This window comes from Ptychodera flava, chromosome 15, assembly GCF_041260155.1.
Source record: "Ptychodera flava strain L36383 chromosome 15, AS_Pfla_20210202, whole genome shotgun sequence".
Taxonomy (NCBI): domain Eukaryota; kingdom Metazoa; phylum Hemichordata; class Enteropneusta; family Ptychoderidae; genus Ptychodera; species Ptychodera flava.
Window position 1 is genome coordinate 38,924,435 of NC_091942.1, and position 125,051 is coordinate 39,049,485.

Here is a 125,051-nt window from a genome sequence, read left to right on the forward strand (position 1 = left end):
AATTCTATGTTAAAATCAAAGAGTATAAAATAATCAGTGAAGTGAATCTGAAGCATAGGCAATCTGAATCTGAAGAATAGCTGAGTAGTAAATTAGGGACTGGTCAGTAATTCAGGGGGTGGAGGGGGTGTCCTGTTTTTGACTTTGGTCATAGGGGGGTCACCATGTTTTTGAAATGCCTAATGGGGAGGGGGGGAGGAGGAGGGAGTCAGCATGCTTTTGAATTTCGACATGGGCTGATACTTGCCTCAAATCCATTGTGCCAGCCACAAATTTCATCATTCAGTGGCATTTTTCTGCGCACCCTTGGGGCGTATAACTTTAATGATAATCAGACACGTTTTCAGCACCCCCTTTGGGTGTGAAACTTTAATATATCAGAGGACATATATATATATATATATATATATATATATATATATATATATATATATATATATATATATTTAAAATTTTTTGGCATTCCCTATGGGCCCATTATTTAAAATATCAGACATATTTTATATTTTCCAGCATGCCCTTCTGCCGCATGACTTTCATATATCAGACATATATATCAGATATATCTGGATGATTAATATTTTTCGGCGTGCCCTTTTGGGCGCGGTACTTTAACCCTTTGAGCGCCAAAGTCAGTTTTTGCTGCATTTATGAAATGTGCACCAGTCAAGTTTTTTTCAGTTTTGCCAAAATTTTGATAAAAGATTGTAGGCAATGAAATTTGATGTCCATTTAATCAAAAATTATCAATAATTTCCAAAAACTTTTAAAAATTGGTAAAATTTTGAACTTCAATTTTGATGGGAAAAATTACAGCACTCAAAGGGTTAATTTATATCAGAGACATATGTCAGAAATATCTTGATGTCTGTAAATTGAAGGTCTGTTTTGCAAAGTGTACTGATCATTATGAAATCTGCAGTTCATATGAAAAGCATGACAAGTTCCTGACACTTTTCTGTTTCCTCTATGAGAATTCAGTATTAGAAAGCAACATGCACTACTATTTCACACTCACATTTTACTTACAACAGTTCTGGACATCTGGTTATGCATAAAAAGTGTAGAGTACATTCACAGCTCATTCAAAATACTGTATTCAAACTTTAGAATTGACACTTTTAAGTTCCTGATCTAACAACTGACATGACAGCAATTTCATTAAAATACAGAATGACTAAAAGTGTACCCAAAAATTATATATATATATATATTATATATATATATATATATATATATATATATATATATATATATATATATATATATATATATATATATATATATATATATATATATATATATATATATACACACACACACACACACACACACACACACTGAATTATTGAATTTATATTCCACCTTTTGTTACACCCTTGTGGCATGCACGGGGGACGGGGGGTGTCACTCTGTTTTCGAAAGTTGGAATTGGGAGTCAGCCACTTTGATATTTGGGAGATAGGTCCTCAGGGATGACCTATTTCAGATTTGTTTAAATTGTGCAGTAATATACAAATTTGTATTTTTAAAGCAATCTTTGTCATTTTGGGTCAAAAATTTCTTTAACCAAAACCGCTTGTCTGGTAGCTTTGATATTTGGTGTACAGGTTCATAGGGATTATCAAAATATGATATAATTTGTTTCTCAAAAACTTCTCGTCTGATAGCTTTGATATTTGGTATACAGGTTGCAAGGGGTTATCTTCAATAGGATGTATCAAAATTATGATGAAATCTGCAATTTTGTATTTTGGGGCAATTTTTGTCATTTTTAGTCAAAACATTTGTTTTTCAAAAACTACATGTCTGATAGCTTTGATATTTGGTAGACATGTTCTTAGGGATGATCTTAATCAAAGTCAAGGTCAACCAGGAAAGTGTTATCCTTCCTGCTACTCAGCCTGAGCAGTTTCTTGGCCTTTCATCCTAATGAGTGCCATGTCTTTCTTCACCTTCAAACATATAATGGCTGTGAAAGATTTCCACCTTCATCAAAACATTAGTCACAAATAGTTAGTCTCTACATAATACAGCAAAGCACTATCGACCTATAGGTCGCTTGTTTTAATTGTAATATCAAGAAAAGCACACAAAAATTACTCACACTTATACGTACTTGGGCCAAAAAAAATAAATTGTGCTGTTCTGATAACATGGTTTTCAAAAATAGGGTAGGTAGGTTGGCAGGAATTTTTTTTTTCCAAAATATTTTTATTTTTAAATATGCATTTTTCAGGGATTCAGTGTGATCAAACACTGGCCACAACATTTCCAGAAAAACGTATCATACATATAAAAGGAATAAAAACATAAAAGACGTCCTCATTCAAGCAAAAATCAAATGCCAGGTAACAAACACGTGATTTTACAGGTTTTTTCTTTCTTTTTTTACTTCTGTGTTTACGTAGCTCTAAAAAGTTTAGGGTTGGTAGGCAAAAAGTAGGCCTGGTGGGGTTATCAGAACAGCACAATACTTTTACTTTGGCCTTATTATTGTTTCTACAGTTTTACTTTTATCAGTTATGCAGTTCATTAAATTATAACAGTAACTTGGAGTACCAGTAGATTAAATAAGCATTAAATAAGCATATTTATTTAGAATTTCACAACAAGAATTGAATTTTCTTGTCAAATGCATGGTTTCTTCCATACAATTACTGTATCCCTTAACATATGCTTCAAAGCTCAAATTTTTCTATTCCAAGTACCACACAGAGAAGTACGTACTAGACACATCCTTTGGATGATATCTTGATGGAATATCATAATATTTCAAATAAAGACATGCTATACAGCATCCCTCCATGTGTTTCTATCAATACAATCTGAGACCTATCCCTTTACATGCTAATTGCAACCTCTGATCACTTGACCAAACACTGCTTAGGCCACAACATAGTATAATTGCCTTCCCTGTTGAACTTATCAGGGAACTACATCCGGCAACATCTCATGATATACTAATGGCGAGACAGAACATCATATTGCTAGTGATCACTGACTGATTTTAATCATGGACTGATTAGGCAATGTTATGGACTAACAGCAGTGTGTATGTTTGGTCAAGTGATCAAATGTTGCCATTTAGTATGTAAAGGGAGTGGAGACTGTTGATTGAAATACATTGAGGGACTGTGACAGAAAATACTGTATAGCATGTCTTTGATTGAAATATCACAATTACCATAAAGATATCTATCATCAACAGGCAGGATATGAGGATTCCTTACTTCTCACTGCAATACAATTTTACTATCTGATTTAGGGGAACACCATTTGATTTCTGGGGGGTATGGAGGATTTTGAGAAAAAAAAATTTGTCGCCAGGTGAGATAGAAGAAAAAAAAATTGATCCTGTCATGGCCTGAGAAAAAAAAACTTGTCATAACAGACAGAAGTGAAAAAAAAATTGTCACAATGCACCAGAAATTAGCAAAATTTGGAAACCCTATTCTCATGTATTCTTTGCCGGCGCGCCGCCATAGGCGGTGCAAATGTTTTTACCACAAGCAATTCTTATGTTTTTTTCCCAGCACTTATGATATAAGCATGCACTACATAGGTCTACTTTACACCTCAGTGCACTCAATGTTTTCCTTCCCTTTTCTGACCCAAGAAATCATATTTCAGGATTTCTGTTGCAATATCTCAATGGCATAGGCACTATCTAAAGGGGACTTTTTGACTTCTGTAAATTGTGAAAATTTTAAAACACAAGACAGGAGTCAATAAACTAGTGTTAAAATCAATATAGTATTCTCTCAATATAAATATATTAGGAAGATGTACAAGTTGACAATGAAAAATTGAGGAACAACAAATATAATGAAATACAAGGGAGGGGTCACTAAAAAAATTGAAAACTTCAGGGGGCGTTACTCAAAATGTTGAGAGGAAGAAGGGGGACGGGTTACTCAATTTATTTTGGCGAAATAAATTGAAACATATCTCAATTGCACCATTGCACACATCCATTTCTCAAATTTTCAATGCGAGAGGGGGGACACCCCCTCTCGTGCTCTCCCCCCCCCCTTGGCTCTTCTAACAGTGTTACTGGTAAAAGACAAATTTAAAATACCTATCGGATTGCACTACACTGCACAGTGGCGCACATCAATTTCTCAAAATTTTCACAGGATCTAGGACAAAACTGAACTGTTGTGAATTCATCCTTTATTATCACAGAAACATGATTTTCATTTACCTCAGTTCAATGACCATTTTGACAGTTAAACATACCATATTCATGCTTTTCATTAGAAGCTGGCAGCTGGAGAAATGACACAAGAAGGTCTCAAATTTTCCGTTCCTGTATATTTATTTATCTTCAGTCTCTGGCAAACAGAACTGTTTTTCACAAATTGTATTGTCATTGTTTGGTTGTTGAATATTGTGACACAAACACTGATCATGCATAAAATGTAAAAAAAATATTGCAGTGTTCAATGTCATTTTCAAACAGTTTTTACCGAGTGCAAAATAACCTGAAACTCCTCTCAGATTGCACCATTAAACACATCAATTTCCCTAAATTTCCAATACGAGAGGGGGAAACCCCCTCTCGTGCTCTTCCCCTTGGGGTGTTCTAACAGTTTCACTTAGTAAAAAAAAAATTAAAAAACACCTCTCAAATCGCACCAGACTGCACCATTGCACACATCAATATCTTAAACTTTCCATGCAAGATAGGGGAAAGCCCCTGTGACACTTTCCCCCTAAGCCTCTCACGTGTTCTCCCCCTGTACTTTCAAATTCTGCCCGGTCAGATATCCTAGTGAAAACCTTGTCATAATACCCATCTAAATTAAACAATGGTTAGATACTGCGTGAGCTTTTATTAGCTCCGCTGTCAGCGACGCGGAGCTTATCAAATAGGTTGATTATCCGTCGTCGTCCGGCGTCCGGCGTCCGTCGTCGTCCGTCGTCGTCCGTCAACAATTGCCTTCTCCACTGAAACCACAAGTCCAATTGCTTTGAAATTTTATATGCAGTTCACTTGTTCAAATTTGTTCAATCATGGTGAAATTTGCATCTTTGTATTTTTGGGGCATTTTTTGGTGTTTTTGGTAAAAAATCTTCTTCTCTGAAACCGCTTGTCCGATTGCTTTGAAATTTGATATGTAGTTTGCTAAGGGTGACTTAAATCAGATTTCTTCAAATGGTGGTGAAATTTGCACATTTGTATTTTTAAGGCAATTTTTGTCATTTTGGTAAAAAAATCTTTAAAAATCTTCTTCTTCAAAGCTACTGGTCAGATAGCTTTGATATTTGGTACATATGTCCCTAGGGATGATCTATATCAGATTTGTTCAAATTCTGCAGAAATATGCAAATTTGCATTTTTAAGGCAATTTTTTGCCATTTTTGGTCAAAAAATGTATTTCTTGAAAAGTACTGGTCTGATAGTTTTGAAATTTGGTATACAGGTTTCTATAGATGAACTAAGTAATATATATTGAATTTCTGATGAAATCTGTAATTTTGTATTTTTGGGGCAATTTTTGCCATTTTTGGTCAAAAAATGTGTATTTCCAAAACTACTCATCTGATAGCTTTGAAATTTGGTATAGAGGTTTCTACAGATGAACTTAATGATATTTATGGAAATAATGATGAAATCTGCAATTTTGTAATTTTGGGGCAATTTTTGCCATTTTTGGTCAAAAAATGTTTTTCTCATAAAGTACTGGTCTGATAGCTTTGAAATTTGGTATACAGGTTTCTACAGATAAGCTTAGTAATATATATCAAATTTCTGATGAAATCTGTAATTTTGTTTTTTTTGGCAATTTTTGCCATTTTTGTTCAAAAAATGTGTATTTCCAAAACTACGTATATGATAGCTTTGAAATTTGGTATACAGGTTCCCATAGATGAACTAAATGATATTTATTGAAATAATGATGACATCTGCAATTTTGAATTTTTGGGTCAATTTTTCCCATTTTTGGTCAAAAAATGCGTTTCTCAAAAAGTACTGGTCTAACAGCTTTGAAATTTGGTATGCAGGTTTCTATTTATGAACTAAGTGTGATATTTTGAAATTATGATGAAATCTGCAATTTTTATTTTGGGGGGCAATTGTTGCCATTTTTGGTCAGAATATTTTATTCTCAAAAAACTACTCATCAGATAGCTTTGGTTGACATGTTCTTAGGGATGATCGGATGTGATATATTCAAAGTATGATGAAATCTTCAATTTTGTATTTTTGCAGCTTATTTTAGCCACTTTTTTCTGGCCACTGCATTGAGTTATCAAAGATTTCCACCTTCTTCATCAACATGTGTCAAAAATAGTTATTCTGTACATAAACACAGCGGAGCTATATCGGCCGCTAGGTAGCTTGTATCTTTATTTTATTGTGACTTGCAATTTCATTTTGATGGGTTCACCTTTTTTGAACCATCATGAGATAACTGATGATAGTCTAGCAGAGTACATCAGGATTTCAAAGGTCTTTACTGTTAAATTGCTGTATTTTGTAAATTTTACAAATACATGTATTTGTATTTAACTTTTCTAAGTAGGGGGGATCAGTCAAAATTTCAGAGTTAGAGAGGGGAGTTACTCAAATTCATCATGGTTGACGGGGGGGGGGGGGGGTGTCACTTGAAATTTCTGAGTTTCAGGCCGTAAATAATGACGGCTCCCTTATATACAACGCATCACAAATTTGATGACAAAGAAAAAAAAATTTGCAATGCTACTCCATTTGAAAAAAAAACAATTGATGCAGCTCTGACAGTAGAAAAAAAAAATTGCTGTCACTGTGACAGGAAAAAAAAAATTTGCTCCCATACCCATTTCCTCCATACCCCCCCCAAAAAAAATCAAATGGTTCTCCCCTTACCAAAGGTTTGATATTTCTTTGTATGTTAACCATAATCTTTGAAGTGGTTCAGAAATGTGTTATGTTCTCCAAGGTAGGAAAAATTTGAACTTTAATTATTGACAGTGACTCGACTGTACCTCACATCATTTAAATTTAGATCACCCCTATGCTATTGGATGAACTGCATTTATCATGCTATGAACAGGATCACATCATGCTATGAACAGGATCACTGGGGGTGGGGGATGGGGTTACAATAGATTCCTGTGAAAGTCTGAATACACAAATAGCCCACAGCTCATTAATCTACATCACAATTTGGTTTCTAACTTTCAAGGACTATAACAATGGATGTGTTGGGAGGAAGTTCCTCACACATAATTTACAGCGTCCTATTATAGTATAATACTTTGTTAGGTCACAGTCGCTCAGCACCCACGGGAGGGACTGTGGTTACGTCATGCCGGTAGATACCCACTTGCATCTCTATATACATAAATTGGCATTTATTATCATAATAACACAGTTACACACTTCTAATTTTGCCTCCACCAAGCTTGATGACATAAAGGTCCCCGATAGCCTTTCTCGATCCCAAGTGTATACATTAATACCCTTGAAAATTGGACAATAAAGACTCCCAATGAAAAGGAGTAAACACTGACAAAAGGTTACGGGTGAACTAGATCCCCCTGCCCCCTTTTTGGTAGGCCTGATATAGTTTTTTTTTCATTTTTGAATATATGGTTCGCCCGGGATGGTTCGTTGACATTGGTTGTGGTACGTATACCAGTCGTTACACAGTTCTCAACCAGACTGGACAAATGATGAAGACTTCAAACAAAGCGGTCATTCCCATGAAAAACACTGAATGTGTCTATGTACACTGAAAATGGATTGGGGAAGGAACCGGACGAGCAATGTCAGGATAGATCTAGATGGCAGGCAGGATAGATAGCAGAACCGCTGTAGCACAGCTAGTCTCGACAAGATTGTACTATTCTTTAGACTTACGGCATGTGTACTGTACTGCATGTATACATTCGTTGTAGTGTGCTCTCACTCCAAGGTCTACGTTTAAATACACTAAGAATGGGAACATTGCAATCTTCGAAGGCGATATTACAAGTGTGAGTTACTTTTAACGGTACCTTGGTTTCCACTCCCATTCGCGTGCCCCTATCTATTATTATAAGCATGCACACACACACACGTGCCGTCCCAAAAATAGATTAGGGCGGGCGGATACTCATACTTAGCGTAGCAGCGAGATTCTACCAGTGCCTCAACAAGGAGTTAGTTACGAGCGATTCTGGAAATCTGGTGCCATGCATAACATGATATTCATGATCTAATTTATGGTGAAAAATACACGCTAAAATTTACGTACACCATTACTCCGCAAAACGTCGAGCACACAACTAAAAAACCACCAAGGTCGGTCGTTAACATGACGTAACCACTTCCGCCTTACATTAATAAACAATAGTATGGGAAATGTGCAGTTTAGCCGCTAGAGGGACAATGCTTCCGCGATGCTCGAGCAAAAATAAACGTACACATGCGCATCGGATTTTATTGTTATAATCGAGAGCCAGCTCAATACAGAAGTCTGTATTGTATTTCTCTGTGCAATTTTCTGAGAACGGAGACTTGTCATTGAGAGAATTTTTCCAGATCCACCCCATTTATTGTAGATCGAGAGTTTGTTGTTCGTATCGATTTTTGTCGTGATTGAGGAACGAGGACAACGTAAAGGGAGCGATCAATACAACTCGTGAGCGTGATTTCTAGACATCACATCTGTTCTAGTGCAGTGCACTGCCTCTGTTGTTGTGGAAGATGGCGACTGAAGAAGCGACATTAGTAGGACTCGATGGCGGGTTAATGACCGAAAAGACTAAACAGGGGTGTATGATCATGAAAAAGGCAGAGGATCAAGGAATAGAACCAGTCTGTCTAAGGGAGAATATCGTGAATGGACAGGACGAAACCGACAAGGGAGAAGAAACGAAGAGGGACGAGAAGGTACGTTGTGTTGCAAATGTTTGCCGGGTACACACGATTTAACCGTTTATCGTGGATATCCCGCGATCCATTCGGCTTTCTTCGATGACGATCGGAGGAAGTAGCTAATTTTCAACGTTAAACCTAGGTGTCGTTAGTATTCCGAGAGCACTGAATAATATTCTCGAATGCACAATAGTCGTAAATATACATGGTGTACAGTGTTCATTTATGTTTTGTTGGTACACACTGGAATATATTGCTTTTGATATTTCAGCAATCTATTCAGTTTTTGTGCTGAGGATGCGAGTTTCTCCACATTCTCCATATCGTTAAGGCATATTCAGTATCTCCGTCTAAAAAATAGTCTGTCCACAGACTATTTTGCCATTTTTCGTTGTCCATATGTTTCATCTATCTCCGGTATCATGTTATCAAACAATGGCTCTTACCAGTGCCTATGATAGCACAAAGAGTTTCACAGCAACCAGCGTTGTTTAATAGATAAAGGTTATATATATTATTAGAATGTGTCATTTTAAGAAATATGAAAAGGAAAATATGTGAAAATATAATATTTAAAAGCAATTTAATTGAAACTAATTAACATAATTGAAAAAAATTGTCAAAGACAAATATTTTTGTTTAAGTTGGTACTTAACCAAAAATTTTGAGTTGCAATTTTTTAAATTCATTATCTTGGTAGTTGATGTACACTTGGGTAGGCAGATCATGAACTGTAAAGTATGGGGGGAAATGACAACTGCTAAAGTAAAAAAATGAGACAAATAATTAAAAATAGCAAAAGTAATCATGACTTAATGTAGGTAATTAGAATTAATGAAATGGTATGTGGTATTTTCAACTGTTAATGTTATTCTCAGTGAGTGGTGCAGGTTTTTAGTGATGTCTAGTTTGAAATGTTATCAGTCATTGAGCTTCCAGGGGTCAACAGGGGTACTTTGTTGAAAGGTTGTCAGGGTTATTTGAAAAGGTGAATTATGTCAAATCATGTCAAAGTGACGCACATACCTGACTCTTTAATGAAGTTGTTAGGATTTGTAGGAGTAGACTATTTTTGTCTCATTATATACAGTCAATAAACAGTAGCTCTGAAGACAGAGGCAATGTAATGATAAAACCTTTGTTTAATGTTAATAATTTATGGTGACATAATAAGGTAGTTTTATCTTGGTTTTACTGTCTTGTTAATGCTGAGAGATGTGTGGGCGGAGTCAGGCGCTCTATTGACAAGTGAACCAGGTATTACTGAGACGGGATTTACGTGCATGTTGTGTTCTGCTGGAGTTCATTACATGTAATTCCAATTTAGAACTATTAGTGCCACTGCTTTGTCAGGTCAGAAGAAAAGAAAAGACTGCTTTGATGTGCAACAATAGATAGTAGAAAACTCTTTTTGAGAGGATTTGTTTGTTGAAGAGATTACATAAGGAATATGCTGTGATCTCCACATGACAGTGGAGGTGTGTTAGCCGACTCTGATTGTCGGTAGCTACCAGATGATTTAATAACAAAACAGGTCAGGTAACAAAAAACAAGTACACAGACTGTATAATTTATACTGACACAGAGGTTAAGACTTCAAGAGTTTCATGATAGACTAAATCTTTCAGACTCCGGTGTTTTTATTTGACAAGCTCAACAATAGGAGATTGACATGCAAAAGGTGTGATTACGGCTCCATACAATTGCCATTATTTCCCTTCCAGCCCAGGTGATTGTGTGTTGTATGGCTGCTGACATCTATTTGTGAGTTGCGTTTTTTGTCTGGTGCTGTGTATGACATGAATTTTATGACTCTTGCCCACCCAGCCATAAGGCCACAATGATCACTATGTACATAAACATACAATCATTTATAAGAGACAGATTAAATCTCAACCAAGACCTTCACAGCCTCCACTTTAGACCAGGTAGAGTTCAACACTCCCACCAACTTAAAAATGTATGTAAAGTGACCCTTAACTCCAATAGTTGACTTGAAATATATACCGGCAAATTGAATACCAACAGCTTGTATTTCAGTTTCTTTACATGTGTTTACTGTTGTATGGTTTCTAAATGGTTACATTAACAACTAATACACTGTGTTCAGAACTGTGCGAATTCTTGATTCTGACAATTGCCCATACAAAAATTGTATGTACTACAAATACCAATCAGTGATAAGGAAATAGAAACTTGACACTCTGATATTCAAACTTAGTACACATATAATATCTGACCTTTTACATCTACATAATTATTAATCCAATATTCTCTTTTCAAATAACAAGTTGCATATTCAGAATTGATAATTACCATATTGTCTGTCAAGGTCTGTGGTAAATAATGCTGTCTTTGTACTATTTCTAAAAGACACTACAGAAAGCCTTTAGGGTGCCTGTTAATACCAGGCAGCAAGCCAGGTCTTGTATGGAAGACATCAAAACAACTGACACAAACAAAATGGCTGACATAAAATCAAGTGAACACTTTCAGAGAGCAGGATCACAACTTTCTCTAATACAGATTATTACCGATATTCCTTTTGTTTGTGTACCTAGACAAACATAGAATGTGTAAGTTTTTAGTCATGAAAATAAATTGCCAATGAAGGAAGAATTTATTTATGTTTGTATTTTGAAAGACATTTGAAAATTCATTTTTTGACCTGTAGATGTAACAACATTATTTATGGTAATTGCTAATACAAGAGGAGTGTTTTTAGCAGTCATTGGATGAGTATTAACGGGGAAATGATGTTTCTTTGTGGGTTATTTTTCAGTTTTGGTTGCAAGAACCATTTAAAGTGATTTCAAATGGATAGATATACATATATAATCATGGTATTACAGCAGCACTTTTTGGTAGAAGAATTTTTAATTCAGTGAGAATCACGCTTGGATAGATTTGAAGCCAATCAATTCAAGTTGTTGCTTGTCAAATTCTAAATGCTCAATTAAAATTCAAGGGAAGTACCAGGTGCTAGCAGGGACTGGAGTTGCATTGCTGATTGTGACTTGAATTACCATCTGGCATATTTCTTTTAACTACAGAGTCAGAATTTATATGCTGTGTTTCATAGCATTTGCATGGCAGGAATCAGCAAATTGAATTTCAGCTTTCATGATTTTAAATGAAATAGTCTGTCATCTGGATATCAGCATACAAAAGGACAGCTCCTTGAATGTTTATTACCAGGCCAGTATCCCTATGGGGGGTTGGATAAGATATATGCCCCTACATTTAAAATCTACTCTACAAATAGCTCTTTGTGTTGTTGTATATAGCTGGCAAGTTGTATAACCAATATGGATTAGCAAGGGACATATGGACATATTGTACATTTTATGTTCTACTGGGGACAAAGAAATTACTGGATTGACAAACCTCCACACCACATTTGTCTGAATAAGAACACAGTGTACAATATGGTGAAGTGTACACTGAACTGTATAGTAACTGTGATACTAGTGAGATGCTTGCTTTTGTTCAGTTTATTGATACTTGATAAGGTATCAGAGATGTGGCCTCTATAAGCTGTGGAGTTCATCTTCATGACTGCAGAATGACTTAGTTAGACTGAAGGGGTTCTTGTCTAAAGCCTAGATCCACTTTTATCTTATTTACCAATCATTAAAAAGGCTTTGCAATACAAGTCTCCCCAGTGATACTAGCTGTGGGACAAAGTCATGCAGTCACTGCTCGCATGCTAATTTATCATCTGTATGAGTTCCAGTACCAACATGTTTGGTATGATTGTAATCTGGTGTACGTTGGTAGGAAACTCAACTGTGCAGCAGTTGACTAGCATGGACTTCACCATACGTCTGCCAATATGTCAGTGACTCAGATAACCACCAACAGATGTTCTTCAAGGAGCAATAGCTCATTAAAATGGAAATAGGTTCACCAGTGAAAGTATTTACTCAGCACAACGCAATAAATATATAAAACCCTGTATAGACAGTTTAACTGGTTTGTACCCTTTAAAATGTTTTGTTGAACCTTGATAAACCAGGTTTGTAATGCTATTGTCATATTGACGCTATTCATTTCTCTAAAACTTGTGTTTTAAGTTGCCCCTGGAATTTCCACTTCACAATGTTTGCATCATGGCCATGTAAATAATATTGTATTGTTCCTTGATCTAAAAATACAATTTATCTTTGAATACCAACAATTAGGCTAGAATACAGTGCAGTAACAATGTCAGATATCTGTATTGAGTGTATCAAATTTTTCAAATACTGCCCAGCAGTGGCAACGTTGTTGTTTTTGTTGAGGTCAAAGCCATTCTATTCTGGCATGCATTTTATGATCAATTTAGAAAAGGCCAAAACATCACATGTGATGACAGCTGACTGAGAAAGAACTTGGCATTCAAATAATGTTGATTAAAATACAGCATGTCCACCTGTTTGCTATACATGTGTAGGTGTAGCATGAAAATTATGGACATTTTTAATTACCATATTTTAACCACCCCTATCACCACATGCATAAATGCACTGGACTGACCTGTGCTGTGCAATACTCAGATATAATGTGAATTTACCAAGGAGAGGATATCAAACATTGCTTTCAATGGAGTTTGTTGTGCTCAGCTTCTGTGAACCATTATTAAAGCTAATCCTAATCGCTTCAATTAGCTGTTTAATATTCACTCTTAATTTAACACTGTTATGGTGCAAATAGCAGCATTGTCATGGAAACTTTACAATTTACTGAAACTTTTAAAGCATTTGTAAGTGTTGCAGGAAAAAGGCAACAAAATGTTAAATTTAATTATCAATCATATTATGTTTGCTAGTTCAATTGCAGAATATCAACAGTGGAATAACAATGAAATAAGAATATTGCTAATAATATTGAAATCAGAATATTGAAATAAGAATATCATATTTATCACCAATTTCAACATTTGGATATTAGATGATCTTCTCAAAACTAAGTTAACAAGAGTAGAACTGAAATCACATGCAGATACATTAACACTCACAGTGTGTTTCCAAAGGGAATGACAGAGACCCCTATAGTGACACCCACAGAATGACAGAGACCCCTATAGTGACACCCACAGAATGACAGAGACCCCTATAGTGACACCCACAGAATGACAGAGACCCCTATACTGACACCTACAGAATGACATTATCCACAATCCACTATGTAATGATGATACCATGACTACTGGGTTTAATTTTCATTTTGTGTACATGCAGATAGTGTCTCACTAGACTCATATCTTCAACTATGTAGCCATAAATGTAGTGAAAATAGCAATCTTGTGTACCTTCCCATCCCAAAATTGTGCTTAATAAATTGTATTGTATGTAACCTGTTCATTTTAACTTTGATTCCAACAATATTAATACTACAAGAAATGAAAACTTAGCCTGGAAGGAGAAGAGAATTGCACAACTTGCTTCTGTTGAGAGAGAGAGAGAGAGAGAGAGAGAGAGAGAGAGAGAGAGAGAGATTGAGAGAGAGAGAGTACAATAAGAATGAAGTGTAAGACTACAATGAGAAAAAAAAGCCTATACATTCACCAATCTACTTGTAAGGTGTGAAATAAACAATTTAAATCTACTCTAATTATCGGTTAAAGACTGATTGTGTGGTTATCAATGTCATCATCAACATCATCAAGGGTCAATGACTGTTCCATTGCTTCCGTTGTACATTTCTATTCATTGGCTATCAATGTTGATTCCAGTTTTCATGAAAATTTGTTTAGATTGAATTGTTAATGTGCAGTGAAGATGTCTCTTCAACTATGTAGACATCAACATATCCACAATTTCTTCATTATTAACACTGTACAACATCTCATCTCAATGAAGTGTAATCTAATGCTACAGTGTTGATAAGGTTTACACCAAATATTCATTGACAAGAACAGCCCAACCAAATTATACGGAGAAGTATTTAAGCCAATATTAGAGAAGACTGCATCAATTTTATCTGATACACAAACTGATACCATTGCAGTATTTAATCACCAGACATATACATTTTCTATTCCCCCAAGAAATATAACACTGTTTTTATCTCAATTATTGATACCATGGATGTGCCCATACATGCACAAAGTGATCATAGAGTTTGTAGATCATCTGGTGATGTTTTGATATTATACTTTTTGCATTCAAAACTGGTGAACACAGATTGTTTTTTTGAATTGGTAATTGATCATGACATTTGTTTTGTCTATTACTGTAAAGGTTTCAAAGTTCACACCATGACATTGGTAAGATTTTTATGAAATGACCAGTGCTGTATTTCATTTTCAGTTGTGTCATTATACAAACAAGCAAGCGCTCCAGCTTGTAAAAATCTCAAACCAAATAGGTTGTGCCTCGTTTGCCCATTTTTTTTTTATTGTCCAGAAGATCTAACATGTTTTCTTTGCAAGTATTTAAAAATGGAAATTCACCCAAACATTATAGCGTATGTAATTTTAGAACAAAAGGCAAGTACATAATGTAAAGAGAGAAAATGGTTGACATATTTTATTATGAACAAAGAGAATCATTACTTTGTCAAACTGATTGGAATGCAAAGAATTTTATTGTGAACTGAGTTAGAAAGGAAATTGAAAAGAAAAAAGTAAAAGTTCTTGATATTGTTATCTTTGATTGTCCAAAGATGAATATTCAGTACTACTAGATGATAGCCAGACATGCACACATTTGGCGGAGACATTACACTAAATCAGTATGGAGAGATCGACATATCAAGGTTAAGACTCAGACAAGATGCCATAAGAATGCATCTCAGATTTCATGCAGAGGTTCTGACACAGGAAATGCTTCTAGACGATGATTCACAACACATTCTGTGAAACATTCACACATTGCAAACTGTGAAAGTAAAAAGAAAAAAATCTGTTCCAACATGTCTCTAGTAATACCATGTCAATCTATTGTATTGTCAACCACTGGTAATGCTTAAATTGGTTCTTGTTCAAGTTGAAATAATAAAACCAATCACTTAGGTATGATCAAACATTATCAGATGGTATTTACTGAGATGGTTGATAAAGTAATGCCAAAGACATGCAGTATGTGTTTTGTATATTTACCCAGGCAATGATGGATAGGTTGCATAACATATTCAATCTATTACTGGAATTAGCAATGCTATTGTCTTAGTATCTGATTCACCAATGAGGACTTGAAGGATTTCCCTGTCTGGACAGGTTTGGATTTCAACAAATCAGAAACACAATACAAACATTGGTTTTCTAAAAGTCTTTACAAAACACCCTGAAAGCTGAATGCGATGCAATGAACTTTTTTACTGCAGTGTGAAACAGTGTGATCATGGATGTTGATCATGGATGTACATCCATGGTGTGATGCATTCCCTCAGTGCATCACTTCCATGCAGGAAAAGCCCAAGCCCACACTGTAACAGCCATCTCCATACCAATGTTGAAGAGTTTTACAAGCAGACAAAATGTTGAATTCATAGTAGACAAGTGTAAATTGAGCAGGAGACATCCTGTAATGGATGAAGCCACATTATGTTGTCTTTGCCAATCCACAGCCCAAGGGCAAACATTCAGCATATGCTTCTTGCTGAGTTGACCTAGCTAACCTTACTGCTCTCCAATTTCACCATGAAATTCAATTTTCTTGGAAAAGTCCACTCTACTTGCAGGGGGGTCAACTCTCCTTTTCTGACCTTCCACATTGATAAAACGTTGCAAGGAACAGCTTGATAGTGATGTCATATATCAATTATATTCACATTGAATAAGTATCAATAGGTAAATTTACATTTATAGAATTTTCAGACCATATTAAGTTGACAAGAATGTAGAGAGTGGATTGCCTATCTATGTAAGTATTTCATTGCTCAATTAGTAGCAATTGTGGTTCAACATCCATGCAAGATTTTCTCAGCTTCAGTTACCCATCTTATTTTAACCAAATTCAACTTACCTCAGAAAACATGAATATCGATTTGAAAATTCACTCTATTTGTCAGATGCTACACTGGAGTCTAGTAGTACAGAGCTACTGAAATACAAGAGTTCACATTTGTATCATTACAATGTCTGTTTGTTTTAAACCACAAATCTCAATCAATAATGTGTGGTCAACATGTGAAGTTATGCATTGCCAAATGCTGATTCTCTGCCTTATGCTGTTAATTACAAGTCGTAATAATGTTGTCTTAAAGACATCTCAATGTTTTAATTGAATTGAAGGTAACTTGATAAATGACTCATTGATTTCTCTAACGAATCCTTAAGATTTTGTCATGATTTAAAATAATTTGCATAATCACAAATCTTAATTCATTCTAGTTGTCAAATGTCTTTAGTTTAAAGATCTGGCAAGAATTGATTCTGTTGTGCAGGTACATCGTAGAAATTGTTTTGTAAATTGTACATAATGTTTCTAGACATGTCATGTTGGAGATGTCATATATGTGGCCACTGTAATATTGCTTGCAGTAGCTCTACCAAGCGTCATAAAACCACACTGTTATGTTTAATGACAGGCTATTGAGAGTCCTGATAGGCGTGACTATGAGGTGAAATTAGCACCAAAATAATAATACAGCTTTATTGTGTGCTGTACTCTTGTGGCTATTTTATGGGAATCCATTATTTGCTTGACACCCTATTGTAAGTGACGTGGGTCACCTAGGCTGTGCCAGTATTCAATGACAAGTATGTCACTGTCGTGTGCCTTCACAGAGTTGTCTTTGTCTTTGTCCACATTCTGACCTGTGTGACTTACACACGGATGATAAAAGACAGACCAGGGTCATACATGTACACGTAGTAGTCGTAGTTGCCTCTTGTCTCAGAAGCCTGAATAATGGTTTGTATGCTAAATTTGACTGTCCTAATTTATGTGTGTTCTGCTTAATGCCTGTTGTCCATTTTGATTAGTTTTTGACTAAAAATTTAATTGTTACGAATTTATACTTAAATGCCCCGTTCGAAGGCTTGGTCTTCTTCTTGTTTGTTTTATGCAAGGTACATTAAATGCCATAATAAGGTCAAGTTTAATGATTCATTTAAATTAGGCTGAATGGTATGTAGGTTTTGCAAGTGAAAGACAGTATAGTTTGCTGTGCTGAGATACGGCTTTGTTCCAAGACAACTGTGACATGTCAAGATATATGCACATTTCACATGCAGTGATCAAAATGATATCAGGTAACAAAGGTGTCTTTCCTGTCAGCTTCCACTATATGCAGATAGTCTGATAAATTACTTGAGCGGACTTGTCTATTTCAAGATGTAGTGTCAGGACCAACCAATATTTCATCATCAGTGGAAGAGGTCATTGAACAATTTCAGAATAAATGACACCAATGGTTTCTGTTTTTTGCTTAAAAAGCCATTTTACTATTTATTATTTGATTTACATAGTTTGTAAATGAGATGTCAGTGAGATAAGTCATCATGTTTGATATTTTGAAATCACCTATGTGCTGTCGCAGTGTCTACTGCAATCTACTTCCTAGACTAAATACATCAAGATGTCACGTCTTCAGAATTCAGCCAGATGCATGTAGGGGAAGGCCAGTCTTGAGCACCAACTCAGGAATTGCTTCCCCTTTAACCTTTGACCCCTAGCTTGTTTACCCCTCAGGCACAACTGGAGCATAAGGTGACCAAACATTCCCTGACAATGCAAATTTACATAAGTAAATTCCAAAAACTCAGTCAAAGCTATTTGAATAGTTTTAAAGACTACGACAAAAACAACTTGGTTCTTTATTTGGATCTCACCATAACAATAAATTGCATAACAGGGTAGACGTGAACTGTAGATGATATGTAGATAGAGTGGTCAACTTGTAGTATGGAAATCAGAGAGTGGAACTACATATATATTTGTCTTGAAATAATTACTTTATCCAGATACATATTTATGGTGTGACTGTATAGTTTCTAAACATGTAGATGTCCTGCATTATGCTACTTGACTGTTAGATTGTAAATCTGTGTACCGATAGTGTGTCAATCATGATTGTGAAGCTTTCGTTGTGGCATCATTCAAATATCATTAGAAAGGAAAGCATTACTGTCAAAGTTTATGATGAGTCATTGCAATGAAGAATGGAAGAACCCCAGGGAAAATGATTAATTGTACTCAAGGATGGCAAAACTGACATGGAAAGGTGATACCTGTTCCACACACACAGAAACACACACACACACACTCACACTCACTTACAAGTAGGCATGCACTCAGAATGCAAATTAATACAAGTGTAAAGTGAACTGAGCTATTCTGGCTAAGTGTAGCGCTAATCATATAGGAAGCCAACATGGGACAGGTGATGCCTGTATTGATAGCCAGTATAATGGCATGGTACTGTCATTCTCTGCCACACAACAAACCTTTTATGAATATTACATTCATTTTTAATGGAGTAATATCTCTTAACAGTTGTGACATGTAGTGGTCTTATTTAGATTCAGTGATGCAGAAAGATCTTCTAAAGGCTTTTAGTAGTGACCTCTTTGGCTCTCATACCTTGTCAACCCTATTTTATAGACAAGATGGCAGCCAGAACTTTGATGTTCCTACTTTCATCATTCTCATTGCAAAACAGCATTGACACAAGGTCTGCAATATCACAGATACAGTCTACAAAAAAACGAGAATTCTAATGTTCAGGTTGTACATGGCCGTGTACATCGCTAAAAATAGTCATATTTTAACTAGTGCAAGCAAGCAATGGTTGATTTTAGTGTATGTATGATTTGATGAAATTTAATCTCTTCATGGTGTCAGTGCAGGCTGAGATAGACAAAAGATATTCTAACAAGTCTGACAATCAACATGGCTACCTCACATTCAATTGTTTTGATGTTCTGTATTTTGCTTCTGACTCATAGAGATGGACTCTTTGTTGTGATCTGTACACAGAGGAATCAAATGTGTGAGAAAATGTGAATGTAGACTCTAATTTGAAAAAGGTATTATTCATGCTGCCAAATGAAACTAATGTGTCTAGAAATTATCATCTTTTGTCTCTAAACAAAAGCTAGAAATTCATTTGTCTGTCACTGCACAGACTCTCTATTACTAAACTGTAAGATCAAATTATAATAGCCAGAGAGTTTCGGTTCCAAATATCGTAGCACTAGAATAATTACTAAGTGAAAGTAGGGAGTGATACTGCACATGTTGTCAACAGAGCTACAGAGTTGTAGTGTCAATTACAACATGATATCATGTGAAATCTCTGAAGTTTTATATTCATAAGTATTTCTTCATGTTGGTAATAACAAATAATATGCATATCACAATGTAAGTCAATGTTCCAAAGGTGCCATGTGGTTCTTGTGTGTGTACATTTCAAAATGAATCCTAGACTCTACTAAAAACTTTAGATCATGATGATAGTTACTTCAACATTCAATATTTATGATTACCAGCCATTATGTACAAGCAATGCACAGATACAACAATAGGAACACTACCGGTATAATACCAGGTCAACTGATAAAATAGATCAGGTAAATTCCTCCCACACTGCAGTGTTGCAGTACACATACAAGTCTTTGGCATTAATCCATTTACACACAGTTACTGTATTGTTTCAGCTTTATATATATATATATATATATATATATATATATATATATATATATATATGTGTGTGTGTGTGTGTGTGTGTGTGTGTGTGTGTGTGTGTACCCTTAGTTTACCTCAGAAAAAGACAGTCTTCCAGACATTCTGCGTCTGTTTCCAAATTTAACCAAAGATACACAAGATCCTTCAGTCCAAAACACCAGGTAAATTGAATTCAAATGAAAAATATTTGAATAATGGCTTTTGGTGTTGTCCAACAAACTAATAATAAACATATCACATAACAAGATTGTCAACAGTGCAAACAATTCAAAGTGATATCTTACAACACAGCAGCTGCCTTGTAATCACTATGAAAATATTAACTTTTGTCTTATCCCAAAATCACACACTTCCGCCAACTATCTTGTGTACAGATGAAACAACTATTTATCACCATGTCTAGTCTTTTGTCTTTGTGTTTATTTACCAGTTTCCAAAACCTGTGTGCGGTGGAAATGAGATTGAATATGATATAGACATAGACAGTAATGATGTGTGAGATTGCCAGATTTTGGAATTAATTGACTGAGACACAGCCACAGGTTGATATGGTTGAGACACCGGGCAGATGGCATGTTGTTTTAGAGTAGCACTGAGATAATCTTCTTATCTTTCCTATAAGCTGACAATCAGATATTGAAAGAATCGTTTGGAATATTTGGATGGTTTCAAAACTCTCTGCAGTTAAAAGAGAACTTTGGTTATCAGCTAGAGCTGTAGAGGTCATTCTAATGGTATTTTTTAACACAAAGGATCAGTAACTGAGATACATTTTAGGAGCCCAAATGTTACATCAAGGGGATTTCAGCTAAAGGAAATAAATTAGAAGTTGTTTTGTTGTACTGTATGATGCTGTTATCAGCAATAAAATAAAAAGTTTTGTAGGTATGACACAACAAACTCATGGACCTGAGTGTTGTTTTCAATCATATCAATGAAGTAGGGTTCACATGCTGTCCAACTCAAACAAGAGATGCAATTAAACACTGCCTCCATCCCATACTGCAATGCAATACCACACTGCCTCCATTCCATACTGATATGCAACTCCACACTGCTTCAATCCCATACTGCAATGCAACTCCACACTGCCTCCATCCCATACTGAAATGTAACGCCACACTGCCTCCATCCCATACTGATATGCAACTCCACACTGCCTCCATCCCATACTGATATGCAACTCCACACTGCCTCCATCCCATACTGAAATGTAACGCCACACTGCCTCCATCCCATACTGAAATGCAACTCCACACTGCCTCCATCCCATACTGAAATGTAAGGCCACACTGCCTCCATCCCATACTGATATGCAACTCCACACTGCCTCCATCCCATACTGATATGCAACTCCACACTGCCTCCATCCCATACTGAAATGTAAGGCCACACTGCCTCCATCCCATACTGATATGCAACTCCACACTGCCTCCATCCCATACTGATATGCAACTCCACACTGCCTCCATCCCATACTGAAATGTAAGGCCACACTGCCTCCATCCCATACTGAAATACAACTCCACACTGCTTCAATCCCATACTGAAATGCAACTCCACACTGCCTCCATCCCATACTGAAATGTAACGCCACACTGCCTCCATCCCATACTGAAATGTAACGCCACACTGCCTCCATCCCATACTGAAATGCAACTCCACACTGCTTCAATCCCATACTGCAATGCAACTCCACACTGCCTCCATCCCATACTGATATGCAACTCCACACTGCCTCCATCCCATACTGATATGCAACTCCACACTGCCTCCATCCCATACTGAAATGTAACGCCACACTGCCTCCATCCCATACTGAAATGTAAGGCCACACTGCCTCCATCCCATACTGCAATGCAACTCCACACTGCCTCCATCCCATACTGCAATGCAACTCCACACTGCTTCAATCCCATACTGAAATGTAACGCCACACTGCCTCCATCCCATACTGAAATGCAACTCCACACTGCCTCCATCCCATACTGAAATACAACGCCACACTGCCTCCATCCCATACTGAAATGTAACGCCACACTGCCTCCATCCCATACTGAAATGCAACTCCACACTGCCTCCATCCCATACTGAAATGTAAGGCCACACTGCCTCCATCCCATACTGAAATACAACTCCACACTGCTTCAATCCCATACTGCAATGCAACTCCACACTGCCTCCATCCCATACTGAAATGTAATGCCACACTGCCTCCATCCCATACTGAAATACAACGCCAATGTATGTATATGTGTCCGTCAACTGCAAAAACTCCTAAATCCCAGCACCTACCATCTTGGTCTTTGGTGTAATGATGCGCTTGTCCCATTGCTTTGAAATTTGGTATGCAAGATTCTAGGGTTGGCCTCTGTCAGATTTGTTCAAATAATTGTGATATTTTCATATTTGTATTTTGGGGCAATTTGCCTGTTTTTGGTCAAAAATCATTTTCACCCAAAGCTCTTGTTGGGTTGCTTTGAAATTTAATGCTCTTGATCCTAGCTAGGGTTGTCTTCTGTCAGGTTTGTTAAAATTGTGGTGAAATTTTCATATTTGTATTTTTTGGGCAATTTTTTGCATTTTTAGTCAAAAAATCATTTTCTCTGAATTACCGTCTCATTGCTTTGTACCTAGAGGCAACCTAGTGGACTGTCTTCAAATTGTGGTGAAATTTTCATATTTGTATTATTGCAGCAATTTTTGCCATTTTTGGTCAAAAACTTTGATTCTCAAAAAACTACTCATCTGATACATGTAGCTTTCGTTGACATGTTCTTTGGGAATGATCTTAATGTGATATGTTCAAAGTATGATGAACTCTTCAACTGCAGTTTTGCATCTATTTTTGCTTTTTTTGATCTGGCCATCCTGAAATGAGCTATCAAAGATTTCCACCTTCTTCATCAACGCGTGTCACAAATAGTTATTCTCTACGTAATACAGCGGGGCTACATCGGCCGCTAGGTTGCTTGTTTGAATGAAGGGATGTAAAATGATCAGGGCATGTGTTGCATTGGAAGTCCTACTGTAGTGCAAACATTTCCTTGTGTTTGTTGTATGTACATTTGTAAATAGCATAAAAATAATGACTGTAAAGGTCCAAAATAACAGAATGGTTTGTAATAATTGTTCATGCAGCAAGTCAACACATGCATTGTAACATCCTTAACAATCAGTAATAACTGGTTGTTGTCACATACAAAAAGAAAATACATCTTTTTTGTGTGTGTGTGTTGAAGATGAAAGGATAAGAAAATAAAGCAAGTTTCTATATTATTAGCATTATTATCACATTGAGAATTCTGTATGAAAGCCATGGTTTCAACATATCAAGGCCATGGGAAAGTTATTACATAGATGGACTCTTTAATAATGACATACTTCAGAATTATAAAGTGACAGACTGACAGAAACATAATAAAAAATACACTGTGATCCATTTTTGGAAGAAATCAATCACCTGAAAACTTGCATTGACCCTTTTTGGATTTCTGAACAAACTGTGCTTTTGATAGAGTGTGTGTATTGAGAGAAGCAACAGAACACAGCAGTACATGTAAAGTCCACAGTTTTTCGTTCAGCTTTGAAGAATATGAGATCACTATGATTGGCTTACTGTATGAAATTCCACATGTAAGCATTGAAAAACATAATGTCAGAGGATCATGGCAAAGTATGCAATGATTGCAGATATGGAAAGGAGAATATATGGTGTTAATATGCAAATCACTTTTATCCAGAGAACAATGGTTCTTTTAATATTTCATTTCGTCACCCAAATAGTGTCTATTTATGATGTTGGAAAGAATAAAGTATTCCTTGCACCATATCTGTAAGGAAATTCATGAAACAGAATTAATATTTGAGCTAGGTACTCTCCATTGTTTTGTATGGCTGTGTGTATATAGGGTATTCAAGAGTGACATCAAAACATGAGAGAGAAGAACTCTATATGTGGTGAATTGTCTGTACTGTGTATCTTGGTGATAATGATGGAAACTAGTCAGTGATGGCTGTGATATTAACAAAGGATGTCCATAAAAAAACAACATCTGAAAAAGAATACAAAAGAGACAATACAATTTAGAATTGCTCTTAATTGTTTATTTGCTGATTAGAATTATTTCTTAATACCAAAAGTTTACCTGACAATGAAAATTTATGATACAACAGGTGGTACTCACTATTCTGATGAACAAACTAATTAGTGAAATTGGTTTTTAGAGATGAATAAGATAATTAAATTCCTGACCAATGGGAAAAATCCATGTACATCATTGACCTTTGAACTGTAATTTTACTGTGCAATGAACCATGACAGGACACGAATATCAAACAATGTTGCGCTAGCTTTTAATTTGATGAGCTGTATACGTACTGCCATTTAATGATCACATTGAATTGCATTTTACATTGTGCTATTAGACACTTTGGACACTTCAAATGTTAGCCACAACCTCTTTCACTCGGCAAGGTATGCCCTTGACTTTTCAAGTTATGCCCTTTGCTAAAGAACTATCTCCTTTTTGTTATTTATCAATTTTCTTTGTATCATTAAGTAACAAATTCTGAATGTTAATGGTTAAAATTTAATTGGATAAAAAATGCTGATTTTGTATTTCTGTGACTTATCTTAAAATTAAAACATGTTCCCTTGGAATTCAGAAAATAGCAGATAGAGTTACTAGTAACTATCAATACTAAATTTTAAGTAAAATGATAAAGTTTATGTAAAAAGATAACATTGTCACATTTTATGATAAATCAACAAAAAAGTAAAGTATGGATACTACCCGGTACTCTCAAATGGACAACTGACTTTTGAACAAAATAAACAGGCAAGCAGATCAGGAAACGACGAATTGTAGGACAATATTCTATTTTCAATTGATGTTTTGAAGCAAGATGTCTACTATTGTTTGTCTTCTAATCAATAAATGAAAACCTGTATTATCAACTGATTATACAGGTTGCTATGATGGAAATTTAGCAAGGCTATTTTTGTAACTGACAAGGTTAAAACACAATAACATGAATGCTTAGCATCAAAATAAAAAGATGTTCAAAATTCACCTTTCAGAAATATTGTTATTATAATGACAGAGAATCCTGTGAGTTGAATATCCACACACACACACACACACACACATCTGCCCTTTTCATGTAGATGAGTTAAAGAATATTGAATATTTAAATGAAAGTATACTTCCAAATATAGACCCTGTACACCACACAAGTACCAGTGTTTTCATAAAATAATCCGCCATGTTGCAGGCCATGTATTGTATATATTTAGAGCTGTTAAATCTAAGGGTAGGATGTACAAATGGTTTGACTTACATGCTTGGTTGGCCATCGCAATACTAAGGAAATTAAAAACTAAGAGTGACTTTGCCAGCTGGATTTTATTCAAATCCAAGGCAGAGATGTAAAGAAAGTGTTCATGGTTTTTACTATCGTATTCCATTTTTACCTTCTCGTGTCTATTTATAGACAGAGAAGGTATTAGAGTTGAAAACCAATATGCTGCTGTCAAGAACTTCCGTCTGTCAAGACTTCCGTCTGTCAAGATCCGTTGACGTCATGCCATTGTGATGGGTCATATCATAAACTGGTGGGGGTGTTCATGGCTCAGGTTGAGGTGTGGGAGAACGATTTTGAGCTATGACAAAAATCAAAAGGAACTTAGCGGCATATTATTAGCCACAGTGTTAAGCCTTTCTCCAAGGTTTCTTAGTTGACTACAATCTATTACAGACTACTGAGCTGACGTTTGGGGTACTCACTTTGTGTTTGCTCACTCTGTGAGCGCTAGTGTTTGGTACTGAGTTGCGTGGATATCCCCTCATGGCCTCACGTGATCTGGGCCTGTTGCATAATCTGCAGAGATGATCATATGCCTCCGAGTCTGAAAACTGTCATTGTGTAAGCCTGTCGGCATTTTCCTTGCATTTTTTCTCATTTAATTTTGCAAAATATCGGCGAGTACCTCAATATTTCAAGATAACCCTTTCTTCCCAATCGTTTCCTGGAGTTTCAGAGTCATATGAACGAAAATGAGTGAAAGTTTTAGACAGGAAATCGGACGTCGGCCATGTTCAATGTTTACAGTACAATCAGAAGTTTACGTGGAGGAATTAACCAACAAAAACAGGAGTGTTCATGATGCCCGCCCTCTAGAGGCAGACCCTGAAGTACCACAAGCTTGACCACACAATGGAGCATTTAAACTTTTAGAAAATGACAAACTGAATAAGAAGGTATTCAGAAAATGTCAAATACTGAGGAAAAATGCGCAAATATTCAAAATAAACAGGTTAACTGATTGGTCAGCTATAAAAAACAATGAAAATGTTTATGATCAAAAGTTTTTGAGATGCGCACATTTTAACAAATACAGAAATTATTAACATTATAAATATAAGACCAAACTATTTTTTCAGGGATGGGACAGGTTGGAAATGAGGGGTGAGAGACAAAGGCACTCCTATTGCTGCATGTGGATGCAGCCACACCATTTCATTTACAGCATACTTATTCACTGTGTTGTGTTCAAGTTCCATATTGTACTGACTGTCATACAAGGATAACACAAGCAAATCAAATCAAATTAGAAAAGGATCGATGCTGTGTGTGGATTTTGCTGAACATGGCTGATATTTCGCCCTATATATTTGGTATCCAGCAAAGGCATATTTTGATGTAAAGTCAAAATTAACACTACATTGCTGACAATATATTTTACCGTTTCTGCATGAATTTTTCTTTTTTAAATTATAGTATATTAGTACTTCAAACAGATTAACAGTTATCGTGATGTCAACCCATAATTTTACATCACAAAGACTGTAATTCTGCCAATTTGTTTTGTTTTTCAGTCATTTTATAAATTTTGCACTGCACAAGATGATTGAACAAATTGCAATGTTTGAATTTGTAAACTCAAAGAATAAAAATCCTTTGGTCACAAATTAAATTATTTTTTGAAAAGAAATTTACTCTTAAACACTTTTAGCATATATTCTTTACACGGTCATGTATTTCAAGGAAAATATGCCTATTAAAAACAGTAATTTCTTCACTTTCAATTTTTTTTCAATACTATGACAATTATCAGCCATGAGGTTATACAAACACAAGACCAGATAGACGTTTTTCATCATTTCCACAGGACTCTTGGAAAATCCATTAAAAACAGTTAAAAGTGACTGGAAATGATCACTTGGTATACATTTAATTTACAGATGCCAGGTTGTGTATTTCACATGCACTCAGGTCAGTAAGGAAGTGCGTCATTACTATTTTGGACTGTTAATTCTTATTTCTGAATTGTTTAACTTTTTTCCACATTGAACTATCTATCTTTAGGCAGTTTATACTGTAGCTTAGAATTTTTTTGATTGATGTATTTAATCATCTTTTGGGTTCTTTGGGTCCATATCCCACCTCATGCCCCTACATCATCAACTATTTACCAACAACTCCATGCCAACAACCAATTACCTGACCTGGCCACACATTAGAGAAGGTACAGCGTCATTGACGGTATTTTTTATTCATTTGCATTTGAAGATTTATGAAAGGTGATCACACAAATGATAAGTTGAATTCCACTCTCTCTGGAATATAAATTTGCTCATTATTTGTTCAGAAAATGCCAGTAAGCTTGATTAGTATTCAGTTATAGTACACTTTTATACTTAGTTATCAATTAAACTATTATGTCTACTTCAGCCAGAAAACAAAAATTTAGCTGTTGTCATCCTTCAAATATCCAAAATCTTTGTTCTTTAATTAATGGAATATTTAATTTATTGCATTAAAAGGAAGCAAGTCTCATTTTGTTGAGTGTTGTTTGTAGAATTCTACCATCTTGTAGAATTCTACCATCTTGTAGAATTTTACCTTTTTGTAGTCACTGTTTCATATCTTCATCCGTTAATAATTTAAGTTCTTAATAATATATGCAAGTCAAACTTTTATTGTAGTCAAGCTAACAAAAAGCAGAAAGTAATAATCAATCTAAGAATTACAAAAGAAATTTAGCAAATACTTTGATGTCATTTTGCATTTCTTTTTTTCTGAATATCTTTTTGCATGGATAATATTTTCCTTTCAAGGTCTTTGTTCAAAGTAGTGACTTCACTTCTCTCACGGTACTCAAATATTCAGGTCTATACTTGACTAGTTTAATTTACTTTCTTCATGCTGTGGCTACAAAAATGTGTAGGGACAGTGATGATGTGAAAAAAAGTCTCACATTGGTGTTTTTAGTCAAGTTCATCAACAGCAGCAGTTTTATTATTGTGCTTTGATTCCCAATTTGTAAATCCATTCCAGTTACTGTATATCAAGAATTTGAACTATTAAGACATTGTACTGTACACACTACAAAGTTTTCATCATATTTATTGATATTGATTGAATGTCAAGATATGTGAATATTACACCAGGATACTATGTACCACAGTAGACTTCAACTTGACATATGAAACACACACAGCCGAGTTGTGGCTGAGTTAAATATCCAATGATATTGCAATTGCTCCCAGTGCAAAAAATCAAAATGTCACATCTAATGGAAAACAAAATTTTAAAATGTCTGTCCATTTCACTATTTATCAAACACAGAGTACCAGTGTACAATAAACATATCCATGGTTCTTGATAGGTGCAGTATAACTGATATATCGTAATCAGCCAGGGACTTGTGCCTTCCAATATAATCTATTTGCATTTACTTTAAGTACAAAACAGGAGACATCACGTCATCAGTTCATCCATTGTATCATCAAACTGCATTCAAATAGCACTCTTTCACTGAATAACATCTCTTCAAGGCAGTCATTTCAACTCAGAGGCTGGCTTATCTTAAAAGGAAAATACTACAGGAAAACCCAGTTATTGGCTAGATTGCAAGACATACTACAGGAAAACCCAGTTCATTATAGCTATGCAGACTCACACTGCCATTCAACTCAGAATGGTGTTAAAATCGCTTTTCAGAATTAAAAAGAAACCGATGATACTATGGTTCAAATTCAGTTTTGGTCATCTAGCCGTCTAAAACGTACTTGTCAGTTGTTTCAAATCTTTCCTCTCATTTCCCTCTAATAGGGATCAACCATGCAAAGGTTTTCAACCATAAGATTTGCCTGTGGAAGCGTTAATTCCATGCTGACATAGATTCTACAATAGATGACATCATTCATTGACGTATCTGATCAATTGTATCAGTTTTCATACTTGGACAGTGGAAGTTTTTACCATCTGTAGCGTAGGTCTGAAATATTTTTCAGCAAACTCATTTAAAGACACTGTCAATGTTTAATATGAACATTTATCCATTAGAGATTTCAAAACCATTAACATAAGGCCAAAAAAAAAAAGAAATGTTTCTGGTCAGGTCTTTCTTTAAAAAACGGTGCGGCGACACGCATTTTTTTTTTTTTTTTTTTTTTTTTTTTTTCCCTCAAGGGAGGGAGGAGGGTCAGTTTTATAGTTTTATCAATATAGTCACATATATACTGTTCATGCAGTCACTGATCATGCCCCCAAAAGAATTTTCTCTTTTTCTTTGGCCATTTTGGCTTGGTGTCAGCCACGGCCGCCGGCCACAAAAAAAGGGTGACGCGCTGTTGTTCAAGTGACGCGCGCTGACCAGAAACTTTTCTTTTTTTTTTGCCTAACAGTGTTAGTTTGCAGATTGTTTTGGGAAAAGAATCAAGAATTAAAAGTTTGGTAAGATTCATTACAACAGTCTTTGGAGATAATGAAGAACGATATTGTGTATTGTGGTATTCCTGTATTACCGGCGTATTATGTTTGAACATTTCAGGAGACTGAAACTTTAGGAACCAAATGAATGATGGATTATGCATTTGTATCTGTCTAAGATAACCCAGCTATCTTATGAGCTATCATTGCCCGATATTCACATATAGAGTAGATGACATTGACATTTGAGTTTTGAGACAGCATGCACAGCACTGCCATTGATATGGCAGCAATTAACATCGTGCTAATTATGATGAATTACTTGTGCAGAAATTGTTATGAATTTAAATCTATTAATCCTCACTTTAAAGCACATAATTGTAACCATGGTCCTTCCACAAAACAGTTTTTGAGGAGGGACCATGCTATAACACATATATTATTATATATCATACAACTTGGACAAAACCTATAGTTTGATTTTAATACTGAGAGAGGGAACATAATGTATCACTTACACAGTGACTGAGTTAAAGGTAGCACACAATGATTGCAGTCAGAGTTTAAATTAGGCTGTGACATGATTGGAATAAAAAAAGACCTGTTCACACATGAATCCTGCTTCCAATGCCAGCATTTGCAAGACACATGTATTTTTAAATGGGTCATACCATTAACAAAAGAGGCACAACAAAGGGTGGTAATTGAGCCCTTATCAAGAGATGTGTTTAGCTGTTTTCATGGGCTGTTTTACTTCAGGCTTTTCCAAGTTCAGGAACAACTCTGTCATTATTACCCATCAGGTCAGATAGACTTGTTCAATCAATACTGGAAGCTATGTTATATTTGTGTTGTAATGGATGTTATGCAGTAAAGGAAGATGTACACCATTGGAAATGCAATATTAGCTTCCATCGTGGATGCCATTCTAACACCCTAAAATCAAGAATGGCCCCCGTGTCCTATTTCAAAACTGCCAAGGCCTAGGTGCATACATACAACACACTTCAAAAACTCAAATACTTTGCAATATCAAGAGTACTATACTATTACAATAAACAGGGATGGGTAAAACAGAAGCTTATGGGAACAGTTTACTGAATGTCACCATGAATATACAGTTAAGCTGTGATCCAAAGTCTGCCCTCTGTAGTTCAAACTGGAAAAATCATGGATGGATTGAGAGAGATTCTCTCAGAAACAGAGCCAATGAGGGAGAGCCAGCCACTTTAATAGTTTCATTATTTGTGTTGTCTACAACATATATTTTCTAGTTATTAGTCCCACACACTATGTGCGATGTTAGCCATGTTAACGCAATGCTAGTGTGAGTATGTGATGGCTTTGTTGACAACTGAATTTTTAGTCAAAACTAGCATTTAGCTGTCAACATAAGCATAGTATATTATACACAGGCTTTGTTGACAAGTTGAACAGTGGATAACAATTACAAGAAAACACATCAAAATGAGCCTTAAAGATGAATTTTTATAACTGCAATCATTTGTTTCATGGAAAGGTAGGTCATAACTATTGCTGCAATGTTGTTCTATAATGCATGGTCTGAGAAAGACTGTCTTGTCTACACTTCAGTCAGTGTCATATTTTCATGTATTTGACTAAAAACATGCATACTCATTTTTCCAAACATCATCAATCGTATGTTTTTAAACTAGGTTATGATTCCATAATTTGCACCTATCAAAGCTAACATGTCTGTATATGACATTTTTATACCATTGCTATTCAGTACATAACTTCTTATGTGATCAGTGCTTAAATGAGAATAATTTGGTTTGCTGTCCTATAGAACCCATTCCTAAGTTGACAATCTAAACTGAGGGAGCTTCATCAAGTCATGATTTTGAGGTCAAAGGTGAAGAGAAGTGTCCTTGTAAAGTAGTGGTAATGTAATAATGATAGTCAGCCAATCATATCTTGTTCAAATACACCTGGAGAAAAAAGGAAATAGACAATAGATTAGATTATCACTACATGTGTATTTGTATCTAAGAATTAAGACCTAGTAAGATTTCCATGTGTTATTGTGTAGTTAGATCTGACACTAAAGATTTCCTGTAACCACATCTGATATGGTACATGTATGTGCAGAATAACATGTTAAACTAGAAGTTAAAACAACCATAATCAGGTTGTCATTTTGAAAACAATCAGAACTATGACAATATTTATTCCATGGGATGTGATATTTGTAAAATCTTTAATAACTGGACATGCACACAATAGCTCTTCTCGACATACATATACCCTTTATACCATGGTTGACCAGGTTGATGTTGCTAGTATTTGTTAATAAATAACGACACAAAATCTGATTTGAAACAGTTTGAAACAAGTGAGAACTCACATTGCTCAGTGTGAGAGTAATAGTAAAGATTTGCCTGCTAGATGAATGACAATATTTCACCTTTGTAAGTTATGTGTACTGAAAACATAACAACATTTTTGGTTATTTAAGTAAATATAAAATAACCATCTACATGGGATTGGTAAGAGGATAGATCTACTATACATGTATATGGTCATTCCTTATTCCCCTTACATCCTAATATGTTGTATTGCAAACATTTTCATTTTGTCATAGAATACATGTACAAACTGCAATATAGGCACTATTCAAAGATATAAAAGTCTATTTCAGAGATTATTGAGATAGAACAAGTTTGTAATGGCTGGAATTTGAAGATTGTACATACCAAATATAGTATCAATTCTTCAATGATCTCCTCTTCTTGAAAATGCAAAGTGTCACAACTAGATCAAAGAGACAGAGGTATGGAAATCATTATCATCATGGAAACTAACTGCATTCCTGAGCAATCTGGAGATGTAACAGTAGCTTCCCATCCTTACTGCAGACATATCATAGCCTTGGTAAAAATATTATTAATCAATGTCAGCTCTCATCTGTCAAGCTAAAAATATAATCAGATTGTTAGATGGTAAAAGTAGAAAGCTAACGTAATGATCTCAGTAGCATGCCATGTCAAGCCTGCTGAGAGCCATCTACATTTGACCCTTACCTATGATGCCTCTGACATCATATTGAATGTGAATCAGTAATACCATGATCATGTCAGCTGTAACTGTCAATGCAGGCAGTTTCTTCCCACTGCGTTCAGATAGATATTACAATGTGTCTACTATTCATTTCAAATGAGGGTATGGCATGTTGTCCGGTTCTATGTATACTGTACATGATGATTCTTGGAGTCAGCAAATCTTGAGGTTTCTCTATGAATATGTGAATGGATTGCAAAATTACTTGTTGTAGAAATCAATAAGTCAGTTAAATTAATTTTAATTCACCTTTTTAATACAATTTGAGTTGAGTCTACTTTATCAATTTTCTGTCCACACAGTCTTCAAAAGGTGATATCCAACTTTATGATAAATAAGCCAAGGAAACGAGGTGTATGTATCATCATCAACAAAGTTTTCTGAGTTTATATGAGATAACCGGGCCAAACTGGAATAGGCAAATAGAGATGATGTTGGATGTAAATAAACTGTAAACATGTGAAATGTACAATTTGAATGACATTTGACTTATCTTTGCCTTGGTAAACTATCATGTAGCATTATGAGCTACTTTAACCATCACTACATCATCTCAATGTGACTGTTGCCACTGTACATGAGATCAAGTCCTGCTTTCAGTGTTCTGTATGAAATGAAACTTGATTGATAATCTTTGGCCAATTTTTGACAAATTTCAGCCGAGGTGATTTTACATGTGAATATACTGTTTTTTCAAATTTAGGTAGGAAAGTGATGGCTGTTTTCAGTTTCCCTCTTAGTATGGTTTTGCAAAGTGATCCTCCTGCCGACATCCTGCCTTCTGTCCCTGATTATCCTATGACAGTGACTTTTCCACTGTCTGTGCTGTATGATAAAAGATGGCCTTTTTAACCCTTTTCCTGCCAAGTCGGTGAAAATCCGCTTGAAATTCGGTGTAGCTAGAATCTGAGCAGCCACGGCCGTTATCCTGCCAAGGCGGTGGAAATCGGGCTACTTTTTGGTACCCCCTTTCCTGCCTAGTCGACGGAACTACGTGTAGCAAACCCTTGCTCGCGCTAGGGGTCGTTCGAGGACAGGTTTTGGGCGAGGAACGGCGTTTGCTCTCGAAATGGGTTCACAGAGAGTCCAACGACAGGGAGGTCCAACGACAGGGAAAGGTGCGGAAGCTACCCAGCCAGTCCCCCACCCCGGTGGGGGACTGGTTTTTTTTGGGGGGACGAGTAGCGTACTTGGCAGGTTAGCACGTTGACGTATTCTAGCGGAGTTTGGGGTAACTTGGCTCTGAGGCACTACATAGATTGCGGCCGAAATTGACCGTCTCGGCAACGCTAATCTGTAAGGCAACCGCCTAAGACCGCCTCAGCTGGCGGTGCAATTTTTTGCCAATGGTGCGAGACGAAAATCACGGACTTAGTCCTGATTGACGGGAAGTGCGGACGGATTTGACGGACTCGGTTTTCTCGAAGGCAACCGCCTAAGACCGCCTCAGCTGGCGGTGCAATTTTTTGCCAATGGTGCGAGACGAAAATCATGGACTTGGTCCTGATTGACGGGAAGTGCGGACGGATTTGACGGACTCGGCTTGATTAGTCCCTGACATGGAACTGATCCGAACGGACTTGAGCGACATTTGTGAAGGGTAACCACCGCTTTTAACCGACTTGTTACCTCCTCGAAAAGACTACCCACTCAGATGTCGGACGTTGTCGGCTGCACTTGGCTCTAGACGTTCAAGCCGTGCAACGAAACACACCGCCTCAGCCTTGCCATTCAGGAACATGGCCTCAAAATTTGATACCATTGTTCACCGACTTGGCGGCTGCGGTTAGGTGCGTGAACCGTTGTTCACCGACTTGTTACGCCTATGTTGTCCCTGTGAAGTTCGGCTAACGGCCGAGTCTAACGGGAGTTGGCAGACCTGTGTTTGGTTTATACCGTAGTATGACCGACTCAGGTAGAGGTACCTGTCGGTATATTCCGAGTTTTACGCACTCGGGCGTCAATGACGGGTCGTCATCACCGCTGATGACGTAGACGTGCTGGCCACGTTATTTGAAGGAGCCATGTTTGCCCAACGGACGAGGCCGAGACAGCCGTTGACAATTTTGGCATCCTTCATCTTTGACCGCCTTAGTTGGGTAAGCCGCTCGGCAGGCGACGGTTATGACCTAAACAAGCCGCTGAAGCACTGTTCGTTGCCGTACAAGAACGAGACGGCCAGTCCATTACTGCTTAATGGGCAATCTGTCGGGTTGGCTTGTCACCGACTTGGATGACAATACGCTCTGCGCAGGCGTACTTAGAAGGGACATGAGGTTAAAGATACGGGTTTCCCACCCGTACTAAACATGGGCTTGGGCCAACGTCCTTGGGTGGCAGGTGCGCATGCCACGTACCCAGCTGGACGGAATGTCAAGTTGAGATGCTAATGACATTGACTATGTTATGCTAAGTGCTCGAGGGATTTGCATCGCAAATGAGTATTATTAGCATATCAAATGGTGCGGACAGGCAATTTACATGACGGGTAGGAATGTCAGCGCCGGTTGGTGGACTGATTGCCGTAGGTCCATTATAATAACAGGTGGATGCATATATTAACACCCCTGCGTCCATCATGTCCAGGGCTTTGTTTCCCTGTGGCTTTAAAAGGGAGGGACCTGCTAGTCTGTCGACACTGTTCCAGACATGAGCTTGACGGACCGCAAAAGTTTTCTGAAGGCGAGCAGACGACTGAAGCTCAAAGATGCAGAGTCTCCGGGCGGTAGTGGTAGCGATCGTTGTGATGTCCCTAGTAAACGTTCTAAGAAGTCGGGCAAGAAACGCTCCCGTTAAGGCGAAGCCATCTCCGGCTGAAAAACCCAGTGGTAAGCGTAAACGTAAGACCGATCGTTCTGCCGATGAGGATGATGACGGGTCACCGGTTGCCAGTGGTTCTCACCCGGCTGCTCCGGGAGAGACTACTTCACCTGCAGAGACTACATCTGCTCTTGTGGGAGATACTTCACCTGCACAGACTACGTCTGCTGTGCTAGTGAGACAGTGAGTAATGAGACGGCTGATGCCATTGGTTCTCCCCGGCTGCTCCGGGAGAGACACCACCTGTTGCTACTATGAGCCCTCATCCTGCGTCAGGAGAGGTTCCTGTGCCCAGTGCGAAAGAGCTTGAGTCCTCGTCATCAGCAGAGGCTGCCGAGCCCGCTCCTGCCATAGTTTCGTGTGCTGCGATGTCCCCCCCGAAAAGATAGTGCGGAGGGTTCGTTATCAGGATAGCCCACCTGATTTTGAGCCAGATATGATCCTTGATGCCGCTACGGGCGAGTTCAGGCCTAGACGCCCAGACGACGGTGATATCACCGCTGAGTCCGACTCGGAGGTTGACGAGGATGCAGCAGAGGACGATGACTTTTATGACAGGCAGTATGTAGGTGAGGCAAGCTCTGTCGACGATGATGACGTTGCTGCGTGTTGGCGGAGGACGACACCCCTCCTGTCTGGCATATGTCGGAGACTACCGATGCTAATATATTTGAGGAGACCGATTTTGACCATGAGAGAGGACCGACTTTCACCTTGCCCAGCCACGCCCGTGAGCTCGATTACTTTTTTAAGTTTATTCCAGCTACGCTGATCAGATTGGCCAAGGACGAGACTAATAAATACGCCAAATTCCACCAGCGACATATCGCTAGGAAAATAGATAAATACTGGCGTAACGCTGACTACCGAGAGGTGCAGGCGTTCATTGGTGTCTTAGTCTGTATGGGTATCGACCGTAAATCATCAGTGGAGGATTATTGGTCTAGCGATCCCTTTCTGAGAAACCAGGGTATTTCTACTGTGATTACCCGCAGTCGCTTTCAGCAGCTTATGCGATACTTTCATCTGGCAGACCCAGAGAACGATCCACGTCGTGATCCTGATGAGGCACGCCGCCGACGTCGGTGTCAGGAGGATCCCCTGTATAAAATCAATCCATGGATGGAGCCCATAGTTGACCGGTGCGTAAATAATTATAAGATGGGTAGAGAGATCTCCATCGACGAGGGCATGGTGCGATTTAAGGGCCGTTCTAAATTTAAGCAGAGATTACCGCATAAGCCTGATCGAGACGGTTTCAAGATATGGCAGCTGTGCGACTCCACCACTGCATACATAGCTAACTTTGCACCGTACCTAGGTGTGAAATATCGGGATCGGACTGATGGGAGACGGCAGGAGCGAGGTGTGGTGAAAAGAATACGATGGAGCTGTCCAGCCATTCTGTGGATATAATCACAGCCTATTCTGTGATAGCCTGTTTAGCACGGTCGTTACTGCTAGAGAGCTGATGGAGACCGGGATCTACATGGTCGGGAGTTTTAACCGCCGTAATCGTCGCACCATGCCCCTCAATTAATTCCGCCGGGTAAGAGGAAGCGCCTTCCTCTGTCTGTTGGGGATATGGAAAGCCACGACCAGAACGGACTCTCGTCTTAACATCACTGCTTATCAGGATAGTAACGCTCAGGTGCTGATCTTGAATACGGTCTATCCACCCTTGGAGTGCGTGCCAGTGGGGGAGGGAGACGAGCGGCGACAAGTGCCTCTGTCGCTGTATAATTATCGCCGGTACATGGGAGGCGTCGACCGAGCCAACCAGAAGCGCAAGTACTTTCACACTGGGCGCAAGAACCACAGATGGTGGACATATCTGGCATGTTACCTGATTGATGTTGCCCTGGTAAATGCATATATATGCTTCAAGCATGTACACCCTGATAGTAAGCTGACCCATAAGATGTTTCATCTGCGTGTCGGGAAACAACTCATTGGCGGTTATTGTGGGCGATCGCAGCCCAGTGTGAGAGAGGTCGAGGCCACTGTTTCTCTTGCCTCGTACATCAATCCACAAAATCAGCCGATGCACGTTGTCAGCCGTTTGGAGGGGCGCAGAAATGCTGTAAAGTATGTAGCAGAGAGGGTAAGACCACTGCGAGCGGACGACTGTCTGAGACGTCCAAAGGATGTAGTCTGTGCGGGGTTCATCTTCACGAGGGCGAGTGTTTGCGGCTTTTCATCATCGCATGATGCTACGAGGTAAGAGGAGCATTGGCGTGCAGACCTCTACTCACACAGCCCCGACGACACCCATCAGCAAGAGAACCCGACGTAAATAACGGACAGGGGACAGCTTCGCCTAACAGTGGCTTGACTGTATTCTTAACACGGACCATGATCACATTTTGAGCACGGTTGTGCCGTTTGTTTGTGCTTTACGATCCCGCTGATTGTAAATTGAAACACGGATTATTTTGTACAATCCCCCGATTGTAATCTTTGTAACACGGACCATGCACTCGGACGTCGAGACAGACTCTGAGATTTATTATTCGGCATAATGTAAATTATTCCCGAATAAAATACTATCTATGGATCGCATATTTTCGTTTGTTTTGTTTAGACGGATTATTTTGTACAATTCCCCCTATTATAATTTTTGAAACACGGATCTGCCACCCCGATTGTAATTTTTGAAACACGGACCATGCACTCGGACGTCGAGACAGACTCCGAGATTTATTGTTCGGCATAATGTAAATTATTCCCGAATAAAATACTATCTATGATCGCATATTTTCGTTTGTTTTGTTTTTACCCCCACTTTCGTTTTTGGCAGATCCGTAAGGACGCTATAGTAATGGATGAACGTGCGTTGTATCACGTGGGAGGGGCACAGCCCAACGGAGGCTGTGCTCGTGCGACGTAGACGTTGTACCAACCATCTGTCGTTGGGGTTAGTGCATAGAGCAGTTGCACTGTCCAGAGCTAAGGTGGTACAAAACTGCACCTTAGTAACAACTGCACAACTAACGTGTTAGGAAACGGTAACACTAACGAGCTAAGTGTTCACTGAACTGGCCAAACTACGTACACGCCTTCCTTCAATGGCGGAACTATGTCGTTGACACTACGTCAAAGCAGACTGCAATGTGCGACTCTTCCAAGTCGTTCAAAGTATGTGGCCAAGTGACACAACCCAGGGGAAACAGGACAGGTTTGAGGGTGCTGCCGCACCCATAGCACTAACCCTGGGTCTTCTACTAACCCACGAGAGAGGTGACGTTTCCCCGGTGTGGCCGTGCGTGCCGGCGAACGAGCTTTACTTCCGCGAAAGTAAGCTAGAAAAGGGCATAAAAGTGCACGTCCCCCGGGGCAAACAACGCCCGTGACCTCGTCATTTTCTGGACACAACCTCATCAGCAGTTGCCCCTCTATACGGGCATGCAAAAATTTTTGAAGTCTAACACGTATATGGTCGGTAATCGTACCCCGAAAATGCGGTATTTTCCCGCCAAATGCCTGGCAGGAAAGCGTGCAGGAGAGCCTATCTTCTGTAGACACGGAAAAGGGGGCCGGTTTTGACCGACTTGGCAGGATAACGGACAGGGGCGCTCGGCAGGAAAAGGGTTAATACAAGAAACAACATGGCCAATTTTATCAATATACATTCATCAGTACATGTAGATGTACAGTATTCCCAACCTACCTATATGTGAACACCTCATAGTTTCATGTGTAGCATTTCACCAACAAATTCAATTTATTTGGACCAATCAGGAGTAGCAATACAACTTGCAGTGGTGGCTTTGGCAATGAAAGGAGATTGCCACCCCAGTTCTGCATGTAAGAAAAGCATTGCTGCTGTCTAAAAATTCAACTTAACTACCTTCCCCTGATTGTCAATCAAATCTTAAATGAAAAACATCAAGCTCCAGGTCACTTATAAGCCATCTTGAACAGTACAAGAATGGCAATGGAATTAGCTGATTGGCCACTCACAGGTCATTTTCAACCACATGTGATGTCACTTATCAATCACATGATTTATAAGCCCAATCCACCAAGGGATGTTGTGAGGGAGAGTCCTTCTCTGTCCAAGAATCAGTCTTGGCTACTGTGTAGATGATGTACCATCCCACCACATTATGAGGGAGGGTCCTTCTCTATACAAGAATCAGTCTTGGCTACTGTGTAGAAGATATACCATCCCACCACATTATCAGGAGGGTCCTTCTCTATCCAAGAATCAGTCTTGGCTACTGTGTGGAAGATGTACCATCCCACCACATTATGAGGGAGGGTCCTTCTCTATCCAAGAATCAGTCTTGGCTACTGTGTGGAAGATGTACCATCCCACCACTTTATGAGGGAGGGTCCTTCTCTATCCAAGAATCAGTCTTGGCTACTGTGTAGAAGATGTACCATCCACCACATTATCAGGGAGGGTCCTTCTCTATCCAAGAATCAGTCTTGGCTACTGTGTAGAAGATATACCATCCCACCACATTATCAGGGAGGGTCCTTCTGTATCCAAGAATCAGTCTTGGCTACTGTGTGGAAGATGTACCATCCCACCACATTATGAGGGAGGGTCCTTCTCTATCCAAGAATCAGTCTTGGCTACTGTGTGGAAGATGTACCATCCCACCACTTTATGAGGGAGGGTCCTGCTCTATCCAAGAATCAGTCTTGGCTACTGTGTGGAAGATGTACCATTCCACCACATTATGAGGGAGGGTCCTGCTCTATCCAAGAACCAGTCTTGGCTACTGTGTGGAAGATGTACCATCCCACCACATTATCAGGAGGGTCCTTCTCTATCCAAGAATCAGTCTTGGCTACTGTGTAGAAGATATACCATCCCACCACATTATCAGGGAGGGTCCTTCTGTATCCAAGAATCAGTCTTGGCTACTGTGTGGAAGATGTACCATCCCACCACATTATGAGGGAGGGTCCTTCTCTATCCAAGAATCAGTCTTGGCTACTGTGTGGAAGATGTACCATTCCACCACTTTATGAGGGAGGGTCCTGCTCTATCCAAGAACCAGTTTTGGCTACTGTGTGGAAGATGTACCATCCCACCACATTATCAGGGAGGGTCCTTCTCTATCCAAGAATCAGTCTTGGCTACTGTGTAGAAGATATACCATCCCACCACATTATCAGGGAGGGTCCTGCTCTATCCAAGAATCAGTCTTGGCTACTGTGTGGAAGATGTACCATCCCACCACATTATGAGGGAGGGTCCTTCTCTATCCAAGAATCAGTCTTGGCTACTGTGTAGAAGATGTACCATCCCACCACTTTATGAGGGAGGGTCCTTCTCTATCCAAGAATCAGTCTTGGCTACTGTGTGGAAGATGTACCATCCCACCACATTATGAGGGAGGGTCCTTCTCTATCCAAGAATCAGTCTTGGCTACTGTGTAGAAGATGTACCATCCCACCACTTTATGAGGGAGGGTCCTTCTCTATCCAAGAATCAGTCTTGGCTGCTGTGTGGAAGATGTACCATCCCACCACATTATGAGGGAGGGTCCTTCTCTATCCAAGAATCAGTCTTGGCTGCTGTGTGGAAGATGTACCATTCCACCACTTTATGAGGGAGGGTCCTTCTCTATCCAAGAATCAGTCTTGGCTACTGTGTAGAAGATGTACCATCCCACCACTTTATGAGGGAGGGTCCTTCTCTATCCAAGAATCAGTCTTGGCTACTGTGTGGAAGATGTACCATTCCACCACATTATGAGGGAGGGTCCTTCTCTATCCAAGAATCAGTCTTGGCTACTGTGTGGAAGATGTACCATCCCACCACATTATGAGGGAGGGTCCTTCTCTATCCAAGAATCAGTCTTGGCTACTGTGTGGAAGATGTACCATCCCACCACATTATGAGGGAGGGTCCTTCTCTATCCAAGAATCAGTCTTGGCTACTGTGTGGAAGATGTACCATCCCACCACATTATGAGGGAGGGTCCTTCTCTATCCAAGAATCAGTCTTGGCTACTGTGTGGAAGATGTACCATCCCACCACATTATGAGGGAGGGTCTTGCTCTATCCAAGAATCAGTCTTGGCTACTGTGTAGAAGATGTACCATTAGTGTTCATCTGATCCACTGTATTGCTTAAACTTTACAATGATACATGAGCTTTTTTGTTACTCAAGCACAATATTTCATGTTGTCCTGTAAAATGTATGCTTTCCATGTATGACATTTTGATTCTTTTTTACGGCATGATCTACAATTAAACAAACTGGTAAACAAACTGTATTTCAAAATTAGTAATAATTCTTGCAGAAAGCATCAGTCAAATCATAATCTCATAGATCAATGAGATGAGCTTACAGTCCATTTCAGGTCCAGTACTGACTTTCTGACTTTGAAAAAAATCATGTCAATGCAAAGTAGGTTAATGGCTATTAGTGTATTGTCACATTGGAAAAGCCATACAAGTTTACTCCATAGGCAGACTCATGATGTATTTTAATTTAGTCATCTCATGGTCATCAGTAGAATGTTAACACAAATTTTTTTCATCAAACATCTATGAAAAAGCCAGGAAGAATTTCAGTAATCATTGAAATAATTGTGATCTTTTTTATGTCTGATACAATCACAATAAATGGACATTTGATATTATCCTATGTTTGAATGTCATTAAGGTTGTAATTTGAGGAATTTGATTTATTTATCATTTTACTTTGATGATGAGATGTTGAAATAGCAGGATACATATTTCATCGATGGAAAACAATTTTTGTCATTATTATAGAAGGATTTTCATAATTGAACTTGGCTATAAAATGGGACATTCTTTCATATTTTGTCCTAATTAATATTTTGATATCACACTTTTGAAGGTAACATTCTGAACCATTGTCTATTATCTACAAGAATACATTTCTTGTCCAAGTTACTAGTGATATTAAAATCTATCATTTTTCCTATCTGGTGTGAATCACATAACTCATTGTGCTGTGTTATTGTGCCAATTTGCTAGTTTAAAAACAGTTTAGGAATACATCTGAAATATTTATTTGTAGCTTTATGTTATTGTGTGCTTTTTGATGACTTCTTGGGAATGAAAAAGATACATACTCATGGACACTGTTTATAAAATTACGAGACTAGCCTCAGAAATTTTTTTGAGTGGTTTATTTTTCTCAACAAGAGAGTAATTATAGTTTAGTCACACATGTTTCTGTAAGTACATGTATATTCCAAGAATCTTAAACTTTTAAACTTGATGTGTAAGGCATTGTTTAGAATAGGATTTTGTGGAAGCATGGTCACGACACAAAATTCATCTGATTTGCAGAGTCTAAAGCATCCAGTATATGTATTCGACTTGTATATTAGGAATGACATGACATTCCATGGAAGACAGTTTTGTCAGAATGGTATTCAATAATGAAGATGACAACAACATAAGGCAGTTGTTGTTCTCATATATACATACCGGTATATAATCAGTGGTACATGAAAGCAATAATTAATAATCTGCTAATTCATGCTAATATGAACTGCACTTTTCAGTAAGCTTTACGACAACAGAAACAGTATGAAATAGAAGAAGCATGTCATTATCTGAGTGTGTCGATTTCAACATTAGCTTGAGATTAGGATTAAGGTAGTAATGCTAATCTTGAAATAGACTCCATCAGCTCATAATGTTGAAAACTACCGTCTTCAGGTTCAAGGTCTGCCACTGTTGGACAATGTGCACATGCATTTCTGCCACTGTTAAATTGTCAACAATAATCAATGTGTTGATAGCTTTGTGTCTTTCAAAAAAAGCATGCAAGATTTCCATAACATCTACATCACCACCACAAATACAAGTAATGGACTCACAACAGTACAACCTAGCTTTGTTCAGTGAGAAATATATATTATTCCTTGCAATCCACTGTCATTTTTCTCATCTATTTAGATTTGGGAATATCATTGACCCTGACAAAATTATTTGTAACATTAACTGCATATGAATACCATACATCAAGGGAGGCTGTGTAATTTGTCTCCTAGCTTTATTTGTGATCAAGTAAATAGCATTATACATGTCTGCTTCACGATGGAGAATTTGTGGTAGTGTGTTAGGCGCCCTCTATAGTTCATTCTACTGTTTGCATTGTTGCATTCTAATATGTGAAGTGTTCATTGCCCTCTGGTAGGTTGTAAAAGCAAATGAAAAGGACAAGCATGTTTTTGTTAAAGACAAGAGAAAATTATGGATTAAGGAGATTAATTTCTTTGTTACAGGAAATAGCAACAGTGGTTTTAATGACTTTGATTTTGTCTTCCAGGTGCAAAGGAGGGAAGAAAATGACACATGCCTCAAAGCCAATGAGGTAAGGTTTCATTATCATATCAATAAGACATCACTCCTTGCTTTCCTGGTAGTCTGTATCCTGTCTTGTATAATGAATGTTATTTGTCATTCTGCTCAATGTAAAGATCACAGTTGTAATTCTAAATCATTAGTACAAAAACTTTCCCAGACAATGCTACTTCCTGTGTCAATACATGTACATAATCAGTGGAGTCTATCTTGCTATATGATGGCTTTAGAAAATGAATATTGAGTGTATGCAAGCCTAAGCCTAATTTCTAGATTTTTGTAGCATTAAAGTGATATAGATATCAACTTAAAGTTTATTGTGAAACAGAGAATATCTTCCTGTTTATATCATATTCTTATACAAGGAAATCATATTTGCATATAGAGGTGAAATCCATCAGTTTCTAACGAATCAGATATTCCATGTCAAGGTAAGTTACACAAGGAAAAAATCAAGATTTCATTCCGGAGAAAGTCGATGTGTTTGAAGAAGAAAGCGCCCTCTAGTGGTTGGTGTTTGTTTGTATATGCCCTGGTTATTGTGACTTGCTCACTAATATTTGAGATGAAAGTTTAACAAACTGGATTGTATGATTCAGAACATGTCTCTATCGACATGGACTACAATATTAACGTCAGTATCCTGGTCCATGAAGCATGACACAAATATAGTATGAATTGAGAGTCATCTTGCATGTCAATAAAATTTCAATTGTCATATACAAGTTTATATCTAGCATTTCTGATTGAGTACTGTGCCACAAAATGATCTACCAGGCACCATTTCTCTGAAATTTCTGGTTAGACAATCCACTCAAATTGTCTGTTGTGTCATTTTCCTTGTTGTCTAGAAAATATGAAATGGACCTTGTAGTTTTAGTAAAGTGAAAATGTAAAGTGTTGTTATGATTAGAGGTGAAATATAGAATGGCGTTGACTCGGATCTATGATAGTTTTCTTGATTTATTTGATCTTATGACCTCTAAAAGGTTATGCATGACCTAAGATTCCAGTCTTTGAAAATAATTTATTGTTCTTTGTATATAAATTATTCTTCCTTCATATTGGGAAAAACCATTATCTTAAAACTATCGAGGGAAACTGTCTTTTCCATGAAATACCATACCTTCAAGGGGCCTTATTGGTATCCTTGCTGTGATGTTGGCAAATAGAAATACAGATGAATGATATTAACATTTCATTTGCCAGATAAATGAGATAGATTTGGTACTCTCTGAAGCTATGTTTTCAGCTCTGCAGATCAGGATTGTACACCTTGCAATGTCCAAGGGTATTGCTATACTGTATATTGGATCCTTGACCATTGCTATGCACAGAGTATGATTTGCAAATGTTTATCAAGGTGTTGAAAAACTTATCTTTTGAACAGAAAACTTAAGGAAAACTTCAAAAGTCAACTTGTTTATTTTGAGGACAAACCCACTCTCAACTTTTACCCTTGATGATTCATAACTCTTGCCACTTGGTATCACATAAACATACCAGTACAAAATTGTCTTGTACTATCCATGTGTTGATGATTAATATAATATTATTCTCTTTTTGATCTTTGTCACCCATATAATCTGCTGATTTAGCATGATTCCATTGTTTGAGCTAAGTTGCTACAGCCAAAAGATTTCAAAAAAGAATGAGAATATTGAAATTGAAATACCTGGGGCAAAATGCACTCAAGAAATCCGGAAGAATAATAGTTTTGGGGCGTGGTCATGGTCATGGACATTTTGGACAAGACAAGATTATCTGATAGCCAGTCATTTACCATTTGAATCTCATAACTTTAGCTCATTGAAAATTTGTCACAATCTTATTATAAATCTCTCAAACAAGACCTATGCTGCTGTTGTGCCCTGTCACATGATTCATGTATCTAGGCTTACTAATCAGAAATGCATTTAGACTACAAAGCAATAATATTGTTGGGATTGCTTCTTGGAGTTGCTTCTTGACACTGGTGTAAATTTATACATGTATTCTGTGTGCAAAACATTGAAAAAAATGCTTTTCTGCATTAACATGGTTCTAAGATTCAACAATACTTAATCAGAATGTTTATGAAATGTATGTACTTTTTAAAAGTATATACATATACGTGTATATTGTATGTACACATGTACATGCCAGCGTACAACAATTTGAAAAAGATCTTGAAGTATAATGAGTGTATAGCATGTTCAATGACAGGGATTTGTTCTTGATGTGCTTGTACATCATCCAATAAATCCATTGATATCCATTTCTTTTTTTCTGGCTCTTGTTGCTCTATCTGGCATGTTATTTCCCATAATGCACTTTGGTGGCATGTTGCCAAAACTAAGGCTTGACACATCACAATTTTTAATATGATAAGGCTGTTCCCCCTATCATTCGCCAATAGACAGAATGAACTGTTCCCCCTATCAGTTGCCAATATAGACAGAATGAGATGTTACAAGGCGTGACTGTGCATCTTATGTCCTTCTGTCAAGATGGCCATCTCTTGAGACTCCTGTTTGTTAATTGTTGTAGATTATAAGTAACAAGTCATTAATAAACACAGGATCTCAGTGTTTGATGGAAAGATGATAACATTCACCGTGGGAAATCAACTTAATTAACATTAATGAAAACTGTCAACAGCAAGACAACATATGTGCTCTGTAAGACTTGTTCTACTTCATTATTATTCCAAGTGAATTTTAAGATTCCAGTTATTGATTTCAATCAACATGAACCGTGTTGAAGATGTGTACTTGACCATTTAAGTACTTGCAGCACAATGAACACATCTCTTGGATTCTATGCTCATTTATTTATCAAACTCATAGATCTTTGTCCCAGTCGGCTAGCTTGTGATGTTATCCCTGGAGAACTGCAGACATTAAACAATATATCATTGAAATGATAAATAATGAGACAGAGAAGTGATGTACAGTCATTGGGATTCAATTCTCACTTGTAGTGTGTTGCATTATGGGAGCCTAGGGATTACAACTGGTTCAGATCTTATAGTAGACTGTTGTAAGTTTTAAAAAATGCGCTGTACCAGCAAAAATACAGTATTAAGGTGAAAATATAGTGTTTGAAAGCATCATGTTTCATGTTGGCTATATTATATTATTCATCAATCAATATTAATATGATGAGTTTGTCCTGGCAGCCTAGCAAACCTATTCTAGTATATACCGTACATCTACATGGGACAGCTATAGCCAACCTAGTATAGTATCTACATGGGACAGCTAAAGCCAACCTATTCTAGTATCTACACTGGATAGCTATAACCAACCTAGTATAGTATCTACACAGGACAGCTATAGCCAACTCTGGTCAAATATCGACATTGTGTACAATTTATTCTGGATTCTGTAAGTTTCACTTATATGCACTGTTTATGTATAGAGGTGATTTCACAAACGAAAGCTCACTGAAAATAAATGAAAAGTATAGAATATTTCTCCACTGTGACATTGCTGAGGTACATTTATGTTCTAGTTTTATTGTTTCTGTGAAACAATAATACGAAAATTTCAAGCAGACAATATTTCTGTAGAATTTTGATGACCATATCTGTGTATATTCATTATGCACAGATACAGATCTGCCATACTTGTCTTATATTTGTATCACTCTGAACCAAAAAATGGTGGAAACACTAATTATGAAATTGTTAAAATATCACCTATGTAGAGACGAGATAAAGCAAAATTTATCCCATTTTGGAATATTTAATGCTTGATGTAGTATGAGGTACACACACAATGGCTACAAGAGACATGGCATGGTATTTGCAGCAAATTCATAACAGTCACTAATTTCATAAAATTGGGATTACTTATTACTTAATCAACTAATCTCCATGGAAACATCTCAAGTTTTACCTTAATAGTGGGATTCAATAAATATGATTACCATGGTGTTTAACTTTGCCCTATTTTACCTATGTTTTTTGCTGAAAATTTGACTTTTTACAAGGGAATAAATTAAGTTAGAACATGCCTCATGGACAGATATTCTTACTCTCAAACTTTTACAATTCTTTTCCGATATACCACTTGTGGGGGTTCATTTTACAGCTCTTGGTATAAGAAAACTTTTCATCAGCTTAGTATTTCAAAATTCGAAAATTTTATTTTTCTCCATAGAGTTAACACAGGGATGGCAGCCATTTTGAATCTTAGATATCTGTAAATCTTGGGTTATTTGTTTCTCTAGTATCAAAATTTGTATGGTGACCTCGATATTAATTCTTGATTTTGAAAGAGAATGGTGGAAAGATTCCTTAAGGAAAGTTTGAGCAAGAGTTTAAGTCTTTCACTTTCGAGGCGCAGACTACCTTAAAACCAGCAGAACACAATAAACCTGTATATGGAGGATAAATATTAATTATTCATACAACAAATCTTCTTGTAATCAAAAGGTACGAGTGTCTGCATGCATGGCATGGCATGCAAAACTCCATGAATGGAACAAGTTACTTGTCTTGTTTACAAAGTCTCTGTATTTTGTTCAACTTAAATGGCAATTTTGAAAATCCATCCTCACCTACCCTAGTATATTATCATTCCGAGCATTTCAAGACTCCTCAAGGGTAGTCCAAAGGTGAGGCTGTGGTAGTCCGAGAAATAACTTGTGCCTTGAAAAAATGTGAATGACGTCAGCACAGTAAGAAAAGTATTGAGCAGATGACATTGCCAGATGGTGTTTAGATATTTGGATAGTATGTATTTTTATTTTAGTGAGATGCTAATCTGATATCTTATCAACATCTACCATGGCAGCAGTTTCAGTGAATTGCGTTGTTGAAAACACTTCCTGAGGACTGCTTTACTTTTGTAAAGTTTAGACCCAGCCACCAATCTGATAACAAAGCATAGTAAAGATGGAATGAAACAAAACGTGATAGTGTTTGAATCATGCTATCAAATTTTGCTCCTGAAATGCTTTATTCCTCTGTCCACGTGCACACTTTTCACCATTGAATCACTAAATGATGTTATATTAGATGAGAAATATTGAGCATCCTTTTTGTGTAGAATTTTTTCCAGTTTAGTTTTGACTTACTATTCAGTACAGTATATAAGAGACAATTACTGATCATTTCCTGTTTGAAAGTGTCAGAGAGATTACTGTGAGAATACCATCTTCTTACCCAACTGACTTTATGGTTTTAAAGTTTGATGTATACTCAATAGTCAAATAATTTTCTAATAACTGTTTCTACTATGGTATGAGTATGTCATAGTGTATGATGCTACTATGCACCATTCTGATTGGACAATGAGCTCATTCTACTGACGTTAATATATTTTTTTAGCACTAATAGCAGTGCTAAACGGGCCCCTAAACCAGCACAGGTGATTAAACCAATGAAGGGGAAATTTAACTTGCACAGAATTTTTTGGGGGTAATAAATAAAAAAGATAAATATATGGTTAATTAAATAATTAAGTAATCCTAACTTATGAAAATGCTTGTTGGAAATGTCTCAGGCACTGAATTTCTGTTTGATGTCTCAGACATCCGTTTTCTGTATTTGGGGATTAAAGTGACGACAGTACCCCAATAAGATGGCAGAGACACATAAGTTGATGTATTATAATAGCAAAACCTCTGCCACAGGCGGATGTACACAAGAATGTGGTACAATTCACTCCATATAGCACTCGTCTATTAGCTCATACTACCCATATATATCGCACATTGTGCCAAAACCTGATGTATACTTGCTTCCTGCAGGGGTTATATCGTAATTAGACTTTAGTGCGGGATCTTTTGTCAAAGTATAGTTTCCAAAGGAATGGAAACTGTGAAAGTGTCAGCTTGGAATTACTCAGTTACTAATTATTATGTTGTGTGGAAGTTAAGTGCATGACTTACTTATAGAGATGATGAGTGTTGTCTTTCAAACTATGTTCTCTACTATCATGAATAATGTTTGATAAACAAGGATTATGGCCTGGATTTATATAACTGATATTTACATCAGTTTTATTGATAATTACTGTTTATTTTCAACCTATATCTGATGCTATCTCGATAATTTGACTGTATAGAATAGTCCTTACTGTGTCGTATGTTCATGATGATAAAAAGAAAACAATATTTTGTGGTCACTAGCTCCTCTCATCAGCAAGGATGTTTTTCTTAGGCTAGCTGTTTTAAAAAGTAATTCAGCACAACCTTTTAATACAAGACCTGCTAATATACATGTAGCTAGGGCAAATTAACAGAATTTTTGTCAGTTACCTTACTAGAATATAAAAACAAATTACTTCCAATATTGTATCAAATTACTGGATATGATGAGATTTTGGGGACAATTTGTAGCTGGAATGTCAGCAACATCATTTTGCATTCCAGTGTGTTTTTAACAGGCCTCTACTATTTGAATGTCTGCTCTACTGGCTTTGCATTTTGCAAAGCTAAATGACCCCTACTGGTGGATGTACTGTCAGGTTAATAAAGTGAAGACTGCACGGTGTGATGTACTTCCAGGGTAACACCCTAATTGTTGTAACCATGAAGTCATAGGGGAGGCATCATGGGACAGTGGTTAGGATACCAAACTCACTATCAGAGGATGGTGAGTTTGAGATCTGGTAAGTCAACAGTGAAAGACTGTCTGTCTGAGGAGGATGAACTCTATGGTGTTGTAGCCTAGTTACCTCATCATGTATATTTGATATCTGTTGGTTGGATAAGGGATGTAGGAAAAAAATGAAGCCATGAAGAAGATTGTCATCTCAAAATAATTAGCTCATCTTGTTTTCTAACTTACCATATCTACATGATATCATTTCAGTGCTATAAAAATATAACTCTGTACATATAGGTATATTCATGTGTTCACGATGTTTTGATGATCTATGAATAAAATGCAACATTATAAATGTGCACAAGCATAGACCTCACAAGAAAAGAATTTGTGCATCCTTGAATAAAAATTGTAAATGATCTAGTTTAACTCCAAACCCCATTGCCCACTGCACTGATGCCATACTTTTTGCTACTTTATACTCTACCATACAAACATCTGAAACATTACAATACTTGTTTGTATTTTTGCTCCCATATCCTTCTTTTCATAATAATTTTACAGAAGACAAACCAGTTCAGAGGATGTATACACGTATGTTGTTACAAAGATTAAGATTTTCTATCCAGGGCAAACAAATTCAAACAGGCCAATGTATGCAATGCAAATTGTAGTCTGCAGTGACTCAGCAATGTCACTGATCATGCAAAGCAAAGTTCCAGATCAAGTGAAGCGAAAATAAAATAGAGAGAATGTGGCCTGACCTGTTGACCGCCAACATATTAGTAATGTTGATTTGGTATCTGGAATTTGATCATTACCATTATCATTAATAGACCAAATGAAACCAAAATAGCATGTGGCAATGAATTGAGGAGTAGTAGAACACTGTGGCCATACTTCACAGCGGTAGAAGGTTATGGGTCCCAACCATCATTCAGATGGCAATTTATTCTATAAGTTGTACATTTTGTGATTAAGATATAGAATATACAACTCTTACCTTTCCCATGGACAGCTTTGTTGAATATTGTTGCTGCACTTCCATGATCACTGTAAAAACAACATTCCACTGAAATTTCAGCATGATTCATTTTATTTTGTGGTACCATGAATTTTCAGATGGATAACTGCATCTTCAGTATCTGTAGAAAGTTCAGCCAACAATTCAAGACATGTCTTTTAAAATCAAGGTGTACCAGTAATCACAATCACATCAGATATTTACAACATTCTCATCCCATTACCACTACCATCCAACCCAAATCATCCCCTTCAACGCTATTACCACCCAACCAGAAACACTGTCACAAAGCCAATACACTGATACATGCCCCGTCCAACACCATAATTGTAACCACAAACCTCAAAACCAAAAACACACAAATCTGACACTGGTATGGTATAGGCAGTACCTCCTTTAAGTGCACAGCTGACAACCCAGGTGGTCACATTTCACTCAGATAAAGTTTTAATGTTTTTCCTTGACATAGGGTTAGCTTATTTATTGATCAAAGGGTAACTAAATTGTGATTTGATGGCAGTGTTTTGTGATAAATGGCCACAGATAGCTAGTGGCTTGCTGCGTGATAAATTTGATAGTGTGCACATTTTCTGTTTCCTCGGTCAGATCTAATTTTTGCCTCTTTCTGTGTGCATATTATGATTCTGATACAGTAATTGTGAATTGATAAGCATTGTTTTGATATTATTTACATTTTGTAGCAGTTTTTCTGAACTGTAGGGGAAAACCAAGGTGTTTGTAGGATATCTTGACACTTCCTCTCTAGCCTCACATATCAATATCCAAACTTACACACCTGTACATTCAGATTAGTTACTTTACAGTGTCTCTGCAAGCCAAGTCACCATATCAACATCCACATTTTTATGTAGTCTCCATGGACAACACAAATATCACCAGCTGCTTTCAGACATACTTGAATCAGTTGATTTCAACCTTTTATAGAACACTTGTAGTGATGTATGGGATGCCAGTGAATTCTTTTGTTTTACACTGCGTTAATTTGGCTACAATACAAACAGCTATTTTCACTACATGCAATTATTTTTCATCCTCATGCAGAGCTATACAGGACAACTTTACTCAGTGGTATCTTCAAAGGAACACTTCATAGTTTGTTGTGATTCTTCTCCATTCATTAACTCATCAGATTTTTTCATCTCATAATATTCAAAAAATTTGTCTATACTTTGCTGAAAATATAGTTGGTGTATGCAGTTCACTTTTAGTCGTAAAAGCTGCTCAGACATCAGTGTTATAAAACAACAATCCACTCTCATCTTCTACTAAGAGCTTGCAAATGAAGTTCTTACTTTTAAATCCCTCAACGTATATCTAATGAATGGCCGCAAGAGGAAATCAGTGAGTGCAAGCTAAATGGCTAGAATCTGTACATGGGATAGAATGCAGTGCTTAGTTCCTAGCTGACAAATTTCAAAACAGTAGGTTGCAGCTTAAAATTCGCCGTGATGCAACTGGAGTGAAAATCAAGCACCAGGAATCTGATTGTTTTGAATTAAAAGATGCTTATTTCAGAGCCTCTGAGTTTGTGTAATCTCTTCCTTGTAGAATATATTAACAATTTAGATTTAGAGTCTTACAGATCTGGGGTCGACTTCACTTTAAAATCTGTCTGATTCATAATGATAACAACCCAGTGCTGTTTTCAGCTAATTTGCATATTGCATTCATTCTTTTAAGCTTATCACCATAAACAGTGAGGATACATCTGTGTTTTAATTTCCTGCCGAGGCAAGAGCAAGAAACTTATCTTTCACTACAGGGTTAAAAAACAGAGAGTAGTTTCATATCCTGTTGAGATTACAATCAAAATGTCGTCAGTTTTGGAAACACGGATGTAAAGCTGATGTTGCAGGCAACAAAAAGTGATTAGTTGTCCAGTGAAAGAGCTTGACTGAAAGTTTCTAGACAGTTAGAGGAGGTAATTCATGATACAATTTTCCAGTTATCATTTTTGTGCATTTCATTCTTTTTATGCTTTTGTGTTAATGTGAAATAATAACATGCACTTGTAGCATAGATTTCACAAGCTGTTGAAGATAGAAAGATGAGGTGATAAGCAACTTAATATTGTAGGTGATGCTCAGCCCAGTGTTAAATGTTTGACATTTGAGGCAAAAATGTGTGTTATTCTGCAGCCTGTAAATGCACACAGTAGGAGTCCCCTATCAAGGTTTCCAGGCCTCTCCATATTTAGCGTTCAGTCTAGTCATGTGCCACCACTATCATTACATGTTTATTTTCTTCCAGAATAAGACTAGGAGTTCTAACAAATAGTTCAATCTCTCAGACCAACTCCAATTTTCTGTTGAATTTTTCTGAAGACTTCTCATTTCTTCGTTTGTCAGGATCACAAGAATGTCGGTGAGTTAAAATGCCTTTGCTGTTTCGCATGCCGTTTCACTATGTAAGTGTCTTTGCAGAGACACTCGTCAAGATTTATGGCAGAGTTCAAATTTTTGTGTACAGCATCAGCAGCCATTTGTGAAAGGTTAGACAGGCTTATGGACCAATACCAAGCCGGCCAAACTGACCAGCCATGCTCTTAATTTTTCATATGTCATTGCAACGTGTTGGTCGCTTAGAGAAATAATAGTGAGACATTAGACTAAAGCAACAACAAACATGTAAAAAATCCATCAATCACGGATGTGATCCGCCTTAATTGTCTGGGCCAGATGCTGGTCAATTTCACTGTCAATAGACCAGCCACATTTTGTACACTTTTGTTATCATCTGAAATTTGTCAATACAAGAAAGTGACTGTCATATGTTAATAATTTCAGACTATATTTCCTTATAGTACCTCCATTTTGCTTGTGTGAAATCACTGCAGTTGTGTGAGCCGGCAAGCTCACCGACACGGCTATTGTGAAAGTTTGTGGTTCTTTATTGTTATCAAAGTAGAGTTAGATGATACCATTTTGAGGGTTTTTACTTTAACATTGAAGTTGAAAACTGTTACAATGGCTACATCTCAGCTTAGCGTAAAGCACATTTCATGTGTATTCCTATTGAGATAAGACATCGCCAAGGAACCTGGCAAAATATTGGTAACATTCATTTCATGAAAATTTGAGATGGTTGATGACGTTATTGAAAGTGTATTTTTTGATCATTGCAGTGCATCCACACGTAGGACAAACTCTTTTATGGAATGTGTAACTCAATCGCTTTGTTCTAAATTCTACTGGATTACAGATTCCTAGTCATTTTAGAGTTTTCACTCTGTTTGGTATTTGAGGTCAGAGATATAGTATGTCATCTACTTATATGCTGAATACCAGTGACAGTACTTCACATTCATCTTAGTAAGTTGGTGCAAGATTTGCTGTCTGAAAATCAAAGTCTGGAAATAATGACATTTCTTTCATTCTCAAAATTGTTACCATGAACATTGCAAATGATTTGGTACATGGTCTTTTTTGTTAAGTTTTTCCTTACATAGAGGATTTCATTAGAAATAAAAACCTTTCAATCCATATTTGATACTCAAGCAAATTATTTAGTCCATGTTGTCAGACAATCCTGCTCTTCCAAGACTTGGTTTAAACCTGTTGTTTTAAAGTCTTGGCATGAGTCACATTACAAGAAGATAGGCGTGTCAGCTGAAATGAGGATTGATGAGAAAATGGTAAACAATACACATGTGAATGGCAAATTTTTGAAAGACAGTAAATTACCGCAGTCAAGGATAATCAGAAATATTTTACTTCAAATAATTGTAGGTCTTTAGAGTTTTTCTTATAGTCAAAGTGATAGATTCTGTCTTTTAGAAGAAAAATATGATGCTGTCACATCACCATTGTAATTGATAGCTCTATTGTTTGGTTTGGGTCAGTTTTCATAATGGAACCTTCTTTTTAGTATCTACGTGAACTTATGCCGAAGCCACGCTATCACCATTTATGAAACCGACCATCGACCTCATTAATCTGTCTCTGTTTTAATCATCTGAAAAAATGTATTTATAGCATAGCATAGAGTCTTTTGTCTCACAAAGAGAGTAGAGCTTGGCTGTGTTTGTAAATGCCAGTTCTAAAGCACACTCCTGTCACCGTCATTTGATGCTAACGGGATCACCAAATAGGAAATTAGCGAAGTAAGCATCGATAGGGGCCACTGAAAATTGAACTCATCCCGCTGGCATTGGTCAGCTGTGTATTGCTGGTACATGTGTTGTTGCTATTTATGGTCTGTGGCAGAGCAAAGAGATCTAAAGAGCAAGAACTAGTCATCTATCTCTCAGTGTGTGTGGAATCTCTAAGCCATTGTTTCTCAGCAGTCAGACTTCAGAAATTAACCCGCTGTTGGCGTTTATCTGACCAGACTCTGAGTTCATCAGCAGGACTGTAAACTAAAGTGTGTGAAGGCATTCTGTTGAAAACTCTCAACATCTGTGCCAGTGTCATCATGACATCTGAAAAAGAGTTGAAAACGTCACATTCACCACTTAGCGTGAGTATATCATTTTGGTTTCATACCAAGATTGAAAACGGCAATTTTTCGTCACTAGATAAGGCTGGTAGTGGCTCTTGAGTTCGTTCATGAACGTTTTCCATTTTATGGCCACTCAGTAAAATGTAATGGCCGCCACCATATAGGTTACACACGAGTGGAATGTTCTGTAAATTTTAGAAAGAAAGCCCATGACGAAGAGGCTACAGGAGCATCTGTTGACGGTTGATACAACAGCCTGTCGCCATCAGGAGCACCCAAAGCAAATTTTAGATGAAGGGATAAAATCGACACCTAAACAACCATGTTTTAAATCTTTGTTGGAAGTAAATTAAGTCCTTCAGCATAATGCATTTCCTCCGCCATCATCTAAACAGTTGGATGTTTATAACACATTTGTAGAAGTGGAAGATTACCGATGTGGTCATCACCACGTTGGGTGTTTGTGATGACCTTTTCTTTTGTACACTGTTTCAATCCACACAGTGACGATCTGAAACCTAAGCTGTCTGTACCATGGCAATCTAGAAATAGGAATGCCTAACAAACTTAGTGTTACGATAAGAACATGACCCTTGGTATGCCAAATATCACACACGGTATAGAAGAGCTAGTTCATCACTGTATGAGTATTTCCAGCATCTTAGACTGTCAATGGACATGCATGAATCGTTCCATCGAAGCCTGTAAGTTGACCACTGAATAACTGGAGCAGCAGATCCTGATTTGGTAAAGGATGTGGTTTTTAGGCTGTGGACCTTGCATGTTGCTGTTGACTCCCTAAACTATCATTCTTTGTTAATGTCTCAATGGTTATCCAGTTGTATTTATCACTGAACAACATTTCTACTCTTTGCCGGGTAATTTTCCCAAAACTTTCACTTTTTTAATGTACATGATGATTGACAAGGCACTGCAAATTCAATGTTTTATCAGGAAGAATCCTTGTTTTGTTTAGTCTGGACTCAACAAAGTAGTCCTGTTCTTCAGTTTCTATCACAACTCAGGGCAAGTACTTTTCACTCTGTGATATTTTACCAGACACATTTTTCCATGTTCACATGATTTAGTGTTCCGCTCATAACGATGCCATCTTGCATTCTGTCACGTGTACTTTAGGGGAGAACCATTTGATTTCTGGGGGGGGGGGGTATGGAGGAACAGGGTATGGGAGCAAATTTTTTTTTCCTGTCAGAGTGACCAGCAATTTTTTTTTTCTACTGTCAGACCTGCATCAATTTTTTTTTCCAAATGGAGTAGCAGTGCAAATTTTTTTTTATTGGTCATCAAGTTTGTAATGCGTTGTATATAAGGGAGCCGTCATTATTGACGGCCTGAAACTCCGAAATTTCGAGTGACCCTCCCCCCTTCACCAACCATGATGAATTTGAGTAACCTTCCTCTCTAACTCTGAAATTTTGACCATTCCCCACTTAGAAAAGTTAAATACCAATACATGTAATTGTAAAATTTACAAAATACAGCAACAGTAAAGACTCTTCAAATCCTGATGTACCCTGCTAGACTATCATCAGCTATCTCATGATGGTTCAAAAAAGGTGAACATATCAAAATGAAATTCAAAGTTTTCAAAGTCACAATAAAATAAAGATATAAAAGATCACGCAGTATCTAATCATATAGTATATTGTTTAATTTGGATGGATATTATGACAGGGTTTTCACTAGGATATCTGACCGGGCAGAATTTGAAAGTACAGGGGGAGAACATGAGAGAGGCTTAGGGGGAAAGTGTCACAGGGGCTTTCCCCTATCTTGCATGGAAATTTTTAAGATATTGATGTGTGCAATGGTGCAGTCTGGTGCAATCTGAGAGGTTTTTTTAATTTGTTTACTAAGTGAAACTGTTAGAATACCCATAGGGGGAGAGCACGAGAGGGGTTCCCCCTCTCGTATTGGAAATTTTGAGAAATTGATGTGTTTAATGGTGCAATCTGAGAGGAGTTTCAGTTTATTTGCACTCGGTAAAACTGTTTGAAAATGACATTGAACACTGATATTTTTTACATTTTTTGCATGATCAGTTTTTGAGTCACAATATTCAACAACCAACAATGACAATACAATTTGTGAAAAACAGTTCTGTTTGCCAGAGACTGAAGACAAATGAATATACAGGAACGGAAAATCTGTGACCTTCTTGTGTCATTTCTACAGCTGCCAGCTTCTAATGAAAAGCCTGAATATGGTATGTTTGCGATCCGGTGTTGTGGTCAGAAAAACAAGGCTCACACATTGTATTTCATTATATTTTGTTTTTCCTCAATTTTTCTTTGTCAAGGTACATCTTTCTAACAAATTTATATTGAGAAAATAATATATTGGCTTTAACACTAGTTGATTGACTCCTGTCTTGTGTTTTAAATTTTCACAATTTACAGAAGTCAAATAGTCCCCTTTAGATAGTGCCTATGCCATTGAGATATTGCAACAGAAATCGTGAAAATGATTTCTTGGGTCAGAAAATAGAAGGAAAACATTGAGTGTACTGAGGTGTAAAGTAGACCCATGTAGTGCATGCTTATATCATAAGTGCTGGGAAAAGAAACATAAGAATTGCTTGTGGTAAAAACATTTGCGCCGCCTATGGCGGCGCGCCGGCAAAGAATACATGAGAATAAGGTTTCCAAATTTTGCTTATTTCTGGTGCATTGTGACAATTTTTTTTTCTCTTCTGTCTGTTATGACAATTTTTTTTTTCTCAGGCCATGACAGGATCAATTTTTTTTTTCTTCTCTCTCACCTGGTGACAATTTTTTTCTCAAAATCCTCCATACCCCCCCCAGAAATCAAATGGTTCTCCCCTTATACCATATCATGTTACTTGTGCCATCAAACCATGCTTTTGAAACCTCAGTGCGAACTTTCCTGGAATTTTAAAAAATTCTGTCAACATAGATTAAGTTTTATCCTAAAATCCTTTGATGATCATGACGAGGTTTTCCTTGCAGGCAAACACAAATGATTAACCTTTCTGAATTCCTGTATTATTAGATGAATTCCATTATGGAACAAAAGACATCAATTTCCTTTAGGAAAATTCCATCATTAATTTCAGAATTAATATTTTTGCCAATGGCAAACGTTATTTACAAGTGGAGCATAATAGTCCTGTAAATAATGGCATATGATACAACAATTAATATCTCTGGTCAATATCTGGCTGACATTAATATTTTCAGCAGACTCAGAGATTATAGTGTTGGACTGTATACTATTTTGCTTCTTCTTAGTAGGGCCTGTGTCTACCAATTGAGAAGGCATTAGAACGATAAAGGGAAATATCCAAGAGTATGACTTTTATGTCACAAAAACTACAATTTGGCTGATAAAAGCTGACTTTTATGTCACAAAAACTACAATTTGGCTGATAAAAGCTGATCCCCACGATGTATGTCCAGAAAATGATCACTTCTTTAATAATTTCCAAAGACCAAAACTTATAAATTTAAGATTATAATGATGACTTGTAACTGTACAAGTACATATCACTGATGTGATGAGAGCATACCACACCATGATGTACTGTGTCACAGTTCACTACACACCAATATGTTCATAGCAATAATGTGCTCACCAGGTAGCCAGAGGCAATGTGTAATTTCAATTATTGCACCATGTCAAGGGACAGGACTCCATATAAAGTCAAATTTGCAGAAAGTGATAAAAAATGTTGGGCTTTGAGTTTAAAAAGCATTCTGTTTGCATACGGGTTCGCAGAAAGTTGGTTTAACCAAGGGGTTGGAAATGAGGAAAGGTTTTTGTCAGAATTTAAACGACGTTGTCGAGACATAGACAACCAAAATTGGCATGACAAGATTCACAGTTTTAAAAGATTATCCACCTACTCTCTATTAAAAACCACGCTTTGTCTTGAAAAATATTTGAGTATTGTAATGAAACCTATTTTCAAAATGTATCTAACTTCATTTCGTATTTCTTCACATTCTCTGAATATTGAAAGGGGCAGATATGACAGTGTGAATGAAGACCAAAGAGTCTGTACATGCAACAACATTTCTATTGAAAACGAATTTCACTTTCTACTAGTCTGCCCACATTATACTGATCTAAGAATGAAATATATACCAGAATATTACCATCTTACACCAAATATTGAGAAGTTTGTTTGTCTTTTACGAAGTGAAAACGTAGAAATCATTCGTAATATCTGTAAATTTTTATTTTATGCCTTCAAAAAAAGGAACGAAGAAGTCAGATTTGTATAAACACAGTTTGCTTTGTATATCAGTGAACATGTACCTATGACCAAACATATACTATGTATTTATTTTTCTGTAACACAAATGGCTGGTGGCCTAGAGTGAGAACAATAAAATCTTATTATTATATGTTCATAGCAATAATGTGCTCACCAGGTAGCCAGAGGCAATGTGTAATTTCAATTATTGCACCATGTCAAGGGACAGGACTCCATATAAAGTCAAATTTGCTTAAAATTATAATGAATATTACATTCTTGGTCAAAAACAGTATATTTAAAAAAGAGCGTCTCTTTTGTTTCACTTTTTTCATAGAATGAAGTCTATCAATGAGATCAGCACAAATTTATCATTTCAAATTGTCCATGAACTTCTACAACTTGCTGATAAACTTTTTTCAAAAGAAAATAAACTCATAAATAATTGTGTTATACACAGGAATGCATTGAGATCCTAGTATTAGCCAGAAAAGTTCAAAACTTCTTATAAGAATTGAATAAATTGATGTAGACAGTTCACATCAGTTATGTAAAGATAAAGCTTTACATCAGAAAGAATTGATTTCAAGAACTGTTTCTGTTTATCCTAGCATTAGATGCCTATATAGTAATTAGCTATTGTTCATGAAGTATTTTCAATTTTAACTGTTATAAAATCAACATCAATTGTGTTCTTGAATTTCAGACTGATATAAAACCTGCTAATAAAATAATTTGACCAGTATAGTGGTAGTAATGTTCTGTTTGCAAAGTCTATGAAATACATGAACTAAATATGATAAAGATGTCAACCAAAGTTTTTGTAAAGTTTTCTAGAAATGTTTGTACAGGATTACAAATTCTAGAAAATCAAAGACTGCAACTCCTCTGACATTTTTGTATGTGTTATGTCAAGAAAACAATAAAATGCCTCTTAAAACTGATACTGGAATGAACTGTCAATAAATTCAAACTATTTCAATATACCGGTATGTATATGAAATAGGATTACCATACTGTGCTGAACTTAATGTACTTGTACTGTACTGTACTTGTACTGTACTTAAGGATGTGCTGTAGTGTACACTGTAATGTACTTGTACTGTACTGTACTTGTACTGTACTTAAGGATGTGCTGTAGTGTACACTGTAATGTACTTGTACTGTACTGTACTTAAGTTTATTCAAATGTACTGTAGTGTACTTAACTATGCTGCACCGTATTGTACTTAAGTTTAATCAAGTGTGCTGCACTGTGCTCTGTGTTCTGTACTGCACTGTGTTGTGTTGTAATGTAGTGTAGTGTACTACACTGTAGTGTACCCTACTGTGCTGTTGTACTCTGTACTTTAATACATTATCCAGTGTACCGTAGTCTATTGTAGTGTATACCAAGGTTTTCAGTTTTCTATAAAAGCAGGTCTACCGTCCATGACCATTAACTACAGTCAGCTTTTCACATGATTTTGATATTGGCACTTTCTCAATTGTACCTGCAAAGGACAAGGATTAAGACAAAAATGTTTGCCAAATTTTAGCAAAGCAATTGTCACAAGCTATCGTATCCATGTTTCAAAGTGGAAAAGCATCAATGGTATTGACTTTGTAAAAAGGTAGGTACATGTATGCTTGCAGATTTCCGCTTCTTAAAAGAGAGCAAAGAAAAAGGGTGAAAAATATCTGCAGTTTGGTTAGTCTGCCCTTTCTGTACAAGGTATGTTAGGATACAACTGTTAGTGATCCTATCGTCATTTTGTAAGGTTTTTACACAAGTATAAAAGCTCACAGCCAGGGGATATTCATGTCACTGACATTTTTGAGGTCTTGAGGGGATTAACAGAAGAAGAGAAACAGTGACAAGTGGGTAGTTTGGAAAAAAGATGAATTGCCTTAGGCAGATGTTTCCATCTCAAAGCAGAAACCATTTATCATATTTGAAACGTAATTGTGTATTGAGAGATTAATTAAAAGTGAACAATAGTCCACACACCTGCTACAGGCTGTAACTGTATGCCAATAGTGAGATGTTTTGTGTGATCTGCCATCTCCTTGTGGGAGTTAATGCATTTATGTGTCTTAAACATCTGTGTCATATAAGAGCAGCTAGAGGGATTTAAAGAGGGACATGTTTTATCTCAGGTGTCCAGAGATTTAAATTCCAGTGTCTGGAATGTACCTTGCCAATATTACTGACCTCAATTCAGATTAAAATTCATGTTCAATTTCAGGTATTTCTTTTCAACTTTTGCATGCAAGTAATACATATTCAAAAAGTGATTGACTGTCAAAATTGTACTGAATCGCAGAATTTTAGAGACAATTTTTCTAGGAAAAGTGCAATCAAAATAAGACAAAAATTTTATGTACATGCTGCTGCTCAGGGCGAAAATATTAATGTTTGTCATGTCAACATTCATACACTACTAGAGTATTCTATGGTCATGCAGGACAAGGGCTGTCAGTTATGAACTTCTGCTATTAAATGAAATCAGCAAGCCAAGAAAGTCCTGGTGATTTTTGTGAATGTCATGAAAGCATGGCATTACTTTTGTATCACATCATGTTTTGAGTGTGATATGATAGAAAAACATGTGTGGCTTAATCTTTGAGTAAAGTAAAGCAAGAATGCCAAGTCTCAGTTTGATTGACAGTAGAGTACCGGTAGTGGGAACGAGCATTGGACTGTACGTATTTTGAACATTGCCACCATCTCACTTCCCTGACTGTGATGGGAAAGCATCTCATTACAACTTGTAATTACACAGGAAAGCTTTAGGTTACAACATCTGTATCTCTGAATAGCTGTCTGAAAATACTTGCAAGTCAGTCATTCCAAGTTTTGACACTTTCCAACTTTTGACCCAGGCTATTTTTAGTGATTCACTGGAAACCAATCGCAGCAACGGAAAAGCAATTACCCACATGGCCATTTGTCATCTAAATACTTGAGTTGACTCATCGCTTTGAAATGTCATATAATATCTGATATTATCAACACATCATGCCTAACCACAGTTAGCCTTCAAAATTGTATGTATGATGTATACCTCAATCAAAATTCTTTGCCCAAGTCATTATAAATGGCATGTCTACAGTTGAGCTGCCAAAGCAGCATGTCCTATAGAGGGCGCCATTTCATTATTCTGTGAGGCCATACAGAAAAAGGAGTATACTCTTACATGTACGTTCAATAGTTATTGATCAATGATCAATTAGACAGAATAAAGTTTACCGTACTTCATTTTTATTTCCAAAAAGAAATGAGCAAAGATAATGTCACACCAACAGTGTCTTACCGATAAATAATGCAATTTTTGTCTTGAAAACCTGTCAGGTAATATAAAATTGAAAAATATATGTTGTGATTGTAATAGATAGAGGGCAGTTTACTTTCTGTCACAGTTGGAAAAAACCAGTAATTTTTATTCATTACATCCACTTTTTAACATAATGACCGATGTTATTACGATGGGGTTGAGTGGGATATCGGACGGTGAACATTTTCCGTAAATGACAAAAAGTCAAAAACTGCTGAACAGACTGTGTTGATAATTGGTACAGATGTTTGGACTAATGTCAAGGTTCCGATTCCGAAAAATGGTGCCAAACGAATCAGTGGTTAGATAGATATGGGAAATTGTTGACCCCCTTTTTCAACTAATTGATTTTAGGGGCCTTCCATATGTGTATTTTTGGAAGGTACACCAATCCTGCATTTTGGACTGTTTTATGAGTTATGGAACAGAAATGTGTGTTAGATGAATGCTAGAAACATGGAGGATGCACTGAATGGAAGTATCAGAGATTTCCATGCTCTTTTGGGCATCAAAAGCGATAAAAAACATATTTCATATTTTAGATTCTCACATTTGAGATGACCCTAGGCATTTGTAAAGTCAACATCCTTGAGTCAATATACAGACTTTGACATTCCAGAGATGAAGTATCCAGGACCTCACATGTTATAGTCTTTACTCTTAACCCTTTCACCACCATGGTATGGCCCAAACCCACTGTTATCAATGGTGAGTGTGGACCTGTCTACAGGGAATTGGGGTGAACAGGTTTGACAATGAAGTTACAAGTTTTAGGGTAGTTATCAAGCTAGCACCAGCATCTGTCCTGAGCATCTGTCCATGTGTTTTCACAGGAAATTACAGGGGAAAAAATATTATTTGAGAAGTTTCTCTCCTTTAAATAGAAGTATATTAAAATTTAAACCTGTCATGGATGAATTGCTCTCAAATGATCTGAAACATAGTTATTGGCCATAGCAAGATTTATGTAAAGTTCATGAACTTACACAAGGTATTAGACAAAAAGATGACCATGACTTTGCTGCCCTACTAGATCATCTTGCCCCCCTTGCAGTAACTCAGTTCATTCCTATCTTAGCTTCAATTACTACTTTCAACATTTATTTCATTCAGATTTCCTTAGCTTAGTGTATAATTTGTAATCTTAATTACTGTCAACTTAGCTTTACTACACTTATTCTAACCTCATTATTCTTACACTACTGTTATACCTAATAACCACAAAAATTTCAAGAGATGCATACATGATTGTCAAACAAACCTTTTACAAATATGCCTTCTGCTTTTTTCTCCATATATATATACATGTCTCTTTTCTCTTAAAAATAGGCTTAAAATCGCAATGTGAAAAGTAGTCTTTCAGCTATATGTTGCACATTGACTTCGTGGTCTGTCTAATTCACAGTGAATGGGGTTGTTGATAAATGCCAATAATACTAGGCGGTCATTATGTCCAAGCGCCATTGGCGGTATTTTTATTTTTTGCTCAAGCTTAACTTTAACAGTTTTCTAAAATCTGAATAGTAAGTACATAGCAGTCTGAATGCAGTTTGACTGTTAATAATCATGCAATAACAAACCATTTCAAAAATTAATAGAGGAGTCATTTATTTGTAGCACAGCTACAGATTTTCTATGTATTCTAGTAAACTAACAATGCAGAGTACATAATATGCCTGATGATGAAATACAGTATGTAGGGTTACAATTTGAGCAACTAATGAACAAGTCCGGTATCTCTCTAATGAGAATTACAAATGTGTCAATGAAATTTATTGCATTGTTTCAGGCCATTTCTGATTCATTTCCCAGCATTTTAACTCTTTAAATTTATAAGGAGATGGTTAACCTCGCTGATGTATCTATGTATGCATTTGACAATACTTCAACAACTTAATAAAAATGCATCCAAGAATATATTGTATAACAAACCTTGGGATTTATTAACACAAAATGAAAGCTGATTATGAATTTTAATTAAATTATGCAATCTAGGATTTTAAATTTTATTCATTAATTGTTCTGACATTGATAAACTAGAATAGACAGAGCTAGCGATGAAAGTGACCACCCAGACATCTTTGAATTTTCAAAATGGCTGCCTAAAAATTATCAGAAGTGTTGGCGTGATAAATGTTAAAAGCTTTACCCATGATTTACAAAACTTGGTTTTGCTATTAGTGCAGAATTGTAAATTATTCTACTCCTGACGTCACATCTCGTCTTAGTCTCAAAATCTTGTTCACTTTGTAAAGGCTGAGGAGACCTTTAACAATTATATTTCAAATTTAGTTTAATTTTCATCTATGTTAAATATTCTTCTTAATACAAGAAAAATGTTTTCAAGCAACCATGTTTCAAATGAACACAACAAATCAATTTTAAACCTTTTACAATCGACTGTTCTTTTTATATCCTCAATATGTACATACAAATTCAATATATGAAAAGTGTATTTGTCTTTATGTGTGATACAAGTGAATGCAAAGGCCATTCATTGACCTTTGCCTCAAGGTTACAAATTGAATTTCCTCTCAGCTATTTGCTCTGAAAAATCTATATTGTAGGTTAAATGTATGTCATGTGGTTGTCTGGCATGTTTCAATTCATGGAAATACAGCAGATTTTGTCAAATGAGATCATAGAATTTGGTCGTGAAGTGACTCAGTGGGCAATTAATGAAAACCAAATTACAGTATAGATGAAAAAAATTAATTTATGTAGCTCTGTGTATATTATTAAAGATGCATTTGGATAAATAACACTTGTAGTTCAACAACGGATAATGAAAAATTTCATCATTTTTATGATTATGATACATACACACACACTTTTACTTAGATACTTCATCCTTGATTTGACCAAACTAATATTTGGTAAAATTGTGTACCACCATATATCTGTAGATCCATTGATTTCTAACAAGCAGATCATCAGTGCAAAGATTTGCTATTTCTGCCTCTGAAGGTTTACTGCATGTGTGTAGTCATAGCAACCATTTCACTGACATCCTGTTCATTGATAGTATTGTGATAATTTTCTCTGGAATCTGGAAGTGAGGCCAAGAGTGGAAATGATTTTGACACAAAGGTATTGGTTTCTCTACCAGTCCCCAAATTGAATGCATGTTTTGACTGCAGACTTGGTCAGAGAGAGATGCCAATGTCTGCAACACAGCCCCAGAGTTTAGATTTTTCCATTCTACACGTAGGGGGGAAAGAGAGCAGGGCAGGAATGACACATGATTGACAGCACTAAACTGGTCTCATTGGAGTTGAAGACTAGAAATGAGGAAACTAGAGGTGCTTGAACACCCAAGTTAGTGTGTGTGTGACCATCAGGCTGTGTTTCAGTTGAAATAATTGGCCAAGCACTGTAATTGGAGTAGTTATGCTATTAGTTGGCTAATCAATTTGCCTTTGTAGATCCAGACAAGCTTTCATTGCAGGCTTGATTCAAATCTTTGTTACTGCAAAGAGAGTTGTTAACCAAGGTGGCAGTCTCATCCACAGTGAACACCGATTTGAACTCCAATCAGCTAGAGGTGTGTGCCAATTTACCATTGGACACTTTGCACAATTGTTCTACGTGTTTTGCATTTTGCCTATGTGGGCTGTTCATCAGAGGAACTTGATCTAGAGCAGATGTTGTCTAAGAAGAATCTGAAATTGCTGAAAGCCTTGATGTGTGGTAAGAATGGGCAGCCGAGTGGAGCCGTAAATCTGCCTATGTTGTCCTCTATGGCTGTTTATCCTGACTCACTTGTCCAGTTGATTGTCTGGAAAAATATGATGAAGGTAATGAATATTATGTCAGTTTTCCTCATCCTCATTTTACAATCCAGGTTTGTTTGGGATTTATAATCAAAATGGAATCGGTGAAGGGTTGTGTTCGAAATCAACACATGTTGAAACAGGTTCATCTACTTTCAGTTTTTATGATGTATTTTTCCATCTCTTAAAATGACTTACCAACTACTTTTGCAAAAAATTGTTGTGTTGTGTTGTGTGCTGTATCTGTATATGCTTGCTCTTTGTTCATATGTTTTATGAAGAATACCTGTATACGTACAACTTCACAATATGGTTAGATCTCACATACGTATGTTCTCTCGTGTTGTCATGCAGATCTGTCTTTGGTTGTTTCTAAGGGAAATTTTGTATATATTTCACTATAAGTATATATTTGAGTATTGTATAAATCAGTTAAATGGTAGAATCCATACAAAGAATAATCAACTATGCCAAGGATTAATAATTTAATTAGAAACATCCAATTTAATTTTTAACTTGGATGTTTCATCAGATTGATATAAAATTGATTTTCCAGAAATGTAAACAAACTGTGCTGATGGAAGCAAGTTCATTGTATTCTTGAATACTTAATTTATAGAAAACATGAAATATAGGGCAAATAGTATTAGCAGAAATTAATTTGCCAGGAAAAGTAGCAGTTTTAGGTTATTATTGAGATATCACCCAAATTGTATCCAATTCACTTTATTTGTGATCTTAGAATAGATTGTATTCCAGAAAAAATTATAACCAATGAATCATAGAACTGCTACGCTGTAGTTATTTGATATGGTGTCAATGAAAATCCTACAAAAATGATTGGTTTCATTGTGTTTATCATTTGTTATATTGTATTCACATTTTATCTGCTGAGAAATTAATGTAAAAAGAACATTTTTGTACGAAATATTTTGACCAAATAATGTTAATTTTCATTTTTATGAGTGAGACAGCAAGTAAACAATCATGGGCACACACCTGGATGTCAAATTTTCCACACTATCGGTGGAATCAACCCAAATTTATTCCTTAAATCAACTGCTTACATTCCTCAACTGGCAGTAATTTAATCAACTCATCCAATCAGAGAATGTTATTTTCCAAGAGTCCATTACAGTACATTGCTCTGCCATAGTTTGCACATGTACCAATGCAATCTAATTCCTACCTGTCTGCTTTGAAACAAGCATTTCAACTACATACAACTGACCATTCACTTTAAGTCCTTGATTAAAACATAAAACTGTAGTCTATGATTAAAACTTCCTAGGATTAATTTACTTAATGAAATATGGTATTACACAATAATATAAGATGGATGTAAATAAGTGAATGACAGACTAATCACATAAATATTTCAATTAAAATGATTTTAAAATATTTAATTGTATTTGTCATTTGGAAGCAATATTTTTAATCATCCTTTGTAGTATTTACTTCAAATTAACTGAGTTCAAAGCTGCTTATTTTCTACTTAACAAAATAAGTTATCTTTAACTTGCTGTACATTGCTGACTTCTAAATTTCTAAATTTCTATATAAACAAAAGAAGCTAACCAGCTAACCAATCAGAACAAAGCTTCCAAAGCTGTACTGATATTTTTGCTAAAGCAAATCAAGTCAAGATAATAATTATACCGTCATACAGTACAGCTTCCAAGTTAGAAGTCAACAGAGTACATGAATGTGTTTTCAACAATTAGAAATCTTTTTATTTCATTGACCCCCATATGTATCCATATGCGTGGAATAACAGAGTTGAGTAACTTTTGTACCGTTACCATACTGTACTTCAATGATAATAATATGAGGTTAATATTACGAAAATACCACAAAGGATGCATTAGGACATTGGCGCAGCATATCGCCAGACGCGAAGTGGAGGGCGATGCGTGGCGCCAATGTCCGAGTGCATCCTTTGCGGTATTTTCATGATAACTTTATTGTTATACATCTTACCTTCCTGACTAGGGCATCAAATAGTCAGAATATTTACTGTTTTCGTGCAATGTCAACAATTTTTCTTCTGATTTGTAGTCTATATCTTTTTCCATGTCCTTCTGGATAGCCTGTGCATTACAAGTATATCGCATGAAACATATTCTGGCACCCAACCAGTGGGTACCTTGAACCGTTCAACAGCGAACATGCAGATACAGCTGTAAGTGGCGCCTGGAAACATTAAATGTTACGGAATGGGCGTTCTCTACGGCTTTTTTAGCATACACAAAATTCTGTCGTTCTCAGTAATAGATGTATAATACTTTACTCTTCTGTACTTCAGTGACAATACTTTACTGTACTTCAGTGACAATGCTTTACTCTACTGTACTTCAGTGACAACACTTTACTCAACTGTACTTCAGTGACAATACTGTACTTTACTGTACATCATTAACAATACTTTACTCTACTGTACTTCAGTAACAACACTTTACCCTTCTGTACTTCAGTGACAACACTTTACCCTTCTGTACTTCAGTGACAACACTTTACTCAACTGTACATCAGTGACAATACATACTCTTCTGTACTTAAGTGACAATACTTTACTCAACTGTACTTCAGTAACAATACTTTAACTTAACCATACATCAGTGACAATACTTTACTGTACTGTACTTCAGTGACAACACTTTACTCAACTGTACATCAGTGACAATACATACTCTACTGTACTTCAGTGACAATACTTTACTCTACTGTACTTCAGTGACAATACTTTACTCTACTGTACTTCAGTGACAATACTTTACTCTACTGTACTTCAGTGACAATACTTTACTCTACTGTACTTCAGTGACAACACTTTACTCTACTGTACTTCAGTGACAATACCGTACTTTACTGTACATCATTAACAATACTTTACTGTACTTAAGTGACAACACTTTACCCTTCTGTACATCAGTGACAACACTTTACCCTTCTGTACTTCAGTGACAACACTTTACTCAACTGTACATCAGTGACAATACTTTACTCTACTGTACTTCAGTGACAATACTTTACTCTACTGTACTTCAGTGACAATACTTTACTCAACTGTACATCAGTGACAATGCTTTACTGGACAAGTAGAGTCATGTTTGTACATAATATTTGTTTTGTTCTCCACAAAATATCTCAGCATACCCTTGAAATTCATTCTGATGTAATTGTTTTATATTTCTTCATGTATAAGTTCACAAATGTATTTCATGGAAATGGTATTGAGGCACCAAGCCAACGTGATTGCACTCTATCAGTGAAAATTTACCGATAAGGAAATGAACTTTGATCTTTCTTGGGAAGTGAAATAAGAATGAGAGATTTCATTCGAAGTGATAAATGTGTTGTAGGTGTAATTGATGTATCCTGTTAAATTTCACAGCATCCAAAAGAAGGCTTTAGAATGCCAAATTGAGATGTTGATGAATGAAATACAAATTACTTAGTAGTGGCAGCAGAGACTCACAAGTCCATCTAATGCAAGTTACTTGCCATTCTTAGTCCCTTGTGAGTAGAGCTGGCTGAGCTGCTTATTTACTACACTAAATTACAGCATCTGTGCAGTGACACTATAATGGAAATCTTATCATTTGTCTAATCCAGTAAAACTTCTGCGTGGTTTTGGAAAATTGGGGCTGAAATCCAACTAATAGGAGATGGTTGGAAAGTCTGATAAGTGGCACGTGATTTCACCAGACGTGCTGTCAATTTTTGGTAATCCTTGCATAGAGTGGCTGAGCTTTAGGCCATATTACAGCATGCGTTAGGTGTTCTTTTTCTGTAATTTTAAAGCATTGTAACACAATGTGAAAGACACTTTGTGAAACACACCAAAATACCATAAACACTTAAAATGCCATCTCTAGTACCAGTTCCTGTACACTCTAAATTTGGAGACGTTTGCTGAAGTCATGACCTATTGTATTGGCCAATCGCAGAAGGGCATTTTTCATGAATATTTAAATTGGTGAATGCGGAAGTGAACGTACGATTTTGCGGGAACAAGCCCATTGGCAACTTTAGATGGTACTTTTTAACCCCAGTTGACAGATATTCGGTGTCTTTCGGATGAAAATATCTCCAAAATGATCTACACTTTAAAATGGCAGCTTTGGAGGGCGGCACGTGCGAGATTTTTCTCATTACATCATTTTGAAGTTAGTCATTGAAATACGCAAATCTCCATTACACTTGCCTGCGATTTTAACGTTGACAGTTGACTCATTTTTGCGGGCGTTTAACGATTGTAGTTCTAGCTTACTTAGTTATTTCTTATATCATTCGAAGGGGCAGAAAACCAGCTTTCTAACGCTGCCTAACACGTGGGTGCCACAGAAAGGTGCGCAACGGTGCGCGGTTTTGAAAACGGGAAGCATTGTTGATCGCCGGTCGCCTGACTAGTACAGTAGTGTATTCCAGCCGTGGCCCTGATGCGTTCTTTTTCATTTTTGGTCACGATGTCGATCATCAACGGCCGGAACGACGAAGCACGGTCCGGACCGTGGACGAAGACATGAAATGACTGGCTATCCGATGGTTACATCAATTGTGAGTCCTCAGCTAAAAACGTCTGGAAGACCATGTGAAAGTGTCTTCCGTCCATTGTTTTCCTCGATAGGCGGAGTTGAGCAGTCGCGATATGCGCATGTGTCAGACCACAGACGTACGTCTCAACGTTTGCGGCGGTGTTCCGTATGAGGTTATCGACACGGTGATTGGTTTATTTTAGTCACATGGAGGTTTATGGGATATATTTTAAATGTCTCCTAATTTAGAGTGTACACGAACTGAATACATGTCATCTTTGTTTATGGCGTACTGGTACATCACTGACAGTCGGACAGAATGTGATGTAGCAGTGATATCCTTTGTACTCATGGCTTATTTCCATTTCATCAAAACTTGATGAATTTTCACTCCATTTTCATAAAGTCATTTTGAATGATGCTTTCTCTTCAGTTTACGTTTACACAGTATTATAATTTTGTTTATGGATGACCAATGTAGGCACATACAAGACGCAGAGCTTGATAAAACACTGACTGCAAGTATAGTTTTTCTGTTCAAATTCTCAACTGCTGTATGGACTATGCTTTTAACCAGATCAATACTTCGTAGTCACAAATATCAGCTATTATATTATTTCAAACTTTCGTCTTGTTATATGTCATATTTTGCAGTCCTTTCAACGGTCATCTAAATAAGATCACTGTTCTTCTAGCATTTAGTTTATTTTTAAGATATTACAAAAAAGCCTTTCTATTCATATAGGCCTATGGGAATTTTCTTTGAAATCAGAAAAGACTGTTTTTCCATTTGTTATTAATATGGCTGCTGTTGAAAGGTTCTGTGTTACTTGATGCCAGTCAGCTCAAATCAGCATAGGTACCATCATTATCATTGACACTACCATAATTTTGATATATCCCGCATCATGGTGGCTCCAATCTTTCAACTATAATCTTATCTTTAGCTGATTTTCAAATTGCTCTGTCATCTAACTGAAAATATTTTCATCTGTAGCAGATCACAGTGATTTTGAATGGATGGATTGTTGAATGTCTTATTTTCAAAATGGAGAATATTGTTTTTCTTGTGTGATTATTCCAGGGGTGGACAGAATTCTTCAGCCATGGGTAGTGGAATGTGATCCCGGAAATAATGAGCATCACATTTTGAAACTGTTTTGTTTTCCTTGGGCAGCATTTTTTCAAAATGTTATGTTTGTTTGTTAACGTGTTACTCCAAGAGTGAAATAATTATTAGTGATCCAATGCTAACTTTAACTTTGGACAAGTGCTGAAATATCTGTTTATAGTACCCTTGGCTATTATCACCATTTAGCTAGGTAGAAAAAGAAACAATTTCTTGTATACACCAGAACTTTATGCAAATAATATTTTCAAATTAAGTTATCCATTAAAATCTGACAGAGGTTTGGAACATTGCCCTTGTCAATCTTGATTTAGTATTGTGAAAGACATTTTACATTGAAGGAAAATAGCCACAATAATTTACAAGGAGAGGTTCAGCATTCAAATTATTGTGTCTTGCCATCGTGTCAAAGTAATATGCTACAGAAAACACACTTTCTGATTTTATTAAATTTTTGTCAGGCCATTCAAGGGGGTTTTCATGTATTTTAGGAGCACGGAAAATAATCGTGTTTTAATATTTAATGGCAAGTATCATAGAGATTTGTATACTTTCAGTAATGTAATCATAACCATGGCTGTATGTACACGAATTACAAGGCAACGCTTAAAAATAATCATCAATTTATCGTCTATATGTGTATGTAAATTATTCTTGTTTTTTCCAATGTCAAAAGAACATGATGCAATTGCAGAGGATTTATGAGTTCAATTAAACTAGAAACAACTCATGCGTTGTATCTTAGTGTACAGCTAGCGATATGATGCTGAGATGTAATTATAAAGCAACAAAGTGGAAAATTGAATACGTTTTTGAAAGGGAAGCATAATGTATGGTAATTGTTAACATGCTTTAGGTAAGTCTTTTGGTGGAGTCTTTAATATAGTGGTTGTTCCAGTCAGGTAAAACTGAACAAGTCACTGTTATAACAATAAAAACCAAGAAAATATACAAAAATGGCAGAATTCCATCTAGACACAAAAAGTGGACGACAACAGAGTTTCAGTGTTTTGCATGATAATGATATATTGCCTCATAATTTATTTCAAACTTCCCTGGTCACAACATAAAAGGTTTTTAAACTTGTTTACATTTAATACTCTCAAGGATTGGATCTGATACAAAAGTAAACGCTGTTGGTTCCTTGTAAGTTCAATCTGTCGGCAATACCAGCCACAGTCAAATAAAAACTCAAAGCAATCATGAAATAAAGACGTTAGGTTAATGACATGCCTGCAGTGTAAATGCAATTAATTTTGCAACTGGACATTCAAATTAAATGCATGAAATGCTTATTAATCACAAAGATGATCAATATTGCAGAAATATTGTATATTGCAAGTCATTCAAAGTGTAGGTCTTATTTGCATAAAGTGGTCATGGCTTTACCTTTGCAATGTTCAATTTCATCTAACACATCAAAAAACCAAAAGGCATGCAATCTTTGATCTCAGAATCTAATAGATTATTTCTTTTAGTAACTAAAAGCTTGGTTTATGGCCTTTCCCCCTGCCACATTGCAGTCAGTTGTGTCCTGGACTGTAAACTTGCTCCTACACGGCGATGCCCTGTAACAAGTTTTTCAGGCTTTCTAGCTGAATTTGTCATTGAATTTTCTATTGAATGGTTCAGTTGTGAAATACCCTTATGCAGTGTGTGGCTGTATAAATACATCAAGTGCATTCTCAGTTTGTTGCAGTCATTTGTTTCAAACAGGTAACAAAAATGAATGCATTGACTTTATTGACAGGTTGTGTTGTAGGTTCTTGATAAAAGCCTGCCCTGTTAAAGTTAAGTGCTAGTGATGGTTATCATTTCACTTACCGTATGAATTTCAATGTGAGTTGTACAGCATGTAATGTCCACTGTGCTTGTAAAACACAGCATGATCCATCAGGTCACATTGCAAAAGTCTGGAGATTTTCTTTGCTCAGTGGTAGGTGTTTGTCGTTTTATTCAGCACAGTGAAATCAGGTATGAGTGATGGAAGCTGAGAGATTAAATTTAGCAGAACTGTCATCAAATTTGGGTAAAAATATTGAGACTAATTGATGTGGAATAAACACCTGTCACCGCCAGGCATTTATGATTCATTCCTCCTGGGGATTTAGTGAATTTTATCAGAATGTCAATTTGGAATTTCTTTGCATACCCTTGATAGGTCTGCTTTTAGTTCTGATGGTGAAACATGACTTTTGGAAATGATACAGTAGTTAATGTTGTAATACTTAGGAACAGTGGACCACTTTGCAGTTATAGAAGTACAGATATCATGAAGACCTGAAAGCATAATGTATTCAATGAAAGGCGCAATGTTTAAACAAGTGACAAATGCTGAATAAATTGTTGTGGGTAAGAAGGCTGTAGAATCGTAGGTGGTGAGGGTTTTTGGACAACGGAGATTTTGTGGCCCTTTTATCATGTTTGAGCCATTATGGTTGTACTGGAGTATTCCATCAATAGCATGATGTGGTATTTCAGTGCCTTACTTTAAGAAGCAAATTATGCTGTTTATTCAAAACTGTGCCAATATTCATGATGTACTCGATAAATACTAATTGTTTTCATACTATAATTGCTATTCATTTTCAAATGCAGCATAAAAATTGAAATTGAGAAACGTGAGGAACAATTGTGGTTTAAAAACAATCATCATTTTTTTTCGTACAATCACAAATATTGACACAGTCATGAATCAGCAAACTGAATATACCATCAATAAATAAATAAACAGTGGAAATGAGAAAATTATTTATAGCATAAAAATGAGTATTTTCAAATACATTATAAATATTGACACAATCATGACTAATCATAATTTACTATTCATAGTAACACACTAAAACGTCTCATCATGAAATCATAAATATATCATAAATAGTGGCAGATCTGTAATAATATAATGTTCTTCATTTTTGCAATGACTGTAACTTAATGCATTGTTACCTCGATGAAATGGCATCACTCCAACAAACCTGGAAGTGTATACTTTCTTCAAGTGCAAATAAATGAAAAAGCAATCTTTGTTGGTGTTTCAAGCGAAAATACTTTTTGAAATTCAAAAATTATTTTCAATACAAATATTGCCCAAGTTGTTCCATCTTTCATTTTCTGTTTGTACGCCCGTCATTAATTGCGCAAGTGTTTTACAAAATTGTTTTATACAGAAGTTTGTACAACACGATGAAAATAGACAGGGAAAATAAAGATCCCTCCGTAGGGTTACGTGTAATAGACTGCAGACCATATGTGTGACCTTGTTGTGACCTAGCTCTTCTGTCATGGACAACCCAGCCACTACACAAATGCATTGTCAAAGTTCAACAGATCAAGCTGCGCACACAGACTTCCAAATTTGGAGTGGCAATGAACTGATGACCACATTTAATGCTGGACTCAGAATTTCACTCCTAAAGGCAGTTCAGAATCAGATAGAATAATTATCTTAAAATGTAAGGCCATCCGATATTTTGTGACCTAGGCAGCATGGAGACTGAACTGGTCCAGGTATAACTGAGTATGTAGATTTTAACACTCAATGTGGAAATATGAGGCATCCTCCCATAAATCACTCTTTGTCTTTTTCATGCCCTATCTGACATCAATCTTCATCATACTTTCAGATAGGTTTAGTGCCCATTGATGTCAGTCCATTTTTATGGCAGAGGTATGGTAAGCAACGGGTGTAAGCTATAAGTTTAATAAATGAAAACCTAGCATTCACAAGTTCACTCTATCCAACTAGAAATGTGATTTCTTTACTGCATTGGTTGATTTTTGTTTTGTTTTTGTAGCTGGCACACTGTATACATGCCAAGTCTGAATGTGTAGCTGGCACACTGCATACATGCCAAGTCTGAATGTGTAGCTGGTGCACTGTGTACATGCTAAGTCTGAATGTGTATAGCTGGCACACTGTATACATGCCAAGTCTGAATGTGTAGCTGGCACACTGCATACATGCCAAGTCTGAATGTGTAGCTGCCACACTGTGTACAAGCCAAGTCTGAATGTGTATAGCTGGCACACTGTATACATGCCAAGTCTGAATGTGTAGCTGCCACACTGTGTACAAGCCAAGTCTGAATGTGTAGCTGGCACACTGTGTACATGCCAAGTCTGAATGTGTAGCTGCCACACTGTGTACAAGCCAAGTCTGAATGTGTAGCTGACACACTGTGTACAAGCCAAGTCTGAATGTGTAGCTGGCACACTGTGTACATGCCAAGTCTGAATGTGTAGCTGGCACACTGTGTACATGCCAAGTCTGAATGTGTAGCTGGCACACTGTGTACATGCCAAGTCTGAATGTGTAGCTGGCACACTGTATACATGCCAAGTCTGAATGTGTAGCTGGCACACTGTATACATGCCAAGTCTGAATGTGGTTACACAATCTTTGTATGCTCAAGGTATTGTTAAAGGCACATGAGTTGCAACTTTTGATATTATTTTCATGATTTTATATTTAGATCAAAATTAGTTCATAGAAATGTTCTTACTCAGAGATGTTTACTCAAGTATAATTATCCACTGAATGGGACTGCATGGTGAGGTTTCAGTAAGACAAATAATAACGGGTGCCACACCTAAATGTGGCCTCCCTCATGCAACTTCATGATAAACATTTTGAATGGTGAATGTATACATTTACAACTTTACAAGCACAACATGGTGCGACCGATTGAAAGCACAGGAAAGGGATTCATTCCACTTTGACAAAATTCTCGGTCTTTCACATAATATTGCAAGATTTTAAAAATAGCAGGAAATTTACAATGAACAAAAATCTGTTCAATTTCTTGCCTATTCTGCCACAAGCAATTTGCAGATTGCAATGAATATCTGAAGAAATTGAAGGTACCTTGAGGTTGTATAAATTTCACAGAGTTACAGCTCATGGGCCTTTAAAACATTAATTTTTCAGCTTCAACCTTTTAAAGGTGTTTATTAGTAAGGTCATTCACAAAAAACTAGGATTTAGGATTGATATCCCTGTAAACTTTCTTTATCGTCAGAGATAGGACAATTCCTAACTTGAATGATGTACTAGGACATGTCTAAGAATATTTCACAAATAACTTTAAAATCCTGCATCTGTAACCTGTGGAATTTTTGTTGTACAGTAAGTTTCGGTATCAGATGACGCAAAGTCCAATAACTTTGACACAGAGTACAACACTTTAGGTGTTATTGTATGCTATTTGACATTTGACCTCACAACACCTTTTCGTCAACCCAGGTAAAAACAAGAGAAAGCTTTTACAAATTTTACAGAAAATACACATCTAAACATTCAGTACCTCATGCCAATAATTGTCAGTTCAAAACATGTGAATTTGAGTGAAATTATCATTATTATGCCGTTGAACTGCAATTTCTAGCACATGCACTATGCTGCATGGGTTGAAGTTTCATTCTGTATGCTTGGCATATGTGTTCCCAGTCTGCTCATAGTTACTGGACGCAATGCATGACGGATATCCTCAAAGCGCCATAATTTCGACTTTTTCTGGTAAAATTGGACTAAAATGGTGTATAATAATAATAATGACTTTATTGTGTAACAACACACTTCGGGAAGTGTGGTAGAGCAAGTTACAAAAACCAAACGTTACACACATAATTGGGTGAGTCTGCTGCTTGGGGAGATTTGGTAGTGCTTGAAATATTTCTTAAAATAGGAACTTTGTCTTCAATTATAAGGTTATTCACAAACTTCTGGGCTTTATGTCTTCATACATCGTACCGGCCTTTCGGTATTGTCCTCGACGCTACGTGTCTCGGACAGTACCTCAACTGCATGGTGTACTCGGACATAAAGTCCGGTATTTTGTGAATAATCTTATATCACATACAGCTAAATAACAGATTAGAATTGTCGAAAAGGAAAAAGATATTCAAAACATGTCAAAAAAGCCAGACATCAATACTTTATCCATGTGATAACAATGTAGATTGAATGTTTGGTTCATCCAGATAAACAGTTCAATGATTCAGGCAGGCCAGACAGTGTTGTGTACAAAATTTTCTGTCTGACATTTTCGTGCCAGTATGTTAGCTTCCTTTAAAATGATCAACACTATTGCCATGGCCGGGTATGATAGTGAAAGATTCAAGGAATTGTCCAACATTTACGTTGATTTCAACAAATCATGGTGTGTATGATAAAAATTTCACCATATAACAGCTTATTTAATTTTATTCACAAAAGTATCCATCTGCATATTAATGAATAGGCTTTTTATAGTATTGTGTCCTTCCACACAGTTACTACAGTCCAGCTTTCTCTTTTGATTTTCCAACATTATTATGTATTAAAGCAATTTACCTATTTTGATAAACATTGTAGCCACATGGATGAAAATGTTTTCCTGAGGCCTCCGTGCATAAGAAATTTACATTTCCTGATCAGAAGTTGAGGTGGATTGACCTTTTATGAAGCCTGTGATATGAGATTTGTAAGAGTAATTGAGTGAAAAGGATGAGTGATTGTAGAGGAAGGACTTCAATATTATAAGGCTCTTGCACCTCAATATGAAATATTTCAAATTAGAAGTAAATAAAATTCCTACATAAACGTTCATTTAGTAATTAATTGTCAAACAGCTTCTAAAGCCATAGTAATTTTACCCATCTGAATTCTCACTGACTTTTCTCAACAGGGCAACTATTCATATGTTACCAAGGCAACGCAATTGGTGTTAACAAATTTTTCGAGACACAATGTCAAATGTAATTAATTTGTTCAGTTTTCAGTCTCATTTCACTTCATATTGTTCTATTCAATATCTTGTTTATCACACAACCAATCAATCTCCTGCTTACATATTGTTCTGGATCTTGATTCCAGTTGGCCAGCTTTAATATAGTGTATTAAAATATCTTGACCTTGGTTTCAAACCAAACATGAAGGCAAGCAGTTTTAAAGAAACTGGCACTTATTTCTAGAAAAAAAACTTCCATAGAAATACACATTCCCTCCAAGTAAATACCAAAAAGACTTGCTTCTAGTGAATTATATGCACAGAAGCTTGGAGATAGGTCAAAGTGTAGCAGCGCCCTCTAGTGGTATTGCAGAGAAAGATAAATGCAACTGTCCAGCTTTCAACCAAGTAATGTAACCAGGCTTTACTTAAATATTATCTTCAAAGAGTATGGTGAAACGGGATGAATTCAGCAAATTCAAACTTACTATGTTTCATCCAATACAATGGTCAGTGTTGCCATACCGATAGGAATTTTGATAAGTCCGCCTTTCTTAAATTCTGTTGTCACTTCAAGCATTTAGACAGATCTCCCTTCTACTGTCTATACTGCAAGCGGGCAATCTTATTTTTTCAGAAAAGGTTGTCACACAGTCAATATGTTGACACATCTTTATAGAGATCTTTGGTACATTCAATTTCTATGATTGGTTTCCACATTTTCTGATGGATTTTTTAATCTTTTCTGATCATTTGATGCATTGTGATTCAGTGACCATTCCATTGAGTTTTATCATTACTTAAAAGGTAGTGTGTGAATGGTTGAAAACTGATGTTATGCCCATTTCACTATTATCAAATATGCACAGTCTTAATGGTAACATTGTGTTGGCCAACCCATTCTAAGGGCACAATTTGAGAGGGCAAGCAAGCCAATTGAATAGCAGTGGTATGTTGGCAATTTATTCAATAATCTAATCATGTGACGCCACAGACGTCTTCATCAAAATCACCTTATGCAGATAGAGCTACATTGAAACTTAATATAGTGACATGTAGGAAGCAGTTACAGGGGCTTGCCAATTGACTAAAAAACACTTTTACTATTGAGTGTTGTGATTGAAGCATAGGGTCCCAAAGGACAAGTAAAGGGAATATGCGTAATTGCCCCATAATGAGCACCTAAATTGCTTTGGTAGAAACCATTTTAGCCCAAGTGAAAGCGAAAAAAAAAAAATTGTCAGTTGAAACAAATTTGTTCAGTTGAACTAGGGGAGGTTGTTATTTCTGCATGAGTAATATCAGATTGTATAGAAGATCAAGACAAGTCCATTTCAGCTGGGGGTAGATTTGAACATAGATGTGGAATACCATTGTTAACAAATAAGAACACTCACCACAAATAATGATGTTGTAGATTTGGAACCCACAAATAATGGTGCGCACCCCCAAAACTGACACTTTCTGAGAGCAACATCATCCTGCCAGCATTTAATTACACACTCTTCCACATGAGGATGACGACTCACTTTGTCAAAGTGGCTAGTCGGCCATTAATCAGACATCCATTTTACTACAAGGTAGGATAATACAGTTTCAAAGTCTTCAGTTCTTGTCTTCCTCAGCATATATCAAATGAAAAGAATATTCTTGTGTATAGATTTATATTGATGAATATTCTGAATGGAATTTCAGAACACATGGTCGTGTTACTGTACCGGTATGAAATGCAGCCCCTTACATAATCTTGACCCAGTGCAAGATTTTAATGGGATCAGTACAGCTACAGATTTCACTGACATTACCTTGGTTTCAGTAACTGACCATGAAAGAATGAATGTCATGCAAAGTTTGTTAAAGTTTGAAAATCTTAAAGACGTGTTTCATCGTTCCAACTGCATTCATCAGAATATTGTGAAATTATTAAAGAAATGTTTTGAAGATATTTGTGTCACTGATTAAACGTTTTGAACAAATTATTCATTCATCTTGCACTAAGGTCAGCGGGAAACTGAATGAGAATTCATGCAAAGTGATGTTAATGAGGATAATAATGGTGGTAAATGTTCTAAAAATGATTTCAGGGATTTAGTTACTGCTTTTTGGGGAATTTACTGTGACACATCATCAGCTTTGTTTTATACCAAATATTTGTAAGAAAGTTCTGACATATATATTGTGTAATCATATTATTTTCCCTCAGCATTTATTGTAGATACAGTTCAATTTGAAAAAGGATTCTTTACCGATGAAACATTCAATAATAATGAAAATCTTCTTGGAAGTTGATGTAATTTGAAAATGTTATCAAGCAGCATTCCTAGGCCACATTCATTGAAGCATCTTGGTGAATTGTAAGTGACAAAGGGATGAACAGCAGTCAATTTGAAAGTCTGACAAGATGATAAATATATTTATGGAATACATTATACAGTGTTATTATAGAATGGGGATCAGTTACAATTCTTCAGATTTAGAATTTGGAAAGGTGAATTATTCTCAGAAAAAGATGTTAGATATACAAACATAAAATAATAGAAAATGCAGACAAAACAGCAAAGGAGGGGTTCAGAGGTGTTGTAATCTTATTAGAAAAATGCATTAGTGTAAGCATGCAGTTATTGTACAGAGAAAGTATAAAATTGTGAAATTGGAGCCCACTAGATTGTAAAAGCATAGTGTTTAATGTGTTTAATGGCTGCTAGAGTTCAAGGAACTAAGCCTTGCCTAATTTCTAGTGGGGATTTTTTTATCACAACACTGAAATTAAAAGCTGTCTTTGTTTTTGAATTTTGCAACTTTCAATGAATGGATAATATTCTGTGAGATAATTTTCACTGAGATAGCCTTGCGGCTTCATCTAAAATGCTGTTAATGCTAGTTCTTATTGTAGGCTGATACTGTATTATTTTCAAATTTTTCTGACTGTCATGTTTGACCACAATGTGCATAAAGCACACTACTGAGGAGGCCAATGTTATCACTGTGTCAGTCTGTGTGTCATCTGTCTGTCCATCTTTAGACCAAATTTGTTGAGTTCATAACTCAAAAATTATTACACCAAATGTAACATTTGGTACAACTTTTGGTAGGGACTATTGTATTAAATATTTCTACAAATTGGCATAAAATTCACATTTTTGTATTTCTTTGGAATTTTTTATTTTTTCCCCCCAAGCCTTTTTTTCAGGAATCACTTGTCTGATAGGTCTCAGATTTGGTTTTTAGGTTCTTCCGGATGCCGCATTACTTTATGACCAAATGATGATGAAATTTAGATATTTAACAGTTTGTCACTTTCATCAAAACATCTTATTCATAGGTCCCCAAGGGTGATTAAATATAAATTTGTGAAAATTATTATGAAAATTCTCATGTGTACATTTTCAGGGCAATTTTGCCAATATCTGGTCACAAAATCATATATTTTGTAAAATGCTAGTCAAACACTGAGCTTTCGAATTTAGTTTACAGTTTCCAAGGACTGACTGCTCCTGTTTTGTGTACTTGGTGATGAATTTGTACAATACTTTCTTATAAAATTTGGGAAAGTCTTGGTCAGTTTCCAACTCACAACCTACATTATCAAGCCACCTCGCAAAGATATCACAGTCAAAACCGCTCGGCAAAATCCCCATTTTTGAAAGAGTCGTTCAATAACTGAGCTAAGTTATTACAATTTTTTTACTGCAACATACCTGTTTTAGTTAAATATTTCCATATTTGATTTTAGGAGCTATGGACTTGTTAATTTCTAGATGAAACATTTTTGAGTATATTGTATTCTTTTTTCATCATCACCATCGCCATAACACAGGGGGGCCATGAAAGTCTTACTTTGATTATCAAGGGACATTATTTTTCCCAATGGCATAAATAAGTCTGGAAAGGACTACATTTATGTATTATGCTGTTTCTGATTACATTTCTGGATAGATTACACATGCAAGGATGTCAAAAATACCTTCATAGATGACTGTCAATGTTGCGATAAACATTTGAAAAGACATATCACTGGCTTAGACTACAAGCCGCAACAACAACCACACATGTAACACTTGACGAAATTTATTCAAATTTGTAACAGTAGTGTCCGATGTAACACACATGCAGCTAAATTTAGAAATAAATCAACAACTGTGGACGGGCCTACTATGGTTGTACAGGTAAAATTAACGAAGTTGTTGTTGTGCTCATGTTTTTTGAATAAATCTTGTGAAATGACAAAATGTTTGATGCAGCAGAGCATCCGCAAAGAACCTGAATAAACATGCAAGATTAGTGAAGTGAATGCCATCCAACTATAGTTAGTCTCTGTTTACATTATCATTAGAATATGATATTAGATTGGCAGTTGACATTTTACACAGAAAAAGATCGTTGTAAACTTCCATTTGATAATTAACTCTTTCTTGAGATGCCACAAAGTGGAATGTTATTAGGAGATTGGTTGACATATTCTTAACCAATCAAAGTTCATCCATAGATGCTGGAGGTGCTGTGGTTCAATAATGGACCTTAAGATCTTATTTGCATATGTACACCATGTGATCAATATTGTCTTCACTTGTTGTACCAAACTTTGTTCTATATTGCCTTTACTACCTGGCTCATTAGCATTATTCATCAATATCAAACATGCTGTTCAGAATTAATTTATGTTCTGAGTCGAGAGCTACAAATGACAGTTATAATAAAACAGGAGAATACGTACATGACAAGGGTGGAAGATGACAAATGGAAAAAGCTGTTACTGATACTATCATTTACTATAGGATTTATGTAATGGGCCAAGTGTATCATGATATTTGGCAATTTATGATTAAAACATGAAACAAAAGTTGGCATCAGTTTGAACTCTAGATTATCAATTTGGCATCCACCTCAACAGTGCAGCCATTTTCCCCTGGAATCTTTGATACCATGTTTACAGTGCAAAACAGAGGTAAACAATGGAGAGATTTTTCTCAAGGGTCACAAAACCATGGGAAGTTGATTGCAATGCCTCTAGAACTTCAACAAGTAAACTGTAATCTGGTAGAATGCCAATGTGTTAAAGTGAGACTTCAATTTGTATACAAGTATTAGGTTACTTAAAGATACCATGCAATGTGGTAACTTTAAACACACCATGCAGTGAGAGTTTGGTGTCTTAAAATTTCCCTCATTCTTACACACATAGATGTAAATTGTTAACTGTATTTGCAGGTTTTAACAAGTTCTCAGATAAACAATGACTTATCTAAAATTACAAGCCAGTGTTAACTTTACTAATCAGTAGTATAACTGTACACCGTTAGTAGTACATCAAGATCTAAGAATCTTGTTCACTGCTTGTAAGGGTATTTGACAATCACTCACTGTCTGCAGTTGAATCTGTCAACAATCCAGTTCCAACAAAATCTGATTGCAGTTTTTGAGCATCTAACCCCTGTAGCATTGTCACTGACATTACATGTAGCATTCAATTTTGCGATTTAGCTCACTGATCATTAAAATGGGGATTTTCTAGTTTTATGGCTGCTTCAGCCCACGCTGCAAATGGTGTTAGCAAATAATCTCTGGAGGAAAATTAAATTTAGGCTCCAACAACTGGAAAGAATGCTTAAACATGCTGTGAAGAGAGGGATAAAACACAAGAGATTCATATTTGCATTGAGACAAGGAGACATGGACAAATAACTGAGGAAAGCAATTTCAGGAAAAGAATGGGAGAAAATACACAAATAGAATTATTACGGTGAGTTAGTAGAGAAAAGTGAAAGGTAGAAAGTATATCAGAGAGAGAGAGAGAGAGAGAGAGAGAGAGAGAGAGAGAGAGATTGCTCAAGCTTGCTGGTTTTGAGATATCGATTTAGATGAGAATTTGAGATGTTCGTTCACGGCGGGCTATATGTAAGATAAATGACAAATGGATCTGTTTATACATTTCACCTCAAAACATCAACCCTCTATTCTGGTACATTTAACCTACACAGGAAATGGGCGCACAGACTTCAAATCTGAAACGGTGTCCTACTTCATCAGGGCACAAGAAAAGCCCATTCTGACTTCAGGAAATATGAAGAAAAGTTTACTTGGATGTGAAATCCATGTTGTCTTATTGTTTACATCATAAATTGGCACGATATTACAATTATAAGGCTTATTACTCGGAAGGTTTTAGCCTTACATAAATAAAAAGGAACATTATTTTTACATGAGGAACGTGACGACAGAGCCAGTTCAGTTCAAATAGGTCAAGAGAAAAAAGTTGTCAGACTGTAAGATTTGATCATCCGTGAAATAATTGTGCCCTGTGGCAAAAGCTGGATTGATCCGTAGAAGCTGAACAACTTGAAAAAAAATGTGGGTATACAAGGATTGGAAATTGTCTTATCTTGTAGATTCCTTGTTAAGTTTGGTTGTTTGATGAAGCTGTTTTCTTTTCACCAGTGAGTGACTGCTGCATATTTTTAGCTGTAAGTGTTTTCTAGAACAGATCCTCATTCTTTACTGATGTTTTTTTGTCCATACTGCACATACTACACATACTACACATACTACAATGTACTTTCTCAAAGATAAGAAAGATGATTGCTAAATACCTTGGTAGGCCAAATCTGATAGATTGGATGTTTTCAAATTCAGTTTTAATAAACTGATGTAGTTACTTCACTTACAAGAATATTCTGAACTGAAGGGTTGAATCAGAAAGGATATCGTTAGGTTTGTTTGCAGACTTTCCCTGTTTACCAAGTTTTAACACTGGTGTTTTAGTAATTTCAGGTATAAAGTACAGCCATTTTGTTGTAATTTGACCTCCAGCAAAGGTCAAATTTAGATACTAAGTCTTGCAATCTGAAATTTGTATTCTGTGAAACTGACAAATACAGACTGATAGGAAATGAGAAATCTTGATATAAGTAAAGTTATATTCACCTGTACTGATAAGGAAACATGGTTTTAGCTGTCAGGTGTATGTGATATTTGATGGAGTGTAGGCTTTGAGGCAAGGAGTGTAACCTGAGCTGTTTCTGTATTATTAGAGTTGCTACTTCAACAGACCAGGTAATAGCATCTGAAATTCCATCTAAGACAAACATAATACTGGATGTATTGGCTTACAGAGTCAGTTAATCTTGCATCGCTGTCTTTGGCACAGAGTAAATGAACTACTGGAAAAGTTGTCCATCAGTAATGTATTCATATTTATCCCATGCTGCATTTCTCAGTGACATATTAACAGTCATACCATTTCAGAAACTTGAAAATCTTTCATCTAAATGTCTTTGTTATTCTTGATATTTCATAGCTTTCCAATAATTCAGTATTTCAGAGGATAGACTATGAGTTTAAAGTGTGCAAAGCTCCCTACACAGATTGCTGCTGCCGTTTTGTTTTTTCGTTTTCATTGTGAGATATATTACTATCAGAACAATGCCATGACTAAGATGTTGATATGATATCAGTGGAATAAAAAACTTTGAAAATTACGGTACTAGAACTGTCTACCAGCCACTTGTGTACTATATTGATACATTTGCTTAATTTTTCATTTCGTTTTTAGAAATTTTCAAAAATAGCTCTACATGCCTTTAAATATGTATGTGTCTCATAATTCCCAAAGCTGTACAATGTATGCCAAGTCAGATTCAACAGAGAAATAAACCCTGCATTTCTACATAAGTAAGCAAGTAGCCATTTATCATTTGTCTGAAAGTCGAGTAAATCAGAAGGGAGACTTAAAATTTCATTTTTGTCTTCAAAATACATCAGTAGTTCTTACTTTCATAGGAAAACAAATGTGAGAAATTCAAACATGTTCATACAGGGTAGATTGTTACTGATAGACTTAATATATTGTTTGTCTGCTTGCATCAACATCTTGGTTAGAGGTAGAAGTCGATACTGAGTTACGCTTGGCTTGACTTTCAAAGCATTCTATAAAAGCTTCAAGGCGGTCTTCTAAAACCACCTTGCTAAGGTGTCACCAAGTGCCTGACATACCTAAATACACCACAATCACCCACATCTGAGGTTCTCAAAAGAATAAAATGGAGAGGACGTCAGACTTGTTTTTGCGTGTAATCATTTCAAGAAATACATTTTGATCATAATTAATAATAATAATAATAATAATAATAATAATAGTTTATTTCTCATAGGTCATGAAACAAAAAAAAAAAAAAAAAAAATGACAATACAAGACCATTTAAACCTGGCAAAATTCAATGAGAAAAAGGACTGAAAAATAGTTGCATTCCGCAACTAATCGGCTCAGCCTCACAACTCAATGTACAACAGTTTTCAAAGACTGGTATAATTTAGGTTACACTGTTCCTTTTAGAAAATTGATAAGGATGAACAATTTTAGACTCGGTATATCAGTACAGTATAAGAAAAATAATATGAATCAAAACAATACAACACTTTCTAAGAAAAGCAATACACCCTTGACAAGTTAAAGGTAAAACTAGCCTAATAAGAGATACTTTTTCAATTCACATTTGAAGAGGTGTCTTGAATGAATAGTTTTAATGTTTTCTGGAATACTGTTCCACACCACTGGACCAACAAATCTGATTGAAGTCTGGCCTAATCTACAGTTAAATTTAGGGGGATGAAGAATACTTTTATTAGGGGGATGAAGAATAATTGAATTTTACTTAATTTTTACACACCCTTCTGCTCTTCAATATATTTTTATTGATTTTTTTTTCATATTGTATGTTCAAGGTAGTATATATTTGATAGGGGCTATTGTTTTGGCAAAGAGTATCAGTTTCTGTGAATGGGCCATTACAATAGTCGCTTCTCTACCCTCTGTTGTAAATGTTAAATTAAACATTCTGTGTAATATGTAATTTATAATGTTAAAATTCAATGTTTTCATGATTACTAGTCAATCATGCTTGCTTGATAATTAATATTATGAATTTGTGGAGGGAAAATGTATTGCTATTGCAGTTAATCTTTAAACCTTAATTCAATGATGTACATAATATTTTTAACTGATAGGGTAATGAGTGTGATATTATTCTTGTCTTGGCCAACATAGTTCAGGATGCAGAAGTTGTCTAAGGCCTTCCTTTAGAGAATCCATAATATAAAATCTGAATCAGTGAAACAAAAGGTATTTCTCTAGTCACAAATGTGGATTCAGAGAATGTGATTTTCCATGTTCACTTGACATAGGTACATGAATGAGTAATGACTGTGAGGTGGGAGGGAAAACAGTGACACACATCCCTAACATGATAACGGACACCTTTGTCAACCAATTGTGATTGATATGTAAATGAAGGTGACAGGCGGTCAATTATAAACCGATTGTGAGAGAAGGATTACAATGGCGTATTTACAGGACAAGCTGTGGCCAACTTACACAAAGCATTAGTATCCAATGAATCAGTATTCCTCTGTTTTTTACCTCTCTGGAGTCAATGTGTGGACAGTTTTCAAGCACATCACTAGGACTTTTTTAGACTATCTTCCTTTGAAAAGACACTGACTCTGATAACAGAATGCATCATCATCATCTTCTATACTGTGCACAATGTCAGATGCCTCCTCCTCCTCCGCCAGGACCTCATCCAGCAGCCATACATGCACATAAACCAATGGTTGCCGTAAGTTTTACCTTTATGTATCACAATGTTGTCCCGATGTATTTCTGAACATGTCTGATTTTCACGTTCAGTCATTCAAGTCAGCTTAGCTGTACCTGAGTTGAGGTCATAGTCTGGCAATGTCGGTATTTCATGTGGTTGAAGGTGAATCCAATAGTGGCCATGGCGGTCAGTCAGCTGAACTGAACAAACAGGACTCTGAAAAACCGTCTTTATAACTTTTAAGTCAGGGAAAAAAGTGGTCAGTGCAAGACTCTGACAGAATTTTATGATAATGAGAAGTATATTTGGAGCCAGCACCGTCATTTTGGTGATAATTCATACATGAGGATGTATAGTATATTGAGATGTATGAAAACACTCATGGACACTGCTGGTATCCCTGTTTCAACAATGTAGATTTGATGTATGGGGTTGTGAGATTTAGGGATTTTACTCTGTAGCTGTCTTCATTTCATTTGTACTCACTAGCATTCCCAGGCAAGTATTCATTGAATGGCAAAGTTACAGTAAAAATACACCTCTGTCGTGTTCTTTTCTATCTCTAAAAGCATCAGGTGCATAGCATACTTAAATTGATTTATATGTGATGGGGAGGCAAATGTGAGATTAAAAATATTCTTATATTTTTTTGCTTGTGTTTTATGATAAAATATCTATGTTTGAAACTGTAAAGTTTGGGAAATTTGTTGAGTTGGACATATTCTAACACAGACAGAGTGTTTCATTTGTTATTCAAATCACATAGTAGTCATATTGTACCATGGTACTTAAATCGATATGTTCTCACTCCAAGAATTATGAATGTTAGCTATTTCAATTAGCAAGTCATCCAACCAGATTGATACACAACACTGATTGTTAGTTCTTATACAGCTGATAATCACGGCAAAGTTTATTTCACAAATAAACAGACTTAATATGTTTCCTCTTGGAATAGTAAAAAAATCACCAAGTGATTGCAAGAGAAGGAGAGTGGCTTAGATGGTCAAATTAGAAATCAGTGTGTGATTTCTTCAAACAAACTTCCTGAGAACTGAAAGTGAAGTAGATTTTTGGCAAGAAGAATATGACTCCCCGTCAGATGTTAAAATTTTGCTTTATTAACCTCAATTTTAGAACGAAGGTGATATTCTTAAAGTGCAGAAAACTACACACAGTTTTTAAGAAAAAAAGATTAAGTTTCAGAAATGTAAAGTGTAAAAAGAGAAGAGTGAATAACTGATTCTCTTTTCAGACATTATTCCCGGTAAATGTATGGTTCTGTGCATGATAAGTAAGACACAAAGGTTGATAATTGCTGGTACTTTTAGGACCATTTTCGGTAATAAGAAATGTCACAACTTTTGTAAGCAGTTTTATTCTGGTAATTAGTAAGTGAATCTGGAAAAATGTGTGTTGCAAATGTTGGGCATTAAAAGTTGTAAGACATTTGAGGTTCTGCTCACTTCTGGTTGCTGAATACCTGCCATTTGAACTCAGTCTGACTCTCAATTTGTACATTGTTATTTGAGCAGCTCTAACCATCATGACTTACTTTACCCCTTTCAATGTCAGTGAATGGAAACTGTGTATGCCACAGTCTGTTTACTCTGCTTTTCATCTGGAGTGGTTTGAGGGGAAAAATCTCACCACTGGAATTGTTGAAGCTCAGTCAAATTGGTTTGCCCAGAACCACCTTTGTTGCTGTGAGATGTGATTATGTCTGTGTTTTTCTGCGTTTTAACCCGACATTAAATTCCTCAGGGAGAAATCCTAAGACAGCATAGCAATCACGACATAGTCGGTTTAGGTCAGATAAAATGGAAGTGTTCCTTAATAAGCAAATCTTATGAAAGGTCAAAATTTGTATAGAGCTGAGAAGGCGCAAATTCTTGTTGGGCAGTTACTGACATGATTAAATTCATAGATGCTCAAAGAATTGCCATGACCAATTACTTGCTGTAAAAAACACAGCAAAAATGTGTCTGTAAAACTTTTCTGCATTTTGAGAATTTAACAAGTGAAGAATAACTACATTTAACGTGTATGAATTAATTACTAGAAGATGTGCATCCAACAAATAGTAGTAATCATATGGTCATGAGAGAGTCACAATCAGTTACTAATATTATTTTGAAATGTTGAAATTGAGAGACAGTTACATTTTTATACAATGCTGAGTAAATCAAAGACTGCCACCATAGTCAAAGTATATATTCAAAGACACTGAAAACATGGTTGTCATTGACAACTTGCTTTGGTAATTGCTGTTTTAATGAAGTTGTGTGGACATTTCATGTCATTTTGTTGAAGGACAAAAATATTATAGATGCTAAGTTGTCATTGACAACTTGCTTTGGTAATTGCTGTTTTAATGAAGTTGTGTGGACATTTCATGTCATTTTGTTGAAGGACAAAAATATTATAGATGCTAATTGAGCAATGAATAATAGAGATCTGAAAGTTAGTTATGTTACATTGAATACATAATGTTATGTCTGAATTTACAGATTTATGTGGTTTGTTCACAAAATGGCGTGCATTCTGCCATCTTTTTTTTTCTAAAGAGATAATGAGAGTCATTCCAAAATAATAATCAAATAATTTGTTCAATTTTTAGTCAATTTCAATTTTGAAAACCAACCACAGTAGAATATCTATAAACTATTGGTATCCTATCAAAAAACCATTCTAACCGTGTTGAATATCCTAGAATCGGAAATACTTGTCAGTAACCAGAATTTTCAATATTCATTCACTTTTTTAAAATGAAGTTTTGTACAGAGTTTTAATGTATTCACCATACATATGATAAAAAATCTTTTCATCTCAGATAATATAGAAAAAAATCAAAAGCTGTGTTTGTTCATGTCTGAAAACAGATTTGGACAGGATTTTTTTGTTTGATTTGTTGTATTAGGGAAACATCTAGCAAAACTTTGATTGGCCCATGCTGTGACTTAGCGCAACATGTTCCAAAAATCTGATTGGTGTGTGTTGAGACAGGATTGTTCTCAGTGCTATTACAATCTGTCAATCATTCTTTTGTCATCACCATAGCAACATGGATACTGTTTAATCTTGGTAACTACTGAAAGCTCTGAAAATTTTCTAATGAACCAATGAACAGTTAAAATACCAATGAATAGTTGACTCTAATGTATTGTTGGTTACTAGTTACCGGTACTTAAACTGATGTGCAGATATGCCAGCAATATCATGTGCATATATGCCAGCAATATCATAATTAATATTTAGACATACATTCCCAAGCCGTGCTTACTTTTTCATGTACACTACTGTTCATGCATTGAAGGTAAACTGCTCTGTTATGAAAACTTCCAGAGTAATTCTCAACCTTAATTAATATGAATTCACATATTATGTGATATTGGGTTTGCAACTATATTTAGCCTTTAAGTTTAGGATTTTATGAAATGGCGAAATACTACTTGCTCTTATTTCCTTGTCTACAATCTAGTGATTGTTTCCAGAGCTTGAAAATTAGTGGCTGTATTCTGGAGTAATGTTGTAAAAACAGTCAATTGTATCATATGCATGTACCGGTACAATATCAGATATTTACATGCAGTCAAATTTAATTCTACAATGATTCATTTTGAAATATTGAGCAACTTTTAGAGTGGTAATTAGTCCCCGCGGACGAAGTCCGGCGGGGACTTATAGATTGGGTCCCGTCTGTGCGTCCGTCCGTCCGTCCGTCCGTCCGTCCGTCCGTCATCAACAGTTTCTCAGACACTACTGAACCAATTTTGTTCAAACTTGGCACAAAGGCATAGCACTATGACCTACAGATGCACGTCGATTTATTTTGTGATATAATCTAATATGGGCGCGAGGCGGCCATTTTGTTGCGATTTTTCATGTCTTTGGACCATAACTCAGACATCCTTGAACAGATTCTGTTCAAACTTGGCACAAAGGCATAAACACTATGGCTTTCATATCCATGTCAAATTATTTCACGATACGATCCAATATGGGCGCGAGGCGGCCATTTTGTTGCGATTTTTCATGTCTTTGGACCATAACTCAGACATCCTTGAACAGATTCTGTTCAAACTTGGCACAAAGGCATAACACTATGGCCTACATATGCATGTCGAATTATATTGCGATACCATTCAATATGGCCGCGAGGCGGCCATTTTGTTTGCGATTTTTCGTGTCTTTGAACCATAACTCAAACATCCTTGAACCAATTCTGTTCAAACTTGGCACAAAGGCATAACACTATGGCCTACATATGCATGTCGAATTATATTGCGATATGATCCAATATGGGCGTGAGGCGGCCATTTTGTTGCGATTTTTCATGTCTTTGGACCATAACTCAGACATCCTTGAACTGATTCTATTCAAATTTGGCACAAAAGCAAAACATTATGCCCTTCATATGAACACTAATTTATTTCGTGATATGATCCAATATGGCCGACAGTTGGTCATTTTTTTGCGATTTTTTTCATGTCTTTGAACTATAACTCAAACATCCTTGAACCGATTTTGTTCAAACTTGGCACAAAGGCAAAGCACTATGGCATACATGTGCATGTATCAATTAACCTTGCGATAGGATCCAATATGGCTGCAGAACTGCCATTTTGTTGGAATTTTGCATGTCTTTGAAGCGTAATTCAAAGGTCATTACACCTATTTTGTCCAAACTTGGCACAAAGATCAAGCACTATGGCATACATATACATGCCAATTTACTTTGTGACATGTTCCAATATGTCTGCCAGATTGTCATTTTTTTCCAATATCGCTGTCAGATGGTCATTTTTGGATTTTTTCATGTCTTTGAGGTTTAATCATATGCAAATATTCCTTAACCAATGTTGTTGAGACTTGGTACAACGATAAAGTACTATGGCATACATATGCATGTCTACTAATTTTGTGCTATGATCCATATGGTCAATAGACAGCCATTTAATTTCAATTTTGGTGTGATTTTTTTATGTCTTTGAAACATAAACATAGGTCACTGTCCCTCGATGGACTGATTTTGTTCAAACGTGATACGAAGATAAAATACAATGGCTGCATTCTTGTGCACATTAATTTGTTTCATTATATGATCCGAAATGGCTGATTTAATAACATACTCTGTCCCATACCATTTCGAAAATTCCACCAAACCATGTTTATAGTATGTGCCGTCATGACACTAGAGGCAGTGAGGGCATCGTTATGTGTGATGTAATCAAAAGTTCCTTCAGTGGTCATTACTGGCAGAGATGAGTAATTTATTGAACGTTCCTCTGATTACTTTATTATGCAAGTCACAGGCCTGATGCACCCGTTGCATCAATGTCATTCCACAGCTACCTAGACCACAGCTACCTGGACACCAAAGATTATAACAAAATGTACAAGCGGGGACTGTGTCATCAACGATGACTTGTATTAAAAGATATTTTGTAAATCAGTACTTTCCTTTCTGCCTGAAAATTACACGTTGTAGAGCTTGATACAAATGTTTATGAAGAATTTTATATAGGTAGCAGGTTGTACATTTCTATGACGCATTGGGAGATTAAAAATGACAAAATACATGTAAAATTCATGCATAATACACACATTGATATAGGTTACAAGCTGTCACAAGATGAAAGTGGCCATTTTGCAATATTTGTGTTGTGTTACCCTCGATATCAGTGTGGCCTGTAAACAAAATGGATGAATTTTGTTCGTATGGGTAAAAACTCTGAGGATGGATAGAGGAAACTGTGTCCTTCAGTGTGAATGAACAGCAAATGCGTGTTAATTTTCAATGTTAGATGAATTCATAAAAGGCTTGTTAAAGGTGACATATTAATAGCTGTGTTACAGCAAGACATTTGCATAATGCCTGCCACAATATGGTACTCACTGTATTTAACAACACAACAGCTGTTTCCACTTAGAACAACCAATTCCAAAATAGACAAAAACAAAAGTGAAAACCTTTTTCAGTGTCAGAAATATCATTTCCTAAAATGGCTTAGTAGATTGTTGTCTCCGTGGGCTTGTTATTCACTTCTAACGAAAGTACAATGTGTGCCAACCAATGCAAAGGGCATCACAGTCATGTGACACAGTTTGACCAATCACAGTTATACAGGCTGGATGGGATCATCTTGCCCATTCAGTACACCTGCAAATTATTTGTGATAATGTGAAGCGTTAACATATCTGTCCAGTTGCAATGGAGCAGACAGGACATCATTGACTCACGTTTGGCAACTGTAGATAAGATTACCTGTGGACATTTGCATGTAGTCCAGAATTTGTTTGTGGTTATAGATCTTGCTGGTTGCTTTTACATGTAAAACTCTTTCTTTCCAACCAGATTTACTTTTCCTGATGTTCTATATTGTAAGTTCATAGTGTTGATGATTTATGTTGACTTTATCATCTGGTACCATGGTAGCATTTGGGAAATAATCATGTTAACAGTTTTTTTAAAGAGATTGTTCCTGTTCCACAGAAATAATGAAAACTTTTTCTGGTGCTTTGATATCTTTTTATTCAAGTGTGGATGAATTGCATCCTACAGCCTGCATAGTCTGTTTGCTATAGTGCCTATGTAACCCTAAATTCAGGTTATTTCCAAGGTTACATGGTTGTTGTACAATTGTTTGAATTAATACAGAATTTGTATCTCATATGTTTCATTACAGCATCCAATACACATGGCAGGACAGCCCCAATTGACGCCTGCACCAGCATACCCACCACAACAGTACCCACAAAATGGTCTGGACTATCCACAACAGGGTCAACCTGCCTATGTAGCCCCACCTCAAACACCAAGCCAGGCAGAACAGCCAGCGTACAGCCAACCGCCACCACAAGAAGTACAGCCAGTACCATACAGCCAAGCACAAGCTGAGCAGACAGCGTATGTGACTCAACCACCACCTCCACAGGGTAGTACAGCTACTGACCAAACAACTCAACCAGCCTATGTCCAACAAACAGTAAGTTCCATACTTTCAGAACAAAATTAATTGTACATATGAACATTCTGGTACGAATACCAGGTTTTGCAACATTATATATACCAGTAGAACAAATTTAGTGCCGCTATAAAAACCAGTCAAAAGTTTTTACTACTAGAAAATTATAGACTTTTTAACTTTGTACACCACAAACTCTACAATAGCCACAAGTAGACTAACATGCAATTGATAATATTCAGAAATACTAAACAGGGGCACTGAAAGGATGTCACTGGTCCAGGAGTTTATTTCAGCTAGTTCCAGAGTGCTATGATGAAAAACTGTGATATGATTGCCAGTGGAATGGAAAGCGAGAATCTAAATTTGTCTCAGCCTTGTTTTTCAAAGACATGACATTTGAAGTTTGCTGTCAAAATCTTGGCAAAGTGCTGCTTTTTTTCAAAGTAATACTTACATGTAGTGCAAAGTCTGTGTAAATGCACATGATCATCATCATCATTTTCTTCCTTTCATTTTGATGTGGAGCCAGTGTACAGTCTGTACCTTGAAATTTGTTCAATCTTTGTACCATGAAAAATATCATATATTATAATCTTGTACATTTCATGTTTTGATGCTCATTGGATAGTCAAAATTGGTACGGAATAATTTTACTGATAAGAGTAGAATAGGAGAGTTTATATGGCTGTACAATGTGAAGTTGATGTGTGTCCACTTAGGTGATAATTCATTCTACAGTGACCGGAAGAGCATGGTTATGGCTGGAGTAATTTTGATTAGCCCATCAGTCAACAATTTAGATGAGATTCAGTGTATTCATCATATCATTTGATATCCACGGGACATTGTTTGCTTTGTCGGCATTAACGTCAAGACTTTCTTCATATTTCCCAATGCATTGTTCTAAAAGTTTTATAATAATGCCTCAGTGTGTTACTGGTATTGTGCAAATGACATGAAACTATGTTACCTCTCTGCACAAAGTGTCAAAGTAATTAGGCACTGTCTGCAGCCAGCAAATTGCCATGTATGCAGTCTTTAAGGATTTATAAAATTGTGTTGGATTAACTCAGCATTACTTCTGAGCTAAGCTATAGAACAGTCACTGTGCTGACATGGACTGCCAAAGTCTGTACTGGGTTGTAGTATCTTTGTAATTGCATATAGAATACATTTACTACAAATACAATGCTTTCTCTAGGAAGAAAGTTCAATGCATAATGGCCTATGATTGATGTGAGCTACCTTGTGTATACAACACTCAATGATTTGAAAATGAAACAGGTTGTTGATCAAAATCTGACCAAGTAGAAATATTGTTATGGAAACCGTCACCAAAGTTTGCCTTCTCTTGATATCGTTCATTAAAAAATTAAGTAATCCTAACAGTATTGTTAATCTAACAATCATGGTGGAATTGTCAAAGATCAGAGGTTCGGCCATCTGATTTCAAAGTAAGATTACTTACACTGTAACTTATAGGTTAGTAGAAAATTGGGAATTGGAATATAATTATAATATTATGGTGCGTGCAATTAGTGTCAATGACTAGCTCATATGATTTGTTTATAGCCTTGGTGGCAGGGATATGAAGCATATTGTGGTGTCTGGGTGAAACCATTCCATCCTTTGCGCAATTATTCATCACAGAGGCAACAATAGAGGTTTAAATATGGTTGTGGAAAGATGGACAATTTAGAAAAGTAGAAAAGAATTGTAAATGTAATAGAATGAATGGCCTTGCAGGCAATATGAAACAATATGAAATGCATTACGTGGCATTAATATATACTCATGATGTTTGCAGATGTTACAACAGATATTTATCTTTGACGCAGGTCAGATGGAACTTAAATTTTATTTTTATGGATGTTCTATTTTAGCCATTAACTGAGCATGCATATCACACTGAAACCAGATGGATTGAAATACATGTGTTGTACCAATATTAAAGTTACAATCCTATCTCATTGGTACAGTCCTTGCCCAAACAGACGCTGACATAAATGTTCATCTTTTGTTCTTGAACTGCTCAACATAAATTCATCAGCAAAAAGGAATGATATTATAACATGATTGTAATGCTAAAATTACAAGTTAAAACATGTGTAAAATTAGTGTAAAGTACTAACTACTACCCATGAAATACAAACTGACATGAAATTCCCTAATAGGAAAAGGACAATGTTTGTAAACTAGTAGATGTGGAATCACAGGCCCATTTCTTAGTCTGTCATCGATAATTTAATGGTTAGAGTATGTTTTTTTAAGGATACATTTTAATCAATAAATATGCAGATAGAAATTATGAGGATAGCTTCTACAGTATAATATCATTGTAAGAAACCAGTGGGCATACTGTTGCCAAGCTTCCACTCTCTGGCTTTATCAATGTTTAATTCATTCACTATATAATGCTTAAGATACAAAAGCTTTTGTCTCTTTGATTTGAAAAATTCACAAAATATATTGTTATAGGCCATCTTGGATATAAAAATATCACCATATATCAGGATAAGTACTGGCAAAAATTATCAACAGCCTTCTTTCAGGTATTATGCACCATGGGGACAGATATTTGGACCCTCAAATTTTAAAACCCTTTTCTGATCTACCATTTGTATGGGCTCATTTTGAAGCTCTTGGAGAAAGTAAAATTTTCACCTTGTTATTACTGTGAAAGTCAAAAACTGAATATTTCCCATAGAGTTAACACAGGCATAGTGGCCATTTTGAATTTCAAATACACACTGTATTGGTAAATTTCGGGTAATTTGTTTCTCTGGTGCCAAAGATTCTTTTGAGGCACATACAACCTAACACAGAAAAAGTACATTTGGCCATGGACAGCTGATGAAGCACAAAATTTTGTCTTCCTGGACAGCTTCCATTTCACTCCCATTTCAGATTGTCATTCAAACTGCAAGCACAGGTACGTGGATACCTTGCCCAGCAATGATGTAATAAACCCAATTTACACTTTTTAATTGACCTTCAAAATGGCAAGGGAATGGGAGTTATCCAGAGACAAGAGATAAACACTTTATCAGCGGTGTAGCAGAATATTGGCTAATATATGTTTTTTGCAATTAAAGATGGCAGTCAACCAATTTTGTGTATTTATCTGGATTTTTGTGAGGTTGGGATGTCCAACGTACCGGTAGTTGATACCAATTTATTATGTGGATTTAATAGAAATATGGGAGATGGAAGCTGAGTTTTCCTTATGAATATTATGAATGAGCTGAGGATGGCAGAAGCCACAGAGGGGAGACTTGGCAAACTGTATGCCCACTGGTTTTTGCACGGTGACAATCTATTGTTCATGCTGTCCCAATAAGTTTTCTCGGCATATATTAATGATGAAATGTAACATTACAGATGGCTAACTGTATAGAAATGTTTCAAGAGCTAGGGCCAATATGTGAAAGATCTGTCACCTTGTAAGCAAAAATGGTTATTTTCTGATGAAAAAAGGTATTGAAAGACAAGAGAAAGCAGAGAAAAAATCATGAAGAACGTTGAGATCATGGAGGGGAAAATAATGTCCAGCAGTTTTGCTGCAGAAAGAAAAAACAACACTGTATTGAGTCAGAGAGCAGATGCTATCACAGGAAGGCTGCAATGTACTTTAATCAGATGCCCATGTGAGGCTACTTTCCATACTGCTGGTCACATGACCTGGGCAGCTGAACTGTGTCATGCATATTATGTTCATGGGGCTCATTTCCGCATGTTGCTAGCAAGACAACACACTGTGCTTCCATACTGCTAGACTAGAGATATTTTGCTGTATGCTGCCAAAATACTGAGCTTGAACAGGATGAGTGAAGCATCCACAGATGTAAGTGGCCATGATGTGGAAGTGGGAGGTTGTATTTAGTGGGATGAGTGGATGGCATTGATGAATGCTCTGTGTCTTTGCAACATATGGTTGTAGAAATCCTAAGAGAATATACAGTTTGGTTGTCAGTGCAGGTTATCATCATGAAATGGACAGTCATCATGTTGCGTATATTGCATAAGGTGGTTCATGATTCCAGGGAAAACGTTGAAGAAACTGATCCTTCATTTGGATAGTTGTTTTCCGCATTTTGGACGGACACTCACAAACGTCAGATAGAAGTGAGGTGTCGTTTTATCACGTCAGTATAGTGTGTACATTCATAGCCCTGGATAGGCCAGCATATTATGATGTCACTGTGCTTGGCTCAAAAACAGGTCACTGTAGTGTTAACCATTGCAATTCAACATTTTGAAATTCATGTCAATGTTACATTATAAGTACTTGTAAATTTACTGCTCATAATTCAATGTCTATTGAATTATGTTGAATATACACTTGGGGTATCTCCCACTGCTAATTTCAAGGTACTAATATTCAGCTGCATGTATCATTTACAATTATTTCACATTAACTGTGCATTTACCTCAGATTCAAACATGGCTTTCGTTGATTGCTCAATCCTCAAAAATGCAAGTTCATAAATGCAAATTGACTTCATATTTTATGCATTGTCTGATGTTTGTTTCTTGATGATGTTCCATGGTGTATAGGTAGAGCAAGCAGCCAGTGGAGATGCAGCCAGCCAGCAGACCAACTGCACAGGACAGAAAACAGGAGAGCAACCAAAGAGACTTCATGTATCAAACATACCCTTCAGGTTCCGTGACCCAGATCTAAGGCAAATGTTTGGGGTAAGCCAGTGTTATAAATGAATGAATAAATAAATGTATTAGCCTAACTTTCCCTCATTACAATATATTCAGATCATGCCAACCAGACTGAAGTAACCCGGAGTTCAGTGGTTTCCAGATGCTGGAAATTCTGATGTGCATATGGGAATAGGGAATTGAGTAATTTGAGAATGGAACAGGATACCTCCGGTGTTTACATCCCCTTACACGGTTTTCAAATTAATTTATTCAGAATAAGCTTAGTAGGGTGCAACACAGCTTGACACATTGCCAAACAACATGATGATTATTTGACCTCAGTTTTGTATGAAAACCATTTCCATATGAAATGATAATGAGTATGATTGCGTAAATCACGTTTTATCATCAACAAAGTAAACAGAGAAAAATGATTTTGTAAAATGGTGTCAGTAAACTAAAGCTGAAGTAATGTTCAGAAGATGCAACTCCATTTATTCAAGTTTTTCTATTCGGTTCCAACTTGTGTAATTCTGGATGGCATATTGCAGTACTTTTATAAATGATAACGCTAATTAATTTTGTTTGAAATTCAAATTCTATTTTTACACAATGTTCACAAATACTTGGTATTCTCCAAAGTAATTCTCTGAGATCCATATGATAATAATTGCAACTTGTCAATTGCCATACATGGCATAAAAAATGTTTAAATATTGTCTACAGTATCACTGTCCAACAATATTTTGTTCAACTGTATCTCCTAAAGTGACAAAATCAGAAACTGTCTGAATGTGGTAAAAATTGAAGTGTGTTTGTCTTCAAAGAGATAGTAAATCCCAAATGTCAGTGGTTTGTAGCCCTAACAAGCAATCAATTGGACATCAGATCCCACTCTGAAAATCTGTTTTTGACAGCATCATTAAATCTCTGAATCTATGCACTCTATGATGACTATCACTGGTTTGGCAGCACCTTTTGTTCGATCAACAGTAAGTTTTTGCATCCAGGGTAGTGGATTGTTCTAAAATAACATTAAACATTGAATTTGATTCTTTTTACAGCAATTTGGTCCCATTATAGATGTAGAGATTATTTTTAATGAAAGAGGTTCTAAGGTAAGGAGACATCATTAAGTTTATCATAGTGGTGGAGTTTTGAATTTGTCATTAGGTTTGCATGTACTGTACTTTGAAGTGCCAGTCACTGTCATCTTGAAATGCAATAACACTAGCTAATGGATATCGTGCCGTACAACTCCAAGATAAGAGTAAAGAACATTGAATGTATGACCAGGAGGGCAGTAACTGCTGTCTTATTCAATTAGCCGCAACAGTAAATTTTTATGTTTAAAGTTGATCAATTCAAACCTGAAATTGTACAGCTGTTGCGTATTGAATGTACAGTTTGGAGTGTTGTATCACTAAAGTGATTTGTGACTGGTTCTGAGAAGGTAGAAAAGCAATGACTCAATACAGCCTTCATGTAAGCCAGGTAGTAAAGTCAGTTCACTTGAAATTGTCAATCTTTCGTCTGTGCCCAGGGAGAAACACAGCACTGTTGGCAGAGATTTCAATTCATTAATTGCCATACTTTTGGGCTTTGAATGTGTCATTAGTTTGTCCTACAAGAATAAAGTATTATACCTCATGGCGTAATATGCTGTATTGACCCATAAAAACCATGGCAACATGAGGTCTGTCTTTGCTTAGCCGTAAAATATTTTGCACTAGCTATATGCTGTGTATGGAAGATGCAAATGTGATATTTTTAAACTTGAACACATGTCACCAAACAAATCTACATGGTGGAGATACTTCTGGCATCATAATAAGGTTTGTTGATTTCTTAGTTTATTTTCATATTAGCCATAATAATATTGGTAACAAATAATTACAAACAATTTGATAAGAAAGTTATCAATCAATAGAAATTATTCACAAAATATTCACTAACAAGTAGGATTATCATCATAGATAAGACTTAAAAAAACAAACCACCTCGGTTGATAAATGATTCCTGTGGAGAATATTATGACAGTGCTACATCGTCTCAAAGTGACTGCTTATCTGCCGCTGCAGCTGAAATTTAATAAAGTCCATTCGACTGTTTGTTTTTATTTCATCTATTTATTTTGGAGTCTCTGTCAATGATGTCTGTAGACTGAACAATGCATCTTACAGTACTGACTATGATTTCAACATCATCAAGAATTAAGATTGCCCATCATGCACCTGGAACAAAGCATCAAATTGTACTGAGTTACTGATTGTCAATGGATGTAGACAAAACAAAACAGGAGTTCAACTCTCCTATAGACAACACATGTTACGCTTCTCTTACTGTGAGGAAACTAACCTATTATAGTTTGTCATGTGCATGGCTCATAACTTGTGCTCAATTCAAGGCCCATGGAGCACAATTGTCATCAATGCTAGGGCTATCTCTGCTTGTAGATATGTTTTGTGATATTATTGAATAAGAATATAATATGTTTGGTGTTATCTTTTCTCCATAAGGTATCCTCTGTCATTGAAGTGAATTTTCGTTATGTATTTATGATATACAGTTACAGCTACATCGGATAACTATATAAGTACAATACCACTATGGGCCAGCACTCAGTACCACTATGGCCAGTGTTCAGAAATTCTTTCAAGGAGAAAGTCACATAGTACACAATGGCTGTGTGTGCCACATTGATATAACCACTTTATACAAGATAAGCATTCTCACACTGACACAAGCATCTTACACAAGAAAGTCATTTCGTGAAAGCCAGTATGAATTATCAGTGGTGTCACATTTGCATTTTCTTCGAGTAGAGCATGGCTGACAAGAAACGTTTAGATTGATTGTTTGCTACGTAGTGCGCTTAAGATTAGTTTTAGTAGACATACATGTCAAGGTCAGACTTGGGTCTTGGCCTTTGCTATCCTGCCTGGTATGCATAAACCTCCAATCCATGATAAACAAAATTCCAAATGAGCAATTTAAATGGCTGCAATTCCACTTTCTTTTTGAGATTGGATATAATTTATGCTCCATAAATGAAATTACAATTCCAAGATGTTTTGCATCAGTTTGTCATAAAAATTACAATTTTATCTCAGAGCTAATGTTTCTGTGTTTGTGAAGTGACTTAAACATGCTGTGACAACTTGAAAATTGTGTATGCATCAATGATTACATTTCCTTCCACAGAGAGGTTAATATTTTATTAGCAATTTCTGTGGCTGCCATGATTGATTTAGTTTTGCAAAATGTTTGTCAAAATGAATCAGCAGAGAGCAAGGACCAAGCACCTTCAGTTATGTGTTACCATGAACTGTCAAATTTAGTATCAGTATAGCTGGTGCAAGTTTTTTCACTCTAAATTTATCAAATCTAGCTCTTTTTCATGTATGCATTAACTGTGTATCCTATACACTTAGTAAACTGAATCTTGAGAGTTGTTCTGACATTCTAAGTGGCAAAGTTTGCACCAGATCATTCACTTTGTCAGTTGTTTTGATACATTTCAGGCTTTTTAGCCAATCATGTGCAAGAAGGCAGTGGAGTTAAATCAGTTTTCAATAATATTCTAAAATAAAAGCAGAGATGGTGCTATGGTGACAAACTGTAGGAAAAATCAAAAGAACCATGATCTCACTGCGTATCTGCACATGAATGGTGTCAGTTGTCATCATTGACATCCCAATTCCTATCCTGTTCCCCTGTGAAAAAAAAATACTCCAAAAATGTGAAAGATGAAAAAAATTAGAGAGTTTCAATATTCTCCAATGAACAATAAAAGAATATTGAACATTTCGTGTTTAATGCTCTGATTCATGATATTAATAATCCGTTCATGTTTGGGCATGCAATTATCATATTCATGGTGACCAGGTCTGCCAATTGCTTTATGATCTGCATCAGACACTAATGGCAATGTTACCCTCATTTCATACAGCATACCCCTCTCTTTATAATGAAATCTGCTGAAACATTTTGCCTCTTATAGTTTTTTCCCAATTCTGTAGACTGTGGGTCAGATCTCCCTTGAAATGCTGAAATGTCCCCCACAAAGTAAAACACACCCCAAAGAGTCTGCACTTAGATTTTGCTTGTGTTTTGAATGTGAATCAAGTCATTGAGATCCATCATCCTATTTGTTTTTTTAAACCATATTGTCTTCTGGCCGTGTTTGACCAGATTAAGGGCATGCCTTGGCCTATTTGTACATTACATATTATATTGTTGTCGTAATAGAAGAATCTGAAATGCATTTGCAGAACGTTCTTCACTGAAGCATGACAACTTGGTGCACCCAGAGCAGTGGACATATCTGCAGATTTGTTACTGCAACAAATCCATGTCCACCATCACCAATAACTTGTGTTTTTATTGTATTTATATAGCTTGCATGAGTTTAATGTTGTGCATGTCTTGTTATTATTTTCCCATGCATGCAGGGCTTTGGTTTTGTAACTTTCCAAACTAGTTCGGACGCCGACAGGGCAAGAGAGAAATTGAATGGAACGATCGTTGAGGGGCGCAAAATAGAGGTGCATGTTCCTATTTTTCGTAAGACTTTGATTAACCATTCTCTATTCAACCCTGTTGTTAGTTCTTTGTTCTGGCACCCTCTCTCATTCTCCCTTCCCCTCATTTTTGTCCTGCTCACCTACAGAGTATGGTCTGTCTTTGCATGCTCAGTTGTAAGCCGTGTATGCAAAGCCTAGAACGTGTTCTGTAAAAGAGTAAGTGTCAGCTAGCAGCACTGGCAACCGTATCAATGACTGTTGGTCTGTGCCTTTCGTTATGTTATAATCCAAAACTACGATGAATACACCATACTGAACTAAATATTTGTATATGTATTTGATCATTGCATGCAAAATCTAAAACTTTGTTGCATTTGCGTCTGCCTTCAAATAGTGATCATTGTCTTGTTTGTACTCATTTTTATGACAGAGTAAGTTGACCCACAAAGCATCTGTGGCAAAACCAACAGTTATTGACTATCTGTGGGTCTCACTTTCTTAGTCCCATTATTTTGTCCAGTATTTTTTTCCACACATTGAGTGAGTCACACATACACACAATCCCTAGAAGATCCTTGTATCTGCCTCTATTTCTGTTCCAATAGAGCAGTTGATATATTTGGGGCCAATGCAAAGGTATGATTCCAATGATGGGTAGAGTGTGTCTCTAAAAAGACTCTAGCACTTACTCACTTCAGGCTTGATGAGTCCAAGTTGTGGACTCAAGGGTAAGTTGACATTGAGAGCATCCTACCTACTCCAGATTTAATACCAGTGTTCATTTGTTCAGTTGCACTCTTTGTTTCCTCCAATACTACTTTTTTCTAATGACATCTGTCAATACAACTTTGCTAAAGAAATGCCTCTTTCTCTAAAGACTTCTTTGATAACCCAATAGTTGCCTTGCAAGTATATGTGGTGATACCAATAGTTGCTCCCATTTTACTGTTATATACATTTACATATATGTATCATTGGGAATGTGAATTGGAAATGAAACCTTCTACACATTGTTTGTCTATGCTGCTTGTTGTTTTATGTTGTTTTCTGAATGACTTTGTTGCCCATGTCCCTGTTCCAATTCCCCCTGCCCCTCATCCAGGTCTGTCTGTCATGCTCAGTGTGCGTTGTGGTGTTGCCAAGCAGCAGTCTTAACCTTTGACCTCCCATGCATCAATTTGCTTGCATTAGGAAACTGACTGTGTCTCTGCAGGGGGTGACAGTGCACTTTCCAAATATACAATCAAGACTGGAATTATTCTACTTAACCAGTTCTTTTGAGATTATGTCGTGTGTTGTAGTATCACAGGCATTGCCTTTTCTCTATGCACGCACTAGTGTTTTGGTTTCCTGGTAAAAGTAGGTGAATGACACAGTCGGAGGCCATTATATCACATATGTCATGTACCCAGCCCCAACCCACCCAAATAGCAATCTTTGCTCTAAGTATGTAATTATGTGTGTATGTGTCTAGTCCCCTCCACCAATGCCTTGCCAATATGAACGGTAAGCACTAAGCTTTCTAGAATCTTTGCTCACACACAAGTTTTGTAACTATGTTGTCACACATATGTCATATAATTAAACAAAGAATTGTCAGTTTATATTATTGCCATTTGCCAAACTGTTTGGATCCCTTCTCAATGAATATCACAATCTTTGACTTGGCCAAAATGTTACAAAGCTGTGAACAACATAAGTGCAAAACTCAAGGACTGTCTCATAAGTATAACACTTTTTCACATATTCTTTTCATTTCATGAATACATGCAGAAACATAATGTTGAATCTTGGAGTGTCTGTGTTGTCTTTTTGTCTCATTATACTTTTTGTATTCACAGATTTTTTCAAATCTTCCTACACAATATGTATGGTTTCTATGCAAAGTACAGTATTTACTGTTCGTAAATACCCTTGACCAAAGCTCATGCACGCGAATTCCGAAAATTTTATACCCATGATCAAAAAATTATTCAGGATATTTAATTTTGCTGTAATTGTGTTTTACAGTCTCAGTCAAGGTTTACAGATCAACAAAGCAGGAAAATGATCCCCTTGATTTAGGTTAATCCATCATGAACAAAATACTACAGTGCATAAAAACACACATATTGTGGTTAAATGCCAGACGCCTTCATTGTGTCAGAACTATTTTAGAAAGCCTGTTACTGCTATTGAAATTATGAACTTCAACAATTTGACATTATCATTAATTGCATCAAGTTCATAAAGAACTTATTTAAAAAGGATTGAAAGGTTTTAAAAATTGACAATACTTTTCTTGATGTCTTTGATGCATTGCAAGTCAACAGCAGTAACAGAGCATTTCATCTTTCTTTTTCTTTCCCCTGTAATTATCATCCATATTGTAACCTTTAACCCTTGACCTCTCCAACCCTCTTCCTGTCCATCTTTCCATATCTTTTCCATGTTTTAAGTGTTGTGTTTCCTCCCTTTTGAATGTCTCTAAACATTGCCATGTACACTGACATGCTGTTATTTTGCTGGCCAGGTTAATAACGCCACTGCACGTGTAATGACGCGGAAATCCAAGCCGCCACCAAATGGTACGCATCATGACTCTTTCCATTTCTGAAATTTGTATCTCTCCTCTGAGTGTCAATATTTTTATAACAGTGATAGTCTGACACTTTCCACTGTCAATGATTTTCTTCACAAAAATTTTGCTTCTCAGAAACCTCATTCATGTGCCGTTGTGAACTGTCCAAACTACCTAGTACTATGTTATGTATCTTCAAATAACAGCAGTTGCACATGGTTGTCAGAGTTTTATAGAACAGAAATTAGAAAACTAAGAAATTGACAGTGGTGGTAGAGGGTCACTGGTGAACACATCTATCTGTCAGTGGTTTTAAGACTTACACTGAGTTAGGGAAGCAGTGATTTGATGCATGTTTTTGTTTTTGCATGATCAGTACTATTTGCATTATGACGTAGTTATGACGTCATCATTCGCATTGCATTTTACTGCATGATATGTTGAAACTATGCACTGTATGGCTGAGTTGAAAATGCCCTTGAAATGACAAACTTTCTGATCCATGGTTACCGTTGGTAACAACAGTGTTCATGAAATTAAATTTTCTGTTCAATTTGAAAGTTAAAACATTACATGAAGATTTGTCTATAGTAGTTTTCAATACTAATAAATAATAGATATCTCCTATTTACACTTCCCTATTCCACGGCCCTCAATCTGACTCAATCTTACTCTGTATAATTACAATGTAATGACAGTGCATGTTCCTGTATATATTATATTTTCCGTGATATCAACAGCGGCAGCAGATCTGAGCAGTGTTGTTTCACTCTATCCAATCCTTGGAGCCTTACGGGGAGGTGTAGATCCCCTGGGGCGTGGTAGAGCGAGGGGTGCATATGGAGCGTACCGTGTAGCTGCACCACCACCAGTGGCTGGTTATGCCCCTGCAGCATTTTACCCAGATCCATTGTATAGTGAGAGGTATCAGGTAGGTGTGCCATGAGACTTTGGATAGCCAACGTTGCTGCATGAAGGCATATCTTGCTGCCTTGCATATTTGATACAAAAGGGAACTGCATCATTAGCAACAAGCATGGCTTAGTTCTTGTATTCAAGTTGAGAATGATAAAGTTTTCTAAAGACGGAGAAAGATTTGAAATGTCTTATTAAGGTATTATAATTCTTAAAGATGAATAAGACCGTTGTGACGGTACTGGATGGCATATATTTTCCATAGTGTGCTTCAGGACTACAGTACTCTGTATTGCCAAGTAGTCTGTTACAAACCATATCTGTCATGATCTTATACTCTCTGTACTTATTTCTGTTACGATAATTGTTTCTTTGTCTACCTGGCTTCTCAGAGATAAATATTCTTCAGTTTTCAAAATGTTAATCACTGAATTCAGGAATCCTGTTCAGTTTTTGAGTTGTAGGAGTTTAAAGGAGGGTGCTAGGAATTACCATTACATTAAAGACTTAGTGATGAGCAATAGAAAGCAATCCTGTTTTCAATGAAAGACAAGTAATCTTATCTTTCCACAAATGCTTTCCCTTTCTAGATCATTTGTATTTTGGATAAAGCTTTGCTATAAATAGTTATAAAGATGTACCTGACTTAAAATTTCAAAAACGTACAAATACATGAAAAAGCAACCAATTATGAGAAACCCTACAATACTGGTTTGCATTTCCTTTGAAAACTAGTAGAACACTGTCATGTGAATGTTACATACACACTTTATATATTCCTTCATGGAGATTGTAGGACATCAGTGTTATCAGCTGGTCTGTATATTTAGGGTTTGACAGCTCAATATAGCATTGAATAAACCTCATTTTGAACTAGAGTGGCATTTGTAGTGTAATGCCATCAGTATTAATTCAGCAATGAGATATGACAGGATCATTTCATACACAAACTTTCTATTAAAACTCAGTTTAAAAAAACATGAATCCAAAATATAAGCCAAGCACACATTGCAGAGAAGAGCTTTGAATTACTTTTTATTGGGAGAAAGTTCAAACTGATATAGTGTACCTTTTCTACATGAAAATAATAGCATTGTTGAAAAGAAAGACTTAATCGCTATCATAATGTATTTCAATTTATCAAGGTCAGCTGATGAGTATTAATTAAATCTTGTATATTTTAAACACATTTATGGAGGGACTTGTTTTAAACAATAGTCTGAGTGCAAAAGAAGTTCAAGGACATACCCACGGGCAGATTGAAGATTGGAAACTTTGAAATGCTACAGAAACTGTGACATTTGCATTCAGAAAAGTTTAAAATTGATCTTTCATAAGTTTTCCAAATTATGTTTGACCTTATTCCAATAAAAGCATTTTTCATACAGGTATTATTTTTACTATTGCCAAATATAGTTAGATTTTTACTGCCACCAAAATATACCCCTGGGATCAATGTCACCATAAGTTGGTCAGGAATTCTTAATTTACTTAGAATTGTCCTCTCGTTTAGGTTTCCATCTTGCAGTGAAGTCATGAACAACTTTGAAAGAAACAAAAAACAGCCTGTATATTGTTCCATCATAAACAAATTTAAAAGATATCTTGTGATGTATTGCATTATGTTGATTTGCTACATTGCACATCTAATAACATGACCTGATGCATGCCAATGCTAACACAACACTAACCGAAATAATGCATGTTTACAATATTTTAAAGCAGTCTAACACACTCCTATCATTTTACCACAAACACACATATGGTACACTCCCTGAATGCAATATAAAATTATTTGAAATGATAAGAATGACATAAGAGAACCTACAGAGTAATTTATTTGAATTAACAACAAACAATTTATGTGAATTAGCAACTGCATCAGATGATGGTGACTTGTTTCTGTAAATAGCATAAATGATATGAAACCAAACCATAAAATTAAAAATTATTACATGGTACTGTTTCGAATTCAATTACTGCCAGAGGTTGACTTTTTGAAACTTTCCTGAAAAAAGTCTTACACAAAATCTGTTTTGCCTTAACATTTTTGACGTTAACTATGAAATCACTGAGATGAATTACAGAAAAACATTTGCCCCAACAACTTTAGTACCTTTGAAATGCACCAAAATTCAATTGCTAATTGTAATATGATAATTGTCACAAAGAACACTGGTAACAACATTGTGTTTATTTTTAACATAGCATTTATTGTGGAAGTAACTTCCTGTGGTGTTGTGCATGCATGATAGTAACGTCTCCTTTTTTCTGTTTTTCTGTCTTTGTAAATAAAACAAAGGCTGAACTTTTGTTACAGGCAGGTTATCCAGGCTATGGGCGCTACGCCCAACCCACAGCTTACACCATACCATATGCTAGAGAGTACGCCGACCATTACCACCCCACGATAGGACCTGCCACATATGGGGTGGGTTGCTCATCATATTTTTGATTGGGAAAATTTTTCATGCCCCGACTGTTTTCAAGATGTGTTAAAGCGATTGAACTCACACCAAGCATGATGTTTTGATCTATCATTAAGGTTAACACAGCTGTACATTACTTTGTGTGTAAATATTATAGGTTGACCTAGTGGGGATTGAAGGTTAAAGGTTATAGTGCATGTTGGTAGATACAGTCATGGTATTATCATCATACATCTATGCAATACAATTTTGTGGTACACTTTATCAGACAGTCATCATCTACTATAGAAATCTTCATTAGCTGTGAATTCCTTGACAGAGAGAAATGATCAAAAAGTGTCACCTGTAGGATTCAGGCCAACTATTTCCCTGTTGGGCCCCATTGAAATGTAACACTAACTACTGCAAGGTTGCATCAAAGATCTACAAATCAGCTTCCCAAAGTAGATTATTTCATTTTCAGATAATTTGTTAAAGATCATTTATCATTACAATTCAAGCTGAGTACATGTTCGTGTGTGATATCCTAACTTGACTGACAGTGATATCCTAGTTTGACTGACAGTGATATCCTAGTTTGACTGACAGTGATATCCCAGTTTGACTGACAGTGATATCCCAGTCAGTGATATCCCAGTTGGACTGGCAGTGATATCCTAGCTTGACTGACAGTGATATCCTAGTTTGACTGACAGTGATATCCCAGTTGACTGACAGTGATATCCTAGTTTGACTGACAGTGATATCCCAGTTTGACTGACAGTGATATCCTAGTTTGACTGGCAATGATATCCAAGTTTGACTGACAGTGATATCCTAGCTTGACTGACAGTGATATCCTAGCTTGACTGACAGTGATATCCTAGTTTGACTGACAGCGATATCCCAGTTTGACTGACAGCGATATCCCAGTTTGACTGACAGTGATATCCTAGTTTGACTGACAGTGATATCCTAGCTTGACTGACAGTGATATCCTAGTTTGACTGACAGTGATATTATCCTAGTTTGACTGACAGTACATGCATGCATGTCTCTTCACGCCAACCATTGTTGATAAAGTGCAAAGGCATTTCAGTACCTTACAGTTTCCACACATAATTTTACAAAAGACGGCATTATATTTACAGAGATACTGCATAATAAATGGATGGTCACTTGACAATGGTCAGGTTGTCCAAGTGGTCATCATACTATGTTTTCATGTTCGTATCTGTCCAGCTTCCAATGAAACTGTTTATATGACAAAAGTTTATCTTCGGTCTGGTATCAAGATGTCACTTTCTAACTTTGAATTGTATTCAAACTGTTTTCCTTACAGGCCAGTGTATACAGAGGAGGCTACAGTCGGTTCTCACCATATTGATAATGTTACAAGATCCAAGAGTTTTTTGTTGTTGGAGTTTCCCATCTCAAGTAAATATACAAAAAAAGAGACTCATCTCTGGCTTCTGATGTGCGATTAAAGATTTTAAAAGAATTTTAAGGAACTTTACAGTCTGGCACCAGAGTTTGAATCTATTAATAATAGGTCAGTATTTGAGACAAGTGACTGGTGGTTTAGTGCCACTTTGGGAAATGTTCACCTTGACAGGAAGTAAACAGCCAGACAACTGCCAGATAAACCTTTTTTCATGGAAGTGTGCAAAAGTATTAAAATCAAAATGAAGATTTAAAGGAAAATTTAACAAGCGTAAGAATTTATCACCAATTACAAAATAGAAAGGATATTATTGTAGTTTTACTATCCAATTGTACCAACAAATTCGAGAAAGTAGTTAGCTCAAAAATAATCCATTAAACATTTTCAATACTTTTTTTTAATTGGTAATGTAACAATTGGCAACTGTGGAAATAGATAAAATGGGACTGTATGACAAGTAAAGGTAAGCTTTATGAACTCTCACTGCAGATTATCCCAGCGTCAGACAACTCATCATTGTTGCATCGATAATTGTATCAAGAATACTTTGTTTCCACTTCAATTCAATATCATGGATTAATTTCCAAGTTTGGAGTTGATCTAAAATTTTGAGAGGAAAAAAAAAAGACTTGGACCAAAGAAAAGACAATTTTCATATATTGGAATGTTATTGACAATCATCTTTGAACAGTCCCCCTTTTTAGCTCCGCTGTCAGCGACGCGGAGCTTATCAAATAGGTTGATTTTCCGTCGTCGTCCGTCGTCCGTCGTCGTCGTCGTCGTCCGTCAACAATTGCCTTCTCCTCTGAAACCGCAAGTCCAATTGCTTTGAAATTTTATATACAGCTCACTTTGGGTGACCTCACTTCAGTTTGTTCAAATCTTGGTGAAATTTGCATATTTGTATTTTTGGGGCATTTTTTGGTGTTTTTGGTAAAAAAATCTTCTTCTCTGAAACCGCTTGTCTGATTGCTTTGAAATTTGATATGCAGTTTACTTAGGGTGACTTCAGTCAGATTTGTTCAAATCGTGGTGAAATTTGCATATTTGTATTTTTAAGGCAATTTTTGTCATTTTTGGTAAAAAAATCTTTAAAAATCTTCTTCTTCAAAACTACCAGTCAAATAGCTTTGATATTTGGTACATATGTCCCTAGGGATGATCTATTTCAGATTTGTTCAAATTGTGCAGAAATATGCAATTTGCATTTTTAAGGCAATTTTTGCCATTTTTGGTAAAAAAATCTTTAAAAATCTTCTTCTTCAAAACTACCAGTCAAATAGCTTTGATATTTGGTACATATGTCCCTAGGGATGATCTATTTCAGATTTGTTCAAATTGTGCAGAAATATGCAAATTTGCATTTTTAAGGCAATTTTTGCCATTTTTGGTCAAAAAATGTATTCCTCTAAAAGTACTGGTCTGATAGTTTTGAAATTTGGTATACAAGTTTCTATAGATGAACTTAGTAATATATATTGAATTTCTGATGAAATCTGTAATTTTGTATATTTTGGGGCAATTTTTGCCATTTTTGGTCAAAAAATGTGTATTTTCAAAACTACTCATCTGATAGCTTTGAAACTTGGTATACAGGTTCCTACAGATGAACTAAGTAATATATATTGAATTTCTGATGAAATCTGCAAACTTTATATTGTTGGGGCAAGTTTTGCCACTTTTGGTCAAAAAATGTGTATTTCCAAAACTACTCATCTGATAGCTTTGCAATTTGGTATACAGGTTCCTACAGGTCACCTTAATGATATTTATTGAAATTATGATAAAATCTGCAATTTTGTAATTTTGGGGCAACTTTTGCCATTTTTGGTCAAAAAATGTGTTTCTCAAAAAGTACTGGTCTGATAGCTTTGAAATTTGGTATACAGGTTTCTACAGATGAGCTAAGTAATATATTGAATTTCTGATGAAATCTGTAATTTTGTATTTTTGGGGCAGTTTTTGCCACTTTTGGTCAAAAAATGTGTATTTCCAAAACTACTCATCTGATAGCTTTGAAATTTGGTATGTAGGTTTCTATAGATGAACTAAATAATATTTATTGAAATTATGATGAAATCTGTAATGTTGAATTTTTGGGTCAATTTTTTCCATTTTTGGTTGAAAAATGTGTTTCTCAAAAAGTACTGGTCTAACAGCTTTGAAATTAGGTATACAGATTTCTATAGGTGAACTAAATTTGATCATTTGAAATTATGATGAAATCTGCAAACTTTATTTTTTGGGGCAATTGTTGCCATTTTTGGTCAGAAAATTTTGTTCTCCAAAAAACTACTCATCAGATAGCTTTGGATGACATGTTCTTAGGGATGATCCAATGTGATATATTCAAAGTATGATGAAATCTTCGATTGTGTATTTTTGCAGCTATTTTAGCCACTTTTTTCTGGCCACTGCATTGAGCTATCAAAGATTTCCACCTTATTCATCAACATGTGTCAAAAATAGTTATTCTCTACATAAACACAGCGGAGCTATATCGGCCGCTAGGTCGCTTGTTAACAGTTCAACTCAATCTCTTAGATTTGCTGATTGTTCCATCTAACGTTTATGAAGGTGCTCTGAGTACAATTTGCATTATGTTTTAGATTTTTGTTTTAGTTTTTGCAGGATGCCTAAACTGTAGACTAACTTAACACTGACTACATGAGTTTCAGATCTGTTCATTGACAATGCTTACCTCTTCAGACTTTCGTGATCGGTTAATAATGCAATGTTCCTCATTAAATTTCATGATTGTAGAGTTGTGGATTTCTCAGCATGCACAGAGATTGGCTACTCATCCCCTTATGATTGATATTTGACAACCCTTACATGCCTGTGAAATGTAGATGACCACATCTGTCATAAATCATCGACATCTATTTGATGGTAACTGGGTGTGTCTGAAATTTCATATTTATCTTCTCATTTTACAAAAACCTGACATATTCCTCAAAGGCTCATAAAATGTACAACATTTTGAGACTCTGAGCCAGACTTAGAAGACTATCTATTCATGATGAATGCATATGGTCTTCAAAATATGTATATTGAAATTTTCCATAAAAAAAAAAAAAGGTTTTTGTTCAGAATGCGGTGGAGAAACCTTACACTATCAAGTGGAGAGATCTAGAATGACTTGTGAATAAGGATTAAGATGCCCATTATTCTAACACTGTGATAACCCCCTACAATCATTAATTTACTTTGAACTTTGACCTGAAACTCTTCTAGTCTGACTTGAATCATGTAGGGTTAGGATGACAATAGATGACCAATAATGTGTTTTTAAATGTCACTGTGTATACACTGTGTATCATAATGCCCAGTATTGGTGATTTCACTTTTGAAAGTGACAAAAAAAGTTATGTTTGGAGATGATGACACAGATAAAGCTACCTCTAAAGCAGTGTTTTTAGAGAGTTTCGTACAATGATGCAAGCATGTAGGTACAAGTGACACACATATTACTTGTGTGTTCATCACACACCAGACACCACAGACTATCCAATATCTCAAAATTTCTGTTGTCACTTTTTAAAAATAAAAAAGAAGTGTTTTGTTGTTCTTTATTTTTTCTTGTGTAAGATCCTTGTAGACATTTTAGATGTATTGCTGTATGGTAGATTGTTGTGTTAAACAATTTTAAGAACAAAAACAACCGCTACTCAGATGTTAACAGAGAAATTTATTTGTTTCTTGCTATTTATTTATATCTCGTATTTGAGTGTCAAAGTTGAAAGTTCAAGGTGCACCAACACACTGTACATGCTGCTACGTATAGTAACAGATTTGACAGCATTAAAATGGTTCACCTTTTTTCACAAGTTTCTCAAGCATTTCATGCAAACAGAGAAAGGAACAAGGAAGTGAAATAGATTTTTTCAATCTATTATATTTCAGTCATTTCAAAATTATTATATTTATTATTATTCATTCATCTATATTAAAAAAAAATTTAAATAGCAATTTAAGTGCTTTGTTTTTTGTAAAGGAAAGGAACATTTCCTGGAGTGCAATTTTGCCTCAACTGGCAATTTAAACAATCAAACAGTGTGCGACCAGTGAATGATGGCATTACTGTTCACTGACAGTCCAGATACAATTCTCATCACTTGAGATACCATTGAAGAGGCTTCCTTATAGCAACTTAGCATAGAGAAAAAATAGTGAACATGATCAAACAAGCAGTTGTTTACCAATGCGATGTTGGTAATAAATAATCTATGTAGACTTTTCATTAGTTCAAATCATATGTTCTATCTGGCTGAGCACATATACCACGGAGTGTTGGACGTCCAATCTTATTTATTCTTGATGATAATTAAACAGTAGGTGTGTTTTATTTTGTAGCTGTCACATGTCAATCTGCACCTGTAGACTTTACTCTTCTCATTTGGTTTTGTTTTATTTTGTATATTTAAAACATCTCTTACTTGATATTCTTAGAGACAAGTTATTTCTGTATTATTTATAAACTGCAGTAAGTTTTCACAGACTCAACTGTTCAAGTGTTGTAACCCTGTTGGAGAGTATATGCCAGAAAGAAAGGAAAATTTGTGCAGTTAATGCATGGTGATGTATCAGAGATATTTGCAGTAGTCTGTCATCTTTTTACTGTAGTTGTATTTTATGTTGCATCAAATGCAATAAACCAATGTCTACTTGAAATCCATCCAGCTTTGAGAATTGTTTATCTACTGTTACATGACAGACAAGTTGTAAGCATCTAGTGTATAAAGATACTGTCACCGTACAGCTTTTGAAACGGTGTCCTGGTAATGTTAAAACAGTGGTTGCCGCAAATGTTTGGCAACCAAAATTTTGAGTCCATAATCTGTCGCTCTTGCTCAGCTTCAAGGAGCTGGAGCAGTAATCATCTGGCATGAAGACATTTTTCATTCTGACAGTTTTAATCATATTTTCTGGGTCTATAGTCATTCTCAGACCATAATTATACTGCCACACTGCGAATTTGGTTACTGGGTCGTCTGTCTACATTTATTGATCTGCTTATTTGATTTAAGGTAGAGCTGCCCCTTGTGCCGTGAAGTGGAGATAATGATGACTCATTGTGCAGTTTTTTTTACCCAATCTATCAATCACTTATCATGGAAGATTCCTACACACCCTGTTGGTTATGCTGAGCTCGCCTTAGGACACCTGCATTACTGTTTGACATGAGTCAATTAACATTTCTATATCATTTAACACCTGAAAAAGACCATGAACTCACGTAACAGCGATACATCCTGTATGAGCGTCAATGCCCTCTTTACACCAACGTTTGGGTTTTGTCATACACTTCACCTACCATCTGTTAGCAGGCATGAAGCCTTGTTTTGACCACTTTTCTATGGTTCATTATATTTCATGTTCTGCTTAACAACAAATAGCAAAGTTACAACATATTGTGCCCATAGACAACAAGGTTTTCCATCTTATGATGGTTACACTTCCAAATGACAGCGCCCCCATGAGTTGGCAACAGAAAATCAGATTGATGGTCACAAAGAGTACAAGAAAAATTTTCTGTAAATTGGATTTCAGTTAGTCTCAGTTACTGAGACTGCACTTCTTGGCTCTCATCCAGCCACCCCTACCGGAAGAGAGCCCCAAAGTGCAGTCTGGGTAACCAAGACAAGATTTCAGGGAAATAATTAGAATGCAACTGGTCTCATTACAGTCTACAGTCTATTATAAACCGTGGGGAATTTTGGTTTAATCAAGTGCTGTCAATAACAAAAGACAAAGTGTCTTTCAATATATCCCTTTCTCAATTTCCAGTTATAAACATCATTGAAAAATGGTGTATTTAACTTGTGGGTTCTTAGCCTCTCTGAAGATGCTTATCACTGTTAGTAAGCAAGATATTAAATCTCATCTATCCTGTCATTGGGTATTCGTCCAATCTGACAATAATTAACAGTATCAGTTGAAGCGACTTCTCACTTCTGAAATTTTTCAGTTGACATTCCCTCCAAAATAATATCCTGCAGCCAAATGCACAAACCAACTATCAATCATTCAATCATAAATGCAATGCATCTTTTGAAGACAACTAAAGACAATTATACCGGGCAATTATAGTAACATCTTTGCCCTGATAATTGTAGTGTGGACATGAATATCATTCCACTTCTATATCAATACACCTAAGCAGTTATGGTTTGACATCTTGTGCTCATCAACATCAATGGTGACCATAAAATGCATCAGGTTTTTACAAATGAAACCATCTTTTTACAAATCTCAAAAGGAATCAAGGAAAGTCAGCAGAACAAACAATATGCTAGAATTTATTTTTAGATTACAAAATGCATTATAAAACCCTCAGCTATATTATGTGGCATGCTTAAAGGTTTACTGTAACTGTCTGTGTATGCACATGCAAAAACCTTTGTAATGCTCAAACACATCAGAGTAATCACTTTAATTGAAGAATTGTTGGGAGGAGAAATTAAATGAAACTGAATTTATTGAAGACTTTAACAGTTTAAACATGATGTGAATGTACAGTTAGTAATCTTCATGTAAGACAGATATAACCTTTATCAGCTTGTTTGCAAGTTAGACAAATATAAATCTGATGGATTATAGACACCAGCTGTGAGTGAAGAAAAAGTTATTTTGAATTCATCCTATCGATATACTGTCATTAATGTTACAATACACAGTAAATATCATACAACTTGGTATCTTTGTTTGTGGTGTGTGTACCAGAAAAAGACATAGAAACAGTTTATTCTCATTTTCATTATATTATTTTTATTAATTTGCTGTGAAATTATCTCAAATACTCATTAACTTTCTTTGAGATCAAGTTGATGTCTGACTGCTAGATTACATCTGATTACAGTTTACATGTACTCGATGATATGATTCACAAGTTTTATTTTTCTGTTGCAGTCTGAGATAAATAATTAACTTATAATGAAATGGCAACTTGAAGTAATTATATTTTTCAGATATCAGCCTTTTTAAAAATGAATTGAGAAAGCTCAAGGGAATACTTGAATTGAAAACATGAAAATAGATAAAAGAAATCTCATGCATGATCTCATTGGATAATTGTTGTGATAAAAACATAATATCCTATCTGTCTGCGGTAAATTCTGATCCCATTCATTAAATGGGTCTTCCTACCTGCCATTCTTTCAGTTGTAAAGGTGAAATCATTAAAATAGACAGCTGACATCCTCACTATACCAAGATAGAGGAGACAACAAGTATTGCATTGATTTGAATCGGTTAAAGGCTCCATGAACTGTAATATTTGATGTGTTTTTACAGTGTTTGACATTTATTTTAAAATATAGCATACTGGTTCCACGGCCAAAAATCATATTAGAATGCCTAAACATTCAACTTGTCAACCCAACCTGTATGTGTAATGTCCTAATATTACTGTTGAAAAGTTAATTCCGATCCAGACTAAAATTTATCCATCAATGAAAACACGGCATATTTTACAAATCAGATGAAGTTAAAAGGGCTAATACTTGTAAGTCAACATACAACAAAATTTGTTTTCATGGCATCATTTAGACACCAAGTCAAAATTTTGACACAAAGATGTAGATTAGTGATTTATAATTGGTTCCATAACGATAATGTAGAATAGGATGTCACTTTCAAAAATGACATTTCGAACTTGAAAAAATAAGCAAGACTTTGTCAAGTACAGTGTATATACCGTTTGAGGGTGAGGGTAAAGTAAATGTGTGGTTTGTTACCGTTTGAGGGTAAGGGTAAAGTAAATGTGTGGTTTGTTACCCTTTGAGGGTGAGGGTAAAGTAAATGTGTGGTTTGTTACCCTTTGAGGGTGAGGGTAAAGTAAATGTGTGGTTTGTTACCCTTTGAGGGTGAGGGTAAAGTACATGTGTGGTTTGTTACCCTTTGAGGGTGAGGGTAAAGTAAATGTGTGGTTTGTTACCCTTTGAGGGTGAGGGTAAAGTAAATGTGTGGTTTGTTACCCTTTGAGGGTGAGGGTAAAGTAAATGTGTGGTTTGTTTTGGATGTTGCATTTGATTTGATGCGATTCATTTCCATCGCAAAATATCACCTGTTCAGAAAGCAAAGGTTGAATAGAAAACATGATCGACTTAATGATTACCATAGAAACAGCTTAATTGCAGTAAAGTTCAAAGAGCTAACCTTGACATCTGTACTGTTTGTGACAAGAGAAACAATCTATGAAAATTTAAAATTATTACTTAAAGTAGACTTAATAAAAGTTATATACTGGTTTGAAATGAATGATTCGTCAAAAAATCACACATACTGATACGCAGCTGATTAAAATGTGGCAAAGAATCGTGATTAAAATGTTAAGATATAGAGAAACTATTTCTGATGAAACAGTCTCTGATCTTAGATTATGCAGCTTTTCAGCAGACAATATATTTATCTATAGAGTTGCATAGCAGTTTATCAAAGTGAGATCTGGTTTGGTTGGATGTTGCACTATTGACAAATGTGTAGGTTTAAGGACATACGGTCATCCTCGCAGAAACAAAACTGTTCCAAATCAAGAAAATTTCATTCTACCTGTAGGTTTTGAAATTATGGGACATGGATATTGATATAGCAAAAAGGAGAGAGCATTAAAGTTTTTTTTAATACAAACTCCATCTGCTGCCATAAAATATTCCCTGTACAATCTAAAAAAGGATTTTATGGCTACAAAATCTTTTTTCAAGAGTAAATGATCCTATAAAAACACTGCATGAAATGAGACAACTGGTAACTCTTCTTGAAGTAAACCGGTTTGCAGAGATACATGCTAAATTATGTCAGTCACTGTGAAGACTTAGTAATGATATTATTAGTCCCAAGGGACACCGTCAGGGGGGGGGACTTATAGGTTTGTCATGTCCGTGCGTGTGTGCGTGCATGTGTGTGTGCGTCCGTCTGTCCGTCCATCCATTCACGCAGATATCTCAGAGATGCCTGGAGCGATTTGATTCAAACTTGGTACAAGGATTACTTCATATGTCATACATATGCACGTCGATTTGTTTTGTGATACAATCCAATATGGCCACCAGGCAGCCATTTTATTACGATTTTTTCATGTACAGAGCCAATAACTCAGACATGTTTCAACCGATTTTATTCAAAGTTTGTAAAAGGACATTGACCAATGTCATAGATATGCATGTCAATTTGTTTTGTGATATGATTCAATATGGCTGCCATGTGGCCATTTTGTTACGATTTTTTCATGTACAAAGCCATAACTCGGGCATATCTCAACCGATTTTATTCAAAATTGATACAAGGACATTGACCAATATCATAGATATGCACGTCAATTTGTTTTGTGATACAATCCAATATTGCTGCTGTGCGGCCATTTTGTTACGATTTTTTCATGTACAGAGCCATTATACTCAGGCATATCTTAACCGATTTTATTCAAAGTTGGTCCCATTAACCTATGTCATACATATGTACGTCAGTTTGTTCATTATATGATCCAATATGGCTGCATGGCAGCCATTTTGTTACAATTTTTTCTTGTCCTTAGCCAAAACTCGGGCACGTCTCAACGGATTTTATTCACTGATTTTATTCAAACTAAGTACAAGGACGTTGACCTATGTCAGGGCTGGAAATTAACATTTTATCCTGGTAGTCATTTTGACCACCACATTTTAAAGTTGGTGGTCATTTTAAGGAAACTGGTAGTCAATATTTTGTTTGAACTGAATCATATTATCAGGCTTTTTGTATTCACGAAAAGAGAGGTCAATGTTATGGTGGGAGTCTTTGAACATGGCTGAACCCAAAATGTACATGTCTGTACAGTGGATAAAAAAAAATAATACCTATGTTGGAAAAAAAACTTACTCGTGCTTTATTGGAACCAAATAACATGCAAATAGGTGGCACAATTCGTTCATGTTGTCTATCTTGCAATCGTATTTTTATACTTGCCAGACTTCCAAAGTGATCGCTGCGTTGTCTAATGTTTTGTAATGATAAGTAGAAGGATTTTGAAATGGTTTTTTCCTTTGCGAGAAATATTTGCATAAATGTTGCAAAATGAAATTTTGTTTATTAGCACCTGTGAAGACCCTGCGCCACAAAAAGGAACAAAACATTATGTGTATAAATTTCTTCAAGGCCGATTGCAATGTTGTATTGATGAAACGGTACCCTCGCCATCAGACAAACCGGCAACCGCTGAAATGCTAAATTGTTTTGGATGTCAAGCGTGGAAAAATGGTGGTCATTTGACGCAAGACCACCGCTAATTTCGAGCCCTGTATGACATACATATGCACATTGATTTGTTTTGTGATACGATCCAATATATTGGCCGCCGTGTGGCCATTTTTTTACAATTTTTTTCATGTCCGGAACCATAACTCAGAAATGTATCAAGCGAATTTATCCAAAGTTGGTACAAGGACATTGACTTATGTCATACATATGTACGTTGATTTGTTTTACGATATGGTCCAATATGGCCACACAGTGGTAATTTTGTTATGTTTTTTTTTTCATGTCGAGAGCCATAACTCTGGCAAGTCTAAACTGATTTTATTCAAAGTTGGTACATGGACATTGACTTATGTCATACATATACGTGTTGATTTTTTGAACAGTAAGATCAAATATCGCTGCGTAGCAGCGATCTTGTTACAATTTTCTCATGTACAGAACCATAACTCAGACATCCACCAGTATCATTCAAAGTTGGTACAAGGACATTGACCTATTTCATACATATGCTCGTCAATTTGTTTCACGTCATGTAGCAGTATCATGTCAATTATTGAAGTTTCGTAATTAGGCTGATATATCAAGAAATACTGCATCAATTTCATGAAACTTTGTACAGATGTTAAGCTCACATTGCTTTAACATTGAAAAAGACATTTATCAGTGTCATTTTAATTAATTTGTAATTGCATATGTAATGAACTTTCCTAATTAGAGTGATATATCCACAAATACTGCGTCAAATTTGATGACAGATGTTGATCTCATAGTGTTGTTAATACTGCATCAAACTTTATGAAATATGGTACTGGTGATGATCTGTTAGTGTTAGGATAGTATGCAAAAATGTTTTGCAACATCCTGTTGATTAATTCCTAGTTGACTCATTTAATGAACTTTAGGATGGTGGCCTACATTGGTTTTATGTTTTCATCACCATGGAACTCATTCTTGGCCATTGAGCGCCATCTGTATCAAAGTATTTTTATCACAGACCTAATTAATGAAGAGGACTCTATCCTCTCTGAGGACTTGTAATCAAAGTACCCATTAACAAGTGGGGACTGTGTCATCAACGATGACTTATTTTTAGTAATAAATTAACCTTTATTGTATCAAAGGCAGGTATATTAAGTCATTATTTGGCTTTGCTCAAAATCTCAGGTGACGTTTCAATCAGGAAGCATTGAAATGTTTTGCTGATTACCAACAAACCTTTTGTACTTCCCGAGCAATAATTCATCATTTTATGAAGCACCCTTTTATTTCCGTTTGCCAGTCTAGAAGATCAACTTTACCGCAGAAAACAGAGTTGAACCATTTATGTTGTATCACAATTTGGTGCCGAAAGGGTCAACGGTCAAAGCAGACTCAGTCTGTCAGATTATATACAATTGGTTTGAAATCTTATTCATTAATGCATTACTGAAAGAAGAGATTATCCGATGCCATAAAACAACACTATTTTCCATTTGCAGGAGTAATCTTTACACCTTGCTATCAATTGAACCATTATAGCCAGAAGAAAAGGGAGCTAAACAGTATTTAGATAATCTTCTAGTGTAAAATCCTTTCATTCCACTATTGAGTCAATACTGGTTTCATTGTACTGCT

The 125,051-nt window shown here is 36.2% G+C and overlaps 1 protein-coding gene and 1 long non-coding RNA gene across 20 annotated transcripts; one reads left to right on the forward strand and one right to left on the reverse strand.

The window, feature by feature from the left end:
• Window positions 1-8,404: 8,404 nt before the first annotated feature.
• On the forward strand, window positions 8,405-117,879 carry LOC139152140 (RNA binding protein fox-1 homolog 3-like). Of its 19 annotated transcripts, none has more exons than XR_011556568.1 (11): window positions 8,405-8,866; window positions 44,367-44,411; window positions 96,411-96,710; window positions 101,250-101,390; window positions 102,413-102,466; window positions 105,803-105,895; window positions 108,387-108,441; window positions 109,175-109,365; window positions 111,652-111,780; window positions 113,100-113,891; window positions 115,713-117,879. XR_011556568.1 is itself a non-coding variant. In XM_070725237.1 (10 exons), the coding sequence occupies exons 1-10, from the start codon at window positions 8,681-8,683 to the stop codon at window positions 113,142-113,144; spliced, it is 1,239 nt and encodes a 412-aa protein (XP_070581338.1). In that variant the 5' UTR covers window positions 8,416-8,680; the 3' UTR covers window positions 113,145-113,912. The 19 variants fall into 19 exon arrangements, 6 of the variants coding, with proteins under 6 accessions (XP_070581338.1, XP_070581339.1, XP_070581342.1 ...); XR_011556570.1 differs by having other exon boundaries at window positions 8,416-8,866; window positions 111,670-111,780; XR_011556579.1 differs by lacking the exons at window positions 8,405-8,866; window positions 44,367-44,411 and adding exons at window positions 53,702-53,905; window positions 54,235-54,348.
• LOC139152142 (uncharacterized) lies at window positions 32,012-33,349 on the reverse strand. The gene is made up of 3 exons (XR_011556582.1): window positions 33,234-33,349; window positions 32,907-32,964; window positions 32,012-32,141 (listed from the first exon to the last, which is right to left on the reverse strand). It is a non-coding gene; the product is annotated as an uncharacterized lncRNA (long non-coding RNA).
• Window positions 117,880-125,051: the final 7,172 nt, after the last annotated feature.

Bases quoted from the DNA above. Each gene is read 5' to 3' on its own strand.
- LOC139152140 (XM_070725237.1), top strand. From the start codon at position 8,681: ATGGCGACTGAAGAAGCGACATTAGTAGGACTCGATGGCGGGTTAATG. The intron at 108,442-109,174 runs GTACGCATCATG...TGATATCAACAG, and splicing joins ATCCAAGCCGCCACCAAATG to CGGCAGCAGATCTGAGCAGT. The intron at 111,781-113,099 runs GTGGGTTGCTCA...TTTTCCTTACAG, and splicing joins TAGGACCTGCCACATATGGG to GCCAGTGTATACAGAGGAGG.